This window comes from Cinclus cinclus, chromosome 1, assembly GCF_963662255.1.
Source record: "Cinclus cinclus chromosome 1, bCinCin1.1, whole genome shotgun sequence".
In the NCBI taxonomy this organism is placed as follows: domain Eukaryota; kingdom Metazoa; phylum Chordata; class Aves; order Passeriformes; family Cinclidae; genus Cinclus; species Cinclus cinclus.
Genome location: NC_085046.1, coordinates 117,570,387 through 117,696,611, shown reverse-complemented (window position 1 = coordinate 117,696,611; position 126,225 = coordinate 117,570,387). Strand labels below are relative to the sequence as shown.

Below are 126,225 nucleotides of genomic sequence, written 5' to 3'. Positions count from 1 at the left end.
TTTCCACACCGTGGGAGAGAAGGGGTGAGACCTAACCACCCATTTACCCATGATGGTGTAGGTTTTGTGGCAGTGAGAAAAAAGCCAAAACAAACAGAAAAGGCAGGAGCTTAACTTAAACATGTGGGGAATTAAGTAACTCTTATTTCTTTTTGTATGCTCAAATGTGCCCAAGCATTTGTCAGTACATCCCAAATCCTACATCTGAACACTGCACATACAAAAACATGACTTCTTTCTCCACTGTGTCTTTCTCAGAATAAGCTCCTTCCTGGCTTCCTAAGACAGATGCTGGAAATAGCAATTATTTTTGCAGGCAGCAAAGAGAGATACAGAAAATAAAGGTCAAGAGTACCTGCTTCTTTTTGCTTTCAAAATAAGAAAAGTCAAGCCACAGTACAATGGTAAAAATAAAATGCCAGTATTTATTTCTTTGTTCCTTCTGTTTTTCCTAACTGTAACTGCTTCTTTACCCTGCCACATTCACCAACATACTTACTTGGTTTGTTTTCTTCCCTGTATTTGAGGTCAGCTGAGCTAGCCCATTTCCTCCCTCAAAGTCTGGACACTTTGAACTCTCAGGTCTCTATTAAGCCAGCAGCCCAAAAATTCCCAGTTATCTATTGACACTGTAAAAATAATATTTTTTTTTTAATTTAACATTTTCTTTCCAAACCTAACCATGAGGTCTTTTCACAAACTCAGAGAATAATTTGCAGTAACTGAAGACCTCTCATGTACAGCTGTTCTGCCTGGAGAAATGGACCCAGGCTGGAGGTGTGCAGTCTTTTGCATCTGTAAGCACCCTCTGATCTCTCTTCTCTCCTCCTGCTGGAATTCTGCAGGGCATGGGAGCAACACTGCCTTGGATATAGAGTCAAATTACTGTTATGCAAGCAGCAGGGACCAAGCACTCTGGGAGTGCTCTTGTGGTACTGGCAGATTTGTCTGTGTGGTTCTTATTTTTGTAATAAATGTTGGGAGTCTTGTTGCTAGTTTGGAAAGCTGGGGATCAAAATGCTGTTCTGTTTATAAAGTAGTTCTGATTTTTGGGTAGGAAGTTAAGCCAGTGCTTGTCATCTATCACCAGGACACTATTGAATCTAGGCTGAATCCAGGCTTGCCTGAATCTATCTCAGGCAGTTGCCAGGGCACTGTTACTGCTGCCTGCCTGTCAGGTTGGCTCAGTCTGATAGCTTTAGTCCCTTTCTTTAAGAGTAATTGTTTACTCCTGGAGTCGATAAAAATCTAAGAATTAAGTTGACTTCTCTTGCATTTCTAGTGATGACTTGCTAGGATGTAATTCTAAAAGCGTGGGATAATGCTGGTACCTGATTAATAGGTGACTTGCAAATGTCCCCTTTGGTCTCCAAAGTTAAAAATATGTTGGTGAAATACTTTTTAAAAACTATTTGCATACTTGACCAGAATGAATAAAATTATTTCTCCATAATTTTCAAAATAAACAAGTGGCATTTGAGGAATTAGAAAGGTTGTTTAAGAAAGTAGGTTAACATTATAATCTAATCTTGCAGTGTTATCATTACTAATTATTGTGAGAGTTGATAGCAAGATGATAGGTAATGTCTGGGTGTAAATTTAGGAATGTTTTTCCCTCTTTCATTGATTCAAGGCTGTTCCATGTTCAGTCCCTAAAAAGTAATATTTGCCTATAGAGTGCCTCATTTATGTAAATGCTCATGCCATTAAAACCATAGGGGATGTGGTTGCCAAATGAAATTTGTCTCTTCAAATGAATGCTGTCAATCAGTCTAGCTGCCACTGTACTTTGCAGATGAGGTGAGGCTTAGAGCTTGGTTTTGAAGTGACAGCATCCATCTGAGCTGTGCAATGACACCATTTCCTTGCACTCTGTGCAAGAGGATCCTAGTGTTGGTCTCTGGCAGGGCTATATCCCTGGAGCTGCTTTTTTAGTCTTCTGAGCCAGGGTGCTGTGGTTGTTTTTTTCAGTCCAAGGCTTGATTTCAAGGCCACCTCAGAATTCTTTCAATAGTTGTATAGCCTCCTTGATAAGCACATACAGACTGCTTTGGAAACACATTCAAGATGTTTTGTGTGCATGATTGTCAGGGAGGTTAATGCACCAGAATAAATTCTGAGCCCATCCAGATACACTAGATTATTTTGGTATTTTTGTGATATGGTAACCTTTAAGCCTTTTGTTTCCACCCTCCCTACTCCAGCATGAATACTGTCAATACAGTAAAAGTAAAATTCATGAAATCACTAAGTACATGGAATTCTTCTGTGTCTGAACATAGGCTAATCAAATTAGGTGAAGGTAACAGTATTTCTTCCCCTCTGGAAGAGGCTGTGTAAATAGGTTGAGTCCAAATGCCCAGAACTTGCTAACTCTTCTGGGTGAAGAGACTGATCCCTTAAGACTTAACATTTTAGGAAAATGTTATGAGAAGCATTTAGAGAGAATTCCAACAAAATCAGATCATCCATGAATAGAATATTGTCCTTCAGAATCTTTGATGCCAAGCAGATGGAACAAAAATAAAAGAATTAAACAAGACTAAGTATGAGGGCACATAACAAGTTGAAATTGTTCTGAACTGTAGCTTCCTTGAACCGACTGTGACATGACTGGAGTACAGATGACAAGTTGGAATCTTCAGTGGACAAGAACAGATGCAGATAACAAGGTGCTGTCATATGAAAAACTATTTTAATTTAAAAGAGTATCTGGTGTGTATCCTTGTTCTCTTCATTGGGAATTTCTCCAAACATGAGAAGGAAACTCAACCCCACCAGGATGGTGCAAGCAAGAACACCTTGGATGCTGAATGAGTGGTATTGTGACATTGAATTGAGACCAAAGCAAGCAGCTGGGATGAAGACTTGATGGATACACGTGGTTGGATTGACATTTTGGTGTTTCAGCCAATGCTGAGCTCTGAAGATTGCAGTCTTGATTGCAGGATTGAAGATTGGAGCAACTGGTGATAGAGTATTGAAGACTACTAAAAGAAAGTACCTGGTAAAAGACCTGTAAAGTCCTCTACACTGAGCTTTTTCTTTATTTTGCAATCATCAAGTGTTTCTTTTACTTCATAGATCTTAGTTCTGTGAGATTGGCAGCAATTGGTTGGGAAACTGTTTGCTGAGGAAATAAGCATCTTGTTTTCCACAACTGAAAAAAATGATTCTTGAGTTTACTTTGCAGGATTTTTTCTAGATTCTTCTCTCATACTAAGAAGTAAGTTGCCTGCCTTGTTGATTATTTGCACTGAGAATCATCATCACGAAGACTCTGGGTTCCTTTGTTGTAAGGTTTCCAAACAACCTACAGAGAGAACATTTAGGACAGACTGATTATTCTTAACTTCAAGTCAGTTAAGCCTGACTTCAGATGTTAAGCCCTGTGCCTCCCATGGAACATCCATGTACTGCTTTGTTGTCCAGAGAAATGTTAAATTGGCTTCCTTAATTCACAATGAGATTCTGGTGCACAGCAGCAAAGAATTACAAACTTCTGCATGTAGCTTCAGAATTTTTCTATCATTTCCTTGTGACAATAGGCAGTGGGATCATGACTGGTATTTTTTATTCACTACAGCCTTTATCAGGAAATAGATGGAACTCTCACCAAATTGGAGCAGTAAAAAATAGTCTACATATGGATTTAATATATGGTGTTATGGTGTGGTACCTTCATACCACTCCAGCTTGGTGACATTTTTTGAAGCATCAGTGTTGCATGGGAAGGGACCTGTTTCCCAGCAGGAAAAATCTGCTGTTAGTTAAGGTCATAATGAATGCCTAATAGAAGTTTTTCCCCTGCAGATCAGCAGGAAACTGAACAAGAAGTAATAAATAATGGAACAAATGATAGGACCATCACTCTCTCTTCCAGGGCACTATGCCCATTGAATCATCTGGGTAAGAGCAACTGTCTGTCTTTGGAATTGTGTTTTGTTGCAACACCACAAAACCTAAGCAAGATCCAGATGCCAACAGCTGATTCAACTGTTGTTTGGTTTTGATTTGTCAGGAGACCCAACTAAACTAAGGTAATGGGAAAGTGGCAAAAAATGCCACTGGAAGTATGTCCACTGAGACTCAAGGTCTATGAGCTAGGATCTACCTCCTCCTGACATCCTGAACCTGCAGCTATGTCCTTGGATCTGGCCATGTTCTGTGGGTCTGGGCTGGAACTGGGCTCTTCTTTGTCACAAGGGAGTCTTGGGAAGGGCAAACAAAGGCAGAAAGCAGTTTGTACACAATGGGACTCAGATATTGCTCACTGGTGAGTGTCCTATCAAACTAAGCCTGGTGACTTGTGGGCCATGACAACTTGGATGGGATGGGACAGTCCATATCCTGCTAGAGTGACAGCATCTGTATGTGTCTTCTTTCTTTCTTGTAAGGTCTCTGAAGACAGTAGTAGACCTCTGGCTTGGTTTTGTGAAGCTACAAGAAGCTGAGAAATGATAGAGAGGGGGATGCATCTCCATACTTTATTTTTATCTTGTAGGAGCAAAAGAAACTCCAAACATTAGACTTTCACATTAGACCTTCACAGGACAGTAATAGAATTGAAAAAAAAAAGGTGAGGTGTGTATGCATGTGCTTACTGGTGTACTTCAAGGAGAATGTTTATGACTGGATGTCATAACAAACTACATCTTTAGGCAATTATTCTTTTTAACAACAGGACCATCAGTACTTATTATTTTAGCAATTTGCTTCAGCTAATGGTTTCAGGATCTGTTTCCTGCAAATTAGGAACACACGTGTTACTAAGGGAATATACAACATGGTACCTATTTAGACAATAATATTTTTATTTCAGGCTCCTTTCACTTTGAATTAAATATAAATGAGTGCTAAAAGATGCCATTTCATTCTGTATGAGGCTGATGACACAAATCCTGTCTCAGGGTGGTTTTTATTACTTTTTCATTACAGCTTTCACAGTTCAAAGATTCCTGTCGGAGCTTTGATGTGGAGAAACCTGCTGCTTTGTCAGCTCTGGATACTAAAAGTGCATCACAGGGAATGCATGTTGGTGCTGAATACCTCTTAGCAAAGACTACAAATAAATCCCTCAAGCAATTAATTTTATTTGTGAAAGATGCAACGATATTAGTTCGCCCTTGTAACAGTGGGTTTGTGGTACTGGTGAAGTTGGGGTTTTGGTGGTTTATTTTGTGCTTTTTTTTCCCTCCTGCGCCGCGGGGGCTGTGCCGCTGCCTGCAGTTCCCGCGTGTCCGCGCAGGGGGCGCTGCGAGCCCAGCGTTCCCGCCCGCAGGCACTGGGAACATCCACGGTGCTGTGGGGATGTACCGGGAACACCGAAAGTGCTACAGGGATATACCGGGAACAGCCCCAGTGCTGTGGGGATGTGCTGGGAACACTGACAGCGCTGTGGGGATATACTGGGAATATTGACATTGCTGTGGAGATGTACCAGGAATAGCCCCGGTGCTGTGGGGATGTTCTGGGAACATTGACAGCACTGTGGGGATGTACTGGGAACATTGACATTGCTGTGGGGATGTACCAGGAACATCCCCAGTGGTGTGGGGATATACTGGGAATATTGACATTGCTGTGGAGATGTACCAGGAAGAGCCCCAGTGCTGTGGGGATGTACCAGGAAGAGCCCCAGTGCTGTGGGGATGTGCTGGGAACAGCCTCAGTTCTGTGGAGATGCACCAGGAACATTGACATTGAACATTGCTGTGGGGACGTACAGACTCCACAAATGGCTTCCTTTATTCTGAATACTTCTGTGTATTCCATCCTGGTGCACAACAGACTGCCCATGAGCCAGTGGTGTGCCCTGGTGCCCAAGGAGGACAGTGGACACCTGGTGTGCATTAGGAAGAGCACTGCCAGCAGGTCGAGGGAAATCATCCTGCCCCTCTACTGGTGAGGTCACATCTGGAATGCTGTGTGAAGTTCTGGGCTCTTCAGGGCAAGAGAGACAAGGAGCTTCTAGCAGGTCCAGTGGAGGGCTGCAAAGATGATTAAGGGAGTGGGGCACCTCTTTACATACAATTAAAAGCATAACTGGAGCATCTAATATAGTGACAAAGGGGAATGGATTAAAACTAAAAGACAATAGGTTTAGATTAGATATTAGGAAAAAATTATCATCCTTTACTAAGAGTGGTAAGGCACTGGAAGAGGTTGCCTGGAGAACTTGTGGATGCCCCATCCCTGAATGTGTTCCAGGCCAGGTTCGATGGGGCTTTGAGCAAACTGGTCCAGTGGATGGTGTCCCTGCCCATTAGATGATCTTTAAGGTCCCTTCCAACCCAAATTGTTCTATAGCTCCAGCTAAAGACTCGTGTAGGGAAATACCCGGAACACACAGAGTTTCTGCTGGAATGTAGCTTTTTGTTCATGGTGGTGATAGCTTCAGAACATCATTGCCCCTGTGGTGGTGGTGGTGTTTAGCAAATTTCCTTTAGTAAACAATTGGAAAAAAAAGTATTTGGAAAGAAGATGATGGATAAGGAACTGTCCGCTGTTTTGGTGACTTGTTTTGACCACTAAAGCAAAAATCACATTGCAGTTAATAAAAAGTCATGGTTTGGCCCTGTGATGGATGTGAGCACTCCAGTGTCAAGTGAACACCATGACGGACCACCTTTAAATGCCTCCCTTCTGGGTTTTTTTTGACTGTGCAGCTGCCAACAACTGTCTTTAAAGCAGGTGGTCCCACCTTGTTCTCCTGGAAGCTCCGTGGACTCCACGTGTCCATCAGCATAGCCACACGAGGATACTATGCCATGTTTCCACCTGAAAGGAAGCTGTAGCCAGGTGGGGTTCAGCTTCTCCCAGGCAACTAGTGACAGGATGAGAGCACATAGTCTTAAGATGTGCCAGGGGAAGTTTAGGTTAGCCATTAGGAATTTCTTCACGGAAAAGATGACTAAACATCGGAACGGGCTGCCGAGGGAGGTGGTGTAGCCACCGCCCGTGGAGGTATTCAAGGAAAGACTGGATTTGGGACTCAGTGCCACGATGTAGCTGACGGTGGTGTTGTCATACGTTGGACTCGATGATCTGAGAGCTCTTTTCCAACCTAATTCTGTTTGGGGGTGACCTCTTTCCAACAGCCCCGTGCCGCGGCTGGAGCAGGAGCCCCGTAAGAGCCCTGGCTGGCTGGCTGATGGATGAGACCCGCGCTTCCCGCTCCTCAAGCACGCGAGCAACCATGGAGCATGGATTTTTCGGCAAGGGAGGGAAGCGGGAAGCGCTGCCCTCGTCCGCCGGGACAGCTCACCCCCGGCGCGGGAGCGTGAGAAGCCGAGAGCGCCGCGGCCCCGGCGCTGAGCGACCCGCCGGTAGCAGGGCCCAGGGTGCGGGAGCCGCGGTTGGGACTTTGGGCCGTTCGCAGCTTCAGGTCACCGTCCCTGAGCGCGTCTCTGTGCTCCAGCTGCTCTGCGGGAGGGAGATCCAGCTCTAGTTTGGACACACACCAGCAGCAGCACCCGAAAGAAAGGCTTTATACCATGGAGCGAATAACCCGGCCAGCTCCCTTCGATAGCTCAGCTGGTAGAGCGGAGGACTGTAGAGGCGCGGCCCGCGGGAATCCTTAGGTCGCTGGTTCGATTCCGGCTCGAAGGAGGCGCTCGGTTTTGCCGCGCGGGGCCGCCCCGCCGTTACTTTCTCACTCTTTTGCCGTCGGGAGCCGCCGCCGTTGCCGCTGGCGCGGGGGCGGCTCGCGGGCGCTCGCGGCGGGGCGTTGCGGGGCCGCCCCGCCCCGGGCCCGTCACATCGCCCGCCCGCCGGCGCGAGGCCCCGCCCCCTCCCGCCCGGCGCGCGGAGCCGCGTGCGGTCGGCGGCGGCCAATGGGGCGTCAGTCCGCCTGCGCAGATTCAAACGGCGGCTCGCGGGGGGGAGGCTGCGCGCGAGATTCGGGCGGCACCGGCCGAGCGCGCCGCGAGCGCCGGCGGCTGAGCCCGAGCGGCGGTGGCGGCGGCCGGTGCGCGGCGGGGGCCGGGCGGGCACAGGGCAGGGCAGCGGCGCGGAGCGGCCGGGGGACGGAGGGAAGGAGGGCGGCGGGCGCCGCCAAAACCCGCGGCTGCTCTGACAGCATCGGACAGCGAGGCACAGGACGGGCGAGAAAGGGGCCGCTGCGCGCCCCGTCCTTGCGGGCAGCGGCCAGGCCGAGCCATGCCTGACGCGCCGGGGCCGGGCCGGGGCTGAGGGCGGCCGCCGGGGCGCTGCGGGCACAGCGGGGAGCAGCGGGCCCTGGGAGGATCCCTACCCGGCTGGAGGCATTTTCAGCGCCCCGCCACGTCCCTGCCCTGCTGTGAGAGAGGGAGCCCGGACGGCTCGGGGGCTCCGTGCTGCGCCCCGCGGCCGTGGCGGCCCCCCCTATGGTGCGCGCCGAGGATGGCGGAGAGACGGCGCAGGTGAGTGCGGGACCGGGGCGCTCTGCGCTTTCTGGCCCCATCCCCTCCCGGGCAGTGCTGCCTTCCACGCCGCCGCCCCGAGCCCAGGTGCCCCCCCCGCGCCCCGGGATCCCGGCCAGGTGCTCGCTCCGCGCCCCGGGATCCCGGCCAGGTGCCGCCCCGCCCCTCACCGCTGCTCTCGGCCTCCTTCTACCGCCCCGGCCCTCGGCTGTCACTGCCCACCTCCCTCCCCACCTCCCTCCCCCTCCGGCACCCTCGCAGGTATCTCTTGTCCTGGACTGCTGGGCACCACCTCTCGGGTACAAATCCCGCCTTTCCCCTGGCAGCTGCTGTCACTTCTGTGCTTTCGCACAGGTCGTCTTTGTTGTAGCTTACCTGGCAGCTGAGCTTGTCAGTAACAACTGCGTTCTCTCTCCAGTCGCTTTCCATGCTGGTTATTTTCCTTCAGGTGGAGTAATACTTTTTCACCTCCCAAGTGGCTTTGGCACAGCCTTAATGTAAGGTTTGGGCCTGTTGATTCTTCCATTATGTTCAGTGCACCTGCTTTTTCTCATCTGACGTATTCTTTGACTGAAGGTATCGCAATCCAGCCTGAAATATTCCTGTGAGATAACGTTTTTCACTAGAGCTCCAGCAGGTGCCCTAGATGGCTTTCATACATCTTTTGTTGTATTGATATGAAAATGGGTGTGTCTTTGCTTTGTGTTTAGAAGGTGGGTCTTGGAGAGCTGTTTTGTTGCTATGGTTGTTCTTGTCTTAAATCAGTTTCTGTAAAGTTATAAAGACATGTAAGAGGAAGATTAGGATTGAGAAAGGAAAGGATACTTGGTGAGTTAACTGTGGCATCTGGGGTTTGTTGTGAATGCATACTTTTCATTGAATTGGGGGTGATTTCAAGGTTACACATATTAAAACTGCTTCTGCATTTTCCTATGACGTGGAAAAATTATAAGGGAATATTTTTCTTCAAAACTGCAACTAAAACAAGAAAGCAATGCTTTGGTGTTCTAGTTGTGTAAGCCACAAAGGGTTCTGCTTGCAGTGGCTGACTGCTGAAGCTGTCTGTGCTTGGCTGTCTCCAAGAATAGCTCAGAGACAGCATGTTTCCTGGCACTCCTAATCGGCGTTTTGTAGTTTAAGGGACTTTCACCTGTGGTATTACAAGTAGTAGTTTCGTTGTTGTCAAGCTTTAGCTTGTATTATCTCCCATGGCTGTGTAGTGCTTTGATTTAGTGATTGAAAGTACAGTGGGTTGTGGATAGCAGAGGAAGGTTTGGTTAGAGATCGGTAGCCTGAGGCGGATGTTGTGTCAGTGTCTGATGATGGTATCTCCAAAACTAAATCATTGAAGCTGTGAGTTTGCATGAAAGTGACTTCAAGACTTTTAATTTAGGTGTGGAGTAAGGAGAAAGTGTAATTGTTTTGCACCAAAAGGTATTAAGTTTAGTCTTGCATTCATTTAATGTTAAATTGCTCTTGGTTGTTGCATTTGCAAGCTTGATTTTTTCTTTTAGTGGTCTTCGATTCAGATTTGCAAGGACAGTTAGGACAGAGCTCACAAAATATGTTCTTTACTGTCCCAGATGTCTTATTTGATGAAACTTGGTGGCTGCTTTCCACTTTGGTGCAGTATTTTAGGAGTTTCATAACTGTAAAAGAATTGTCGAATGAGCTGTAACAACCCCACGTGTTTAAAAACCTTGTCTTTTTAATTGAAAACTTAAAGCAGTGGTCCCAGTCATTAATCTGGATTTGATTCACAGTCAATCGTAGCACTAGTCTAAACAAGACTCAGGACTAGGTGCTTGTTCAGGTAGAATCGAGGTGCAAGAGAGGCATTGGTGTGGCCATGGGACACGTGTGCAGCTGGAGAATTCCCAGCGCAGGGCTCTGAACTGCAGCTGCCCATGGGGCCCCCACCTTGCCTGGCACTGGTGCTTGCATCAGTGTCACTGCTGTGTACATGGAGCCCCTTCTCTTCTTTTGAATCCCCGTGGCTTTTCATGTAACTGGACACTGCTCCCGAACTAGTTTGTTGTGCAGTGGGTAAGGAGGTTGTGGTGACAAAAGACTTTACAAGAAGGCCTGATTTTAGTTGTAACTGAACTGTATGGTATTATGAGAATTGTATTTTTGGTATTACAGTCCTAAAATAGATCCCTGAAATTTGTCAAATATCTGTGGACAAATGAAAAAAAAAGGAGTTGTTAGGGGGCCTGAAAAACCTGTTACTTCTGAGTTTAAGTTCTCTTTTTGTAAGTCTGAAGCCACTTAATGCAAAGCTCTTAAAGTCATTGTGTTTGCAACTTTTTTTTTTTTAAGTATGGTAAAGACCTTGCTGTTGACCTTCCCACAAGTTTGCTGCCTTGTCTTTCAGCAAGTCAGCAAAGTTTTTATTTGTTTATGTTTTACTGCTGCATCATGGAGCTAAGTAGGGCAAATGCAGACGTGGTATAGGATGTAGAAGCAAGTCTGCAGGATTTGGGTACTTACTATTCTGTGGTAATGCTTTTGAATAAAGTATATTCTCGGTGGCTGACAGAATGGGAAATAGATAATGTGTAAGTGGTTTATCAGCATACTGTGCTGATCATTGCAAAATAATGCATTGCATGTTCTGCTCTTGACACCAGCATAGGTTAATTTCATTTCTGGGGGTGGGATTTTTTTATACTTTTGATTGAAAAAGTGAAGCAGTTGTCAAGGATGAGCAGAAATAATTTTTGTTTTTAACCTGAATTTACGATACTTTTATCGTGCTTTGTACCAATAATAAAATGAAGAAAAAATTGCACTGTGAAACCACTTTTTAATTTAAGCGGCATGTTTGGATGGCAGTCCCTTCTTTGTGCCTTTAGTATAATTAATGCAGGGGCACTGCTGCTCTTGTTGTTGGACCTAGGTTTCCAACATGTGTTTGAATTTATGCTAACATGAGTCACTGACACAGTTTGAGGGATGATTCCATGAAAGTCTTCCCTGTGCCGCCTGTTCGGAAGGCTTTGTTTCTCCAGGCTCTGGAGTTCCACATTTCTCCAGTAGATGGAGCGTGATCTACGCGGAGTCGCAGAGGTGCCTGGCTGCCCTGCCCCTCCGGGTCTGCGCTTGTTGGCTCAGCACCGATGCCAGAGTTATTCCTTCTGAAACCTTTCTGTCTTCTAAGATTTGTATCTAATTCATGTAACACTGAGGCAACGCTTTTAGTCGAGTTAGGAGCCCCCTTAAAATCTCAAGATGAGATTTACTTGTTTGACATTCTTCAGTGTAAAATTCAAAGTTTGTTTCGGTCATGGAGATAGATTGTGAATGTATTTTGCAGTCTAGCAAACTACTCTAATAAGCTCATTCATGTAAAATAAGGATGAAAAAATGTATTAGAAATACATCAATCTTAAAAAGTAGTTTTTACTTCAAATTTAAATCTTGACTTGGAATGAGTTTTTTCTGTTGAGTGTGTGGCCTTGAAGTGAAAATTAATTCAGTACTTTGACATGGTGAGTTGCTGGAGGCAGATCTTGTGACCATGCAAATCCCATATGTCATTTAAGAGCAATGTGTGCAGATTGGAAAAAAACTACAGGTAATTAGAGAAAAATGTTATTCAGAGGTATTTTAAACTCTCTTTTGATCTTCTTCCCTCTTCTGTTGTACTTTGCAGTGAGGAAGATGATGACTTTCAATATATGGATCATGACTATGAGGTACCACAACAAAAAGGTTTGAAGAAGATATGTAGCAAGGTGAAATGGACCCGTGAAGAGGTAATACTTTTTTTTTTTTTTGGCTTTAGTCTGATCCCTGCCTAATTTTCTTAACTCATAAAATATGTTATTATTTAGTATTGTTTTGGGATAGCATGTGAAATTTATTGGCTGAGGTTATGTCTTAACAGGATGAAAGGCTAAAGAAACTGGTGGAACAAAATGGTACAGATGATTGGGCTTTCATTGCTAGTCATCTACAAGTAAGTTGAATCTCTGTTTCAGTTAAGTTCTCTTAATATTTATTTACTTTGGTCATATGTCTGTTTTAGAAATGAAGTGAAAGAGAATCAAAAGCACATAATAAAAGCTATTTTAGAGGATGCTTCTAAAATAGACTTGAGATCTAGCACAGAACTTGAAGAATCTTATTGGCTCAGTCTTCAGTGAAAGTCTGAAATGATCAAAAATACTTTTCTGTTCACACTTGGCGTTTGTTTTTATTATGGAATATATTCCTGTATCTTACTAGTTTCATTACTCGTGGTGGCTGTATCCACAGTTCCCAGGTTGCTTCTGAAGCAGTTGGGAGGGTGTGTTGCATCTGAAATATTACTTGAAAAGAGAGGGATTAATTTCTTAACCACCATCGGCAAAGGGGCACGTGTGTTTTATTTATTTGTGTTCCTTGGGATTTTTTCTTTGTTTGGGCTTAATTTTTTTTTTCAGTGATGACTGCTTCCCTGAGGTGACAATAGAAAGTACCTGCAACTAGAATTTGTGGTGTTTGTTTCTCTTCTGAACAAATGTTATAAAATGCCTGCCGTAAAAACATGGTAGAATATATGGCTGAAATGGTATTCGATATTGAAGTATTAGAAATCAAAAAATTACACCTCCTCCTAACTTTAAGGTTCTTAAAATATTGTGTGGGATGATGTGGTTATATGAAATTCCATTGTAAGGTAAAAAAGGAGTTGAGTTCTAAATGCTGAACACTTATAACTTTGTATTGTTCTCATCATATTTTTGTGCAACTGTGATGCTTCTGATTTTTTTCCAAGTGGCAAAATATAGATATCAGGTATATAAACTCAAAGCTTATAAATTTAAGTCGTGCATAAGCAAATCCATATTCCATACATGTACATTATTCCCTTATAAAAATCAGTGAAATGAATGGATGGCAGAGGAGAATCAAAAAAGTTTTTATATTAAGCTGCTTGAAAATACATTTGGTGATGCTGATATGCAGGTGTAGTATGGAGTTGCATTTAACAGATCTAACATTTAACAGATCTAACAATTCTCCAGCTGAAAACAAATGCTTCTGGTGACAAAAAGCCTGTTGTTCAGCTGGGCCCAAGTGAGGTTGAAAAAACATTCCCCAGTTATCACAGGAAACGTGCGTAATCAGGTGCCTACTGCAGAATCTGTGATGTTGGAAGAAATTTCTGCAAGTCACCTGGTTCACAGCCCCTGCTAAAGCAAGATCAGCTGGTGCAGGATGGCCAGGACAATGTTTGGGTTTGATTGTCTCCACAGATGGAGCCTTCACAGCCTTTTTAGGCAACCTATTGCAACAGCCAAATAATACAGGCTGGCATAATTCACACTTACCTTGTTACTGATGGTCTTTTGGAAAGAAAACCAAGGGTATCTTGAATTGTCAAGGCCCTCAAACTGCTGTGCTTTCAAACCCGCATTTCATTTCTGGACTAGGCACAGGTAAGCTTTCCCTCCATTCTGCCTGAAAAAAAGTAAAGATGGCTTGAAGGTCACTCTCGAGAGAGAATATAGCTTGTAATTGCTTTTGATTTTTTTTTTTTTGTGGTTAAGGCAGACTGAAACGATTATGTTGTTTCATTCCATCATTTGTTTTGCTCTTCTCTCCAAATCATATTATGATTTCAGAAATTTCTGGAAAAACACTAAAAGGCCACAATTTAAAACTCTTTTCCTCAAAATTTCCTATTCTATATTGAGTCTGCATTTTATAGCTTGTCTTCAACAGGAAATGATGATGTTTTGTAAAAAACTGTAGTGTGCTTTTCATCATACAGTAACTACTAGTGATTAGCTTGAAGGTACTGTGTACAATGTCATTTCAGGTGTTAGTGTTCTGGGTATATTTTCTGGTCCTGCAGACTGCTACTTTGTTAACTTCATCTTATCACGGTAAAACCTTTACTTGGTATCCAACAGCTTGCACTGAAGGAAGTAAATAATCATGTCCCAGTGTTAAAAAAGTGTGCTGTCCTGGGGCAGGCTCTTACCTGCATATTTCTAAGCATTGTACCAACCCTTTCATATAGACAGTTTTTAGGAGGCTAAGTGAAGGTTACTCTTCTTTCATAACTGGGAACAATATTTCAAAAGATCCTTAGTGAAGCTACAGAAAAGCACCATCTGTCCTGACCAGCAAAAGCAGTGTTGTTTAATTAGTATGTGTTAACTAAATTTGATCTGAATCTGTTTTCCTTAACACTCTAGTAAAGAGCAGAGAATACATTCATTTAGGATTTAGCAAAAAACTGTATTCTTTTATTTGAAAGAAGAAGTATGTCCTTAAAAGTTTTTTCCCTTATTTAAGTTATAGATAATGTCAAAAATAGATCGACCACAAAGTTTAGAGAAAGTGTGGAGTAATGAGGAAAAAATAATATAAATTTTTCTTTAAAGAAGAGTAAGTTCTGAATTTGATTATCAGGTTAGTACATTGAAGTAATTAGATTAGAGCTTAATGCAAGGGGGCTTTTGTTGTTTTTTTTTTTTTTTTTTTGTAAGAGTTTTTTTATAAGCAAATGGAATAAGAAGTAATAAGGGAGAATTTAACTATTACACTTAAAACAAATTTCTAAATAAATATTTTAATTTGAAATAAGCTAATAATTCATGCTAGAATGTATTTACAGCTTTATGTATTCAAGAGTTTAACAGCTACACTGGTCTTCTACAACTGTTTCAGAATCGTTCAGATTTTCAGTGCCAACATCGATGGCAGAAGGTACTAAACCCAGAATTGATTAAAGGTCCCTGGACTAAAGAAGAAGATCAGAGGGTAACAAAAACTAATTGGTACTCTGCTCTTTAATAAAATTGGCATATGACTGCTAAGAATGTGTACTTTTTTTTAAGTTCCATTCCTATATAATTGATGTCTGATGCATTTTGTGACATGGATACTTTTATTACGTTATGATGCATGAGAAGACAAAAATTCTATCTTAAGTAGATGGGATGCATTTAATTTCCCATTAGTGAGATTGCTGGCTGAATTACTCTAGTTTACCAAGAAGGGGTTGGTTCTCTTAGTAGCACTGAAGATCAAAGGTCTTGTTTACATCTTTTGTTCCTCAGACCCACTGGACATGAAGGGATTGGGAATAAGGGAAATTATTTCATAACATACTGTTACAATCCTGAGATCAGCTCATTTGGTTAGAACCTAGTTCTAATAATGCCATGGTTGTGAGAGTGTTCCCTATATGGGCCATTTGACTCGATGATCCTTGTGGTTTCTTTTCAGCTCAGAATATTCTGTGAAACCATTTATTTATGTAAAGAAGATATCAATGTTTTAGGCTCCTTTTTCACCTTGCTGTTGTTAATCTGTACTGTAGCCTTTTGCCTGTACAACCTGGACTGCCTGGTCGGGAGATGCAAATACAGCTTTCCTGTGGTATTTCAAATTGGTTTCTTGTTCCTACTGTTTAAAACTGTTCTAAGATGTTCTAAACTAGTGTTTGTCAATTTATGAATATGGTCTTCCTAATATATTTTTTACAGTTCTCATTAGTCTTTTAGGAAAAGCTTCTACTTTGTAAAAACTCTCAACCTCCATTTCATTTCTAAAGGTAGAGGTGTGGGTCTTTCCTTATATGAATATTGTTGAAAATACTCAAATGAAATGTCTTTACCAGTTTCTTATTTGGTCTTTCCTAATGTCAGCTTACGCAGTCAGTGATAGAAAGGAAACTTCCAAATGAATGTTTTCATCAGTATATGCGCTACACACAGAGAATTTGGAGTTAGTAATTTTTTGATTTCCTGAAAAAAAATTATTTTTAAACCCCCAATTCACTGTCTGCTTCCTTAGGCCTAATGTAAGTTGACTACTATAATGTTATTCTAAAATGTGAGTTTATCAGTGTTCTCAGCCTTTGATTAGGTAAGTTAGGTTTTATAATTTATAATTTTATAATTTAGGAAATGATAATGTGCTTTTATCTGTATTCCAGGTGATTGAATTAGTTCAGAAGTATGGTCCAAAACGCTGGTCTCTAATTGCAAAACACCTGAAAGGAAGAATAGGCAAGCAGTGCAGAGAAAGATGGCATAACCATCTCAATCCTGAGGTAAAAAAGTCTTCGTGGACAGAAGAAGAGGACAGAATAATCTATGAAGCTCACAAGCGTTTGGGAAACCGATGGGCTGAAATAGCAAAACTTCTTCCTGGAAGGTGCTTTTCAACTCTTTGTGTTAAATGTTGGAATATGAAAAGTGCTCATCTCAGTACCCTTTCAAATCTTAATTTGTTAGTCAGACCATCTGTTGAGGCTTACATCAAAACACAGTTATCTAATAGATGCTAAAAATCTTTAACATTTTGATCTGTATTCTTAAAAAGATGTAAAACCCATAGAGCTCTTAACAGTTTGAAGGTATCTTCCTGACGATTCTTCCTGATCACTTAAACCTCTGTAATAGAGCTGAACTGAATTAACTGCAAGTAATAGTAGAAAAATTATTTTATATCAAACTTGATCTCAATGTGCCGTCATTAATATGCATTTAAGGGCGACTTTCCTGATTTAAGATCTCTTTTTTGGGCAGCACTTGTTGAACTGGACACTTGTAAAAGAAAATCTTAGTAACATTCAAAAGTCTAGGCTTAGGAATCATGCATTGCAAAGTTAGTTGGTTCTTCTGAAGCCTCTAAGTTAAGAATGGATTGTATGCATTGTTTGCCTTATATTTCTTTCAAGTTTCGTTGCCGATTTCTGTGGTTGTGGAAAACAAAATTTTATCGTGTGAAGAGTTTAATGAAATAATTATTTTATGTTGTACTGTTAATTGAAATTCAGTGTTAAGCTGTCCCTTTTTGAATTCAGTTTGTGTGTTCAAGAATTGACTGTCTAGCTGTGCCTTAAGGCATGTCAGCATTTGTTATCTTAGTGTAATGAGGGATGTGTGCTTAAAAATTTTGTGTTTTATTTAAGTGCACAATCTGTGGCTCACAGTAAATTACTTGGAGGAATGAGAAGAGAATGAAGAGAAGAGAATTCTATCTAAATAGAATTTTGGAGAGGGAAGATGAGTTTGACGGAAGAACTCCTATTTACTAACTTGGTTGTTGTCAATAAATCTGACACTCTTAGATAAAGACTGCTAAAGATCATAGCCCTAGAAGATTTGCAGAAACCAGCACTAGTGGGATGAAAAAGGGAAATACTTCTTGGAGTCGACCTTAAATGAAGAATGGGGCTTTAACCAATTTTTGTTACTGTGTACCTCTACCTAAGGCTAGGAATAATAATAATGCTAGTATTTTAATGCAGTTATAGTCTACTCTTGCCTTAATGTTTTCTTAGTGTTAAAAGTGATTTCAGCCTGCTTGTCAAAATGCCATGCCTGTTTTGTCCTATCCATGATTAAGGGCATGAAGAGGTAGTAGGATGTTCATCCACAAAGCTGCACATAAAACGCAGAGTGGGGGTTGCAGGCTGTCAGTTTTAGAAGAGACATCTTCCAGTGGCAAACACCAGCCAAAATGCCTTTATTATGTTGTGGGACAGTGAGGTGATTATCTTAGCTATGGGTACTGCAAATAGATAGCAGAGGCATAAATAACTGTGTTCAATACATTATTCAAAATATCTAAGAAAAAAGGTTCTCCCTCATGATTGCAGTCAGAACCAAGACTTTCTCCTTTTCTTCTTTTAATTTCTGGCACCCTTGAAGTTAGTAGGAGGAGGCTCTAAAGAGAGTAGCTTTCTAGTCATTATGCCGAAACCCTTCTGATAACAGAACTTTCAGTCTAAGCTGCTGGAGCTTTCTGGATTTGTGGCTTCAGATTAACCTACTCTACAAACCCTGTAAATTGTGCTCTATATTAAAATTTGAGATCTGGAAACCAGTCACTGTTTTATACTTTCATTTTAGGACTGATAATTCAATTAAAAATCACTGGAATTCAACAATGCGAAGAAAGGTGGAACAGGAAGGATATTTGCAAAGTGTTATAAAGTCTGAAAGCGCTAGTTCTGCTGAACTTCAGCCCCAACCTTGTCTGACTATGGAACACTTGCACCCTCAGAATCAATTTTATGTGCCTGTTCAGACACACGTAAGTCAAAATTTAGAATAATAAGTATTTCCCAGTTCCATATAATTGATTTGGTTTGAAACAAGAAACAAATCTGAAAGATTGAAGATCTGACTATCTGAGTATTTTTGTGACTTATGGCAACTCAGGATTTGTAAACCATAAATAGTTTATGTATAATAAACTAAAGATAATTTTATTGCCTCCTTTTCTTGAGGGTTTCTAAAATTCTTTGTCTTTTTAGATTCCAGCATATCAATATGCCTCACCAGAAGGCAGCTGTCTAGAACATGCTCCATCTTCTTCCAACATAGTTCAGGTAAATTGTTAACAGCCTTCATAAATTAAAGATAATTTACTGCATAATATTATTCAGTAAAATGAAAAGATGTGTATCTACTAAGTGTCTGTTAGTCTTTATCATTCACCTAAATTTGTATAGGTTCCTCTGTAAGTAAACTTGCTGGTGTAGTTGGTAGTTTTAGGTTGGAAAAGTGAAGCTCTTTCTGTATCCCAGAAACATGATATTTGTGCTTATTTCTGACAGAAATATGGCTTAAAACATAGTCTACTTGTTAAATCTTGAGGCTAAATTGTGGCCTATATTAGTATTACCTAGCTTATGAGAGATTTAAAGACAAGACTTTGCTATTTACATATATGTAATAAATATAACCCTATCTGAAAAACTTAGTTTACTGTGACTTATATTTCTGGCTCAGCTTTTTTGTTCCCATTAGAATTTATTTCTTTCTCACTGATAAACATCTTTCAATCACTTGAAGATGTTCTTTTGCAGAATTCTAAATACTGAAGAATTAAACTTTAAAACAAATAGAAATTGGATATATTATTTCCTTTTGCTTTTTTGGGCTCCCTTAGAATATATCTGAAATTCCTCATGTGGTGCAGAATTAATATAGATCTTGGTTTCTAATATTATGCCTTGGAGGAATTATTGTGAATTTGGAATTAGTAAAAGAAGTATTTTGACACAAGGAATAATACATGTTTTGTTTGTGTTAGGTAGAGGAATTCTGTAGAACTTTCTACCTAGGCTGAACTTTCCCTGCGCAGGTCATCTGTTTCATGTTGAAATTTCTTCCTAGATAATGGTATAAGAATACAAATCACAATGAAGCCTCAAATGGCTTTTGACAGTGTGGATTGTCCTACACAGAAAATTATAAGATACTTTCTGCTCCTTGAAGTACTTTCTAAACTGGTGATAGCATATATCCTCACCTATATTTATAGCAATAATGGAAAGTGTTAAGGAGGTTAAGAACAAACAAACCTATCAAAACCAATTAGTTAATTTTCTTTTCTGATAGTAGTGGTGGGATTGCTTTTATAAATACTGTGTCAGCAAGTGCTGATTTGAAATACTTTCTTGCACAGTTAGTGAGGATAAATAACACAGAATTGTAGAAGGCATATGAAAACACAAGCACATAAACCGGTGTGCCAGCATTTGGTTGTATTAAAGACAGAATGTAGTGACTGGAGATTAGAAAGTGCTTTAGTGTGATAAGTGCTGATAACTTACAGGCCATATTAAAATTCTGCTAAAATACCACCTTACACACCACTTTAACATCAGATCCATCTCCTGGTAATTGGAGTTGTTTCACTTGTGGGTGACTTCTGTATTACAAAATATGATACAACCTGAACAGTTCTGTTCCCTCTCTGTGTGGATTCCTGTTAAAAATACAGCTGTGTTATAAAACAGACTCTTTACTATGAAGAGGTGGTGGAAGTGAAAAATAGTAATGGCTTCTTTCTTAAATTTTTCAGCAGCCATTTATTGATGATGATCCTGATAAAGAAAAGAAAATAAAGGAACTTGAATTGCTACTTATGTCAGCAGAGAATGAAATCAGAAGAAAGCAAATGTCTTCTGTAAGGACTGTAAATTTCTCTAAATATTTGAATATGCATTACTGAGGTTGATCCTCAGAAATTCAGTAATGGTTGTGTGGTTTAGTGTGGTGTTTTTTTCACCTGACCCTCTAAAATCAAGACTATGCTGTTGCATTGAAAAACTAAAATCTATATAGTAGAACTGAGACGACTTATTTTCAGTGCAGTTTTCTAAACTGTGAAGACAGTAAAATGTGACCAGTAATTTGGCAGTTCCTAAGACCCAGTTTTTAATCCTCTTCAGGAGGTGACATATTTGATATCATTGCCATTCAGTTTTATGGATCAGCAATGTTGATCATCTGCTCAGTAAAGAAAGGTGAAAAATTCATGCATTTTGCCCCATTTGATTTCAAAATGTCATGTAGAAAATATTTTCCTCAAACTTCAAGTGTGAGTGCTTGCAATACTGAATATCCACATTTGGACGTGACAAACACTAAATAAATATGCACTATGCACAATTAGTGTTTAAATTCCATGGAATTTCCCTAATTCTGTAGGATTAGGGTGATTTGCAGATGACAGTCACTGATTTCCTCAGAGGGCTGTGCATGTCAGACACCTAACTAACCCGACCATACTGATCACTAGTTTAGGTTACAGGTGAACTTCAGATTTTATGTGGTGGAGTTAGCCCTGGCATTCTATTGAAACAGTGCAGTTCTGCTTATCTAGTAGAATCTGGTTTGCTTCTAGAATTTCAGCGAAAATTAAAATTTATTTCTTGGGTACTAAGCAGTCTATTGAAATGGGATAACCATTTTTAAGTTTACTTAACTGTTAAAATCTGCATTAAAAAACCACAGATCAAACAAACACGCTATAGAAACATTTTCTAATTTTAAATTTAGAAGTTCAGTATTCTATATGGAAGATGACTTAATAATATACTGGTGTTCAGGTACACAGGAAACTTGTATCAGAGATGGCTTCCAATACAGCCCATATTTACCTAAGTTGTGTGTATAAGATATGAATGTGAGGTAAGATAAAAATCTTACACAATTTGAGAATGTTGAGCATATTAATGTAAAGAGAAGACTAACTTCTTTAATTGAAACAGATAATTAGTATTTGAAAATGCCAAAATTAATAGTTACGCCTAGTGTTTCCACAAGTTCCTTTTTTTCCACCTTGCAGTCACATAACTGACTCTTTTCAGCCTCTAAGTTGAATAAGATTAACATGTTTCTTCATAACTTTTTAGCAAGCTGGAAGCTTGTCTTGTTGGTCTGGAAATTTTATCATGGAGGATTGTATGACTAATACACTAAGTAGCCTTGAGGAACAAACAAGTAATTTCTACAGCATGGACGAGACCCGCATCACACCTGTTCAGCAGAATTCACCACCTAAGTATTTGGGTGTAGAAGCAAATAGAATGTTAACACCTCTACAAACCATTCCAGAATTTGCAGAGACACTAGATCTTATGGAAATTGTAAGTTTGTGTTCCTTGTTTAAAAGAAGTGTTTAATTAGGATTGTCAGTTTACATAATATGTGCAAAATATTCTTAAAATTACCTTATTTTGTATTTATCTATAATTTCTGCCTTATCAAGTGATTTATTGCCTGTTTTAAAAGAACTGTGTTTTAAAATATCCAGTGTTTTCCCCCTGCGTCTTTCATACAATCATAATAATTCAGTGTGTGGCTTATGGAGGTAGAGAGCTGATAGACTGGTTTGGACATTCTGAAGTAATCTTGGATGAGCCTGCTTGTGTTTTGCATCTTGCCCCATAGGATCCGGTAGCATGGAGTGATAGCTGTTTTGAGCTTTCCGAGGCTGTTGTATCCCCGGTCAAGCCAGCTCCAGTAAAACTAATGCGGCTTCAACACGGTGAAGGGGCTGCCGAGTGCCAGTATAATGTCGGCGTTATGCTCGATGGCAAAAACCACAGCAGTATCAGTGGGGACGAGGAAACAGTTTTTTCATCAACCTCAAACCTAACTAAGTTCAGCAATCCACCTGCTATCCTGAGAAAGAAGAAGAGATTGCGTGCTGGGCAGTCCCCGGTGACTGATGTGAACGATGGCTTGTGTAACGATGCCGTCAACGTTGCGCTGAAGCGGACGCCAGTGAAAACACTACCATTTTCTCCATCACAGGTGAGCGTATTTTTAAATATGGCTAAACATGAAGATTGTGGTGGGTGGGTTATAAATTTTAAGTAGTGCATCGTAGCCTAAATAAATATGTCGAAAAAGTTCTTAAAGCATCTGCATGATGGTAGATATATTAAAAATGTATCATTAAGTTTAGTATCCTACCCTGCCCAGGTATTAGGATTGGTGGCTGCACTGAACTCAGTGATTTTATGCAGAAAGAAAATCTGACCTGATTGTTTGGGAACTAAAAAACTTTATACTAGAAAATAATAAACAGCAAGCCTGAACGAACTGGGAAAGATGGTACAGGGAGGCTTGATCCATGCATGAGGGCAAAATGGCAAAAAGCAGGTGTTATGGCATGTCAGGGGTATTTATAAACTTGGAGGAGGGGCGGAATTAGGGTGGAGTTTAGGGAGGGGGTCCAATAAAGAAGGGTGATTAGGAATATTAAAATTACTGCAGCAAATAGGAACCAATGATAACAAGGGAAGCAGAGAGCTTTCTGACAGTGATCAACATACTGGAAATGGAGTATTCTGGGAGTGATTTTTTTTTTTACTCGCCCCTATGCTAGGGTTTTCCCACAGTCTTAAGCTGTGGTCATCAGTACTTTTATTGGCACTAACTCCAACAATTAAATAACCTCTGTTTTGAAGACTGATGGTGGGGGGGGGGCAGCAGCAGTGGCAGGCTCTGTCTCAGCTCACACTTTCTCATGCAAATAATTGTTAATAGAGATCTTTTGTCTCTGTGACCTAATTAAGTAGTAGGGGTTTTAAGGAGAAAATCAAGATTTCAGCAATAAGTGTAAGTCAAGAATAGAGTATTGGGTTGTGTCAGTAAAAGTCTTTCAGATTTACATATGTAATTTGGGTGTCTTTGCTGTTCAACGCAATGGAGAATTTTTATCCTGTAAGGTTGCTTTTTTTTTCCTTCTTGCGGTTAGTTTTTCAACACTTGCTCTGGAAATGAACAATTTAACTTTGAAAATCCTGCATTTACATCGACTCCAATCTGTGGGCAGAAAGTTCTTATTACAACTCCTGTACACAAGGAAATAACACCACAAGATCAAAAGGAAAATGTGGGGTAGGTTTATTATGTTAAACATCTGGTGGTGTTATTAAATTAAAGTTTAATAGACGTGGGGTAATGCGATGGTGATTTCAGTACTTTCAGATTAATGGTGGTGATATCTGTTGTTTAAATGAAGGTATTTTAAAATGTTTCTTAGATTAATTTTATTGTGTTGCTAATGATAAGATATTAAAATGCACATATGAACTCTTTTCTATGCTTGAATAGTTTTAGAAGTCCCACAATGAGAAGATCTCTTTTGGGTTCAACACCAAGGACACCAACTCCTTTTAAAAATGCTTTGGCTGCTCAGGAAAAAAAGTATGGTCCTCTCAGACTTATGGTATGTGATGATACTGTTTCTTTTCTTCTTTGTTGAAGTCTAAATGCCCTCTTGGTTTTGAGGCTCTGTAAGCTTCAGGGTGATCTTAGAAAGCATTTTCATATCCTAGAGAACAACTAGAATGTGAATCAAAACCTCTTTGGATGTGGTTGTTACACTACACTGAAGGATATAAATCTGAAGGCATTCTCTTCTTAAATAGTAATTTGGTACATATAATCATTTGATCCACAGTAATCTTAAATCCATCAGTTTCATGTTTGTGAGTTGTTTTAAATTTGCCTATCCTTGCTAACACTGTATTTCTTACAAGGTGGTTGCATAATTGCCTGAAATTATTTTAGTACTTTAGGATTCTGTTTTTTCAAAAGAAAAATTGTAAGTCAGAGAATGAATGGGTGTGGGTCCTCCAGCTGGGTTATCTGGTAAGAGCAGGCTGCCGTAGATGAGTGTGACTGACCTCATTATTTTAAACAACTTTCAGATTGCACTTGAAAAACTGCATTATCTTTGAATCCTCTGGATTGTGTAAGAGCTGAGTTGTTCTTTAGATTTGGTTCTTCTACAGCACTAGGACTGAAACTAGATGTTTACCACAGTGTGATAATCTTGAGTGATGTTTGCAGTTTTCTTCATTCTACATCCCAAAATTGTAGAATAGCAGTTCGTGATCCTCTGATTCTGCTGGCTGTCACACACTTATTTTGGTTTTGTTGACTATGGATAATGTTACCCTTTTTTGTTAGTTTGTTCCAAATGAATTCAATTTTTGTTCTCTTCCTAACCTAGCTAAGGTATGTTAATGCATAATAACTTTTGGAATTCAGGAGACATATGCTTTTCAAATTCTGAAAAGGTTCCAGCCAATATATATTGACTGCTTCTTTTCTGCAAACACAGAAGGTAGCTCAGACTTTGCCACAGGGCTTGGCACCATCTGTGTTACCCTATAGATTCACAGTCCCTCACTATGCAAATGGAGTGGTTTGGCATTCCTGTTTCTGTCCACTATTAACCTCCTGTTCAAAATCAAATTTTGAGGGCTTAAGGGAATTCTTCTCCTGTTGGTACACAAAGGAGCCATCTGTATGGCTTCTGTGAAATTCTGTACTGTACTTAGAACTATCAATGTCTTATTCAAAGATTTGTATTAAAATTGGTATAAATTCTTTTCACAACAACAGTTATACATTTCTAGTATAGTTATTTTAGTATGTTTTAGTGTATCTATACATGTGTTTATGTAAGTATTTAGTATATATGAATTATTTGTATTCCTTTTATCAGTGGATAACCATTTGCTAACAAGTAACTTGTCTTCAATGCTAGTTTACTTTTTTTAGGCATTGTGTGTATATATATATGTCTTATTGGGCTAAAAATAATGTGGAGTAAAATGAACTTAAAATAATCTTCATAGCCTTGAAATGTAGCCCTGTGGTTTTTAACTACAGTACCTTAGGTCCTTTCTTGTTATGTTTTGCAAGATCTCTTTTCTAGCCTACATTAGCTGAAAGTAGAATGTTGTGAGAACTGGCCTCTAATAGACTTACTGTATGTTCTTCTTCAATTTTAATTAATGTTTAGTCACAACCACTTGCCTTCTCGGAGGAAGACATTAGGGAAGTTTTGAAAGAGGAAACTGGAACAGATATATTTCCCAAGGAGGAAGATGACCATTTGTATAAAACCTGCAAGCAGGAGGTAATATGACGATAGTAGTGTCAAATGGGGAATAACTGCTTTTAAATAATATTTTACAATTTTTCTCTGCAAAATGTTTATTTCAGCACAACTTTTCTAAAAAAGTCAGAAAATCACTGGTCCTAGATTCACAAGAAAAGGAAGAGGTTGGAGCCCAGCGCTTGACAGAAGATGATAGTTTAGATGTACAGGTAAGAATTAAGCTAAACTAACTGAAGAGCATAATTGGCAGCAATATTAATATGGCACTGTGTATCTTTTGTTCTGTCCACTAAAATAATTTTTTGGATTGAGGTTGCTAGATGAATGCATCTAGAAAGTGAAAAATACCTTCAGTTTGAAATACTGTTTTAAGTACTTAAGAAATAGGTGAGCATTGGGCTTGAATTCATGCATTAATTTTTCCTTTCATTCCTTCAGAGTAGGTTAAATAAAGTGAATGCTTTACAGGTTTGTAGCAAAGCTCTTTCCATGCTGGTTACCTATAAACTTTAGCATACACAGTTGCTGAAGCTTTCTGTAACATACCAGGAAGATGACATTTGCTCCTGTGCTGTGCATGCTTGAGAGTCTGGCAGACGTGTTCTGAAAATACCTAATTGCATATTAGGCAGCATATTTTTCCTTCACATAGTAGGGGAATACTTTTAAGAAATACCAAGCATGTAGAAGTTTCTGTGCTTCCTCTGCCTAAAGGAATTTGAATACTTCTGCTTCAGCAACCAAGACATGAAGAAATTAGATATGGGGCTATTTTGGTCCTTCTTTCCTTTAAAAAGAAGCTTAATGTTTTTTTCAGTTGAGTAATTGAATAGCTTATTCTTTAGTATTGTAGGAAAGCTTCTTTCTAATGAGTTCTTAATACATGTATGTGTTTAGTGCTTAAAGAGTAAATGTCTGTGATTCTTGATTAGGTTTAAGGCTATATACAGGATGTAGGGGCCAAGGTCTTTTAAAAGACCGTGTAAGGTGCTTAGGTCATACTCCTTTATGGCTGGTTTTCTAAATTTACTTCTGAAGTGCCTCTTAGACTCTGTGCCAAGCCTTGGTATCTTCCTGCTGGGTGTTGGGTGCTCTGCCACCTAGTGGGATTTGCCAGCTTCCCCAGGAACATCTCTTGGGAGGAGCAGCAGTGCTGCAGCCATTCCAGTCATTACCAAAATGCCTGCTGTCATAACAGGTGATGTCTTGTTATGACACATTATTGTGTATCACTGAGTCCAGGTTAAGATATACACCATTATAGCGTGGTCTTTTAAAGGCTGGGGACTGGGGAAAAGTTGGTTTTCCTTCATTTTTATAAGGAATGCTGGTGCAACAAGAACATTCACTCCTAGCAAGAGAGATAGTGGTAAAAATGAAAAATATACCACTCTTTAAGCAGAAATTGTGCATCCATGTGATGATAATTTAGGAATAAAGTTGAGGTAGAATAAATAGTTAAAAGGTGGCTTAATGCAGTTTAAAGGAGTGTTTTTGTAAGCAAGCAAATACTTACGTCACTGTTAATGTGATCTAATTTCTGGTCTTTAAGAATGACATATGTCTTCCACTTTTGTATACTGAAGCTGGATTAATTTCTTTTTATTTCTATAGACTTTTCCAGTATATAAAATTTTTCTTAAATGATCCATCCAGTGCTTATTTCAGTTCTTAAAGCAGTTATCACTGATGTGATTCTACTTTTTTGACTGTAGTTTGCTTGCCCTTACTTTCACAAGGGTTGTCCTGGAAGTGAAAGTGAAAATTTTTTTTCTTTAAAACTATTCTGTAGTTACCACTTTCTGATACATTTTGTTAAGAACCAGATTTGATAATGGTGTGGCTTTAGAGTAAAGAAACTGTACTCAGTGATAACTAAACCCTGCTAGCAGCTGCTTGTTGTACTATGCTTAGTGTTGACTGTGGATCCCAGTATCGTCCAGCCTAGTTCTTCGTACGCTGTTCATTACATTTTCTTTTCAGATTCTTTCCGAAGGTCTTTCTGATACTGTTTGCTTTGTTTACATTTTGGCTTCTCTGAACACAGAAGTTGAAGTCTTTCTGTATTAATTACTAATTATTATTCCTGTTCCCTACTCTCTTTTTTGTCAATAGTCAAAAAATGCGTATACCACATCTTTATTAATGACACCGTTGTTGGAAATACAGGACAACAGATGTAACCTGATATCAGAAAAACAGGATACAAATCCAGCAAACAAAGCAAATGCAGTAATTAAGAAGAAACTGAATGCATGTGCTACAAAAAATGTCAAAATGGAGAAAGCTCTTCAGGTCTGGATGCAAAGAATTCTGTTAGCGGGTTAACAAAGAAATTTTGTATTGTTTTGTTTCTGTCTTGTACTAATGTCTAGAGTTGTTGAAACCAGTGATCCAGTTTCAGTGGTTCCATGATTCTTATTTTTTTTAAGTTGGTCATTTTTCTGCCAAGTGTTTATTCACAGCTAAGTCCTTTAAATACAACCCTGATGTTTCACACTTTTTAGTGGAACAAACTGATGTTTCACTAAGATTTAGATGTGGGGGAAGGGGAAAAAACGGAGTAGGAGAGACCTACAAAACAGTTTTGGGTGCCCAAGACTAGGAGTTAGAAAACTTGACCTGTTGCAAACTAAACTTCTTTTAGGACTTTAGTTTGTCAGGTTTGTCTGGTGCTTGCTCTTCATAATAAGCCCAATGGGATTCATTAAGCAGAGTTTATCTGCAGGTTCTGTTTTGTAATTGTTCTTGTAACAGGCCTGTTCTTTTTCTTCTGTATATTTTCCGTACTGGTAGAACCATGGAACCTAGTTTTCTCTCTGTCCTGATCTCCAGCTTTAAGAAGAGATTCTTTGACCTGATTTTGTACCAATTTGTTTGTCCCATAAGGAGTCAATGTATAAAGTATTTTTGTCTTCTCAGAGTATCTAGACCTTTGTATTAATGAAAGTTTTTTTTAAAAAAACCCAAAAGACAGGACACTTGGAGCCTGATCTTCCATATTCTACTTAATTGCTTTAACAATGACGTTTTTAAGTAGAGAGACAACAGTATTACTTTCTGAATTTTTTCTTATGAGGAAGAAGAACAAAGTTAATTTAACTGTGATATTAAAATTAAAGAAAAAAAATTTCTTCTGCTGTGAATTGCAGCAAAAGGTGAATAAATCTATCTGCTCCAGAGTTTGGCCTTTAGAATACTAAAAAGGGGAGCTTAGTCATAGTATACACACAAATATTTTCATTGAATCATCCTTTTTCCTTTTTCTCTTTCCGCAGAGAAATTCCCTCTCAGTTTTGTTGCCTTTCTTAACCTCAAGTCCCTTCCATGAATCAAGTTCTGCTAAATTTACAGAGAAACTCAAACGGCTAATTTTCTTTGTCAATCAATATGCAGAACTGATCCTTTGGATCAGTTTCTATTTTGATGTGGGAGGGAGAGGATCTTGCATTCTTCATAATGCTACAATCAGCCAGTGTCAGGTACAATTTGGGGCTGAAGCAAATCAGCTCAAGATCCAGTGCATATTGTGAAGATGTAGGCTTTGCTTCATGGAAAAAGTAGGACTAGTAGCTTAATTATTCTTCCATTCATCATTATTTCCAATTCCTTTGCCATTTCTAATATATTCCCCAAAAATCTAACTGTTCTTCTACAGCTGCCACTTGGTTCAGTAAAGTTCTTCACAATCTTCTTTTCCAGCTCCCAAATAATTTTCCTTTCCTTGGTGTCTCCAGACAGCTTTCAGTAATGTGTTTTTCTGCCTGTTGAACTCAGCACATTTAAAGAGGAAGATGCTCAAAGAGATGATAAGTTAATTAGCTTCCCTTTCGTGTATTAATGGTTGAAGTGGTTAGTCTCTATTGAAGAGTCTTTTTCATTTTGTGTGTTAGAACTTGTATAGCATAACCCAGATGCACTGCTGGGGAGCTGGATTAAGGGGCGGCGAGGGAGCTTTGTCACAAGTTGTAGGTATTGTACTGTAGAACTGCATCCTTCTCAGTAAAATATACTATTTCTAGGCTTTAATAATTTGTTATTACTCTGAAACATTGTATGATAATTGCTCAAGTATTCTAGCTTGTTAAAAGAACCTTTTTAACAGAAGTTTATTTTATGCAGCCAAATCGTGACTGGGAGGCAGTTGTTTATGGAAAAACAGAAGACCAACTTATCATGACAGAACAAGCAAGAAGGTATCTGAGCACATACACAGCTACCAACAGCAGTTCGAGGTCTCTGATACTGTGATGGTCTCTGCAGCTGACAACCATCTCTTTCCATTGAAACTGAAACAATGTTGGAGGAGATTCTGATGTGATACTTGGGAATTAAGTCTTTGAGAGAGTCTGCCAAGGGAAACCTTAAAGCTACCTTAAAGCTTCCTTTCTTCTTTTGACTGACAAAGAACAGGCATGAAGCTCTCACATGCTTTACGAAGGGATACTGCAAACAGTTCTGCAATGAATTTTTTAGATATTAAGAGAGTAAACCCCTAAAATATAAAGAAGGGTAAAATACATTGCAGTACTGACAACATACAGTTTTTAGGTCTATTTTTCATATTTATTCTTTTGACTTGCATCGCTTTTTTATCTGTTAGAGCATTTTCAGTATAGAGTAGGTTTATAGGTTGTTACTGGTTTCCAAATGAGCAACATACGTGACTGAACATGCTTTTGCTTATGTAGCATTTTTCTAGTATATAAAGAAACACAATGGAAAGGAGTACAAAGGAAGGATAGAAAGTTGCACTACTAATTTTTTTTTGGTATGCTGCAAAACAATGAAATTAACTACAGTGTTAAATATATTTATTTGCAAATGGTACTAGAAGTAGGCAGAGGGGGGTGAATTAAGTTTAGTGTAAAGCATCAGTATTTTCTGCATAAATCTCAAAATGAGATGATTGTTGAATGTATTGTACAGTATGTAGGAACAAGCAAAATTTTGTAAATTGGAAAGGAGTCTGTTTTTATAATTTATTTCCATTTCAGAGCTTAAATGTAGATATTTATACGTATGCAGGTTGTCTAGAGGCCAATGTTGTTTCCTGTTAAAACAGCTAAAACAAAAAAAAGGACAAGTTTAAAATATATGAAATAGCAGAAGAATTACAGTGGTGAAGTGTAAAAATCTATACCCTATGCTACATCTACATAAGGATTGCACTATAGCCCTAAAATCATGTTGGTCTACAACATAATTACAAGGTATTCCTGTATTATACAGCAACTGTTCCTGTACCTTGTTTAAATATATTTAGAAAGAAATGGTGGGGTCTTATTTGTGACCGAGGAATACTTTGTCCTGCATAGGAACTAAAAACTAATGCATTTTCAATATATATATTTTATTTTTTTTTCTTTAAAGAAACTTGGCACCTTGGATCTCAAAACAATTGTATCTGCACTTAACTTTGACCATTATATACTGACTAAATGTTTGAAGAGCAAAGAGAACATTCTTTTATTTATGAAAAATCTTTGTCCTTATTTAAAGGTATACAGGTCACAACACTTGCTTTAGTTGCCTATTTTAGGTATTTGCACTTATTTTATGTCTTTATTTTTGGTTTTGAAGGAATGTTTTGGTTTGCTTTTGTTGTAGAGATTTTTATGTAGTTAATTTCGAGCAAGTTATAATGGAGTGCTCTCAACAGATAACTGACAGGTAAATAGAATTGTACACTGTAGTTTTAATTATTTATAATTCAAACACTCTTCCTCTCCACTCCCGGGTGTGCTGCTACAGATCGTGGCAGAATCGGCTTGCTGCTATGAGAGATGGAAAGAGCGAGCATCATATGCACTGTATGTAAAATTACACGATGTCAGGTTCTCTAGTTAACTTTATGAGATCAACCAGTACTATGCAGGGTGTGGAAAGTGTTCCTAACACTTTAATATCAAAGATGGTAGGAAAGAATTAATTAATGGAGAATTTTAACATGTGATGAACGGCACAAGGAAGGTAATGGGTTCTTAAAACATTTTTAAAGCATCTCAAAGCTTATACAATCCTTGTTTTTATGAGCTTTTTGATATTGGCTCTGATAGTAGTAGGCACAAAAATTTTTAGCAGTTTTTAATTCACATCAAAATTTTAAGGGGGGTGGGAATCCTATTATAAGCAAGGGATCAGAAAATGCCCATCATGCCAGGATTACTCCTCACCTTGCAAAATTTAGAGGAGTCAATTGGAATTCTTGGCAGTACGAGATTTAGGTGTGCATTACCAGAATGGATTTAACAGCAACCTGTAATGCTGGAGGCAGCATTTCATTCACAAAAAAATGAAATCAGACATTAAGACAGAATGACTATCTAGAATCTGGATGGTATATTGAAGTAGAAATGGTATCGTCAAAACTACCTATACCAAGTTTAAGCATAGATTTATGGTAAGTAGTAATAATTTGTGTTGGTATTGGTTGGGTCGTTTAGTTAACTCCTACTTTGTTGCTTTAGCAGGAAGGTTTTAATCTTTCATATGTCAGGCATCTTATTACTTTTTGAATGTTGTGTGCATTTGCATTTCTTTCAGTTTATAGGTAAGTTGTACATGCAGCAGCCAAACTTGCATGAAACCTAAATACATATTACACCATATTTTTGTTCTAAGATTTGACGTAACGTGCAACAAATGCCTTGTTTATCTTAGTTTTTGTTGTACTACAAACTTTTCTTTTATGTAAGAGAATCTCACAATACAGACCGTGTTAAAGTCAGAAATAAAGCATCTATGTACCAGGTTCCTGTAAGTGTCTTTTGTTTGAAAACTGTAACACTCAGTGCTTGTTAAAGCAGCTGTATGTGTGCCTGTGGAACTGCAAGAGACAGCAGGTGTGGAAATCAGTGGGTTACACAGCAGAGAGTCCCTTGGCAGTACCTGCTTCAATCTGACATGTATGTAAGCCTACTTGTATCTGATTATCAGTTTATATTTGTCTCTCAAAGCTGTAAGACAATTTTTAATGTATAGAAGACAATTTAAGGAATGAGTGCTTTTGTTACATTCCTTTCATTTGTAGAATAGAAGTATTTTAGTGTGTTTGCCTGAGTCCTGGGAGGTAAATGCAAGTGTAAGATGTACAGTGTGATTTTATTTTTTTTCCTCTCCTAAGCAGTTCTCATATACATGTATTAATTTGAGTTAGCGTTAGACTTAAACTCTCTTATTTTGATACAAACATGGGCATTCAATGCAAAATTTCAATTTCCCAGTTTTGTGACAGTATAATGACAATTAGGGTAATGTGTTGAAGGAAAAGGACAAGTGGGACTAACACAAACCACTTCAGAAATAGGTCCTGGTAATTTGTATCATCTAGCTTCAAGATGTATGAACCAACTCATGACTGTTACAGGGGCTTTTCTGGGGATTTGGCTGTCATAGCCACTGTATGAGTAACCTGCAGACATGCTCATGTTTGCACGTGTGAAGTTTTCCATCACTTGGGACAAGTGTGGTGGACTGACAAACTTCTGTTTGTGTCATGGCTGGCTGCTGCTGTCTGAAAAGGGGGCAAAGTGTAGATAGAGAAAAACAAAATCTAATGACGTAGCAAATTCATATTTCTGTATTGTTTTTCCTCAGAGAAACAAAGTAGAGCAAATGGACAGCCAGTAAGGCAGGTTTGGCAGGAACTACAAGCCCAAGTTTTATTATATGAGAGCTCTTCAAGCTTTTCTTATGGGTCTGACTTATAATTGGAAGAAATGGTCTTTAAAGAATTGATTGGTAAGAATAATCCCAGTTCCTACTGCTGTTAATCTACTTTTATGTGAGACTGACTCTACTAGATTTGCACCAAACTAGAACTGATCCAATGCTGTGAGTGAATCAAGCTTTGTGAAATAAGGGTTTTAACACTGAATATGAATGGACCAAGGTTGCACCATACCTGTGACCAAGACACACAATGCCAACAACAAAAATTTTGAAACTGAAATTGATTCTTGCATTTGGTTTTGTGACAAATACTCTAATAAAAGTTCAATACCTAGGCAGAAATTACATTGATGTCTTCTAATGCTAGACCTTGTTTAATTTTTTTTCATAAGTTTCCTTGACATTGGATAAGCTGAAGCTTTACAGGCTTAAATGCTTACTTTGATGAGGAAGCTGTGGATTACTGTTTCTGAGCCAGCAGAGCCAAAAGATTGGTCCCTCCTGAAGCTGCAGCATACTGGTGTTTGTGGCTTCCCCTGAAGACAGCCAGCTTATCCCTCGAGTGGGTTGGATTCCTGCCCTGCAGCTGAAGGGATCCTTGTAGTTCTGCTAGCATGATGTGTTGGAAGAACAGGTAATCTTTGGACATTTATGCACAATCTTACATTTTTGTATGAAGCAAAAATCCAAATGCTCATACTCACGGTATCACCTTAATGAAGAAACCGCAGTAGTGCAGCTTCTGTTTGCATCTGGAGTAAGAGATGTGCAATATGGCATTCTTCAGTTTCAGCTTCTGTCGGTGGTGTGGTTTTCTTAATTTGATTTTCTCTTCTGCTTCATTGCTGTGAGGTCAAGAACTAAAAGGAGCCTTCTGACAGTGCCCACTCTTACCACCCCAGTGATGCAGTTGCTATTGCAATGGGAGTTCTGTCTACCTGCTACTACGTTTTACAGAAATTTTGGGTTCTAATGGGTTTATTTTTGGAGTCCTCTGGATTATTTACATGACCTCTGATTTCCTGTGTCATCACAGCCTCTGATTACAGAAAGAATGGATGCTAATGGCCTTAGTGCAAGCAAGATGGGAATGGGCTGTGTATTGGCTGGCAGTGATGGACACATGTGACTGTCCTGTGTCAGTCTGAGGGGAAGGGGGGCTTTTCTTTTTTGGAGAGGGAGAATTCTGCTTACTTAGCATTTACTTCCTTGCCCACCATTGGCCAGTTACTTGGTCGTAGTTACTTCTTATATAAGTGATGTTTGGTGGTTGCACAACTCTCAGAGCTTCAGAGCATCCCTTAAAGTGTTGTGCACTCTGCGTCAGAATGGTCTGGTTTGGTCAGAGGTTGAGGAATATTTGCTCAGCTTTCTGAGGGTGTGAAGTTTTTGCACCAGTAGGCATTAAATAAAAAGCAATTAAAAGTTTTTCAGTAGGACATGCCAGCAGAGAAGAAGAAAAGTCAGAGAAAAATGCTTGTTGAAGACTGCTCATAAGCAGTGATACAAAGAATCTCAAAAGCCTTCGTAGGAACTGTCTGAACAGCACGAGCTATACCTGCACTTTAGGTGGAAAGAGAGTTTGGAAGAGGAGCGGCTGAAGATGTGCTTCCATGTATGTGTAGGGATGAGCTGGCTTGCACTCATCTCAAAGCCGAGTGGTGTGCGGGCAGACCTTGTCCTTGTTCGCCTACTTCTCACGCCGGCAAGAGAGTGTTTGTGGCACCTCGGTGTCCGACAGGACTCGCCCCGGCGCCGGGGCTGGGGCTGCGCTGCGAAGGCGAAGCGTGAGCGGGGCGAATAGCCGGATAAATCAGCCGCCGGCAATTTACAAATGAATGCCACGTTCTCCTCAGCCATACGGAAGCAGGGGATCAGCGGTGTCTGGAGGGCCCGTGTCACCAGAAGTAGGCCAGTTTGTGCGTCGTCCTGCGCTGGCAAACGGCCAGGCTTTGTGTGCTCCAGACACCAGATGGGAAGCAATTATGAGTGTGACAAGCGGGTCATCTGGCAGACACTCTGTGGACCTGCTGCTGCATAATTTTTGGCGGGAAGACGAGAGTTTTTTCTTTCCCCTGCCCCCCCCGCCCCTTTTTAATTTTTTTCCCCCTATTTTTTGAATTGTTAATACAACAACTCCTTTACCAAACTTTTAGTGACTGGGTATGAAGCATCCTGTGTTTGCTGAGCTGATGCTCCTTTTGTGCCTTGTGGTGAGCACTCTGGGGTGCGAGCATTTTCCCCATGGCCAGCAGTAAGGATGGTTATGCCTGTGTTGGTCCACTGTGTAGTTTGCAAATACTGGCCAGCGGTGCTGGCATGGGTGTTTTAGCCACTTGGCCAGCCAAGCTGGGGCAGAAGAGTTCCAGTGCAGAACAGGAGAAGGAGGGAGCCTGGAAGTTCCTGCAGCTTCGACCTGGTTGTCCAACAGTGAGAGAGAAATTTCCAATCTCCCTGTAGGGCAAGGTAGGGGGGTTGAACCTTTTGGCAGCTGGGGCCAACATGGTTTGTCCTTTGACCATAGTCACTGGCCTGTGAAATGGGGAGTTTTGTGGCCACAGACAAATCAGCTTAGCTGGCTCCAGCTGAGTGTGACAATGCAGCCCCTCGGCTAACAGCCTGTTGCTAATTGCATTGGGCAAATGTGCAAAACATATTACATCTTCCATTGCTTTTGTCTGTCTGGCTGGGGGAAAATGGCAAACATGGCCTGGGTCACCCGAGGTCACCCTTTTCAGGGCACAGTGGAGGCAGCCGAAGTCTGAGCAGGCACAGGGGCTCCAGTGGTCCTGGCCCTGGACAGGAGAGCCATGGCTGGCTGGCAGGAAATGCCTCTCTCCCTGCAGAGTTCCTGAGGAGCCTGGTGACAATGTATGGCATCTGACTCCTGCCCTAAGCAATGGCTCAGGAGCAAACATGAGTATTAACAACATCTCAGGGGGAATTTCTCTTCACCTGAAGTGCTCCCATCTCATGTGTATAGTGAATGGCCCTCAACCATGTGTCTGTAAATAGCTGCACGATCTGAATCCTCTGGAAATCATGTTCAGTAGAGCTTTTAGGTCCAGAGCCTCAGTGCCATTCATGACAGACACTGTCAGCAGTTCTATGGATGGTCCTGTGCAGGGCTGAAAGTTGGAACCAATGATCCTTGGGGGACCCTTTCATCTCGGCATATTTTGTGGTTCTGTAATGTTTCCTTCTGGTAAACATTTCCCCAGGAGTCATCAGGGTCTGTGTTTATAAACCAGCCTGGTCCTGTGTAGGTTAGCATTTTATTCCTTACCCTTGAGGAAAGCAGGAATAAGCATCCATGTTTCTCTCCTTTCCAGGTTTAAATGAGCAGGTAACAGCAAGGTAAGAAGAGAAATGTTGCCCTGAAGAGAATCAGTGGTTGCAAGCACAATTTCAGGGAAGAAACACCTGCAGCCTCTTATCCTGTTCAGCTTTCCCAAGGTTTGGTGCCAGGCTCTGTGATAAGGGAGGTGTGAGCACCCCAGTTCCACCCCAGGTCCCTGCCCCATAGCAGCACAGCACTGCAGGTGGACAAACACTGGATCTGGCTGTCAGCAGCAGTCCTTGTCTACCTCATTCTTCTATGTCCTTTAAACTCTCTTGCTAGAGACTGCCTGCATTAATAGCGAAGGCATGCTCTACAAAGGTGCTTGGAGCCAGGTCTGCTTAAACAGTTAAAAATGCAAATAATTTAAAAGGTTGAAAAAATTAATCATGATTGTGCAATGTCTGACTATGGCAGGATGGGAGAAAAAGATAATACTGATTTAGTTAAAGTCTGTAGAGCTAAGTAAGCAGGACCACCTTGAGTGCCAGCACATCTGTGTCTACTGAGTGCTGATATTGGATGTCATGAAGTTTGGAGCTGAACCCACATGCACACACCCCAAAAGTTCAGGTTGTGGCTGGACCAAAGCACTTGTCATTGTACCCTGGTAACTTTTTTCCCATTAGGCTTTTTAAATTTAATTTTTAAAATTTTATTTCATTTTGAATTTAAAACCTGAGAGATCATTTGGGAGATTTTTCTGTATAATGGCTGGGGACAGAATATTTTCAGGCAGAGTTGTTTGGGATTTTTTGTCTCACAAAGAATGTGATGGCAGGTTAGAAGTGACTACATTGTATCATGATTCTTATGGACCACAGTTTTTTTCTTCTGTGCATAACTCACAACAAAAAGTCTTTCTTTACAGAACATGAATGAAGCTATTGGCTACTGACTTACTTAAGCAGTATGACAGCTGCAAAGCAAGTGGAACATAGATCTTGGAGGGAAGAAAGAACTTCAGACACCTCAATGGCTTTACTCTGTAGCTGTGACCTTCATTTACTGGGTTCATTGCTGGACTTGTTTCCTTTCTGTGACCTCACACGCAGCAGCAGTCAGCTGGTGATGCTAAAAACTCTGGTTGGGTTTGAGTGAGAAAGGAGGGGTTTGGTTCTGAAAGTCTGTTGAAGGTTTAAAATGAATGGGGGAGGCGAGGCATGCAGGCACTGCCCCAACTCTGTGCTGCTCACTCTGTCCCTGCAGCACTCAGGAGCACACAGGTACTCTGCCTGTGCAGGGGAAAACTTGAAAATATTTAATTTTTACTTTTAAAAGTGGTTTAAATCCACACCTGGATACCTTATAGCACTGGAAGATGTTGATGCATTTGTGGGAATATTTTTCTTATCACATTGTGCTGTGTAAAATGTTTTCTGTGAGGAACTTTAATTACCAGACCATGCACTGGAACCAGCTGAGGCTTGTGCAACATAAATAAAACATAGTCAGAGACTCAGAGCCAGCTATTCACGAGGGTGCAGACACAAGGGCTGTTCCTGCCTTGCAGCATGTGGTACACGAGCACCCCCCGTGTCCCGAGGTGCAGTGCTGCCCATGGGTCACAGTGCACACCAGCCTGGGGTGGTGGTGACAGGCAGCCTAAGGTGACACGTGTCCAGCCATCCCAGATGTTTATGGAGCAGCAATAGAATAACTTTGCATAGCACTGTATCCAACATATGATGGAAGTCCTTTTGTTTCTCAGCATTTGACATCAGCCAGGACTCCGTGCCTGCACTGGTTATCCAGATGCAGGAACTTGGATAATAGCAGTGTGCATTTAGCTGCTTAGATCGACTTTGTGCTATTTCCTCATGGGAAATGAAAGGAAATAAAGCCGTTTCTTTTGCAGTGGGTGATGGTGGTTTGTGGTAAGGTTGCTGGCTGGGAGAGGGTGAAGCTAGATGTCCCCTGGCTCAGTGCCTTGGCAGGACACCGCTACACTGTCCCTTGGGAGTGGGTGTTGAGCCACAGGGGAAAGTGTGTGTGTGTCAGTGGGTGGTTTTGTACAACACCTCCCTTATGCAGCAAATGTGAGCAAAGAGCTCCCTGATCATGTCAAGTGTTTCTCTGTAAGGCAGCTGCTGACCCTCGTGTCCTAGAGGGCTGTTGCAGGGCTCATGCATGTGCTACTTTCTCTCTGAAATAATCTGCTTAAACTAGCTCCAGCTGGGAGCACAACTAGATACCAAGGCAGTGACTTGGGAGTTTTCCTTGAGTTCTGTGGCAGAGTTACTACAGGAGTTTTGATAATGATAATGATGACATGATAATTCCTAGAGACAAAAGTGATTATTGCAACTGGGTGACCTGACTGTTTCCATAAATCTGGCTCCATAATCTCATTTATCTCAAACTTCACCCCAAACATCTGGTAAATAGCCTATTATGGTGCATAAAACAATGAGATCAGAGGGTGGAGGGCTTTTTAGCATTTGTCAGATCCTGGGAAAAGGAGGTGTTCAAGTTGCTTTGAGTTCTTCCCAAAAAATATTGCTCCTCATGGTAAGTATCAGGTCCAAAACTGCGAGTGGCTAAACACAGGTTGTGCTGAAGTTCACACTGCTGGGTCCTTTTTGTGAAGTGAGCCCCTTCCTCTGGAGCCTGGGGAGAGGGCTTCCATGGCAGCAGGGCACAGTCCCAGAAGTTACACTGGTGAGAGCCTCCTTCAGCATTTTGATGACTGCATCATGTGCTGGCTTTGTGTTTCAGGTGGAAACCGAGTAGTTCATGGGCTGTCAGGAGCTGTGTGTTAACTTTGTGCCTGTTCTGTCTGAGTTTTGAAACTTACTTTCTCCCATCTTATTATATTAACAGTCAATGTTGAAGTTTTAAGCTCAGTGGCTGTGATGCAATTCTGTGACTTTATAAATACATGTAGGTTTATCACAGCAGAGCAGTTTTGTACCCTATTTTTAGGCACTTGGATTAACTGGAATAGATTTTTATTTTGTCTGCTTTTACCGAGCCTTTAAATGTTTTGCAGAACAGCAATTTGGAATCTTGTTAATACCAAAGCTTGCAAATTGTAAGCTTATTTCCTGAGAGAAATGCAGACACCTATGAGTCAGAAGATTATGGTGCCAGCCAGGTTAGCTGGTGACACAGGGGAGAGATGTGAAGATGGGGCCTGTGTCTGAGTAAAGTAGCATTTAGCTCTGCACACCTGGGTGGTTGCCTGCCTCTTCTCCATTAGAGGATACCCAGAAAGGAAAGGCAGAGATTTCCTATCCTCTGGGAAGAGCATCCACCACCGTCCCACAACTCTGCAGGGTTTCTGAAGGGTTAATGCACCCCCAAAACCTGGTTATGGACCTGGACAACCCTGTGGGGTGACCTGAAGGCTGAGAAAAATTTGTGAAGCTGGCTTGGTGTCAGTGCCACGCTTTGTGTCAGGGCAATGCTCATGTGTGATGTGTGCACAGGTAATTCATGTAGCACTCCAGATGCCTGCTGTGGGGGCTGCTGTGTAGTGGCAAGGCTGCTGTAAGTCAGCTGTTCATGGCTGAAGATAAGAGTTGTGTCGATAAGCCATTTCTCTTGCTTTTGCGCGAAGGCTGTTATCAGCTGGAACGTGCAGTCTTCCTCTTTACCCTGCTATCTGTACAGAGCTGCTGGTGCCAGCTTTAGCAACTGGACTGGGTGAGAAGTGATTTATCTGACCCTTTATTGATGGGGATATTGATGGGGGCTGAGGCTGCTGACCCTCACAATGCTTGGATTTAGAGTGTTTCCACCTCTGCTGATCATGCTGGTTAAGCTTTCCTTACATGGGGGTCTCCAGGCCAGCAGTAGGAAGGAACTTTTTAACCCTGGGAGCTTAAGCTGAGGGCATGGGCTGCAGAGAGGCCCTCGATGTGGCCAGACAATTTTCCACGTGTTGCTACAACAAATGTGTGAGCATGGCATTGACCTGCCCTCCCTGGCATGAGTAGATGTGGGGGGCTGGCTGTGGCATGGCTGGGAATGTCATGAGCCACAGAGGAAGGCAGAATGGGCTGAATCCTTCTGTTCCATGGGGTCCCTCAGAAGGGCCTGCATGGCTGTTTCCCACTCCTTACCCACTGATGGAGGATTGATGTGGACAAGATGGGTGCTGGAGTTGTGGCAATGAGACCATAGCTGCTCTGCACAGCTGGAGTGACTCCTCTGCCACACTGTCTCATTTCTTTAGGTGGTGAAGATCAGGGAAAGCGGGGCATGACCTGAGGAGCTGAACAACCACTGAGCATCTCTGCTTTCCACATGGAGTCCCTGTGTCTGGTGAGAGCCTTTTGCCTGGCTCCAAAACAACCTCACAGCCAGAGTGCATTGGTCAGGTGTCAGCTGAGGAGTATGCACAGAATAAAGGTCCCCTTGCAGCCCTGCGGGGTGGATGACAGCAGCCTTCATTCACAGCCTTGCCTGCCCCACATTAGCTTTGCACAGATCTTTGTCTTTGCTGCATGTGGCTGGTGTGCTGAGGCACAGCTTGTCAGCTGCTGAGAATGTCCATGTCAAAGGGTCTGTCCGTGGAAGAAAATTATTTGAGGCTTATTTATTTTTCTTTTTTTTTTCTCCCCTAGAATATTTGTGTTTCTTTGGCTAATGGGATGACCCACCTCCAGTACATTGTTGTCAGCTAAATAAGTTGGTATTTCCATTTGTAAATGATTAAAAGAAAATGTTAACCAGGCTTGGATTTTTGGATATTTCAATTGAGACTAAATGAATAGACATTGTAAGAGTCTGAATGGTGATGAACACCATTTATAAGAGTTCATTATAGGTAAGTAATGTGAAACCTGAACCGGACTATAGTGTTCAGTTCTGAGGCCTGCAACATAAGAAAGATTTGAATGTGCTGGAGCAAGTCCGGAGGAGGGCCATGAAGATGCTCAGAGGGCTGGAGCTCCTCTCCTAGGGAGAGAGGCTGAGAGAGTTGGGATTGTTCAGCCTGGAGAAGCAATGGCTCCTGGGAAACCTCAGAGCAGCATTCCAGTACCTAAAGGGAGCTACACAAGAGCTGGAGAGGGACTTTTGACAGGGATATGTACAGTTAAGACAATGGGGAATGACTTCAAACTGAAAATAGGGTAGGTTTAGATTAGATATCACAAAGAAATTCTTTACTGTGGGGGTAGTGAGGCACTGAGCAGGTTGCTCAGAGAGATTGTGGATGCCCCATCCCTGGAAGAGTCCAAAGTCAGGGTGGTTTTCAGCAAGCTGGTCTAGTGGAAGGTGTCCCTGTCCATGACAGGGTCTTGGAACTAGATGGTCTTTAAAATACGGCTGTAATTTCTGAAGTTTTTGCTATGTGTAGTGTGGTACTTGTTGCTAAGGCAACACCTTTGATGAGGAGACTGTTGTTTCCTGAGCCCCACCTTTGCTTGTGCTGGCACATCACAGGCAGAGTGTCTGGTTTTGCAGCATCAGCTCCTGACACAACTGTGCCCAGGGCTCACTTCCCCCAAAAGTGCCTCGTCAGACACAGGGGTGAAGAACTCGGCATGGTGCAGGGGCCTTTGCATGTCTCTTCTGCTTTATGGTCCAGTGAATGCCAGCCTCCCCCAAAAAGGGAGCATCAAACAAATAGATTGTGTGCTACCTCTTGCTGTTTCACTGCTATGCAAAACGTGACGGCTCAGTAGGGAAATATCAGTCTAAAATAAAGCAGAGTCAAATGTTTGGCAGGTGAATCTGCAGGACAGGAGGTCTGATGTGGTGAAACACCTGGCTGGGACTGGGGGCTGCCAGCAAGTGTCTACATTGATCTGTTACCTTGGGTCAGCTCTGAGACCTTGTACTACTCCACATGACTTATTAATTAAAAGTTGTTAAATACAGTGTCTCTTTTAGTAGGAACCCCAACCTGATGGCTAAGAAGAGATGTATTATCATTCACACTGCTTCTATTTCATCCTTTCAATGAAATTTTGAAACTGAAATTGATTCTTGCATTTGGTTTTGTGACAAATACTCTGATAAAAGTTCAATACCTAGACAAAAAATAGACAGAGCTGTCCTAGACAGAATTGTTCCTCTATGATCTAAACTCCTAGGGTTTTCTGGGCCTTCATCTCAATGAATTAAATATTCAACTCCTTTTCTTCCTTCTAAATACTTCAGTTTTTATATTAGTGATTTGTGTGCCTATATATTTAAATGAGAGTTCTGCCATTTAAAAAAAGTTCTGAATACCATGTAGCTTCAGGTTAGGGTTGAGAGACCCACAGAGCCTACAGTTCCAGGAGCACTGGGGCTGGAAAAGGTATGTCAAGGTGACCACAGCAGTACCTCAAAATTGCTGCTCATGTCTTTCTAATCTGGGCAACCTGATTTATTCTGAGGATTTCACACAAGATTCTTCCCCGTGTCAATCAGGTTTGGCAGGAATGCCCACTCACCAGAGGCAATTTGGTCACAAGTTTGGCAGAAGGGAATCTCTAAAAACCAGTGGATGTTTTCCCCTGGACAAGTTAGAAGAGGTGGTATTACAATGGCAGGATGAAACGTCTGAGAAACCAAGGGCAGAGAAGTGTAATCTGAGCCTGAGCAAACTCCCTTTAATTGACACAGGCTGGGAAGAAAGTGTGCCAAACAGAACAGGGAAACTGGAAGCTCCAGTCCCTTGATGTGCATAGGGGAGCAGCAGCTTGGTTTATGTTGGATAGCTCACCGATAATGGAAATTGGAACATCTATTGATGGCAGCTCCCAGACTCAAAAACAAATTACTGACATTTTTGGTGGACACTGGGGCTCAGGTATCATCCCTCATTAATCAAGATGCTAGCAGCTGAGGAGCTGTCCCATCCAAAAGGCCCTTGCTTGTAGTGAATGTGTTAGGAGTGTCACAGCCAGTAACTACCACTGCAGTTAGTCTTATGTTACTGGGAGAAGAAGCTACCATAACTGCTACCATGGCAACAGGGCACTTCCCTTTAAGTTTACTGGGACTGGATGGTTTGAAAGGGGGAACTTTGCATGACAGTCTGGGGTGCCAGTGGTCCTGTGGAGCCACCAACCACTGATTTAGACTGTTGCAGATGGCCCCAAATCTTCCTCCTTCAAAACTAACAAATGTCAAACCCTATCCACTAACCCTGGGGGCCTGGGAGGGAATTGCCCCAGTCCTAGAGGACTTGAAAAAAATGGGAACTTGTTATCCCCACTCACTCAGATTCCAGTTCCCCAGTATGACCAGAGTGAAAACCAAATGGTAAGTGGAGATTAACTGTAGACTACTGCTGCCCCAGTGCTGACACAGACCCCTTAACAGCAGCTGTGCCAAACATCACTGAGCTCACAGCCACCAGCCAGGAACAGGCACACAGGGTCATGACCACTGTTGATATTAAAAACATGTTTTGTACGATGCCATTGCAGCAAGGGGATCAACGTCGGTTTGCCTTTGTGCATGGGGGCAACCATACATCTTTACAGGGCTTCCTCAGGGGTGCAAGCATTCACCCACCTTAGCTCACCATGTGCTGGCAAAAGAATTGAAAAAGATACCAGTGGGAGAGGGAGTGAAAGTTTACCAGTACATTGATGATACACTCACAGGAGATAATCATAAGGAGGAGGTTGGGACTACATAGCATAACATCATTACTCACCTGGAAGGTTTAGGGTTTAGCTGCTCACTTGTGAATCATCTCTAGAGTTAATGCCGAGATTCTAAAATCTTGGCATAGATAATTGTGTCTACTTTGACGTCTGTATTGTTTGTGGAGTTTCTTATCAGGGGTCTCATCTGAGAAATCTTACTTGTTTCAATTTTTGTGTGTGCAAGTTCTGATAGTGCAACTTTTCTGACTGAGTAACTTGCAGAAGTATAATTATTCTGCTGATGTTAATGTTTGAGTTCAAATATTTTCTGTGTAAGGCGTGCAGTATTCCCTCAAATAGTGATGTGTCTGTGATTGATTCTTCTGGCAACCCTCTTTGCTATAGGGCCTGTAAAGTGAGATTAAAAGGGGAAGAAAGGCAGGCATGGTGTATCTCAGGTAGTTTTTTTTCATGCATCAGTAGGAATTATTTTATTTATTAGTCTAGCTTAAATTTACTACAGTTTATTTAAATAAAGTGGTATGCAAATTAATTATACATATTTTAGTGAGTAGCTCTACCACAAAGATGGTTTTGAAATAGTGGGGAGAAATTAGAAACTTTTTTTGGGGGGGGAGGAAATGAATTATAAATGACTATAAGTGGGATGGACTGTCATCATACATACTCTTTCTGTCAGATCAGTGCCCTAGTCAGTCTCGAGTTCTGGGGAACACCAAATTATAAATTGACATGAAATATGTCTGAAAAAAATGCATCTTCTCCCAGATGTTTTAAATTATGACAACAGGTTTGTGTCTGGTAGTGCCAGAGGTGATGCTTTTGGCTGCACAGTTAACAACTTTTGTCTTTGGTGGAAAAATTGTAAAGTTCACTTATTTTTGTAATCACTATTTCACATTTTTCTGACGGTGTGTTGGAGTCAACCTAATGCAGCTTTCTGTACAACTTCATCTGGAAAATATATTTCACATCCACATCCTCTTCCCTACTCATGCTGGTGTTTTTAATGCACAGCTAAAGATCAGGTATTCACAGAAGAGTTCCCAGCAGAAGCCAGGTCCTGGAAAAATCTGTGCCAACTCCTGTGGTGTGGACACTCACTGAGACGACACTCCCTGGCTGTTCATACTAAACATAGATGGTGTCTGTAATGGAAGATCCAGAAATGTGACAACTTTTCACCAGTGCTGAGTGACTATGGGCAGTGCAGCAGACAGGGAATGAGTCATCCTCTAATGGAGAGCTGTGAAGTCTGGGTTGGTGGACCATGCCCACACCACATGCTTTTCTCCTTGTATCCTGAATTCTTTCCACTTGCAGTCCTGAGTCACCTTCCCTAGGCTGGACTCCTGAGGTCCTGTGCCATCCACCTCAGGCTGGTGGTTCAGCAGGGGCTCTTCAAAGTCAGGGTTGTGTTTGAGGTAAGTTCAGTGATTTTGTTGACAACTCAATTGGCTTTATTCTCTACCAGAGCCTTAAATCTCTTTCAAGAGTCTCTGTCTTGTCACTCTTATTTGATGGGAGGGAGGTGACACAAACACCGTGTCTGGGATGTGCTTGAGGTCAGGTGTGTAAAAGTGTATCTGATTTCTAACTGCTGACAGTGACAGGGCTTTTCTCTGCACATCTGATAACAAAATGGTTCTATCACCTGTACAATACTGGAGCTGCTCACAAATACACTTTCAGGCTGTGGAGAACAAAGTTCATGTTCTTTGCCATCATGTTCTTTGCTAGCTTTTGTCAGTACCATACACCCACCCCTTTATTTGCCACTAAATGCTTCCCAAAAACTCTAAAGTCTCTGAGACCCATATGTAACCACATGCTACTTGTTTATTTTGTTGTTTGTTTGTTTTTTTTATGAATAGAACATATTTCTAGACCAATAAAATAAATATCTACTACAATACAAAAAAATCTCCACAGCAGTTCTTGGAATACAAGGAAATTAAATGTGTTTCTTGTAAATAGCTCCTTCTCTTGCAGATCAAAATTATAAATAAATAAATAAATAAGGAAAGCATAAATACACATGTCAAGACACAGCAATTAAAAGGAGAAGTATTAATCATTTCCGCCTCCATCCTCATATTTCTCAAAGCTATTAATTAACAAATTAGATATGACTACTATGCAACTTCCTCAGCAAGCAAAACTCTTGTTGCCCTGGAGTGTGTTTGAGTACTTTATGGGCCATGTTAACTACAGGGGCAGGTACCACAGATGTTCACTCTTAATTACACCTAATTCAGTTAATGGACTTTCCCAGTGTCTGTCCATCATCCTTATTTTTCCTTTGTTTAGGAAATGAGACCAAAACCAGGAAGCAGTGATCTGTCTACTCCCTACTCTTTGAAAGTATGTACTGCCATGCAAGGGAGCAGTCCCACTGAATTTACTAGGTTTACCTATATGTGTAAAAATACATATATGGGTTTCTGGCAGGAGTTCTGTGGGTTGAGGAGGAAGCTGAAGTGTGGTTAGTGATATCTGTAAAAATTGTTTCAGGAAACTCTTGGCCATGGCTCCAGCTTGGCTCATCATGGAGGGCCTGATGTTGGCAGGGTGAGGGTGCTCAGACTATTGCACAGGATCAGTGTGCCAGGCTCTAACTTAAAGGTGGGGCGGACCCCTGTGAGAAACATCTCACAGGGAACTGTTCAGGTGTGCAGCCTTCAGTGGGTGTCAGCATTGTTCTCTCATGCCAGAGCAGAGAACACAGGGTTGATACTGGGTGACCACTGCCAGCATGTGGTTCACTGTGTTCTCCTTTCCCAGGGGCAAGAAATAAAAGCAGAGCAGATCATCCCTGTCTCGAGCTGCTGGGCCAGAGAAGGACTTTTACCCCTCATAATGGGGAGGGACAATCTGTGTGGTTTTGAGGTGCACAGTTTTCCTCTGACCAGTTGAACACCTCTGAAGGAGGAGCCTGTGACTGAAGCACTGCTGGGCAGCTGAACAGGAGGGCTGACAGAGGCATTTAATGAAGGTGTAGTGCCTTTCTCTCCTTGGCAGACTCTGGACTGACTTGGCTCTAGCAGCATGAAAAGCCACGGTGCCTTTTGAAGTAAGAACTTCCATTGCCACCCTACTACCATTTCCGCCATGTCCAGCCCTAAACAGGTTTTCCCTGTCATTCTCCTTGCAGCCATCAGGGCTGTACGCTCTGTAAAGCTACTGGCCTTCTCCATTTGTTTTCCCATTTAATGAGCTTTGGTTGCTCAAGCTGTCAAGATGCAAACCTCTCCTGTGTGATGCTCCAGCTTGCTCAACAAAAAAGCCAGAAGACCTGGCTGTCTTTCCCTCCCATCCAGGTGGTCCCTTGGTACTCCTGAGCCGGTGATCCCTGACCAGGGCCAGCTGCCCCCCATTACCATGGCACTGTTTGTGATGACATCTCAGTGCATTTCACTGTGCTGGCTGCAGGCAAGCAAACTTCAGATGTGAGTTCCTTCCCTCTGCTGCTGTCATAGAGTAAATAAAGTAACCTTTATTTTTAATTTATGCTTTGGTGCACTGGCGGTTAGATCAGAGGTCATCATTACTATAAACAACAGGAGATACGCCTCCTCCAACTTTAAATATGAAATTCTGTATTTAGGGAAACCAGTGGTTTTTATAATAACTAGGGGAGCACTCACAGAAGGCAAGTACTGCTCATGAATAATATAATATTGTCCATAACAGTGGTGAAAACTTTTTTTGTAAAACTGTTTTGTCCTTTTTTGAGAGAAAAATTGAAGAGGACCTGACCAGCAATTTCTAAATTGGGAAACAAAAAAAAAAAAAAAAGAGAGAGAAAAAATGTTTTCAAGCAAATTCCTTTAAATACATCTCTTCATAAGCACAAGTCTCTTACATGCAAATATCTTATACTTAGTTACCTAGTTGCACCATTTAGGTACTCTCTTTCCTCCTAGTATTTTGTACACTTAATGTAATATCCTTTACCACATGGATAGGGGGTAAATTGCTGACTACCATTTCACTTACAAGCAGGTTCTAGGCCAGAAAGTATCCCTTGAGGTTACCCTGTTGCTCACAGTTTGATCTGGCAGGACACCTTAAAAACAAAAAATCCCTTGTCACATTGCAAAGTTTGGTACGTATGTTCTCAAACTCACTCAGTTCTGCCCCACTGCTTTAGAATTTTTGCATCCTTTACTCCTGCCTTAAGACATCAAAATTGAAGGAAAAAAGAGATGTTTAGGATGTGTCATATGCCAAGCATATTCCAAGATGAGGTTTTTATCTCATGGAATGAGAGGGGAAAGACAACAAGCAGTGGTGCATGAGAAGTAGATCCCTGGGATTTAATGGCACTCTGTAATCAATCTATTGCAGGAATACACAAACCTCTTCACAGGCTTCTCTTGGTGCAAGTCCGAGCTCATTTAGACAGGACACAGGAGATGGTGAATGGGTCAGCAGCAGTCTCAGCATTGACTCAAGATGTAAATCTAGCGGGATAGTTGGGATTTAGTCTAATGCAACAAGGAAAGGCCATTGAGTTGCATCATATTCACCATTTTAACTTTTGTTGGCCTTTCTCTCACTGTTCTGAGGCAATGACATCAAGTAATAAAAAGGATATCATTTTCCTGGATGAGCTGTGCTGTGTCTGTTCCCTCGTCGATCCTAAAGCACCTTGTCCTGCTAAAGGACCTTCTGCCTTTCCAAGGGATGCTGAGCCTTATCAGTCCGCCTCAAAGGCACTGTTTGTTGCCCCCAGGTACTCTGACTTCTTCTTGTGCTTCATCCACATCTTCCTCAGGAGGCTGGGTGTCCCGTACAGGTTGCCTCCTGTCAGTGGTAGGGAAGCTTCTGCTCCTGGTGGCAGGGCCAGGTCATACTCTGTTGTCTTCCTCCAGTGCTGCCTGTGGCTAACAAATAAAACACAAGATGTGTACAGAGTGCTTTACCCTGGCCCTTCTTCCCTGCTGATGGCAACCAGACACTCAGAACCAAGAGCTGCCGGGCTGAAAAGGTGTGCCCATGCCTGGCCCACCCCTGGGATTGACAAATCTGGAATGAGCAGGGGCTCTGTGGGTCAGGAGGCTGGGATGCTGCACTGTCACCCCTCAGCTTGGCGCCCTTGTTCCGTCACTGTCGGGGGGACACTCACACAAGGGGACGGGCTGCAAGTGGGACTGTTCTAAATGCATCCTCTCTAGCAATTGCCACCCAACAAAGAGAGGAGGGATTGCCCAGGAAGAGAGCTGGGCCCTTCCACCAAAGCCTCAGGGACCATGTGGCAGTGATGAGCTCCACTGGCTGAGGGGAGCTTACATCTCTGTGTGTGGAGTGTGAGGACACTGTGACAATGAGCTGGTTACTGTCCCTCAGCTGACAATGGTGGCATCTCAAATCCCACCCAGATCCATGTCCGTGTTAACTGCCTGGTGATGATTACATTTGTACTGTGGCCAAGCTGTTCCTTAACTGGACATTTTTTTCTTCAATTAATTAAATTTTCTAATTACATTTTAAGGCAAATATTACAGACTTCTTAGGGGGGAAAATTCTTTTATTTTGAATTGCGATGATTTTTTTTTTTTGTGATAAAGTAGAGCTGTAATGGGTGCTGAGGTAGCTTTATAAATAGCCATGGCTGGTAATAAAATCAGCATAACCTTTTCCAATCTCTGCCTGTCTTTGGGAAACAAGAGGCATGTCTGGAGGGTGGGAAGGGACTTACTCTTCCACAGAAGTTTGGTCACGGGTGGGTGAGCCCGTGACAGCCACAGCTTTCACTGTGATATGGGCAACTGGAGATGGAGGAATCTGTGGGTGGACAAAGCACATCATTAGGAAATGCCACTGATGAGTGGGGACACCAGTTCATCTGAGGAAAGAGGTTGTTTTAAGAAAACCAATAAATGCTGTAAATCTCTTAACAAGAGAAAGCAGGTTAAGGATTTGACTGCCCAACTCTCACCCACACAATTACCAGTTGCTCACGTGAATATTCTCACTGAGCTCAGCACAGGACCTGTATGAACGAGAGTTACACCTCCCAAGAAAGAAGGGACACTTGCAGAACTTTTTATTTCCTAGTTTTTACATTTAGCTTCCTGAGGCAGTGAGGTTTTGTGCAGAGTGAGCAGCCTGCCTCTTGCAGCTCCCCACCTCTACAGCTGCAGATGTCTCAGCCATCACAGTTCCTTGAGCACTCAGAGATGTTTCCCTGGTTTGTTGGGTGCTGCTCTTTGGTGTGGGGGCACCCTGGTTATGCTCCTGTTCTGCAACGGCCCCACAAGTGCCTAATCATCCACTTCCTCCTTGTCTTATTTGATCATAAATTGCCTGCCAGAACTGAGTCATGATTTCCCATAAACAGGTCTCTGAGAATAGCATATCCTCCAAGATGGTAAGTTAAAGTGCAAGTTGCCCAGAAATAGAAAAAACTCGTGAGGTGATCTCATTATTTCAGGCAATAAGCACACTTATTGGTGTTACCAGCAATTCTGAAAAAAATGTTAATATTATTGTCATTACCACAACTGGTCTTAAGTTTTCTAGGGTTATTTTTCTATTTTTCCTAGGATTAATCTGAGACTGGGTACATTTAAGTGTGTTTTTCAAGTATCCTAAGACTTAGATATGTTTGAAATCACTTTTGTAAGCATCCTTTGAAATTTAACTATGTTAATTATTGATAGGTTATATTTGATTCATTACACTGAATAACATTAGTTTTAACCATCCTTAAGTATTATACTGTCATTTTTCTTAAGTGTTGCCCAGCTATCAGCTAGCAAACATCCTTCAGCCATCCAAAAGAACCCCTGAAACCATAAAAACTTTGACAGCATAGTCTGGTGTTGGCCAGAAACTATTCTCTTTGAAAAAGTAGTTTTTATTAAATGTAGGGACTTTGAAAATTAGGGGGGCATTGTAAGACAAAGAAGGGAGGGAAAACATTTTAGTTAAGGTGAGTAATTTTTAACCAAAATATTTTTTCTCTCTATTAGAGAACACTTTTTTTGGGTTTGTGTGATAATTTTCCCACCAGCTCTTTATTTATGTTTCTGACTTTGGAGATTATCGTGTCAGGTTGGCATTCTGGAGAAAACAAATTATCTGATGCTTGTTCCACTTGAGAAATTATTTTTTCCCCCGATTTGTGAAATTCCATGAGAGACAAGAGGTTAATTCCTCCCAGTTCTTGCAGATGGCTGAGCATCCAGAACAGGAGCTTGCCTGTTTTTGTCCCACAACTCTCCCTGGCTCCTGAGGGGCCGTTCTCTGTCCTATGCTAGTCTCTGCTCCCACCTGAGGGATCCTCTGGCATGAATTATGTTTCAAGCTTTAACAAAGGCTGTGAAGTCTGCAGGTGCTGCAACAGACTGATGTGCTTTTACTCTGGGACATGCTGATGGGTGCAAGGGTTTAAGATGCACTGCTAGTTGGTCTTGTTCTGTTTGCTTACCAAAGATTTTCTGTCCAACAGATGATTATAGGACTTAGATGACTCTTGTTCAGTAATTCCCACTGCAAAGCATAAGAAACATGATATTAGGTGCAATTATCTCATTGGCACAGCTTGTATGAAAAACCTCCTTCCGTGCAGTAAAACCCAGATATGGATAGAGCCCAGACACAGGTTATAGTCCCACTAGATTTGATTATAGCCAAAAGAGCAGAGTGATCATCTATTGTGATGTCAAAGTAAGTGATTGTGGAACTGCTTAAGTCATTCTGGAAAATCTCTCAGCTTCCTCCTGGATTTTTCAAATGAGATGACAAGCTGTCCTTAGCACACCAAGCTAAGTGGGAGCCCTTTCCCCCTTTGTAAACACTCACATAATCTCCACAGGCAAAGAGCCCAGATGCTGCTCCTCATCCCCCACTGCAGGTTTGTTCTGCCTAGAAGGTCATTCTCTCCTTTCTGTATTGCTCTGGAGAGTTATTTTAACCTGAGCAGAGATGTGTGCTATGTCCAGCCTGTCACGGGGAGGGATTTCCACATTTCTGCCTGTGGCTGAGTGACATCTCTCCTTCTGCTGTCCTCAACTCTGAAGGCTACCCTTCAGTTTCAAGTAATTCAGTTATCAGTAATCTGATAACTTATTCATGGATAAATGCTCACTGACATTCCTGCTCACTGTGCCAAGGAAATAAATGAGTGAGGAATGCAAGATTTTTTCATGAGGCCAAATCCTCCTGTTTGGCTGTGGGAATGTGGACCTCTCTACTGCTGTGTCCAAAGGAATATAAATAATGACAGCAAATATGGAAATAGCCAGGGTGCTGAGAGTGTTGTCTCCAGTATCACTTAGCAATTGGAACTGTCTCCTCCTTCTGGGGGCAATATTTGACTTTGATAAACATCCTAACCAGCTTCCCGCTTCCCGCTCCACCTCCCTCCAGTAATTCCATTAGGTACCTTACTGTATCCCTCACGTCAAACTTAATGCAATTACCTCCTCTCATCTTGCATATTAGGTACTAACAGTATTCAGCAAGTGGATCACCAGTGCTTCAGCTAATGCATATACTTTTTCTTTTTATTTGGTTTTATTTTCTCTCACTGTGATTATTCCCTTCAGCCTGTCCCTCTTATTAGATACAGAAAATGTTATTGTAAACTTTTAGCAAAATATCGAAGCAGAAGAAAGTCCTCATGGCTTCAGGTTTGTAGTTGCTGCCCTCATGGCAGTGGTGGCTGGATGCAGTGTGAATTCCACTTCCAGAAGTGCCTTCTCACATGCTGGAATGGACTGTCCTGCTTTGCTATTTGTGAAAGATGTTGGATGTAGCAATAAACACGCTAATGGCCTCACCTGTGTTCTTTTATTTGTCTGTTTGTTTTTTTTTTTTCTTATTTAAACTTAGAAATTAAGTTCTGCCTACTCATTTCCCTTTCTCCCCCTATGAGACCTGTTTCTCCCTTTTCTGCTCTTCTTTTTAGATTCCTACAGCTTTTCTCTTGTTTTCACTTGTTATCCTTAGCTCTCATCTCCCCTAACAGCAGAGACCAGCAGTCCCTCCTTTCTGCCTCTCTGGCTCTCTGTCATCCTTTATCCTGCCAACCTTTAGGCAGTCCCAGCCACTCCTCCTCCTGTCCCTGCTCCAGTCCTGAAGCTCCAGTTCTTTTTCGGCCATGTCTGGGCTCTGGTCCTGAGATTTTTTGAGATCTTTTCCTATGGTCCCAGGCTCAGTTTCTTCGTTTCCAGTTTCCCAGGCCCCACTCTGGTCAAGTTTGTGTTCTTAATGGGATGGCTTATGTGCAGTGTGGTTGCAGATCAGTGATGTGAGGAACATATACCTTCATGGACCTGCTTTGGAGATTTAGCACCTTTTAACATTCAAATGTCCAACTGCTCTTGGAAAAACATGCCATTTGGGATTTCTTTAAAGGCATATGACTTGACTGCATCTGGGTGATTTTCAAAGGAGAGCAGAAGATGTGTTTTTGATTAAACAGGCCATCCCATATGAAACTGCACAGCCCTGCTCCAGCTTCAGTCTTCCAAACAAAACACACCAGTGTTGGAGGAGCTGAATGGCCACTCTGTTTATGTTTACTCATCTCCTTGGTTTTGTACTGGCAAGCTCTGTTTTTCCTTCACAGTTTCTCGCAAATATGCTGAACAAGCTTTGGTTGCCAAAAAATCAGGTTTGTGGCTTACATCCAGAATCTGAAAATCCATCCCAAATGATTATATTCTGGCTAATTTTAAGCAACTGAACAGGGATCTTATATAATAAGATGACTCAGGCGAACTCAGTAATTTACAATTCATCCTCTCTAAAATATTGTCAGGGAGTGTTTATGACTGAATACAGTGGGTTTATGAACAAACTGAGCAATGCCACGGTCATTATCTCAATAATTCCACCGGATATTTTAAGCGTGGATTTATCCTCCAGGTACATAACAAAGCGCCTGCTTCGCTGCGAACTGGAAGAGTGCAATATCTAAAGATATTCTACAGCCACATAAAAATTAAATAATAGGTAATATATAAATTAAATAATGAAAATAAAAATAAACAATAAATAATTCTGGACTCACCGTGCTGGGCGGTGCCCTTGGCAGGGCAGGGTCCCTGCTGCCTGCCCTGCAGGCAGCCCCCTCCCCGTGCCTCCTCCTCGCCCCTGGCCTGGTACAGCACATGCAGGAGCTCACCTTGGTGGGGCCGCTGGTCCGATACGGCTACCACCTGCAGGGGAAAAACAAACTGCTGGATCCCAGAAACCTGGGAGCTTGGAGCTTTCTGTGCTTTCTGGCACTGACCCCCAGGAGAACACTGCTTTTGACCTGAGGCCTTGGAGAAGGCTTCCAAATCTGAGTGATAGAGTTAGAGTCACAGGTGTGTGATTTCACATGGTGAGAGGTTTTTAGAATATAGTAATAGGTATGGGACAAGATGGAAGTTTTTGGGCGTTGTCTCTTTCTATCTTCTTTTTCCTTCTTCTTCATGATTTCAGGTAGAAGTTTTTGGTTGGATAGTTAGTACTGCACTGCAGGCCACAGACATTTGGTTATTGGGTCAAAAGTAGAAATAATATAGGTATTAGATCTTTACTGGATCATTTAACTTTAAAAGACCTTGTAACTAGCGAGATTCACTCTCCATTTTGCTTGCTTTTAGCTGGTAGCTAGAAGTGTTGCAGAACTCTCTGCACTTTAGATAAGATTTAATAAACAACCAAGCCCAAGCACGAGAAAATTAGTCTCCTTCATGTTTTTAATCCTGACTCTGAGTGAAGATAGAAGAAAAGAAAGACAAGCCACTAATTAGGTGGTGCAGTTAACCCCATTTACAGCAAACCACTCTGTTACACCTGGCCCTGGGGATTAGGTGGTCTGTCCAGGTCATGGGGGAGCTGAAAGGCTGCTTGTTCTTCCTACTTCTTTGCTGTCATCCAAAGGGGATTTTGTCAGGTGGGTACTGTGGGATTTGTGGGATTTTGTTTGGTTCCAGCTTCTGTGCTGTGTATAGCAGTATGGGAAAATCCTGCTGGGTCTTTCTGGGGCTCAGCCGCTTAGTTGAACCTTTTTGTATTCTTCTCAGGAGACTGAAATGTACTCCTTTCCAAGCTCTAGTGAATAGGATATGCCTCTGAGACAGCTCAGATTTATTTTCTTATTGCATCACATCTTGGGCAATCACTCAGACTTATACAACACAAATTACAACTGCTGTTTCCTTATGGTCTCTCTTGTCTTTTGAACTTACATATTGCACCTGATGAATGATTACAGAGGATACGAGGCAGAGAGGAATTGTGCTCCTAGAGATTAATTTTCACAAACAGTAGCTCACACAGAAAAAACTCACTGACAGTTGCAACTTTGAGCATCAGCCACCCCTGGTATCTCCAACAGTCCCTGAAAACACTCATGAACAAATTTAAGTTTTTTTCCAATCAATTACAACTAAGCCATGATACTCACTGTACTGCCACAGGCAACTGGGAAGGCCAGAGCAAATGTGAGTTTGGAAAAACAGGGTTACACCTCAAAGAAGTAGGTTCATCAGGACTCTTATCCAGGATAGTCTGGAAAGAGTTTTCTCAAGAAGATCAAAGTTCTAACAGCAGGGACAGAGTGTTTCATACTTTTTTTTTTTTTTTTATTCTTCCCTAAGGACTTGCTGCTGTCATACAGAGAACCACTTAAACAGGGTGAAAATCCAAACCAGCAAGGAAATAAGACATGTGGCAACTATTCAGACTATTTCCTATTAGACTTACTTACATTGCAAGTTCATGAGAAAAGCAGTTAGTCGCATCTAACTGATGACTGCTAGTTGCTAAGTGGTTTAGATACAAATACAGTTATTTTGTCTCAAAACTGAGACCACCAACTGGGCAGCCTATTGTTGGCATAGAAAAAGCTTTTATTCTGTCTATTGCTCTGCCTTCTAACACACACTCAAGATAAAAACAAGACTCTATTCAAGCATGTCCCCTCACACCAAGTTGTCCATTTCCTCTAATTAAGTTTTAATTCAGTTTGCTATTAATCCACAATATTCTGTGTGTATGATTTTTTACAGAGACATAACAACATATGCAAACCCATGTTTTCCAAAACAGGAAAGAGGAAAAGTCCCAACCTAACCACTTTTAATTCTTTTATCTCCATGTACCCTCAGGAATTTGGACAAGGCTTCATTACCTAAATCCTGCTGTCTGGTACAATGAGGAGCAGAAACTGCCCACCATCAGGCAAAAGTGCTTCTGGAAAAGGCAGGTAAGGCAACCAAAGCCTAATCCAAGGCCGAGTAGGGGTTTTCCCCTATTTCTGCAGATTTTGACACTCAGCCTAACACACTCCATGTGCTGCAAACTACTTAAATACATGTCCAGCGTTCAGTTGAAGGGATACTGTGTCCATGAAGACAAGCACATGCTAAAGGAGGCTGCAGCTGGCTTCCAGCTCTCCTGAACTAAAATTTGGAGCTGCCAACAGAGCTGAGCCTCTGCATTGCTCCAGTGTTTCATAACGAGGGTGCTGCTCATGGTTGTGAGAGGCCACATGTTGCTGCTTAAGCAATAGGCATTGACTCCCTCCCCACTGCCCCTGGAGCAGTTCCAGCACCTTCCCATCCCTCTGCAGCAGCTCCTTACAGGCTGCAGGCTCCTGTGTCCACTCACACCCTGACCACACAAACCTTACAAGTTGCACCACTCCCTTCACCACAGTGACACCAGTGGAGACACCTGTCTTCAGGACTAATATGATGAGACTGTGGCTGGCAGGGGTCTCTAATGGCAGCCCTTGGAGTCTGCCTCATGTGAACTGAGCTCTTCCAGCTTTCAAGGAATGCCACCCAGCTCAGCTTTTCCCACCATCTCTGGAAAAATGTCCAGTGCTCTTGGTCATGCTCAGTCTTTGATGGTGTGTGACAGAAAATGTCATCAACCCTCTGCTACTGAGACACCTGAGGTCACTTATTTTACACTGTCAAAAGAGCAAAGAGCATTTTTGCTCTGGCTGGCTGCAGTCAGCTCCAATCCTGAAAGTGGCTCATTTGATCATTGTAAACCACCATGGACTTGAAACTTAACATTCTGCCTACGTGTTGCACAGGATGAAATACTCTTTAGGGAAAAGAAGTGGATTGTTATTTTGATAAACAGCAAGAATTATTTAGGCACAATGTCTGTGTTTTCAAGATTCCCTGTTACATATGATGTCAGTAATGCCAAACTTTCAATGCAGCAGAACCTGTATAAACAAGTTACAGTGCCATTTTCCATTACAACAGGAGACAACAGTGCAATATCTATAACACATTTTCAGTGAACATCTTTGCAGAATTTGGTTGTAGCACACTTTGGGAGTTCCTTATCTCCTAATTCAAGATTTCACAGTGACTTCGGCTACCTCACCCATTACTGTAATATATAAAGACTTATCTAGGTCAGGAAACTAAACCTGCTGTAGCTCAGATTTGATCTAAACTGGAGCTGACATTTCTCTAGGGTACCTAGGGTAAGGCAGAAGGATCAACTGGGAGTCACTTTTCTTTTCTAGACATACCAGGAAATTTAAATCTTTGCAAATGGCAGAGTCAGCCAAACTGTGCAGAATTAGCAAGCTGCTGTCTAAAAACCTACTGCTTTCAGAACCTGTAAATCCTTTGACTGGCCCAGTCTGTTTGCAGGACACTGACTCTGAAATCAGAGCTCAGCAAACTCTCTTTTTACAGACTTTGCCATGCACAGGAGAGCACTGAGGCCTGGTATATCCACTGTTGGAATTAGCTGTGTTGGAGGGAAGGGGCACAGAGGACACAGGACGGTTACAGAGAGGCTGTTCCAACCATCCTGATCCTGGACGTAAAATCCTGCTGCCAACCAACAGCCATCCAGAAAAGGTGACAATTAACTATCTGGATATTTACTTGGATATTTTTTTTGATTTTTTTTCAAAAAAACTTTGAAAGTTAGAGTGTGAACAACAATGTGCTTGTTAGAGGAGAAAATTCCAGACTTGTAGAGTTAAATTATTTTGATGGCCTAATGCTGAGTAATTGCTAATGTGGCAGCTCTAGCTTGCACAGGGGTATATTCTACTTTCTTGCAAAGCAGACAGATACTGTTGTCCAGACAGTTCTTCTACTCAAGGGATTCTGGGGCTAGAAGAAGAAGAAGAAGAGAAGGGAAGGATCTACTACCACTGGAAATAACTCATAATAGGGCAATGGGAACTGAAAATATATATATTGGTGAAACACTCAGCTGAAAAAAAAAAAGTGCTTCCTCCTTTTTGTCACCCTTCCACAGTCATTACCGTGCTTTTGGGATGAGTTCTTGTATGTGATGGAAGTTACCCCCCACAGTCAGTAATTTGAATGTTAAATCACTTAATGCTTGAGTATTTCTGCTGCGAAAAAAAAGGTCTGACAGATGTCCACGTTGGTTGCTATTTTTGTCCTTGCTGAGGATTAAAGTTGTGCATCCACTGCAATCACCAGAGCAGAAGATTTTGTGTTAGCTGAGGCGTTTCTACAGCTCTGACTGCAGGTGCAGATGTAAAAGTGAAAAATAAACAATCATTCTGCGACTTCTGTGGCTCTAGAAATTGGCAGTAACAGCTTCCTCACAGGCATGTCTATTCCAGTATGTGCCATTTACTTCAGTGCTTGCTTATGAGCTGCAAGCAGCTGCATGCCACTGAAGAAGGGGAATGTCTAAGAGTTGACTGTGCCAGTCACTTTGGTTTGAGAGCCTTCCTTGTTTTTGTAGCTGGAGCTGCAGACCATTCCTCAGGCTTGGTGTTCCCACTGCTAATATGATGCTGCCTGCATCATGACTAAGAGCCAATCAAAGGACATCCTTAACTGGGGTCAGGAAAGCCCCAAAGGAAAAAAAAAAACCCAATCCTCTTAAAGTACAGCAACAAAACAGGGACTTTCTTATTTTCTTAGGCCTTTATGAGTACAGGGCTGCCACAACAGCTGATCCAATCCAAATTAAGTATTAGATGTTTCCATTTAGTAGAAACAACTATCAACTCAGGTTTGGAACAAGATAACAGACATAATATCCACTGATTTTGATATAAGCCATCTGAAATTTTTCAGCTGAATAGTTCTATGAGAAATACTGTCAAAAAAACCCCCAACCAAACAAAAAAGAAGATAAATTATCTGAGCATTTTGTTTCATCAAGTCGGAATAGCTCAGTTTTGGTTTGGACTTTTCTGCTGCTTTTACATTGCATGGAAAAACAGTTATACCAAAGGTTTAACAAATGAAAGTGGAGTATCTCAAAATAGCTTATTTTGAGCAACACTCCAGCAATCTGACTCATCTTCCTTTGGAATGAAGATTAATTTTGAAATCTCAGCCTGAGCTATGAAACAAAACCAACCAAAACCAAGACTGTCACAATTTGGGAAAATACACACATGCACAGCTTTTACCCAAAAAACGAGACATGTTACTGACTCTTCCTGGGGATGACTTCAGGTGTTCTGTGACATATTGGGATCTTGTGATCTGGTTTAATAACCAAAAGACATGGTGGAAGTGAATGAGGTTTATTTTCCAGTGTACAGGTAAGTGTGGTAAGCAGGAGGACCTAGAGTTCTGTGGGGAGATCAGGGAACCAGGAATACAAAGAAAAGGCTCTCTGAAAACGAGGATGGATCTGGGAAGTAGGAAAGGACATGGAAAAAGGGAAAGCCGTGGACCAAAATACTTCAGCAAAGTGCCAGACAAGAGACGGGTCTGTGGTGAGAAGAAATGCTTTGGCAGAAGAGTCTCAAACTTGTAAGAAGTGTTTTGATATGAAGAAGAGTCTGTCATTCCTGCAAATCAGCTAAAAGGACTGTGGAAGGGCTTGTGAATGGCTCAAGTGGATTTAAGGAGGGAAAAATGTCTCTGAAACAAGAAACCTCACACCCATGTGTGAAAGCACCTGAAGTTGCAAGACATTTACTCAGGGCATGACAAATGTTCAGTTATTTTAGTCTGGGGGGTGCCTTGTCTGCAGAGAGTGGGTAAAGCTTCCTCTGTGCTCTCTGCACCGAGGCTGAGGTGAGGGCAGGCAAGCACTGCTGGGAGCAGGGGACAAACATCCATCCTGGGTCTCTCAGTGCCAACTTTAAGGGTCAAAGTTACAGTCCATTGCTTGGCTTTTTTCTCCCAAATTCCCTAGGATACTGGCTACTTGATTAACATGATTATTATTATTATTATTACTTAACACTGATATGATTTGGTATGATTTGCTTACTTTTCATTCCTGCATGTCTCTCTGGACTTACTGTGAAGGCTCTGTGGAAAATAATTAAGTCTGTGATTCCCTCAGATGGCCAGTGTTGATAAGCCACTATGTTCATTTTGACTGGCTCTGCATGGCAAGACCTTATTTGTTTGTGGGGTTTTTTGTTTGGTTGGTTGGTTGTGGCTTTTTTTTGTTTGGTTGGTTTTTTTTGTTTTGTTTTTATTTTTTTGTTTAAAAGCACTTCTGTAAATAAACTGCAGCTTTACAGAAACTCCCGGTTATGTTTCCCACCCAGCTCCCTGCATCAGACATGGATGCACTTCTTTACCCTGGAAGATCTGATTCCCATTTACCCACACCACTTTTGAGGGTATGCATGACCAACTGGAATGCAAAAAACCAATAAAATAAAACAGGGAGAGGGAAGGAGATTTTTCTTACACTCTTTGTTAGGATGTGCTGTGTAGCTTTGGCTCGTCTTCGGGCAGGACTACATGCTGTAAAAAGAAGAACAGGAACATGGTCAAGATGCTGTGGAGGTGGACATGTGCCTCTAAATGTCCTCTGTAAGAATTCACTGGGGGCATGGTGGGGAGAGGGGGGAAGAAGAAACCATTTAAGAAAGATTCCAGCTGAAACAATCCAAAAGAAAATAGCTTCTGATGTGATCTCAGAGCCCATGTTCTAGCTATACAATACAGAAATCCACAGGGCCACAGCCTATCCTGAGTTTCTGCACCTCTCCCATAGGCTTCCAGGAGGAACATTCCTTCTCCTCTCTCAGTTTTGATCTGGCCTGTATATTCACTACTATATTCACTACTGAAATACCTGCCAGTATTTCAGTAGTGAATGAGTAGAGTATACATTAACCTGGAGACTATTATGATTTTGTCTAGTTAGGGACTTGATCAATAAGCTCAGACTCCCCTCATGACATTGTTTCACTTTTACCGTGTGATGTCCGAAGCACAGCATTTGCACTAAGCCAAATATTTTCTCTTTCAATCCTCAAAATTACCTGTTCAGTTCTTTAGCTTGGGACATTTTGCTTAAAGTCTGTTTCTCACTTTTATTTCTTAGACCCATGAAGACACCAAAATCATAGAACCACTATCCAATAGACACAAAGGATGCCAGGGCCATAAGCCAAGCTTTTGTCCGGACTGAAATGATTGGTTTTGGGCGATGGTTTCACTGGACTAAGTGAAGGCTCTTTAAACTTTTGTTGAGTTAGACTTGAAACTGGCTTCACAGACTGTGATACTCCCAGCTCTCCCTCTCATCATATCTTTCCCTTCCTTGTGTTCAGGCTACTGGAGCTCCAGGCTTTAGGCACCAGTGACAGAAACAGGCTTGCAGAAGGCTGCCAAATGTGGAGAATTAGCTCAAATTCTAAAGGCTGACCCTGGGGGCAAGGCATGTGAATGGGGGTTTCCTATTCAGGCTCAGTGTATAATCCAAAGGCTTTGAAGAGCCAGGAAGGTTTGTTACAGGGTGATGAGTGACTCCTACTCCCCAGGTGAGCTTTCCTTTATGTTGTTGGCATACATTTAACTTGCAGTGCTTATTGCTGCTGTGTATTACTGTTTGCAGAGTTTTGGAGCTGTGGAAGCAGCTGAAGGTCATCCAAGGCTGCTTGTTACTGCAGCCAGACTCCTCTCCTCAGATGGCAGGAATAACTGTGATATAATAAGTGACTGGGCTTTGCAGGGTTCTGAACAAACAGAGCTGGCAGTGAGACCAAAGTTACTCTTCCTAGACAGCCTGTGTGTGTCTAACAGCCATCCCTCCACACCCCAGTGAGGATAGAAGCACTGAGCATTAGGAGCCCACTGGCATGGAAATTCTGGCCTGTGCTGTGGCTGTAGTGAAACAGGACAGGAAAATGGGAGGGTCCCTGTGAGCAGCCCATTGCAGCACAGGGCACTTCCACACTGAGCTTGTCACAAGTAAGTTATCTGCCTGCCTAGAGTGTGCTAAGCTGTCAGTATGATTGCAGTCTGTTCTCCACGGGGTGATACCCTCAGGGATCTTTACTGTCTTCTCCTGCAGGTCACGTTCTATATTTTAAACCATAGTGAGTGGGAGACAAACATTATGAAGGTGGGTTGTTTGTTTTTTTTAAACCTAGTAATATGCTGTAAGTTGTTTTTGAAACTACTTCCATCACCTTTACTACTGGAATTTCACTGTGTGAGGACTAAACTAATTGCTCGTAAGCAAAACACTCAAATGAAGAAAAGTTTGATGATGCAAGGAACTATCTTCAAGTCTCTCTGGTATTTTAGGTATTTTATCACACAGTGCAAGGAGTACAGTTTTTAGAGATTTCTACCAGAAGCAAGTGCTCTTGTGCTGTTATAGCTGCTACCCAGGCTAGTGCAAAATGAACAACACATAAATGTGCCTAACAGTAACAAATTTGCCTACTTGCAGAGTACATATGATCCGCAGTCCCTCATCCCCTGTTGTCTGCCAGAATGAGTGGCAAAAGGCTTACAGGGGATGAAGAAAGGCAAGGCATGAAAGGGAAGTCACAGCACCAGCAAACATGCAATTACTTGAATAGGCATTGAAAGAAGGGTGAATCACAGAGGTAGCCAGAAGTGACCCACTTGCGTGGGAATACAATGACAGCAATGAAAACAGTGGGGCTGCGAGGCTGTCCCTGCAAACACAGATTTCTGCAGAGAGCTGGCGAAGCAAGGGAAGAACGAATTCTTGCAGATAATGTATGTGGATTTGCCTGCAAAAGGATGTTTGTATGTATAGCCCAGATTTCAGGCAACAAATACAATTACAGTAATGGTTCACTTTATCATTTCCACTTATATTCCAAAATTAAGCAGCTGAGAGCTCATGCTTGCAGCTTGCAAGTAAAGATCTGATCTGGCCCCACAATTTGTTTTCCCTGCTTTTCCCTTCTTTCTTGTTGCTGAAATATGCAGCCATTGAGTTTAAACTAATTTGTTCAATCAAACGCAGGCTGGGCTTTGTCCGGTTCTTACTCTTCATTAGAAGCAATTAATGTTAATCATGCATTCATTTCCAGGGCATGGCTTTGGAAACGTTCCACTTATTGAGCCAGCAGACTTAAATTCAACATTCATGTACTTCACCCACTTCTAACTGCTCGCAGAACTTCATTCTCTTTTCTATTACACAGAAAAGCCACACAGTTGCAAGCTGTCACTTTAGCAGTTACCTCATAGGTATAGCAACACTGATTCCAGATCTCCCAATTTTGCCAGAACGAAGATTTTACAGAGCCACAGTATTGAATCACCTGCACAGATTAGGTCGAGAAAGCAGCAGCGAGTGCTGGGCTGCAGGCAGAGCACGGCACAGCAGAACAGATGAGCTGCTCTCTTCAAATATTTCCCCACTGCTACACAGCCCATCCCTCTAAAAGACAACATCATAGCAGTTGTTAGATTTTGATGTACTCACATTTGGAAGAAATCACAGTGGTGAAAACTTCTAAATTTTCATCGCTGCAGCTGTAAATCTGGTGCATTTTCCACCTCTCCCTACTGACTGCCTTTCAGCTTCGTGCAACTGCTCTGAACTTCTGGTAAATAGGTTTCACTAATCCAATCTGGCTCTGTGATCATTGTCCAGATCTACAAAGGACAGACTGATGCTGTGATCTCATCTCATTCCATATTCTTCATTGCAACATTTTCTGCTCCCATCTGCCTTTCTATGAATAATATTAACACAAAGATTTAATTTAGCTCTCACTTAAGCCTCTACTCAGATAGGAGCATTTTATTTTACATTTCCTTTTACCAGTGAGGAGAATCCTTGCAATAGATAGCTAATAATTAAAGTCTAATCTATTGGCAAATGTTTAGAGAAGTACTGCAAATATATTTGAAATAAGTTGGGTAAAGTGTGTGCTTTAACACATTCACCATAAAAATTTGCTCCTTACATGTAATGAGGAGATGATTCTAGGTGTATTAAGAAAAGCATTTTGTGCTCTACCTTTTCATTCCATAAACAAATACTGGGATCCTGGGTTTTTCAAAATAAATTTGAAAAGCCTATGTCTAAGAAAGGCAGATGTGCATAGATCTCCATGTCTCTTACTCTTGTGGTTGCAAGGGGAGTAAAGGTGGCTCAGTCATAGATGGGTTCTGACCTGATGGCTCTGGGGCCTAATCCCATATTTATGCACTGCAATAAAGGGTCTTCTTGCCAAAGCTTTAAATTTCTTAATACTCCCATCAGAATTTGCTCCTTCCCCACCTCTATGAATATCATCCCCCTCAACTTCTGGTGACTTAATGCTGCCATGGACACCCAAGACAGAAAATTCTGGCTTGCAGGCTCCAACAACTGATGTAGCTGGAGCACTTTCAAGTGTGAATAATGATATTAAATTATATCAGTCTAATGAATAGCCTTCATCACTACCACGTGTGTGTCTAATTAACACAAAACCAAGCGTTGTCTTCTCCTATAGATGTCTGCCACCAACAGTCCCAGATGGAAAGTGCCAGTGAACATGGGCTGTCAATGTCATAATGATGAACATTTCTTATTTGAAATAGGAAATATTGGTCAAATATACATCCTGAGCCTGGAAGCATTTTGCTTGAGTGGAAGATGTCGCTGTTTCAGGAAAGCAGTGAGCAAAGAGAAGCTGTTGTCACTTGTCACCTCCCAGGGCAGGCTCCTGCTGTCCAGGGGCATCAAAGCCTTTGCAGGGCTGGGGGCATTGTCCCAGGAAACCGTGCCGTGCTCGAAGCAGGCAGTGGGACGGCAATATAATCACCCAAAAGTTCAATTAGTTTTTGATTTATTGCGCCACATGTTCTGCTTGTATGACTGATGTCATTAACATCAGGCTCGGCTGGCGCATTCATCTGTCCCTGCCCGGCTGCCTCTGAAGGCGCACGCACTCAACAGATGGGGAGCTGCACGGGTGCGAAGGCAATTGTTTACCCCCCTATTGTCCCTGTGTCAAGCAATCAACCCAAATCCATTACCCACCGAGAAAAAGATCAGCGCACCGTCCATTCAGCACTGAATGGGGCAGAGGCGGTTATGCAGGAGGCTCTAAAAGCTTTCAAAAGGATAAAAAAAAATAATGAAGACCAACACTGAATAATTGATTAAAAAAAAAAAAGCTATAACAAATCTAACCCACCCTTTATTTCACCTTCAGATATTCAGAGTCCTGTGAGAAGAGGGGCACTTTTGGACCTAAGTCATTGTTTTCCTAATTCTAGGTATGACCTACAGATATTTTCAAATCATAGATGGGGTTTAACATTAGAACAAGTGTTGGGTTCTTCATCCTTTGAGGACTGGTGGGATGTGGAAACTGAAGTGAGACTCTAGAGCTGGTCACTGGCTGGCATTCACTGCATTACAGGGCAGGTAGGCTTTGGACACATCTTTACAAGGCACAGGATGCTCTGGAGACATATCACTGTACAGAGAGGTGATTAAAGGTGCTCACATCACTTTCAAACAGAAAAATAGGGCTCAGGAGGACAGATATAATATGTCTCTTCTGGGGTCCTCATCTGGGAATGAATTCTCCCCTGTCGATGAAAAGGAGTTGGCTTCTTCATTTGTCCAGATCTTGCAGAGTTGTTGAGCACTATGAATGCTCAGAGTTTTGCATGAAATCTTAATGTGGCTTCAAGAGAAGAACTGCACATACTGGGTTACTTTTTGTATACCTTTGTGGGAGATATTTCGGGCAAATGTCCAATGCTGGGTTTAGCTATGAAATTGGTACAATTGTATCTGCAAGAAGTGTACTGCAAAAGCTCTACTGCATGCTACCTGATAAAGAAGTGTAGACAGTAATTTTAGACTTGGAGGAGAAACTCTCCACAATGTCCTACCTAGGAATTGCAGAGCCATGTCAGACAATCTCACATGGTATCTCCTTCCAGCTCCCTACTCGCCTAACAAGAGTCCAGTCTGTGGTGGGAGGAGAAAACCAAACAGTTTTTGATTCTATGATTTTGTTCCCAAATGACATAAAACGTCCAGAAACCAGGCTCAAAATTTTTCTTCTCTCCTAAAGTGAGGAATAAGCTATTAAGTTAATTCACATGGTGTCACTGCAGCCATGAGAAGACCGTAAAAAGTATTTTCCCTGAGTTCTATCTTTCACCCAAGACTCCCAAGAGAACATGTTGAATCCAAATTTCTCCCTGTGGGTTATGATAAAGCAGTTTTTACCAAATATCCACTCTTGGTGTTGATAGTAAAGGATCAAAACATTTCCAGAACAAAGTTACCAAAGGTGTGCAGGGACAACTGAGAAGGAGGAGGAGGTGGAGAAGGAGAACTCCACACACAAGAACAGACACATGCTGTCTGACAAAACACACATCTAACCTTATCTGGGTCTGCAGGAAAGTATTTGATTCTTGCGAATGTGGGTAGAAAGGAGGGAAAGGCAGAGAAGAAGAAATGTTTGCTGCTGAGACTGGAAGGGGAAAAAAAAACAGACTTGAAAACAGCAGAAATCTCAGTAAACCTTGTAAAAATGGCAGAAAAATCCCATAAACTGGTGAAATGTCCCTCTGGGAAGTTGGCAAGAGTGCTTATTCCAAAGCCTGTATCTGTTAGGACATATTTGGAAGACCCAAATGTAGCTGCTTGTCCTGCTTACCAAGTATGCCGAAGCTGGTAAACTTGAAAGGAATCAAATTTAAAAAATATGGTTAGAAAAACCGCAATTAAAACTTTGAGTTATTTAAGATAAGAATCAGAAACCTCTAGACCTTATTTATCCTGGCCTCTGTGAACAAATGAATCCCTTTTCATTGCAGTATTCTTACAGTGAAGTTGTTGGGAAGCAACCTGATACTCTCAATATGTGCAAGGGCGATTGCCAAGGGATTCCCTGGCCCAGGTAGGACAAAGCTTTTCCCAAGGCAGGTCTCTGGCTTCTCCCTGGATCTTCTACCTCTTGCATAAGAGGCAAATCTAATCTGTACTGAGCCACTTGAGCCTATTTCTTACTGTTAGCTGGGCAATATGATAAGGATAAACCCCAGGTATTTTTGGACTGGGATTGTGAGCCAGAGGGATGTGCAGATATTCATTTAAAAATAAGATGGGATAAAACTGCACATGCATACTGCAGGCATCCACTCTAAAACACTTCTGCATGATGCAATGCCAGCAACATTTATTTTTTTTAAGGAAAATTGCTTTGTTTCAGTTTAGGGCCACAGAATTACAACTGCAAATCACTGAAAAGGAAAACCAACCAAAAAAACAAATTATAAAATTAATTTCTCATACATAATCTGTTGTTTTTCTCTGAATGAAAGGAATAGAGACAGATACATTACCAGTAACTTCACCTCATACTCGTAGCAGACAGCAAAACTAGTTCAAAATTGAAATAGCACCACACAGCTTAAAGGTCTGTGAATAAGTGAAGAATTTTCAAAAGTAACATGTGAACTTGCAACTGTGTAGAAGCTGCTGCAACAGATTTTTCCTGAATGGGAATAAGATTGAGGCATTCAAAAAACATTTTGAACTTTAAATTCTCTACAGGGAACCAGGAGAGAGAGATGAAAGAGCTGTGCAGTTTGAAAAGATGAGTGCACAGGCTTCTCTGTTAATCAGAAAAGGAAATACCAGCTAGACCTGGAAGCCAGGCTGAAAGCATCCTCCCACTAGTTACAGAAAGATATTGCAGAATTCTGAAAAAAGAAGAAGAAAAAGAAAAAAAAAAGAAAGGAAAAATCCAAAACTGGTTGGCTTCTCTTATAAAAGTTACATATAGATAATCAGGCATTCACAAATTTGCCCTAAGCTTGTAAAACACACTTTATTAAGTCCATATGATGATTAGGTAGAAACACAATGCCCAGAACCACAAAGTTCCAGTCCCACAGAGCTTGTGCCAGCAGCAGGGATTGCACTAAGCCAGTATTAAAGCTAGGGCCAGGTTGAGCACGTGGAGGCTTACAAGCTTTCATATACTGGTCATGTACTGGTAATCCAGAGAAAGCATTAAAAATGTCAACAAAGGACCAATATGTCCAAACCAGGCTGTGACAACAATAGTTCATTAAGATGCTAATCTTTAACTACATTTGTCCTGGATTTATTAATTTCTCAAGCTAATTGATCAGTGAGGTCTTTATTCCCCTGATAAACCACAGTGATTTTTAGACAGGGTTTATTCACTCCAAATTTTTTCCTTTAAAACATTTTAAGATTATTTTGACTATTGGCTCCTGCTATAAACATATGTATTGTTGGGCAAACAAGCACATTAATCAAAACTTGTCCTGTGGTTCCTGGATTTAGACAGTGGAAGCCCTCTTGCTGCAACTGCATCCTGAGTCTTGCACCTTATGCAGCAAAACCTACTCTTGGCTAACCAGTCACAAAACACTATGGATTTCTCCAATGGACAAGTCTGAAGAGTCAGCTTACATATCTCGTGTGTCCTCACACAGCCATGCAGCTCCTTTTGCCACATGTGATACATGTGCTCCAATGGGGATGAAAGGTCTTTGGAGGGTGTCAGATGGCATTGCCTCCTCTGGCTTAAGCTCTGTGTGAAAATTAGATTAAATTTAAAACAAGAACCATCATTATTTGGACTGAGAGACCATGGGACTAGCAACTTAGGAAACGGGAAGAAGAAGCTGCACTAAAGGCACAAAAACAGGATCAAAAGTATGAGTCCCTTTGTGATCCAGACTCAAGTTATGCAGCCTGTGTGAAGAAGCAAGGTAGCACAGGAGCTGGCACTGTGACAGAGGAGGCTTCAGAATTGCGGTGTCTTTGAAATGTGACTATTTTGAGGTATCTTTTGTGCAACCAGTACATCAAATGACCATAGAGCATACAGGTAAGAGCCTGTATGGGGAGGGGGAAACTCTGATGCTAATTATCCTAAAACAGCTTTTTGCTGAGATGAGGTGATTTATCTGATCTTCCTGCTGGTTTGCTCTTTGTGCTCTCTCCACTGACGCTGCCAGTAGGGGTGTCAAAGATCTTCTGCTGTAAGCACTTGACTTGTTTGTAGGAATCTGATTAAAGTAGATCACCTCAGATAACAAGAGGAATTAATGCTGCAAATACATAGGAGAGGATTTTCAAGCTTATAAGCTACATAGAGGTCAGTACTTTTAAATAAGTCACGCAGTGGCCTCTGAGATCTCTGATTTTCGCAGAACTCGTGATCTTTACTTGTCCTTTCCCTTTATCCTGTTAGCCTTTACACTTCAGCATTTGTCTTTATTATTTCAGTTCTACCTGTAATGTGTTCAGTTGCTCTGTCTAGGAAGGTACTGTACCGAGCTAACCCTGGGAGAAAAAAACTCAAAAGGGAACAGAAGAGAGTTTTTGTAGGCCTTGCTATGGACATGGCTCCTAATAACTATGTAAGTTTAGATTCCTCATCATTCAGGTTTTTATAATATTTTTGAAATGCATATTCTCATTTTAGATGTCCCCCTGAAGCCTGACCCTCTAAATTCCTCCATCCTAGCACTCCAGCTTTTTCTCTCCGTAACATGTAACCATATTATATACTCAGGCTTAACATCTCAGCTGTGAACAACTGCATTCTTATGTCTGCCAGTTCTTCCCAAAGCCTGGCTGGCTGTGTGCACACAGATGTCCCTGGTGAAGGACACACTCAGACCTTTCGTGCCTGTCAGCCAACCCTGTGCTGCCTTTGTTGGGCACCTTGGTGTTTTCAGCTCAGCTCTGTTGGGTAAACCCCTGAATTGGGCTTTACAGTTGGTGACATTATAATTTCTGACATGAGAAGTCACAAAGAGTTACTTTACAAGCAAAACCTGCCTGCCAGCCTCTCTGCTCAGTTTTACAAACTGAGGAGTCCTAACTTTAGGTTTTCCATCTAAAATGCAAGTACAGCAGGTATGAAGTACACCAGCTTGACCACACCAAGAACTAAACCTGGGAAATGGCTGCATGAAAGCTGTGGGACGTGACATTCCAGGATGTCTTAAATGCAAGTGGTGACACTGTGAGTGTGTCTGAATGAGACCTGTGTGCTCCAGAGGCAGGACCAGAGGCTGCAACTTTCCAGGAGGGAACACACAGGTGCCACCACTCACAGAACAGCACCAGCACGGCTTCAACCCTTCCTGGAGAGACTGATCCACTGAAACGCAGAGGCTCTGGGATTTTAGTAGTGCAAGGCAAGTGTAATGAGGCTGTACGTGTTAATTCCCATTTTTCACTGCCTGGATAAGCACATGGTGACAGCTTTCATGAGGCAGGGACCTGTCCATTGGAAAATGGACTATGACCACCAACTCTTGCACATAAACTACTGAGCAATCATCCAGTGGTCACTAGTGAGACACCACAGGTCTGTGCTGGTGACCTAGGGGTGAAATGACTTTCTTTGTCTGTCTGAATCCCTGAAGCATTCAGACTCTGATCAGGGGGGATGTTCTGATCTCAACCACCATTAATCTTCCTTAAGGTGAAAAGGTCAGAAGAGCAAGTTATTCAACGTTTACTGTTTTTTAATTTTTCATGCCAGCAAAAAAACTTTTTTATTCCCAGTGCTGTCTTAAAACATAACAGCAACACTTAAACATCCAAACTTTCAGTCATTTTTTGAAAGTGGTATCAGCTTTTAGATGAATGACAAAGACCATAGACAGTGTCAGCCCCCCACAGCTGTGTCCATAGCCATAACAAGAACGAAACACAATGTTGTCCTTAAATCCCGTAAAGGCAAGAAACAATGCCAGAGAATGAAGAGATAATGTATTGGAGCTGCTGACAATCAGTCTTTAACATGTGTTATCCATTTGACTGCAGGTGTAAATCAGCATTTCAATGTCAACTTGCTAATTTCAGGCTGTATGGTCAAACACCCAGAAAAAGCACAAGTGCACTGTTAAAGTAGGTCAAAGTCACTGCAAGTCAGGGAACACAGAGGAAAAATTCCCAATCAATAAACCATTTTGGGCTCTGAGGTATATATTTAATGATAAAGTAATACTAGATTAAATTAAACATGTAATGGGAGCTCAGACTTCAGTGTCAGCACAACTAATACTCCTTTGCTGCTCAGTTGACTTTGGTGGTGTATGTGCTGCCAGTGTTTGTGGCTGAGGAACCAAGCTGTGCAGCTCTACAGGGTGACACGAATTAACATGAGTTATCTCCAAAGGATACAAGTCACATTTTCTCTGCCTTCATTTAACTATGCCAACACACGGATGTAAATTGATTTTTCCCATTAATTCCCAAGTTCAGAGAACTAAGGAAAACATCTGCTACCATTTGTTGTATTTAGAGTTCTCTGAAAATCGGGTATATGTAATTTTTCAATAGAAACCAAAGACAAAGTATTTTTTTCATCCCCTTCTCCTATTACTTGGAAAGCAGTCAGCTTAAGGACCTGATTAAGACTCCATTGAGCTGTGTCAAATGGTTCTTCCTCTTATTTTTTGGCTGGACAATATTTTATACCAACACACTCATGGCAGCTGTTTCAGTAGTATGGGGGAAAAATAATCTGAATGGCATTTTCGTGGGTTAATGGAAGACTAGAACTGGCAAAGTATAAAACTGCCTTCAGAAATGTTACATCTAAGGGAACTGTAGCCTTCCTAATGATAACCCAGGTGTGGGGCTTTTTTTTTGGCCTCACTTTCTTTGAGAAATTCAGAGCAAGCAGTACAAGGTTCTGCTTATTCTCATGGACCACTACACCTAAAAATTATGCACTAAACATTTTATGACAAACTGACCCTGTGTGATTTCTCATACATACACTGCAGGTTGACAGAAAGTTCGAAAAGATGCATGTGCAAAGAGAGCTGAGCCCTCTGCAAATTTGGTCACTGACAGTCTCACCACATCACTGCTCAGAGAAATCTCTTCTTCCACAGGTGGCCAGATGGTATGTCACATATGAATTCAGACCTTGGGGCAGGATTAGCAGAGATGGCCAGATGTGGAAGACCCTCTTCTCACTGCTCAGGGCTGACTCTGCAGCAGACAAGCAGCTTGTGCAACACTGTGGGAGCTAAGGCTGCTGGATACATCAGGAAAAGGGTGGCACTACTTTCTGCATTCACTAGCTGGTGCTTGGATTTAAACTAAATTCGTTTTTATTTAGGAAGCACAAGACACAAGAGGGATGGTCTGAGGAAAAATGGAGACCCTACCTTTAGACCTTCTGCTGCCTTGCACCAGGCTGCCCTTGTCCCCTCTGCACAGACACGTTTAATGCAGCGATGGATTTATTTGGCTGCAGCTGTTGAATCCAAGGCACACTGCACGTGTCCTGGAGCACAGTGATGCTTAAGCAGATTTACCCAGGGGTTATGGAAAGGGCCAACAAAGAGGTTGGCTGTGTCCCTTAACCATTTTTCTTTCTCATCCATTTTTTCAGGTCTCAGGGAGATGAAAAGCCAACCACAAGACAGAAGATAACAGCCACAGCACAAGAGAGTTCAACAGGAATGAGTATACTTACTAACCTAAGTGTAGTTTCTTCCAAGTTTATTCACACAGGATGATGGTCAGAGTTTTTGAAGATTTAGGCATATTAGGTACATATTTTTTGCCTCATTCTCTTCTTAACTGCTGAGAAAATCAGCACTGGTATGCAAAGAGGCAAGTGAAATGAGGGGATGGACAAACTACTGTAGCAGCTGCTTTCAAATCTATAAATCCCAAGCAGCAATCCTGCAAACTCTACCTTGTGAAGTGAGTGAGTTTTTCATTTGGTACTCCAGATAAAACTATACCCACTGGTAAACTATTTTCACCAGCACTGTGTATGCAATTGTTCATACTTGCTCCCCAAAGCTACTCCAATCAATGTAAATTTGCTGAGTGAGTGATCACATGGGCCAGGGTTTGGGTTGTGTTTACCTGCACAGAGCTCAGAGAATACAAAGTTAAATGCTGCTCTCAAACAAGCTTATTTTTTTTAATTTGCATTTCAGCATAATCTAAAATAGCAGATCCATTACAGAGGGTTTGAGTAACACATCAGTAACAGGAGCCACAAGAAAAAGCCTCTCAGATTTCACACGTGTCCAACCACCACTGGGCACACAGTGTTACCTCAGCTCCCCACAGAAACAGCAGTACAGTGTAATTTAGTAGATAATACATGAAAAACCCCATGTAGCTCTTCAGTTGTGAGTAAAATTACTACTGCCCAGGAGCTAGGATTTGATACCCTGTCACATCATCACTATTTGAAAGACAGTATTCTGGGGCAACTTGAGCTCCCTTGATTTTTCTTCAGAAAATCTCTACTAGTATCTGATAATTGGCAGTGGAGAGTGATGTCCATGGGAGAGATTTCACAATCAATTTCAGCCAGTTGAAGACCTTGATGCAGCCAAAGAGGTGTGGAAAACAGACATGTCCCTTCTTACAGCATCATCTGCTTATGTTAGTTGAGGTATTGCATAAACTCCTTTGTCTCATCTGTAAAATATTGGTGCCAAAGGGGGAATGAGGTTTATTTTATACATATCAGGAGCTGCAGGTTACCTGGAAGTGTGAGGTTCTGTCAGTTGAAAATGCAGCCTGCCAGTAACTGCCATACTGGCACAAAAGGCAGATAAAAAGTGTGCTGGAAGAAGTTATCCTACCTCCCTAAGCAGCCCATCGAAGTGCCCTGCTGCAGTGATGAGATCACATGCTGCTCAGTTCCCCAGAGAGTGTATTCCCCCCAAACACAGCATGACTGCCATGAATTAGGCTCCTGGACAAAAAGATTGTTTCTTCATGAATCTGTACTGCTACCACAGACTGGAGAAAGACAGGAATGGATAGACAAAACAGGCCAAAAGTTTATATAGAACCATGGAATGGTTTGGGCTGGAAGGGATCTCAAAGATCTGGTTCTAACCTCCCCATTATGGGCAGGAACACCTTTCACTAGACTGGATTCAGAGCCTCATCCAGCCTGACTTTGAACAACAGAGTGGGACAAAAGGTTTTGTCAAAAAGTTGTTTTTTCCCAAACGTGTCAGCTTTGCACAATATAGTAAAGAGAATCTCTTGCTATTACATCAGCCTTCATGACAGAGTTACCTGTGGGCAATTCAGCAGATGGGAAGGTTCAGAAGGATGTGGAAATCACATGTGTATCACACAGTGGCAGCACAGTCCCATGGCCACCAAACCCATTCTCATGCTAAAAACAGGTCTTCAACCAGTATCCATCTACCTGTTTTAACTGCACTGAAATGGATCCAGTGCCAATATCCAGTACACACCTGTCCTCAGATTCTAGGACAGCACTAGTTTAATCAGACAAACACACAAATGCAAAGGTGTAAGCACAGAGCCTTCTACTTCAACAGGGTGACTGCAAAGTGCTCCCTCCCAAGCAGAAATAAATATGCACACCATAAGTCACAGGGTTCTTCTCTCATTTGTCTTGTGCTGTGGTAGCAGCATGAATCAGATGCTGAAAGAGTCCAACATGAAGCAGAATCTGATTTAAACAAACTGTATACATAACCACATGAACTTTTTAAATAAAGGAAAATAATATTAAAATTTAGTTTCCTTTCTCCATTCCCCACTTCCTTTTCTCAGTTGACAGTCAACCAGCTGGTTAACTGCTCAGAAGGTTCATGCTCATTCCCACATTTAACCAGTGCTCCCCATGGGGCACTGTACAGCCAAATGCTTCACCACCACTTTTAAATATTGAACCACAGCACACAGCCACTTCCTCAAGCTGGTGGCTGCACTCTGAGGGACAGCACCTGCTCAGCAGAAGAAATTGATACACAGAAAAGCAAGGTACAGCTTCCTTCCACAGAACACAGCAGAAAAAGGGAGACATTGCCTCCAGAGAGACAGAATGACCATGATGGGTGCTGTCTTGCTATGTTATATGGTTCCTGTTGAGTATGTGACCATGCTTTACTCTGGTTTTGCTCCTCTGATGAACACCTTATATAGAGTATAAAAGGAAAGATAAATATATGACAATTACAGAGATTATAAGAGGAAAGATAAATATATGACAATACATGTCAGAATTTTAACCCAAACCAAATTTTCAAGCAGTCTTTTCCAAACAGCTATGAAGTGTGTAGATTTTTCTAAACCAAACAATGAAAAACCACCCCAGTTCAATAGCTTTGTTAGTAAAGCCATATGGTAAAAAGGTGATAAAGCAGAACACAGTAAGCTGACATTTTCTGCAGGGGACTTCCCCTCCCTAATTAAAAATGACCTTCATTATTTCTTAAGTAGCATGACTTTTAAAAGAAAATGATGGATAATTTAAATAGAAACAGAATTTGCAAAATGGTTTGAAATATCCCTTAAAAAAATTTCCACCTTTGACCACCTCTAAAGCACAAAAATGCCTTCAGTAATGCAAGAAATCTGCTCCAACTTTTATGCAAGTCAATACCACTGACTACTGAGCAAGAAAGAAACCACAGTCAAGTCCTCACTTCAAAGCAGTGTTTAGTTCAAGATGAATTACATGACCTTTTGGCAGTGTACAATGGAACAGAAGTCAAAGGTACCCAAATTCTTCCATGCTCCAAACAAGTTCAGTCCCGTATCTATGAGAAACTACCTCTGTGTTAGAACAGACCACACTTTCCAGAACAACATGTTTAAGCTAAAAAAGTTTCATGGAAGCCTCAAAGAGAGCAGATAAGTCTTCTTCTGTTTGGGGACGTGGTGATAGTTTAGTCACTCTCTCCTGCAAGATGAAAGTAAAACTGGATTATAAATGGATACCAATAAAATTAATCAAACAGTAAGTGGATTATGTGTCTCTGTACTAACATACTTCACAGAGAATAATAAGGTTTTGCAATATAAGTAATCAAGTAATTAAAGTTGAAGCATCATCAACTGTACAGTACTTTCAAGAATATATAAGCCAAAATTCTCTATAATTAAATACACAGAAGCAAGATCAGAATGCTGTTCAGTTTCATAGACAAGCACAGCAAACACAGGCCTTCCCCATCTCAGTTGTCAGTACACTGGAGGACACTATCCTGAGAATAGTCCATTTTAAAATTAATTTGCCAGCACTGAACTAAGAGTTAGAGTTTTAGGGATCAAGACTTTCAAAATACTACATTTCTCAAGGCCCAGAAGCTGCTGTAAATGGGGAGAATAAACAGCACTTGTAAGTCAGACTCTGAAAAAGAAACACAGCAAGGGACAGTATGAAACTGCTTAATAAACAGCCCCACACCTTAGAGTCAGAATACTAAGAGTTGTGGTTGGTCTTCATTTAGACACTGATTTCACAGAACACTCAGGTGCTAAACTCTCACTGACTGAAATGAAACTCATGTATGTGCTTTAGTGCTCTGCTTGACAAAATAACTACAAAGGCAGAGGCTGCAATTCAGAAAAGCCCTGTGCTGCTGAGGATGGGGAGCTCCATTAGTGTAGGTACCCAGTTATTGCAGAAGCATTCAGCTGAAAGCGCCTAACATCAGTGTACTCATACTGGTTATGATTAGAACTTTCAGGCTTTCAAAAACCAATGATTTTAACATTTATTGAACTGCAAAGACAGAGTCCAGGCCTACACTAGCAACACATTATCTTTAGATGAGGTGTGTTTTGGCAAGAGAGTTTCTTCTGCTGCAATCTGTTTCAACACCTCCCTTGAGGAAGATGCTGCCCTCCAACTTTAAAGTTCCCCATTTTTTTCACATCTGAGACAGTGGATATCATTTGCTGAGGTCCCTGCCTCAGGCACAGAGTGGGATGCAGGGGAAGGGGCTCCCCCAGTGCCCTGCCCGGGCAGGAGGTTCAGCTGAGCCCCTGGGAGCAAAGCACACCCCACTGCCAGGGCGATGTCCCAGCACAAGGCTGCAGCCACTGCACTTCGCCCCAGCCCTTGTGGCCAGGCTGGATGTGGTTACACAGCGAGCGAGGCTGCCCCGCTGCAAAATCAACGTGAAACAGTGGTCTGCGTGGTGAGAAGGCAGCTGTGAGGTATTCACAGTTCATAATCATGGTTAGCATGGCTCATGGGGAGGCTGAAATGTGCAGCTCTCTGTGCATAATTTTACCGACAGAAGAAGCTTTACTGGTGCATAAGTAGCAATCAAATGGTATCTCTTTCCCCATCCCTGACACCAATGCTGCTACACACAGAGGTCCAGTCAAAGAGAAGACTAAGATTCTTCTATGCAGTTTTGAAACCAAATAGAAAATTCAAATAGCACTAGGGCAATAGTGTGTTGCTTTTTTTCAGGCTCATGATACGCAAAATATAACAACACAGTGCTCAAGTATTCATAAATTCATCATATTAGGACAATCTGGGCCAAAGCCAGTTTTGCAGCTCTGCACACTGAGATGTCCAGAGCTATCTGTAAAATCACACTGGCTGACAGGAGACAGCCAGCCTGACAGCCTGACAGACTGGAGCATTTCCCAGCTCTATTGACAGAAGGCTGCAGACGGGTGTTCCTCCCGTATGCCTCGACACAGAGGCACCATCGCTACCTCTGCACAAGCTTGCTGATATTTGCTGGTGCCCAGACAGCAAGGCCCTGGCTCCCTCAGTCTGACTCAGTGCATTCTGGTCTTGTGCCAAACCGAGCAGCTTCGGTCTCATCACTGGCTCATCCCCATTGTAGCTGCCTCCAGGACACCTGCAGGGGGTAGGGGGGGACAGGGAACAGCCCTTCCACAATCTCTTATTTACAGTGCCCCCATCTCCTCTCAAACACCACCACCCAGCCACCTTGACCTTTGAGACAGCATCTTCTTTGCTAGAATAACTGATGTCTGTAAGATCAATTTCAACAGACCCACTTAGGAAGGGAAATAAAATTCTGTTTTAACTTCAAGCATAGATGTCTGTCCCAACAGAGCTCCCACCCCAAATCCCAACCATCAGATGATGTTTTTCCCTGCAGCCTGCACTTGAGGACATGGAATATACTTGGCAAACATTTTAGTGCTATCACCACTGCATCACATTGCTTTCCTGATGTGAAAGGGCCACTGCTGTGTTACAAAGCAAACCTACTGCAAGATGAAAAGCAAAAAAACTATACCAAAAAATAAACTGTACGGATTAACCTGTGGTTACTAAGAGATTGTTAAGGAACACTGATACATTTGGATCATGTTACATCTCATACAAAAAAAATAAGGGCTGAGAAACTTAAAGTCATCTCATTTTATGCAATACAATTAATCACCAATGCCATAAGAAGACAGAAAAACCCTTCAACATCTTTTGGTGAAGAACCCTTCCCCAGCTATGCAAAACTTGCATTTAGTGATTGTTTTAAAGAAACGTGTTTATCAAAACAAACCCTCCAAATGCCCCATAACAATGTACATGCATAACCTACTTAATGGATGCTCAGAGACCTTAGTTTTCTTCCTGGCTTTGCCATGGCTCTGTTGTGTGGGATCCTACGTAGTTGCACTTTGTGTCACTTTCTCAGGTATAAACAGGAATATTACTATTAATATTTACTGTTAATGTAAATGTTAATGCAACTGTTCTAAGGTGCCCTGAGATTGATGAGTGAGAAGAACCATACAGGATCTGCTGCAAAAAGTGAACAACCTTTTGGCCTAAAAAATGTTCACTTTTTCCATAGTATATATTTCCCTTGCAACATGGTGGAAACAAATACTAGGTCCACAGCATATGAATCAAACTGTCTTTTATCAAGGAAGACTCTGGATTTTGCTTTAAGAGGTGTGTGTTGCTTTTTGCAGTGTCTTTGTGGGCACTGAAACAATAAAGGGCATTACAAGTTTAATCTATATCATCCCAGGGGACCTTATTTCAAATTCTGATGGGGGTCAATAGAACAAAAAAGCCATCTGCGAAGAAAAATGCAACTTCTCAATATGGAAAGTTTAATGCAAAGTGAGTTTGGTCATTCTTACCATACAGCACTTGGCATTAAGGCTTTATCTACAGACCACCTGTACACATAATTAAGAGAATTATGATAAAGCAGTATGTACTACACATATCACAGGCCTATGAAAAAATCCTCTGTTAAAAAACTTAACATTGAAAAAACCCAAAACCAAACACTTGGCCTTTTTTTTTCTGAATCCATGAAATATGAAAGCTGCAGCATGAACTCCATCCTACTGAAAAGAAAAACCTAAGTTGTGGAGTGAAACAAAATACAGTTGACTATCCATAATTTTCTCAATTTAAATAGTTTTTCACGTAGGAATAGAAATAGAACTTGCTGGAAAAGAAACACTTCTGTTTTTGCCAAAATCTGTTCTATTTTATTTGACAAGAAAAACTGTTTTGCTCTCTGTCTTACCTGAGGCAGAGTGCCTTTGACTAATGCAGGGATGTCTGCTTTGGAATAACCAATTGCAGCTAAGCCATCATCAACATTCAGATCAAATAGGAATTTCCGGAGTGTGTCTGCCAAAATAAGCCCCGCATCTTTGATTCTGGCAGTGCGGATGTCAGCTCCTAAAATAAGACATAATGCCTTGACTGTAGGGTGGAGAGAGCAGAGGAAGCCTGTCCTGGACTTAATTTAATCATAATATCAGCTGAATACATATCCATACATAACAGTCTCTGCCCTAAAAGCAACATGAATTAAAAAAAGGAATCAGTCCTCATTTTACAGTTGGAATAGTTTGTGAAAGGTGAAATAAAACAAGATCAGAAACAGGTTAACTGCTGCCAAAAAGACTAACTGCCACATGAGGTTAACTTCCTTTCCCTCTGTGCTTACAGGGAGAAGCACTTTTCAGTCTGACTAACTGCTGGGAGGAAAGAAGCTAATGCATGAACGTCAATAGTATTTATTTGTATGGACAGTGTGCCAAATGCTAACTTCATTTTAAGGCTTTGAGTTTGCTGACATCTAGAGGACTGTTCCGTTCAATTGCATATTCACAGAGGACTACAGCATGTAGGCTAAAAAAGGCAGGAGACAGCAGGGCAGTGTTCAGTGGGTTGACTAAATTCTTGATTTATTGCTGTTCAAATATGTGCTGACTTGTGTAGGGTCCTGTAGAACTCAAGAGGAGGAATGGCTCTCTTGGAAACATCTACTGAACAATAATGAAAACAACAATATAAAATGAAAGATTATAAGTATTTCTCACAGAATAGCTTGAGTTCTCTTCCTCAATGAATGTTTAGGACTTACTTAAAAATAAATAATAAAAGAATGTCCAGACAGGAGACCCAAGGTCCCCCATATGATTTCTTTCAAAGTAACCCAAGCTAAATTGGTTCTCTGTGTAACCTCAATGATGTTACACCAGAACTATGTTAGGTCCAAGTACCATACTGAGAGATGAGTAAGAGCAACACACAGCTACAGAAAAAATATCTTCTGTGATCCTCACGCAGCTCAGTGTAACATTCAAAGGGAGTTAAGTAAACAGGAGACCCAGAAGCTCACTTGAAGAGCTCAGATACTTAGGTAGTAAGACTGGTAGTAATGTAGCAAATAATGTCTGGGAAAAACTGATGAATAAGATATGACCATCTTGTATGAAGTCTTGTGCTGTTGGGGCTATGCCATGAAGTCTGAGTTTATCCTGGGTTTTGCTGTAGAGGGATAACTAGGACATAAACTTACTATCTTCAGAGAGTAAAGTAAAAGGGAAAGGGAGAAGGATAAAACATGGCAGTAAATGTGATTGGCAGTTTTAAAATATTGCTAGGGTTCTAGTACTTTCTTTTTGCTCAACCTAAAAGATACATCAGTCTCTTATTGCACTTAGAAAACCTCTGGCCACATGCCCACCTATTCCAACTGTTCAAGAATCCACCCAGGGAGGTACTAAACTTTTTCTGGCTGTACCCAAATTCAAAGCTGTACATACACACAACATAACTATTTAGTAATCTGCTTCATGTCATAAAATACCTTCTAAGTCATTGCATTTGGCAACATGACAGATTTGAACCAGCTACTGTAGTCAGTTGGACTCTGGAGTGGATTAGAAGTAAACACCCCAGACGCGACTTAATAAATTCAATCCCACGTGACACGTTTTCAGCAGAATCCCATTCCAGCAAGGCACACAGTGACGTAGTTAAAATTTCCACTGAGAAAATTAACAGAATTTTTAGAAACTGAATTTATGGAAGAAGTTAATACCACAAAACCTAAAGGAACTGCTTTTTACTCACTTGTTTTAAATCAAGAGCCAGAGCTGAAATTTTCTCATATGCTGTGCTGACTAGTTATCCAGACACATTTTCTTAATCTAATTTTAGTTGTGTGTTATTGCTGTAGGAACACAGATATCTATTATCTTAGTATATGATTCCATCTAGGTTTGTATTTTGGTTTTGACCATAGCCAGGACAGCATACTTTAGAGGATGCCTGAACAAACTCACAGACCATTCATGAAACAAACAGAACTTTCACCCAATGTAGTTTTTCTGACTATGTTGTTTTACACCCTCTATAAAATACTGTGATATTTTCATTGTCTGTATAAAAGTCCCATTCTTTCCTGAGACCCCCAATGCTTTGAGATTACTTACACAATCAAGTCATACATCTGACTGGACTGCTGTGACTTGCATACAGAAGGCTGACCATACAAGGACTGGACACAGATTTTCCAAATACCAGGAGAGTTGACCTAACCACTTTTTCTGCACTACCTGCACTGCTGTGCATGTGGCTTTGACCAGCCATGTGGCTTAGCCAGCATGGGTAGTAGCAGCAGTGTAGCCACGACACAAAAACTTGTGCAGGCAAAACCCCTGACCTTAGACGTGAATAAATCAGCTCAGTGCAGAGCCATGCTGTCACAGCTAGACTGCTAACAGCTCTGAGATTACATCACTGCAAGCTGGTTTATTACACACAGTCATGCCAGAGGTATAATAAAGAGCTATCCTTCCTCTTAGGACACCCTTTGGTGATGGGCTACACACATAACAAGGCACTGTATGAGAAAATAACCTTTAAATGAGCTGTCAGCATTTGCTTTTATTCTGCTAAAAAGCAGAAAAGGCCATTTTGTTCATTAATCTCTTCTTGGCCATTACATATGTGTCCACAGAAGAGCTGCTCCAGGAAAAGCTTTCCCTTGATATCAGCCACTGAGAAATTCTAACACCTACAAACAAGTTTAGGCCTACATTAGAAAGACCAAAACTCACAGCTGTGTGCTATGCAAAAAGAGCAGGAGTAATTTGTATACCACTGTTCTAATTCACTGCCACAGCAGGGAATTTGTTAGGCAAAATTCTTCCTTTTAGCTAATAAATGCCCCTGAGTACTGTTTCACTTTATGGTAACTACTCTTCATAAAGCACCAAGAGTTCTGCCAGTCACAACTATTCTTGTTTGATTTGCAACAGACCTCCAGTTAATTTCAGCTGTCCACTTTTCTGGCCAAGAACCAGATTTCTCCAGCTTTCTCCTCTAATCACATCATTCAATATCAAAATTCAGCATTATTCTATCTTATTTGCATTACAACTAATTCTAGAATCTTGTTGTTTTTAAACTTAAACCCCTCCCAACAACCAATGGCAACTGCTTGCACACAACTTTTTTCAATCCTGAAATGTCATTTTGGAAAGAATTCCATTTGTACACAAGAACTGTACCCACAGATTCCTACCTAGAATCTCTGCAACTTCTAAATGCCGCTCAGGATGTATCTGTGCTGTGAAAGCAAACACTGCTGGGGATGTCAGCACCACAGAAAGGCCATGTGGCTGGGGAAAAAAAAAACAAGAAAAAACACCCAACACATTAACAGGACACATACTTTTAAGTTCAATGGACTTTAACGCTCATTAATGACAGATAACAGATATTTGAAACGTAAAATAAAAACCCAAAAATAAACAAGTTTTACCACTAAAGAGTGATCCACATTATAATCCTTTGGTTTATAAGTTTTCACCAAACCAGAAATAGGGTAAGACATTCCATGGCTGGAACAGAGAGCAGAGAGAGAGTGGTTAGGGCAGCTCTCCCGGTATTTGGAAAATTTATGTTCAGTCCCTTTTGTGGTCAGTTTTCAGTATGCAAGTCTCTTCAGTACAGATTCTCAGAAGGTATTGACTGGTATGTTGTGGATATTAGGCACAGACAACCCTCATCCCTCTGCACCTCAGGGACCTAGCTGTAAAAAACAGTAACTCCTTACTTTGTGAGCGTGAAGTTATGTTACTTCACTGACTGGAATGAAAGATGTTCAGTTCCTAAAGTAATGTAGATGTGCCAAAAAATCATAGTCTGCATACCTATGTGCTCACACTGTCTGAGAAAAATAAACTTTAATTTTAAGATATAATTAAAAGAACAGACTTGCTCAAAGAAAAAAGTGAAAGGAAGGTCTCTGAAGAGACTGACTGCTAATAACTTCTGCACACAATTCACTTTTAGCCTTTTCTTCTCTGAGATTTTCATCCAAATGACATTATATTTCCTTGCATTATTAATTACAGCTCATTTCAGACTGCTGATTGCCTATCCCACAGACAAACTTACAGATAATTGCACCAGTTCAGGAAAAACTCAAGATTACATCATTGTTGTTTCACTGCGGAACAGCTGGCACAAAATCTAACATTTTAAATGTCATTGACTTTTTTACTTTTGTTTTTACTACTAAGGAAGGTAAAGAAGGCTGTGTTCTGTAATTTTCATGTGACTGGTTTTGAGTATACAACCCAGAATAGACAATCCTTGTGCATATGAGTGACAACAGCTCATCAGTTTGTCACAACACAAGTCCTTCAGCATCACTGGCCAGGCTACAATTGCTTATTCTACATTCAGCAACAAGGGCAGAAACATCTTGGACAATCCGAAACCATCACCAGCTGTAAGCTGACCTTAGATGGGGTTGCTATTTCTCTGTACTCACCAGAGATGAACACCAGCATTGCCAAAGCCAATACCAGCAAAAGCACTTGCCAGGTGCATGTTGGCTCTTGCTTCACGGTCTTCAGGGTTTCTGATGGCTCTGTGCACCATGGAGGGAAATGGTACCAATGAATTCACAAACAGATTGGTGATTCAGGAGGGAAAAGGGAGAGAGGGCTTCTTTATGGACAGATACAAAAAATCTAAAAGACAAGCTGGGATAGAAATGCTGGAAATGGAATCAAGTCACACTTTGGTAAAAGAACAATCCTGCATCTGGATCACTTAAGTAGATCATACTGGTTCAGTGAAGGGCAAGCTTCCTTTCACTTTTCCAAAACACAAGTAAACAGAGTGAATTAAACCACATTCAATTCAGTGGTAAATTTAAAAATTCTACTTGGAATCTTTGGTAGCTCTATGTATGGCTCCAGGATCACTCCAGCTTTCTCACCATCTCATTAGGTGGTGCTCTAGACCCCACCACCTGTGTGGGAAGAAGACAGGATTCCCTGCCTTCCTCTGCCTCAGGATCCCTGCGTAGTTTGACAGTCTCATGAATAGATTCCAAAGGAACAAAACCCAACTATTTTGACTAATAGGTACTGAGAAAAGTTTTTTACAAAAAACCCCCACACTGATCTTCAATAGAAGTGCACATGGTATGCAAAAGCTATAAAGAAGCTAAAACTTTATTGACAGGAATCAAAACCGACTCCCAACTAAGTCAAAACCTATTCTAAACTGAAGGTCTCCTAAGAATGAGCAGGTTTGCAAAAAAATGCATAATTTTGCACATTTGTAAGAGCATGTCATTACCTTCTTGATGGATGTGCAAGTGTATCAATTTACACCTGAAGGCCACAGAAATAACAACAGCAGTATTTTATTCAGTTTGTTACATATTCCTCTTATACTGTCATAGAATGAAGATTTTTGAAAAAAATATGTAAATGCTGCTCCCATATTAACTGAACAGGTTGAAATACCTTTAACTGAGGACCTCTGAAACAGATTCACAGAGGCATTAAAAAGCTTCCTCCTCAAGACAAACTACTAATCCCAACTTTACTCTGAATTTTATTTGAGAAATATTTTGCTTTATTTAAGAAAAATCCAGGGTAGAAAACAAAAGCTTAATGTTGCTGCTTGCCTCATTCTAGCCTGAAATTTACGTTCTTGCAAGCGTCCGTTTTAGGTCAGTGGGAACTGGGCACACCGCAGGGGAGGGGGCTGTTAAATGTGTTGTTACCTTTTGAGATATTTAGCGACGACGCGCAGAGCGTGCAGAGCCCAGACATCGCTGACGGGGTTGCTGCCTTGGTAGGCTGGGCGGTCCACGGGGTTGGAAGGGCAGGGGCTGCGCTTGTTGTAAGGGAGAGCAGTGTATGATTCCAGGGCATGGCTAGCAGAAAGATTAAGAAATTAATTATTTAAGGAGGAGAGCTTCATTTTACTGCCCCGCTGTCCTTTGAATGAAGGTTCGTATTTCTGGTGTCCAACAGTTGCTGAAACAAGAGATACAATCTCACAGACAACTGGAAGAATGCTGGGCCAGCACCTCCAGAGCAGTTCCTCTCCAACAAACACACAGAAGGCAATCTAAACACAGTCCCCTCCTATCAGCTCATACCAAGTCTGGTTGGATGCACCAGCACCTGTAGTGTTTTTCACTGAAGAGGGCTGTACGTATGCAAGGAGTGCATTTCCTTTCTGTAGGACAGGAACCATAAGAGGCTTTAGCACTGGAAACTTCATAAGGTACTTTTCTTTTAGAAGTACTGAAAAAATTATGGGTATGATATTAAAGCTAAGTGGAACTGCCAATAGTCTAATTTCTCAGATACTCATGAATCTGACCACATAAAGAAGGGGCACTGCTAGCATGGCTCCATTAAGATGAACAAAATTACAGACAAACCATTTTCATTGATGAACAAATGCCTTTTTTCCATTACAGACACTGCAGGCTGGGGTCCTTCACCACGCTTGAGAAGTCACAGTTTCATTACATATCTATTACTTTAATATAAATAGCACCTACAAGCAAAGCAAGCTCTGACTCTCCAAAGAGAAATATCAATGCATTTTGTTGGTTTAAGATTTTGCACCAAGTGAAAAAAATTTTGTGCCAACTGAAAAGCAAACTATGAGATTGGTTCCAAAGATGACCATGTCTGGGTGAAGACCTGCTCATATCTCACAAGTTGTTACAAATTTTTCTTGACACATCATGGCTTTTGTTAGAAAATTCTTGTTCTCTATTCCCTGCCATGTCTGTGATTCATGATAAATGCCATTACAATTGTGATTAATCATCTATCTCCATGACCCCATCTTTCCTGACAAGAGCTATTCTGGAAGCAAACAGTTTCTCCAGTGCACTGCAAAAACATTCAAATTTCTGCAAATGCAAAATTTGTTTCTGTACATTCTGAGGGAGGCAGTGAAACTAAGGAAGAGGAAAGACTGACAGACCTCACCTTAACAAGAACAGCAAACAGAGAAAAAAGACCATCCTCTTGTGCTCTCAAAAGACATTTTTTCTACAATCATCATAGCAAAAATACAAAATTTAAATAAATTCAAGTAGCAACCTATGCAGAAAACTCACCAAAGTACATCAAAGCCACAGTTGGCCACGATTCGTTCAGGCATAGACAGTGTGTGTAAAGGATCAATGATGCCTAATGTTGGCTTAATGGCTCTTGAAGCAATACCTGCAACGTGTAAAGGGAAGAAAAATCAGTTAAGGATGTTTTGCAACAAAATAGGACAGGATAAGCTTCATGCTCAAAACAAGATGATGAGGAGGGAAAAAATATTTGAAACTATGAACATGAAAGCAAAGTGAGAGAAGAGAGAGTAGGGAGTATTTATGAATGTAAGATGCATGATGAAGTCTCTCTGAAAGAGCATATAATTTGAGACTTTTGCTTGAAGTGGATTATAGCAGACAATGTTCTCTCTCTGTTTGCAGCCCTCCCTGAGCAGCCTTACAAAATGTCTGTGGCATCAGCAGTATTCTTAGATTTTTATCTTCTGTGGACCCTCAGAGGGCAATACTGGTTTGTATCTACAATCAGTTGCTATTGCCAATTGCTGTCCTCAGCATCTGTAATAACCATGTCTTTGTATTTCAGTTATGGGCACAAAGATGTAGCTCTGAGAGAGAGAGACAGACAGACAGAGAGACAGACTGACTACGTATAGACTACAAAAACTCTTGAGCTATTGTCAAACCTCCTTAGCATACCCATCTGGGTCCCAAGTTCTGCAGACTGTGTGGCATATAAAATCCACATGTTCAGAAGCAAAACCTTAAAACAGCTATGAAGCTCAAGACGACATTTTAGCCTTAATATTTATTTGCCAGGGATGAAAAGGCCAAAGGAAGACAGTGTCCCTCACTCACACAGCATCCCAGGCCTGAGGTTTCCAAAGTCAGGAAAAGGAACATTTGGTTGCAATTACACAACAAAGGAACAGAAGTCTTAAAAGTAGAAACAAAAATACAGAGGAAATAAGGAACAGTTGGTTGACCCTGAATATAAGTAGAAATTTCCTTTGCAATTAACATTTTTTGCCATTTAAGGACTTGAAAGATTTTAGTTTCCTGTTTTGCCTTCAAACTATAATCCACTGTATTACATAGGTATTTCATTATGTTAATTTGCTATAAATTTGATTCAAGGAGAAAACTTTTAAGCTTTTAAAAGTTGCCTGTGGCAGTTGAATAAAACAAAAGACACCTGAAATGACATGCATTATCCTTTCCTTTCAAGGCAGGGAAATAACAAAGACATTGGGAAACCAATTGTCTTGAATAACACACAAAAAAACCGCCAAAAAACAAACAAAAAAACCCCATAACAAAGCACCAAAACCTCACCAGTTTTAACTTTTAGTTCTTTGAAGTCAAAAATGGCAACACCAGTGGTTTCACTTCCAGTGCCAGATGTTGTAGGAACTTAAAAGGAAGAATAGGGATAACAACAAATAATAAGAAATAGATAATACTGCAAAATAAATAATAAACCCACCCAAAATACAGGACCCAGGAAATCTTGGAGGTATGCCTGATCCAAAGCCAACAGATCAAAGGGAAACTGCTACTTTGATCTCTTTTCTCAGTAAATGAGTCTAACTAAGCCAAACAAGACAAAGTAATGATAAAAGTAATGATAAAACCTGATTTTACCTCCACTGAATTAAACAGGAAAATGACTGCTGAATACAACTAGAGGAGAAGTAAACCCAAAGGAAGCTGAAACAGCCACAGTAAACTGATTTCAGTAGAAATATCCAAGAGTGTAGAATATTTCACCTTGCCCCAAATCTCCACACACTCTCCTCATGCTTTACCTGCAATAAGTGGCTTGAGGGGCACAGTGACAGGCTTCCCTTTCCCAATAGGAGCATTGACATAATCCAGGAATTCTGATGAAGGGCTGGCTGCATACAGGTTGGCAGCTTTACAGGTGTCCATTACAGACCCACCTCCAACAGCAACATAGGCATCAAACTCTCCCTTTTTAGCAAATTGAATGGCATCCAGGAAACTTAGAACACAAGAAAGATTTTCAAATTAGTCAGGACAAAACCAGTACACAGGGAAACTAACTATCAAGACCAGCATGCAGACCACAAGGAGGTGTTTAAAAAGCCATAAGGAATCCTCTAAAAGGCCTAGGCATTATTTGGAGTGTGCACTGTCAGAAGTAAATTGTACCTTTGGTCTGTTGGCTCCACACGGACATTATCATACATTTGAAAGTTTATACCATATTTTGCCAAGGAATTCAATACTGCATTTACAGGAGGGAGCCTGGAGAGGTTTTTATCTGTCATCAAACAAACTCTTCTAGCGCCAAGATTTTGCAGGTCCTACAATAACGAATCAAACAACCAAACAATTGGTATAAAATCGTACATTTCACTATTTAAACACTAATCCAAATCAACTGAACCATTTGATAATAATAAAACACTGACTTAAAAATAGTTGGTTATTGTAAAAGGTTTTATACCGTATCAGCTGATGAAAAAGACCATTAACCATGTACATGGAGAATACAGAAAGCAGAACAAAGTTTAAAGCTGCCAAATTTATATAGTTGAAGTCTTATGATAGAAGAAAACTAAAGTTGTTGAACCACATGGAACCACTTTAAACTACAGTAAAATATAAAAAAAAAATTAGATTTTTTTTCCCCTCAGTTCCTGTGAGAATAAAAAAGCCTTCTCACTGGTTGTCTCCACTAACTGCCTAGCAAAGCACAGCATTAAAATCTTGAAAATGTAATGCTGAATATTAATTTATTGATGAAAAATCAAAATGAGGTGGGAAAAGAAAGAAAAATAATGCTACAGCCTAACCTTTGCTAAATTGTCACAACAGCTATACAATATGTAAAAATTATTCTAGTGCTGTTTAAAGGCAGGTTCTGTCTAATTCAATTTACTGTCTATAAGACTATAATCTTATTTCACAGATTTTCAGATAAAAAAGAGATCTATTAATGCTAGAAATGCCAAAAATGAGGAAAAATAATAAATTTAAAAAGCCGGTGATAAAAGCCTACTGGAACAATATAATTAGGTGAACCATCTCATACTGCTGAAACAAAAATTCTACACTTACACAGGGCAAGCTAAGAGCTGAATGAATATCTAGCTAATTGAATAGAAAGTCTCTGATTCATTTTAATGAGTGCTAGAAAGATGAAAGCGACCCTGAGAAACTCCTGGTGCGTCACCAGGATTCAAAACTTTCTGAATTAAATTCCCTGTCAGAGAAAAACATTGTTTCATACTTCTAGCAAATTATCAATCACCCAGTTATCCCCTGAGCTGCATTTCATATACCACAGCAGCACTGATGCACCATGCTTCTGTTCTTTAACCAACTGTATACTCCAACCTTTCTTTCTACATTGATACATGGGACCACACCATTTATAAGCTTTCCTTTATAATATGGATTAGATAGCACTGGCAGTCCTTTAGAAAATAACTTTTCACCTGTGATGACCTTACACCATGGCAGCTTACCATGCCAATCTCTTTTGTAACTCCTTCTCCATATCGGATGTTTGAAATGGCCATCTATAAAAAAAAAAAAAGAACATTTATTTTTCTTGACAAAAATGACATCTGGCCCTACTAATTCGAAGTGAAATATAAATATTTAATAATGTAAGTATTTATTAAATGCCATATTTATCAATAAGTGTTGTAAATGGAATATATTTTATTATTAAATCTACCTCAAATGCATAGTCTGTATTCCCCAGGGTGGGCCGTTCAGGGACTGGAATGGAAATAAAACAGTAGAATTAGGGAACAATAAGTTATTTAAATCTATTTCTCAGAGTTGACAGATTCTCTTGCTTTTATAATTACTAATATATTTCCACAGGTCATCTCAGCATGTCTGGTTAACAGTTACCCATCTCATCCCTTGCTCTTTATGAGATTAAATGATCCAAGTATTTGACCTGACCCATAAAATTCAACAAAAAAAGAGAGTTTTTTCAAGTTCTTTCAAGAATTAAGTATTTCTCATAAAAACTCAATAAATTAGCAGGACGGTTGCATGAGAGTTTGTTTGCAGTCTACAAAGACCAGAACAGCACATAAAAAAGTAGAACTGAGTATGTGTAGAGCACTCAGGCTGCTACATACAAGCTGAGAGGTGCTAGAAATGTGTAGGGGCTACATGATAACCTTCAGAACAACATTTAAGACAAATTAATGAGAATTTGAATCCTCTTTATGTACCTGGATAGAAAACACCTTATGTATGCATGGGAGCAATACTAACAGGTGTTTACACTTCTTTTTACTTCTGCCTAGTCCTGAACTTGCAGGTGAAACTGAATTTTTTGCTAGAAAATTACTGCATGCACTGCTAATAATAAATGTGTTACTGTTAACTTTAATTAGAAGACAATTTATAAGGACTGTATTTCAGTCACAGCTTATTTCTACCATGTCATTTTCATGTGAATTATCACAAAACTCAATTTCTGGCATATCCTGATTTTGCCACAGAGTGAAGCAAACTACCTCAGCTGACATTGCCCATTCTTCTCCAAGAAAAGTTCAGGCGAAGCATTCTGCTCTTCCTGCCGAAGTCAGGCCCTATGTCTGCTATATTAATTGAAAATATGCAATTTGGATTCTGATCCAATGAGTGAAGCCATGATAATGAGTCTTACAGACACGCTGGGGTGCACTGAAGCACTGACCCACAACAGTAACAGATAGATGTATTAAAACCCTTTATGTACTTTCTATTCAAGCACAGGCCAGCTGCTATCAGCTCTTTCATTGCCACCTCTTGCCAGCCTGTACATGTTTGACCTCTCCTGGAGCTGGAGTCTGCTGTACTTTCAGTCATTAATTTGACAGGCTAAGGACATGTCCAAACCATTTACCCTCTTGCTTTCCGATAGTACAATAGATGCCCTGCTGTTTCATTCTTGAACCAAACTTAATTTTCAGGGCAATTTTTACCGAGTTCAAAAATTGCACTATTTCCTTGAACACTGCCAAGAAAAAAAAAAAAAAATTCGTTCCCCCCAGCTATAGTCACTGTTCAGTCAATTCCTACAATTTAGAGATTTACTGAACTGATATCATTTTGCTTCACTATAGACTCTATCGCTGCCTAAAACTTTCAGAGAGGGTTCTTAACTCAGGCTTCAGTTTAGCAAGAGCTTAGTTTGAATTGATAATGACTGAGTACACCATCAAGCAGAAAAGCCAAAGAATGAAATTCTATTTCTCAGCTGCACTATTGTCTTGCTGTAATCATGGTCTTGGGCAAAACGTGTATCTGAACATATAAATAGCTTTTCCATACGTAAAATGACAACACCAATTCTTTAAGAAGTGTTCTAAGCATGTGAAACTGTGCTAGAGTTACACATTACTGAAATTATGGTCCAAACCACTGATTTTTTAGTGGATCTGGAGACTTACCAGCTATCTGGAGGCTGACAGATACCTATTGTCCTAGGCTCCCTACAGTCCACACAAACAGAAACTCCTTCCAGGGTGACTTGGGTTACTCAGTGGAGCTCCCCTGTCTTAAGTTAGATGCATTCTTGGGACTGACTCTATAAAAAGCCTATAGATATTTTATTCCCCAGGCCAATTCACACCTTTATAAAAAGCCACTTTTTATCTATATCGCTTCCTGTCTCTTTTCTGATGTAACAGGCGTGTACCCAAAAGTAGATCTAAAGTTAAGATGGTTCAGGGGATGACAGCCAGAGCAAAGCTCAGATCAACAGGCCCCAGAGCAGAGGGAAGGAGGGGACAGGAGGCGGTAACTTCCGTGGGAACAGTGGTTTATATGGGAACAGTGACTCTCTCTAACAAGAACCACTACCATTGTACAGCTGCAAAATAACAGGCTGTTTACTTTCTCCTTTAGATTGTCCCTTCCCACCTGTTACCTGCACCCTTTGCCCATGTTACACGGACACACACAAACCTGTGCAGGACTATGGTCTCCTACAGAATTATTTTGGACAAAAAAAGTCTTACCTTGGGAATAAGTGTGGCCATGGCTCGGGCACCGACAACTAGTTAAAATGTTTAAAAAAAATAATATATTATTAACAAAGGAAGACGAAAGCGGAAAACTAAAGCTTTACGTCCTAAAAGTCCCCTGTAAGCACCCATTCCAAGGGCCTGCAGCTGAGCCCGGAGGTGTGCAGCGGGAGCGGGCACGGGGGGCGGAGCCGCCGCCGCTTTTCGCTTTCCAGCCTCGGCCGCCGGCCCCGGGAAGGGACCCCGGGAAGGGACCCCGGGAAGGGACCCGTGCCCCGTCCCGCCGCACTCACGCTGCCCGCTCCAGCTGCCGCAGCAGGCGGGACACCCGCGCCCGCCCCGCCGCCATGGCCCGGATCTTGGCACGGCCGGGACGGGGCCCGGGATGGGACGGGGCCCGGGATGGGACGGGGCCCAGGATGGGACGGGGCCGGGCCGGCGGCAGCGCCTCCTCCCGGGACAGCACCCGGCGCACGGGTGACCGAACGGGGACTCTCACGGGTGAGGCGAGAAGTGGCCGCATTCAGCAGCCCACGGTCTTACATTGTCAAAACCCAACTCACGCCTGTTTTAAGGCAAACAATATCGGGTTGCTGAATTATAGCGCAGAACGCTAATGAAGAGCGACTGAAATCTAATTAGGACTGAGTCCGTGTCGTATATTTGTCGCGGAAAAGTACCGAGAGTAATGGAATTGCAAAACGAAAATGATAAAAAAAACCCCAGTGGTCCTGAAATTAAGCGAATAACTTCCAACTTCAGTTGCGCCCAGTTTCAGGATGGGGAGGAACGGTCCTAAACTGAGACACAAGAAACTTCACCTCAGCATGAGGAATTTCTTCCCATTGAGGGTGGCAGAGCACTGGAACAGGCTGCCCGGGGTGGTCGTAGAATCTCCCTCTCTGGAAACATCCAAAACCCACCTGGACACATTCCTGTGTCACCTGCTCTAGGCAGCCCTGCCTTGGCAGGGATATCTTGGATAAGATGATCTCCAGAGGTCCCTTCCAACCATAAAAATTTTGTAATTCTATGAAATCACAGTTAATGACAGTGCAGGATGGATCAAAATTTTACAACCAAATTTTTAAGCTGTAAGCTATGCTGCTTAATTGCCAGCAATGTATACCAGCATTAAGCAAAGGAAACATTGGATTCTGACAAAGCATAATTTTTCTGTTGTAACAGAAGTATTTTGCCTTTGCATACTCTTTATGTCTTACTAGATGATCTTTAAGGTCCCTTCCAACCCATACCAATGATTCTATGAGCAGATCAGATGAGCCTAAAACTCACAATTTTGCAAGGTGCTGCGCTTGGGAAAGCAGGTTAGTGGGCTGCTCCAGCTCCCACATGAAGCTGCATAACCTTTATCCACTTGTGAGAGCCAGAAAGTGGCAACACGATAGAAGCACCCACACCTGTGCTCAGCTGCCAACTTTGCTGCTGGAGATGAACACACTTCATGGATATTGGTGCAGAAAATTGACCAGTAGCCTTGTGAGCAGCACAGAATTCTCATCAGCTGTGCATATGTATGAGAAAAGAGCCCTTCTCTCTGGCTGAGCATATACAAGACATGCCATAAGGAAACGCCCGGAAGATCAGAAATCTGGAATGTCTCTCTGCAAAAACCTTTTCCCCCTGTCCAAGTGTTTGCTGTCCTTGCCTTTCCTTGATACTTACACTGAAGGTTGATAACTGAGGGTTGTGCCAAGACCATTTCTGCCACTGACAAGCCCAAAGCAGCCTGCAGCACTGCAGACTGCTGAGCACACGGGCAAGAAGCACCAGAGAGGGGCAGAGAACACATTTTGTGCAAGGCCCGTAGGCTGGGCACTGGTCAGTTTATCAGTGCCTTCCAACCTCCAAAGTGTACTTACCCTTTCTACCCTCAGCAGTTCCCCTACACAAAGGTTTTGCTTCCTAATGCTTTTTACTGAAGCTGTCATCCTAACTGAAGTGCTACAGAATGAGACAAGAGAACTGCTGAGGTCACCCAGCTTTTTCAAAAACTCACTCGCAGCGAGGCATTACAATATTAACCACTCAATCTCAGTTTGAAAACCTAATTTAACTGACATCACCGAAACTTGTTTTACTAACTTTATCACCAGGGAATAGCACCTTCCCTGTAGCTAAGCCACACATTAAGACCACAGATTCTTTTTTTTGAAGTACACTTGAAGTACATGTGACACTACAAAATTCAAAAGAATAATGGAATGAAGTCCAAGAGAATTTCTACTACCTGCTCTCAAACTGCTGAGTAGATACTGTAATATTATTTCTATAAAATGATGGATTACTGTTACTACAGGTTGAAATTTAAGTTTTAGCCTGTACAATACACACATTTTTCTGCTGAACTCAATGGCTGATCAGCAGTTTCGAATTCCTTTTTTCATCAACAAAATGTTCTAGAAAAATCTGTACAATTTCTTAGGCCCTGCAATAAATCGTTGAGTAAGTTTCCATGTTCTTTTCGTGACTGAACCTGAACACCACAGAGCTGAATGGCAGAAGCTGAATTACAGAGTAAGAGCTCCACCGTCAGGCCACTTGCTCAAGGCAGAGAGCAGCAGCCACATCCTTCAACGGGACCTGTGGCTGCTACTCCATCAAAACTCTCGGTCATATCTGCGGTCCAAGTCCCAGCTACCTGAAAACGGGACAGGGCTGCTCAGCTTTTGTCCTGGCAGAAATGCTGCAGGCCAACTGTGAAACATTACCTGTGAAACAAGTCACTGTGAAACACCCAGCACGGGGGAACCGGGGCTCCCGATCCCCTTCACAGCACAGCGATTTCCCTTGGATGGAGAATACAGCCCTCCTTGTCTACCAACTAAGAGGCAAACGCAGAATGTTTTAGAAAGGTCAGAACGCATTTATTGACAAATACGTGTGTGAATAGAGCACCGGGCAGGAGGCTGGCAGCGACAGTCCCGTCCCACGCCTCGGTGGGCATCCCCAGCCCGTGCTACACACTGTCCCTCACGCCTTCTTTCTCCTGCCCCCGCCGGTGCCACCGCCCGCAGGCTTCTGCTGCTGGGGCTGCCGCCGGCCTCCGCTCTTCTTGCCGCTGCGCCCAGGCCGCTGCTGCCGGCGGCCGCGCTTGCCCCGCTTCGACTGCTTCTTGCCCTTGTTGGCTGCGGCCGCCTCGGCTTCCTCCTGCCGCATCTGCTTGTTGACGGCACGGGTGATGTCGAGCACCGGCTTCTTGCTGCCCATGTCCCGCAGCAGCTCCAGCTGCCGGCTGCGCTCGGCCGCCAGGTTGCCCAGCAGCGGCTCGAAGCGGCGCTTCTTGCCGCCGCTGCGGGAGGGCGGCTCCGCCGACTCCTTCGGCAGGCGCGGCTGGAAGCGGCCGAGCGAGGCGGTGGAGACGCGGGCGACGCGGGCGACCCTGCGCAGCTCGTCGCGGTCCTGGTGGCCGGTGGGGTGCAGGGGCGCGGCGGGCACGGCGCTCCCGGCGCGGTGGGCTCGGGCCAGGTTGCGCAGCCGGTTCAGCTCGTTGCGCGCCACCCGCTCCCGCTTCTCCCGCCGCAGCCGGGCGAACTGGTCCTCCTCGGGGTCGGCGCCCGCCGGCACCTCCGCCAGCCAGGCGCGGGACGGGTCTCCGCCCGCCCGCCGGTAGCCCCAGCGCCGCCGCCACTCCTTGGCCTGCTCGTCCCACACCAGCGAGGTTTTCTTCTTGCGGCGGATGCCTTTCAGCCGCGCGAACTGCTCCCAGCGCGTCGGCGGCCGCGGTTTCGGCGGCGGTTTCTCCCGCGGCAGGCGGAATGCGGGCTCGGGCAGCTGCGCCACCAGCGGGCCCCCGGCGCCGCCGGCGCGCTCGGCCGGCAGCTCCCAGAGCCGGGACACGAGCAGCTGCGTGTTGTCGCGTGCCAGGGCCCGCAGCAGAGCCTCCCGCCGCGGGCCGGACCCGCGCAGCGCAGCCGCCGACGGGGGGTTGCGGTCCACCGCTAGCAAATTGCCCAGGTCGTACTCCAGCTCCAGTTCCTTTTCCACCGTGATGCTCCGCCGCTTCTCCGCCTCCTGCTCCTCGGCGGCCGCCAGCACCGCCTCCACCCGCACGGCCGCCATGGCGGCGGCTCCACGTGCGAGCGGCGCCGCCGCTGCCCCGGGAATGAGGCAAAGCTCCGCCGGGTCAGCGCGCCGGAACCGTCGTGGCGGAACCGCCGTCTCCTGGGGCGGGACGGGCGCGGTGCCCGCCGGGAGATGTAGTCCCGCCGCGCCGGCCCACCAGAGGGAGCCGTGGCTCCCTCCGCCGCGGTGTCACCGCGCCTCAGCCGGACTGCCGGGGACCCGCCGCCGCGGCTTATGGGCTTGTGCTTCCAGTCACGGAATCACAGGATCAATTGGGCTCGAAAAGCGGGCTGAGGACATCAAGTCCAAACTGTGACCAAACATAAGCATGTCAGTCAGACCAGGACACTGAGTGCCACGTCCAGTGGCATTTTCATTAAAAACCTTTAGGGACAGTGACTCCACCACCTCCCTGGGCAGCCCGTTTCAGTGTTTAATCACCCTGTGAAGAAATTATTTCTAATAATCCACCTGAACCTCCCTTGGTGGAGTTTAAGATTATGTTTTCTTGTCCTGTCAGTAGTTGTCTGGCAGAAGAGGCCAAATTCCCCCTGGCTACAACCTCCTTTCACCTAGTTGTAGAGAAGGATAAGATCACCCCTGAGCCTCTTCTCCCGGTAAAACGACCCCGGCTCTTTATGGGACTTCTTCACCTTCTGCACCCTTCACCTATGATACTGATGAAATCCTCAGTGACTCCCAGGCGGGTGTTCTTTGGGGTTCAGAGTGCCCCCAAATCTGTCTCCTACTGCTACCGTGAGAGGTGCTGAGGTGGAAAATATGTAGGAGGAGTCAGCACATGAGGGCAGGCAAATGCCAAAAGCAGAGAGGTAGGGCCATAGTAGAATCAACGGGGCCTGCAGCTTCCCTCACCTTTGCCTGTGCTCAGGACGTGCCATGGCATCCAAACACAGACTGTGACACACTAACACACTTTTTTTTTTTTGGTATGTGGTTTTATTTTTTTAATGATTTTTTAAAGCATATTATTCTTTCTGATGCTCCTTGCTGTAGAGCAGTCCCACTAAGTGCTCCTGACAGGATCAAAATTCAAGTGCTGTATTGCAGCTCCACCAAGACTGACACAGGTGCTGTGGATAAATCTCCCCTTAGAGAAGGGAGGGGAGGAATAGCATTTGGGAAGCCCGTATCATCTGACAGATGTCTCAACAGACATAATTATAAGTGAGGTGATTGGGGTGATATGGTGTGCTCCCAAAGGTCAGCTGGGTCAGAGGTACCTCCATGCTATTTTTAAACAAATGGGCTACAGAAGAATCCTTTTATAGCTATACCGTGATTTGGCTTGTGTGGCCATGATATTTTGAGCTGATCCCTGGTGCCCTAAAAACAAGCTCATGGTAGCACTTAGCTGCAGTAGAGGGAAATGATGGGTGTTTTTATATAAAGTACAATTCTCTTCTAAGTTATTATCCCATCTTTGCCTTTACATTAGTTTTGGAGTGTTGGAAATGATTCTGAGTAATGCCAGAGCAGTATTGTTTGAAATGAAGCAAAACTCCGTGTTTTTAAGGTGAGGACAAATAGCCGATTCTCAAATTCTAATGGCTAGCATAACACAACTTACCCACAGGCTAACCAGGAATTTTTTCTCCCCCAAGTCAGCCGTTTTGAACACGATTTGTATACTGTGGAGCAATAGAATCCCTGTGTATTTAAATCCAATCTGGTTGGCATGGGCTATTTTCTTATTTACCACAAGATGGCAATGGATAATATTTTGTACCCTGTCTTGCCAGCTCATACTTTCACCTGGAATTGCAGATAAAATTAATTTAAAAGACAGTTCTCTGAAGAGGTACTATCTAGATTTAGGCATAAATTTAAACTTTTGAATGCAAGATCCACCATTTTGGCAGTCTGGTTAATACCTTTACACTGATCCAGTTTCCCTCCTGTTTTATCCTTACACAGCAAACTCTTGGAGTTCATTTGGTCTGTATTTATACAAAGTCCAGAATGCTTCAGGTAGGTGCCTTGGGCTGAGAGGACATAATTGGTACTATGTATTGCACTCCCAAAGTTGCTTGAACTGTTAATGATTACCACTGGAATAGCAGAAGGAGTGCATGCCAGGAATTGATCTTCTTCTTCTACCTGAAAACATGTAGAGGAATCTCAGAAAGTAAAAATTATTTTCTGGAAGCTGCTGTACTGATCTGAATTCCAGCCTTTTTATGTGTTCCAGGAATCTGCACCTCAGAGTGCGATCCTGCTTTTAGCATTTGCAGTTTGTGGTTTCATGGTGTGGATGGGAAGGTGGTAGTTGGAAGAATATTGGAAAAGATTTGTAAACAGAAATTTGTAAATAGTCGTGGATATTTTGGGAAACTGCCCCATGCTGAGGAGGTGCTTCTGAGCTTACTGTAGCAGTCAGAGCCATACTCTGAGCTTGTACTCCCACTTTAGAGCTGGGGATTACAGCCAGGTACATGGCTTCTGTTAAGGGAATAGATGTGTTTGTACTTCTGCAAATCTGGGCTTTCCAAAAGGTGAAACCAATGTTCAGTTATAGAAACACCTTTTAGGAAATTAATGTTTTTATTATCTCATGTACAATTCAGCTTTTAAAAAAAGACTTTTCCATCAATTTTTAAAAGAATGAATTTTTAGAAGTGTTTCTTCATTTGATCATCTATTTTCTGGGGTTCCTGTGTTCCTTTTGGCATATTTAATATCACGTTTCACAGACTGCCTGTGGGTTGTGGTCAGCTATAGGGCTTGACAACAGCTAACTGTGGGCACTTACAATCCATAGATAATTGAACAATTTCATCATTGCTCTTCCTTTCCCTGAGGTACTTTATCTCTTCAGGCTGAACAGTAGCAATACATGCTAATACATACAAAGTGCAGTTTTTCTTTGGGGTGAAGAAGGCTGTAGAGTTTGTTTTTGTTTGTTTGATTGTTTGTTTTAAATCTAACCACATGAAAAATTCAGCCTTCTGAGAAACATAAGATGGCAGAGTATAATTTGCAGAAACACTTGTCCAAAAGATTATTTGAAAGCATAATGCAGGATATATGTGATGAAAAAAAACCCCTACATCATCAACATGATATACTGTCAAGTTTGTTTTTCTTGTGAGAAAGAATAAGGAATTATCCTACTTAACTTTTATTTTTGTAGTTTCTGTTCAGCTGGGCTGCAGCTTGAATTTTGTGTTTGATAGGAGCTGCTCTAATGTACAGGATTCATGTCTCACTGTTAGTGATACCATTAACTTAGATTTACTCTTCAAACTTTTGCCAATTACCTCTGGATGGCAGTAGATGTAGTTATAAGATGATTCAATCAATTCATAAGCCTGCTGTGAGGATTGTTATGAACACTTTTATGGGGCAAACTCAAAGTGCTGATAATTTTGGAAAATAGTAGAAAGTGCCCTTAAAATATCCACACTATCTCCGAATCATTCCCTTCCACTGACTTTGTTCAGTACATTCTGAAATAAAAATCTGTGCTGTAGGATTTCTTTCATATAAGGGACGAGTTGTTTGCTCACTGAAACTATATAAAGTGCAACAATTTGTGGGCACAATTCTGCTTCCTGACACATTTTTTTTTACCCCTGTAAGGTACATTTCATGTACATTTCAGCATGTATCCTATTTCCTGGGACATATAAGTGCCTTTTCAGTCCAAATAACAAAACACAGGAATGCAAATTTGGCTAAACAGGGACTCTTTCCTAGTCGCTAGTCCATATAATGTGAAAAAACTGTCTGTAAGGCAAAGACTTGAGGTACTATCTTTAGTAAAATGCATGAGTTGACTTCAGCAGTGTAACAAAAATACATCTGGTAATCAGAGCTTTTCCTATTGCAAGAATTATATTACTCATTAAAGATAATGGGGCATTCCTTTTCATGTTATCATCACTGAAAGGCCTTACTAGGAATCTCACAGGGGACATGCTTAATTCTGAGCAAGTTGTGTTGATGGTGATGATATTATCTGTGTTCACTTCAAAACATTTCTGGTTGATTTGTAAATGAGCAGATTTAAATTTCCTGTCCAAAGATTTTATGTTATTATAGCAGAATGCTGTATTTATTTAAAAAAAAAAAAGTGTGCAGATGAAACTCAGGAGGCTGTAGCTCTTATTCCAAAACCTAAGACTAGGTGGTTTGGAATGCAGTTACAAGTGGACAACTAAGCAGAGCCTGATTTTGGTGCAGAAGCCAGAGCACAGATAGCTGGTGAGATAGCAGGGAGATTTGGATGACTGCAGGCACTGTGGAAAGTGATGGATAGACCAGAATCTATTTTCATCATTTGACTGGTTGTGACTGTGTGGTTTCACTGAACTGATTTTGGGTAAACAAAACAAAGCTAAGCTAATTTGAGGCCTTCCCAAGTGCTTGATGCCTATCGTGCTATGCATTAGGGAATCAGACTGAGAACAGATTGTGATGTGGTTTGCTTTTTTTACGAGCTTAACTGTGACCTGATTTTTGTTTGAGAAAGTTTTCTTGTAGCACAGTCTTAATATTAGAAATACCAGCAATGGTGTGGCTTGGTTTTGTTGGGTGTTTTTTAGGATCATTTAAAGAAATGAGAACTTTCAGGCAGTGATGGAAAGAATGGCAACATAGTAACACATTCCTGTTCCAGGGTCAGTCCTTCTTATCATCTGTGTAGAGTAGACCTACTTTTTGGCATGAGACTACTTCTGCAAGTTAAAAAAAGCCAATGAACACATTTCCTTCTTTTAGAACAAATCTGTCATGCTCAGAGATTTGTCCTTGATTAAGTCTGCACTTGTAAACAGAAGAACAAAACAAGTTCCTCTGTTCTTGGGTTAGGTTCATGGTTGGAATTATCTCAAATACTGGAAGCGAGAGGAAATATGTAAGTCTTCATCCATGACATAAAAGATGAGCCATAGTGATTACTGATTTTTGTTGACAGAAGGACACGACAAATTAAATGGAACAAGAGTTTCAATAACATGAATCTGAGAGAAGGGCAAATATATGTCTGCTGGCAATGACCATGCCAGTTCCTATATTCTCTTGCTTTTGTAAGTCAGAAATAATCCATGTCCCAGCAGTGGCCTGCTTGGGACATGTTCTCAGTAGAAAATCTCATCCTTTTATGTGCATGTACAGATACTCCATGCATGTGATTAAACCTATGCAGATAGCAGTATTCACATATGCAAGAGATATAAATATTGATTTTGGTAAAGGAAAACACCTGATCTTAAAGCAAGATGATGTAATGCACTCAGGATTATAATTCTTCAGAAACCTTTCGGGGTAATTTGAACTGAGGCTAGACATAGGTTCAGGCATCATTTCATACACACCACAACCAGTTCATGCACCTCAGCTGCCTGGATCTTGCCCCAGCCCTTGCTGCATGACGTAGAGATTCTTGCTGAAGTCCTGCTTGCCAACGGTGTTTTCAAAACCTCAGCACTACTTGACAGCAAGAGAAAGGCTTCCCAAACATGGTTTATAACCTTTTATCCTCCATTTTTCCATACATCAACAAGACCAATCTGTCAGGATGGAATTTTGTCCTCTGTATTTTTAGACCATTTTGTTCTTAAAGCTACCTTAAATACTTCAAGGTCTTGCTAACACATTTCCAGTTGATAGTTATTAATGAAATGGGAAAATAGTCTTAGTTTAGATCTTTCTGTACACATAAATAGGGCTCTTTAAATGTTCAGTCCAAGATATTAAGGAGGATTTCAACCACATGTAACCACAGGTGACTTTTGTAATACAAGAATCATCTGTAAACTTCTGTGAGCTTCTACCTAGTATGTATATTGTGGCTTAGAGTAAATTAGGAGAAATTCTGTTAAACAAATATTCATTTTTAATGTCATACAGCCTAGGGCTGTGGCTCTACATTGTTATCAAGTGAGGACACCTTTGGTTAAAATAGTTCTTATGCTGAAAAAGAAGTCCTAGAGATTAACATAGTCAATTCACACATTTTAGGCCATGCTCACAGGGTTGCTGAATCAGCATAGCTTCTGGGGTAGGGTGGGAGTGTGAATTCCTGGCTACGCATTTGAGAGGGAACAGCAATCTCTCAAACTGCCTTTTTTTTTTCCCCGTTTTTTCCCTCCCCCCCCTTCTTTTTTTTGCCTCGGGAAATTAGCCACAGCTTGCCTCACAATCAGGGATGGCTGTCCTTGGAGAAGCAATCATGGTTTGTACCTATACAGACTACCAAACCTCTTCTTGAAGAAGTCTGTCTTGTAATGGTGGCTTAACTGCTCATGTAGCTGCAGAGATCTCCCATGCCTCTTCCTGTAGCAACCAGAGCTCACAGCTTGCTGTGTTCAGGGAAAATGGCAGCAATTTACTGTTGCCTTATTATAATATGCTGTAAACTAAACAAGTTGCTACACAGACTGCTCAGTCATTCCTGCAAAAGATTTAGGAACATCTCACATGGGTGGAGTGGGAATTACTGGATGCAGGAATGATGTTGGCCATCACAAGGTAATCTTCCTGCTGCTGCTGCTGCTGCTGCTGAATCAGAACCCTCAGAGCTGAGGCAGGAAATCCCTGTCCTAATCTGCAGTCAGGGCTCTTGAGTCCTTGGAGGGGATGAGACTCCGAGCTGCTCAGAGCCTCCCTCATGCTGCCACAAACCCAAATCAGCTGTTCTGCACAGTGCATCTTTATTCTTTCTCTTTTCTGCAATGTGCCTCTGTTCCTCAGCAACTGCACTTACATGATAAGGGACAAAACAATATAGATTCTCAGTTTCCAGAATCCTACAGGTACTGTGGGAACTGCTCAATCAGAAATTTTTCTGAGTTACTGAGGAAATTTTAAAGCAGGACAGAACAATTTTGTCCATAGCAGTAGTTAGGAGCAATAAAATGAAAATCAATAAATATATTCACACAATAAACCAAAGTGTCAAAATAGAAGGTCTGCTTCTTTAGCCAAGGGTGCATGAATGACTTAATCCACAACACTGTTAACTGTTGTTTTAAAACCTGCAGAATTCTCATACAATTTGTGTTCAGTCTTTGCTTCCTGGACTACCTGTCAGTGTGAGGTACTGTATGGAAACACAAGTGACTACATTTTTGCTCCTTGTTGTCCCTTTCTCTATAACATTTACAGCGCCAAGCATATACATTCTCTAGCTACCCACGTATCCCTGACTCTGACAAAGGATACCTTCCTTTTCTCTTGAAGGTGATGCTACACCTGCATCCTCTCTGGGTTTCCAAATACTTGCTTTGCTCCATCCAGAATACGCTATCTGGAGTGCCTTGGAGATTCCCTGTAAAAACAATCACCTGGAGCTTTGTCTTCCTCTCATCACTTTCATTCCTTTCTGTCGTTCCTTCTTCTTTACTGCATTAAAGCATATGTGGGATTATAGGATGGTTTGGGCTGGAAGGAACCTTGAGAGTCCACCTAGTCCTTCCTGCCTGCAATGAGCAGGGACATCTTCAGTTTAACCTACAAAGCCCGTTAATCCTACTCTATTTACTTACTTGCCCCTTTATTTGAAGCTGCTCTTCATAACCTGTGCTCTACCCTGATCATGCCTATTAGTGTTTCTAATTACTTCTGTGATGCACCAAGCTTGAATTCCCATGCTCTGTGAGGAAATCTTGCTACAGCCTGTCTCTGGACTGGTTTGTTGGTGGGCAGAGCAGCCACTTTCAATGTCCAAGTGTGTCAGAGCATGAGTTTCTGGTGCAGGTCTACAGAGCATTTTTGGGACCTGGCAAACATACTTACTAAATTGTGTGAGTAAGGCAGGCTGAACTTTCCTATAATACACTGATGTAAATGAATGATAAGTGTGAATGGTGTGGTAAGTGTGAGAAACAGGTGCTGGTAAGTTTGAGAAAGAGCTGATGGTAAGTTTGAGAAATAGTTGAGTTGTGAATTAAGCTTGTGACTCAACCCTTATTAATGTTACTGGTCAATTACAGGATCATGGAAAATCCCAGCTGTACATTTGCTGTGGGCAGTGTTGTGTATTGGAAAGCAGTTGCTTTCCACTCACTTGGTAAGACCTTTCTTGGGTTTTGTAGCCTACACCAACGAAAATACACACATCTACAATCAGAGAGAGTAAATGAAAGAAGAGGAAAGCTACATGGAAAAATACTTCATAAATGCCTCTTAGAAGATCAGTAGGGAAGAAGGAGGTGAGCAACATCTCTTTAAATGAATGGTTTGAATGATCACAGCTTTTCCTTCATTCCAATTTACTCAAGCTGTGCAAAACAGCTCTGAGTAAAGCATATTCTCATTATGGTTTTGCTGATTAGAGAAAGAAAGAAACAACCCAGTTGATGATTTAAGACTGGACAGAGAATATTCACAGATTGTGTTCAGGCTATGGATTATTATGATGGAAGCATCTGACACTAAGCCTGTCTTTTAAATAAACCCTCTAAATTCAAACAACTTGCACAAAATAAAACAAAAAAAGTAGATGGATACTATCAAACAACTTATTAGACAAAAACACTGGGTTTGGATGGGAAATTCAAAGATTTGTGATCATCATCTCAATGGATTTAGCAGTGTTTTTCAAGGTGGCATGTAGTCTTTGTTTTACATATAGGGAAAATGCACTTTGCAGTGTTGATTGCTGTCCTCTGGGGTAAAGTTGGATCTTGCTTTTATGCTTTTGCATTTAAGTTTGCATTTTCTGTGTAAATTACACTAGTTTAAAATTGCATACATATAGAAAGAATATATCCTTGTAAACCTGTTTTCCTGCCTCCCTTCAGCTAACTACTTTTGTTTTGGAAGTTAGCCATTTGTGTTAGCCCAAGCAGACCATATCAAGCATGAATATATGAACTTTATGAGCTGAAGCTTCAATCCCTTAATTTTAGAAACCCGCCATTTTTTAATATGCAGATTAGCTGAGATGTGATCAAACAGGACACAGGCTATGCTTCTGTATTGGTCTCATTATAAATTTGGAAAATTCAGCAGATTGTTGCAAACTTGCTCTTTGCAAAAAGCCCAGATGAACAAGCCCCCGAAGTGACTTGAAATACTCCTTTGTTTTGCTGTCTTGCAGGGTGGTGGCACGACAGCAATCTTCAAGGAAAAGTTTCTATCACATTATGTGTCTGTCTGAAAACGGAGGGGATGACAGAGCTTTCAGGGTCCAGAAAACACATTTTGACATTAAATGTGTAGCAAACTTTTGCTGTAGCAGCACTAAAAGCGCACTAATATGTTACCACTTGTGTTATATAGAGAAGAGCAAAATGTAGCTAGGTTTCCCACTTGTTGTGGGCAGTGAGTGGGGGTTTGCCAAGATAATCAGAGCTAATGCTAGATGAGAGCTGTTCGCACAAATCAAAACACGCTGACTGCTATCTTGCTTCATCCTTAGCTAAACTAGGTGGGGAAACTCCTCATGTTTGCAGCCTCATTCAGGAAGGTACTCAGGCAACTGAAGAGTTCTACTGATTTAAGGGTTTGAAGTGAGGTTTGCATTTAACTGCGTGTTTTGAAAGCAAAATTCTCCAGTAAAGTACATCGCTGAGCACAAAATTAAAAAGCCCTGCATTCTCACCATGATATCAGCATGAAGGAGCATGGGTACAAATAGAGCATGGATTGTTGGATGTATGAACTGTTTCAACATACACAACTTTTGGGAAGTGCCTCACATGGACACTTTGTGTATTTATTTTCAGTGTGAGTCTACTCATGTTCCTTGTAGAGTTTCTCAGTAAAATTGTTCTCTGCTAACATTAGTACAACAGAGTCCTCAAGTAACTGCTAACTATGTATATCACTTTATAAAAACTAAAAAATGCAAGGCCATATATTATGTTAATTACCACTTCTGGAAGCAGAAGTGCTCTTGTGACCTTTTTCTGTATGGTACAAACTATTTTTTGAGAGGTTATTTAAATTCATTATGAAAGCTGTGTGGGATTTCTATCCAGAAAGCTTTTACAAACCAAATTCTCTCATTCCTACTGTACAGGTCTACAGCCTGAGGTTTGGCAGGAGTAACTTGGTGTTGCCTTGAGTTACATCGGCTTTGCCAGCTCCCTGAGCCTGCTTTTGTGCACAGCCTGTCAGTGAGACTAATTAGAAGGCCACAGCTTTACAGCATCAGCTCAGAGAGTTGTTCTGTTTTGTCTGTTTCTGAGGATACAGTTAGGGCACAGTTAGGTACAAAGATGTAGCTAATTGTCTGAGTATCTGCAAGATGCAGGTGGGTACTCCCAGAGAGAACAATTAAGCTAAGTTGTTGAAAAAGGGTGTGGAAGGGGAAAAAAATAATGCAGATACTTCAGGAAGGCAGCTTTTCCCACCTATTCCCTTCACTTTCCTGAGATTTTTTTTTGTTTTCCCAAGATAAAACATTGGTGTTTGTGGGCTAGAAGGATTGTGTCAAGAATTCAAAAATCACACATTTGCAGCAACGTGAAAGGGAAGGACCTCCAGAAGGTGCAGTGATGATAACTGTGCCTCTAAGACATCCTCATTTTTGGTTGGCTCTCCAGACTTTTTATTCTTTGTGCTGTCCCCAGAAAATTCTCAAATGTGCCTACGTCTTTCTTAGGCTTTGATACCCCAAATGAAAGTCAGTAACATAACTCCCAAGTCTGGCCAATGGATGTCCTGCCTTCCTTTTAGTACCCCAAAGAGTAAGAATGGTTTGGGGTTTTTTTTCCCTCATTTTTTTTCCAGAATCACATGCTTGGTTCTTATTCAGCTCATGAGACAGTATAACATTATTTTGTGCACAACTGCTGCCTAGTGAGAGGTTCCCCCTTCTAGAATATAATACAAGATGCAGTATAATATACTCCATATTAAATTAAATTGGAAGCAATAAATGAGCATCTCAATAATATATTAACTCTTGCAATCTCAACCTATATAAGATGACTAAGGCCTCATGGACCAACATTGTACTTGCATTGTACAAATGAATATAATATTGAACATGTAGATCAAGTGAGGAGCAAAATAGCAAACAGACCGAGTGAACCCATCTGAATTCTTCACTCAGAAGTGAAACTGGCAGGGAATTGTGAAGCTGGCAGAGAACTGGGAGAAAGGACTGCAAAGCTTCAGAATTTTCTAGGGTGCTGCCTAGAAAGGCAGGGTGAACAATCCCTTTGGCTGCCACAAATGGCAAGTCCTGTAGTGGTGATCAACAACACTTTTTGTGGAAACCTGAAGTAGACCATAAAGTTCTCAACAAAGACATTTTAAAATGTCAAGAATGCTGCAATTGACAACAGAATGTCACTTAGGAAAAAGCACATCTTGACACTAAAGCAGATGGCAGATGAGACAATTAAGCACTATGTCATATAGCTGTACAATAAAGCAAAGTCATATGAATTTGACCAGATAGAAGCCTAATTAGTGGTAAATAATTTATCTCCTAACATGTCACCAGGTGAAAACAGGGTATGGGAAACTCCTCTACCATGAATAGTTGGGGCTGGCATGACCTAATGAAAAACTGTGCTCTGTTCCTTTTTATAAATTCAGAATTTGTAGTGGAACTGTCTTTCAAAAAGAAGACCTAGGCTGTCAGAGTTTTGAAAAGTGTGTATGAACAAAATACTATCTATTCTAACACTACAAAGCATGTAGCCATTTAAATGGAACACTACTGCTCATTGAATCTAATTTAAAATTTTCTTATTCTGTTTTCCCATTTGCACAGTCCGGTGGATTTAAATGGATTTCTTTGTTTTTCACTTTTGTGTAAATGAAATGGGTATTGTCATCCTGAAACAGGAGTGAAAATTTATGTGCAACAGCCTGATTCTCATTTAGTAAGAGATTACTTTGAACTTCTCTAACTGTGTAACAGAATTGTGAAACAAATGTGAATGTAATCTATATAGGCAATCTATATGAGATGCAAAATAGATTTTGTATCAGAAAGCATTAAGACTGAAAATTGCTTTGCTCCTTAGGACCTGAGCATAGATGAATTAATTTCTACTTGCATATGCACTGTTATGGTGAGCCGAAATTTAACTGGAGGCCTACAGGCAGTTAGAATTAGAAATTAGAGTATTTACATACTCATAAACTTAGTCTAAAAAGAAAATGAGATCCACCTAGTCCCTCATTAATTTCCAGGTGTCTTCTTGTTAGTTACCTTTGTTTTATCAAGTACTTTGTAAAACATGATTAGTCTTTACAGAATACTGAAATTTTATTAGGAACTACCTTGAGTTTAATTTGAACAATAATTCATTTATTGGGAAATATTACTGAGAAGCACTTGACAATAAAGATCTCTAAATACTTAAAATTCAACTGCCGGAGAGGATCTCATCACATTAGGAAGCAATCAACCATCTTGAGACAGGTTAATAAAAGCATCTTAAACTCATCATCAAAAGGCACTCTTGATTTCCATTATTAGGCACAGGACTCTGAATGATTCATTGATCACATTTTCTCTGTTCAACAAAAATATAATGAGCTGAAAGGTTTCAAGATATGCAACATGAGAGGATTTTTTTCCTGCCTCACAACTACATTTGACAGATGACCTTTAGTCTTTCTTTCACATTAGTGAGATATTTAACAAAATAATACAGATACATTTTTCAGTGTTATCTGATGCACATGTTCACAGAATCCTCTATTTGGTACCACACAGTAAACAGATAAAAGAATCTTCTGTAAATGCCTTCATTATAAATAAATACCCCGCTTTCAGCTTTCCTCTTCCAGTAAGATCACAAGGTTTAAAAGCCTCAGAATGATTCTGTGAATGCATGTAGTTAACCTGATGCTGTTTCACAGAGAAGTTGGTGCATGAGTAGATATACAGGATGTTTGCAGGAAGGTTGTGTCCTTTGTTTGCATCCCTTCCATCCAGCCAGCCAACAACTGCACCTGGATCTCCGAAGTACAAGAGGTTCTATGCATTTTGGTTCACACCTTTGCTGTTGTGTACCTTAGGGAATGGACTGTGGCTTGCCTTTCCATGCTGAGTGCACCTGAAATTTCCTGGCTGAGGTACAAATAACAAGGGAGCTATGACACTGAGGACATCTTCAGCCAAGTGCTCACCCAGGGTCCTGGGCAGATTTGCACAGTCTTTGCAGAAATACTGCTGTCAGCACCAGACCTGGCAGCTGAAGGTGACTCAAGTATGAGCTGCAGTCACACCTCTGGATCATGGCAACGTTCCCATTTTTACTGCTTCTTTAGCCTGGCAAGTATCTTATCCTGCTGAAACTTCAGGTCACAGATGTTGTGGAGGGCACAAGATTGCGCAAAGGTGTTAAGAGAGCTACATCACCCCAGAGCTCCTCACTAGTATGTCAGTGGTGCTCACTGCAACCTCACTCTGTCTGCTGTGCAGGTAGAAGCTGAAGTTATTCCACTGAAGTCAATGAGCTTGAAAAACATGGCCTTGTCTGTCTGAAGACCTTTCTCTGCAGAGTAGAAAGGAGCAAGGGGAGTTGTTCTGCTGGGATGAGCTGGCACCCCTGCACTCTGCAGGTGGGTATGGGGAGGGAGGTGAGAAGTAGGCAGAGGGCATCAAGGAACAGCTGGCAGAACATGGTGAGCTCAAGGTCACTTGGCTGTTGGCCCAAATCCATCCAAAAATACCAAAACCCAGCAATTAGTCAGGCTGTCAATTCCAAAGCAAGCGAGCAAACAAACAAACAAAAACAAAACAAAAGCCCATGGAAATAGCTGAGACATGCATTTGTTCAGCAGGGTATCTGGGTTCTCCTAGCACTCTTTAGAAGGCCACCATTGACAGAAACTGGGACCATCCCTGTTCATTGCCTACCTAATAATCGTGGATTGAACTCCGTGTCATTTTATTTGAACACCTGCATGAAAACAGATTCACAAGTATGTTCTCAAACAGATTAGGGATTCCTGGTGATTTTTCAACTTCTCTTGGGATGAAGAGGTGGAAGGCTGAAGGCAGCAATGCTTTGATACAAGATGCCTGCTAAAGTGTGTGGTACAAGCTCTGAAGAGAAGATTTTCCTGTCTCTAAGGCTTTTACAAGGTTCCATCAATTTTGAAACATTTGAATCTTTCTTTCCCCCCTCTATTAATAAACACAAATATGTGGAAAATTACCCTAATCTTCTTCCAAAGAGGATGTGCCTCCAGAATCACTTCCAGTACCGGGGACCTCAGAATTCTGCTACCATATTTAGAGGCGATAAAAACAGTCCTTGCATTTCTGACCAAAATGCAAATATAGCCTATTTCTTTCTGCCAACTGAAAATGCACCTTTTTATTTCATTCAATTTTGTTTAAATCTAACTTTGTTCCCAACTTTTCATTCTATAAATGTCTCTTTCACAATAATTATTTAAATAAAGTGGGACAGTGCCCAATTTAGTGAACTGAATTAGTATGCTCCTTAATGTGCCTGCCATTGTCATTCTGCTAGGGCTTGTGCTCTGTTTCCATTACAATTTCTCCCTGACTTTCGTGAATTTACACAAGACCTGAACCCAGCCTGTGAAGGACAGTTTACCACAGGCAGTTTTATTTTGCAAATTTAAATGGACATAATTGCTATTCCTACATGATTTTTCAAACTTTTCAAGCTGGAGGGAATACACTGGTTTCTACTTGGCCAGGCTTTATGGTTAGAAACTGGCAGTAGGTGTCAGTGATACCCTGAGACTTCTCAGCCTGTCTTGTGTCTTGTGGTGTGGCAGGTCTTGGTTTCCAAAACATTGAGCTGATGTTTAGCTTAGCAGCATGACATCTTTTTCTGTGGTGGGCACCTCTCTCTGGGAGGTGGGAAACATGGAGCTCAAGAGTCCCTGGAAACATCAAGAAGCAGAAGAGACCACGCAGGAGCGTGGGGTATGTTACTGTGTTAGTAACCTCAACTAGCTTTAGGTGCCTGCAATCTTGAGAGCCTGGTTATTCAGGCTGCTTCTAAAGCCAGTGGAGGGAAACAAGAAACACCAAGAGACTCTGGATAACTTCCTTGAGACAAGACAAAACTTGCCCTAGAAGTGCTTGTTTCTCTTCAACAATCTTAGTGACAATTTGAGTAACCCGAGTATAGCCCTCATTAGTAGGTGTCACAGGTAGGTGAGGTGATCCTGTCTTTGTTTTGTGGGACCTCAATAGGAAGAGACCATTCAAGGTACAATTTATATATTCTCTGTCCAGAGCATTTTTTCTCAGTTCCCTCTTTTTTTTTTTTCTTCTGAAGAAGCTATTTTTTAATCCTCCACACTCCTTTACTGTTTCTTTTCATCCCTTGTTTAAAATTTTTATTCATGGTTTATTTTTCTGCTACACTTCAGTGCTTTGGGATGAGGATGAGTCTTATATAAGGGTTTGGCAATGAGGTTAAGGAATTCCTTGAAAATATTTGCATATCTCCTGAGGTTTAAAGGCAAAAAGCAGGCCAGTAAACTGGACAGACTCATTTGACTGCCCTTGCTGAATGCTCCTCTCTTGCCCCACCTGTGTGTCACTCAATTTCAGTCCTTGACCTGAAGGTTTCAGATGCAGTCGATAATCCCAACTAAGATCTGGAGAAGGTGTTGTGCACAGTAGTGAGACAGGTTTTATCTGGTGTGCTCTCCTACCAGTGATCTTCTGTCCTACCTGGAATTTCTCATGGCAGATTTATGTGTTTCATCCACTGCCAGGAGGCTCATGCACTGGGACTCTCAGGGTGTAGTGATGATGGAGCTAAACCCCCTCCCCTGGTTTAGAGGCTGGGTGCTGCTGAAAGAGGTTGGTGGTGACATTTTCTGCCCCTGTCTCCTTACCTGTGGAACCATGTACTTCCCATGTCCCAGAGGCACTTGTCTGACCTCAGAGTGAGTATACTCAAGGGATGGACTAGCAGAAAATCACATTAAAAATATATAAGTTTTTCTGTGAGGGAAAGAGGAGATTTCTGCTCTTTGTTCTCTTTGAAGCTGTGGGCTTTCAGGTACAGCAGTGCTGTGCTCTGGGAGACAGTGTAAAAGCAGTATATACGTCTAGAAAATATCTGTGAAGAGGTAGTACACAATGATCCAGGTCAGTTCCTTCAGAAATTTCCTGTTGTCTTCAGTGGCTCTGGATTTCATGCTGTTTCCCTGCTGCTGTGTTTCTATAATGCTGTCAGTATTCTCCTGCTTACTCTGCATGGTCAAAGACCAAGATACTATAAAACATTTCAGTACAACACTAAAACCAGGGGTGCCCCTGCACTGTAAAGCACTTTTACAACTATGCTTCATGTATTGTTATAACACCAGGCTGCACTCTGCTTCTGCTCACACTACTGAAATTCAGGAGTGATTCCTAAAACATCTGTAGATCAGGTCTTTGGATCCAGCCATGAAAGAAATATGGGGGAATAAAGGTCTGCATCAGCTTTTACTTTCTCTTCTTGCATCCTGTGAGGCTGAAGTTCAGTGTGACTTGCCTGAACAATATTGTGCTGCTGGTGTGTGAGGGCAAGTAGTTCTGGGCTTTGCAAAAGGGGAAGTCAGATTGTGTCAGTGTCCTCACAGGCTCAGCCAGGTCCTGTTATATGAGAAACGGTGGCCAGTATTAAGGTGGCTGGCCAAAGCCTCTTCACTTCTCCATAGCAGATCTGAGCCTGTCCCATGCCTGAAGCACAACACCCCTGCTCATATTTGCTGTTGCTTCTCCTTAGAGAATTCACAGGATTACCTGTCAAAGATAAATTAGGAGTGTAATCCCAGCAGATTTGTTCACACATGCAAATCAATGCAGGGTTTGTTTTTTGGTTGCATTTTTTGTTGTTGTTTTGTTTGTTTAGTTTTTGAGGGTGGCTAGTAACATTTGTTCAACTGTATTCTTTACACTCAAGCTATAAAAATCAGCAAATTAAGGCTGAGCATGAAGCCACATAACATAAAATCAAAAAGTGACAGCAGAAATGTTTCAGTATTCACCCACCACTTGAACAAAGGGATAGGGAATAGTGGCTTGTTTCAGAAAGACTGTTGTAATGATCCAGCCTAACAAACCGTAAAGTCCAGTCCTCTTTAGAGTCCTTTACAGTTTTGCAAGTCAAAATGCTTGTTTTTTCCTCGAGTTGTAAAGGAGGAATCATGGTGGTACAAGACAATCCAGTTTGAAGGGAAAACACTGTAGCTCTTCCTCCCTCTGACTATAAAGGAAGGCTCTTGCAATGGTCGATTGAGCACAAAAACTTTGAAGATGTGGACTACCACAAACGTAGAAAATTATATTATACATGTCTGCAAGTTTCATATTCAGTCAGCCTGTTTGCAGATGTGGATGAACATTATATATGCATTTAACACATCCTGCTTTCATTGCAAATCCCCTTTCTATTTGCCCAGTGTCTGTCATGATCTGGGTGCACACATTTTGAGATAAAGATCCAACAACTTGGTTGGATTGTGATTCCCCAGTAGGGGCCATTTATTTTTTAGTCTGCCAGATCTTTCATTGCATATGTCTGTGATGTGCAGCTGTGAGTCAGTCTGCATTTTGGGGATGTCAGAGCTGGACACGCTGGGGCATTCAGCATCTACCGCCTGGACAGTCTGTCCTTGACTCTGTTCCCTTTCAAGAGAATTGCATAAATTTGAAATTTTTCATTCCTTCCTGTTACAAAATCAATTTCCATATCAATATGTTTTGTGAATTAGTCATTTTCCCCTAGCCCTAAATGTATGATCTCTCTTGGAACTGAGATGCCAATCCCTTTAATTTTTACAAACTAGTCTTGTTTCTTTAGTGTAGGGATATGTTCTTATCCAAAAGTCTCTGGAAGTAATTCCATTCTTCATGCATACATCCTCCTGAAGCGTCAACTGCAAAAGCCATTTATCTTCATTTCCTGTTCCAAAACTGGAGGGCAACGTTACTGTGTACCAATTACTGCCTTGTACTGCTCTCTACCTCTCAGGTGCATTTCAAGTCGACCTTATAACTCTGTTTTGATTTAGAAATGGTCCCAGCAGTGGTTGCACATTTGAGGTGACGAATGGTAATCTGTCCTTGCTGCTCTGTAAGAGCCAGCCTAATGGAGCTGGAGGCAGCTGGAAGCCACTGCAGCATGCTTTACATCAGGTTAAGGCCTGGGCTGCACCAGGGCTCCTGCAGCTGGAGCTTGTTTGTGTGATCTCCCAGCACAGGAGAAATCATATTTCTACAAACTGTATGAAAAAAGATAAATGAAGTGAAGATTGTCTTCCGTAGGAGCAGCTGTGCTCACAGAAGATGTTTTTGTAGTGATGAACCAAACGGTGAGGTTTTGCACCCTGAGCAGACCCTGCTCTTCTTGGACTGTTCATGGCAGAGAGGTGGTGCAGTCAGGGGCATCCTGAACTCCGTGCCACTGCTTAGCTTGTGCCACTGCCTGCTCAAGCACATCTCATGCCTGATGGTGAAGTTCTGTGCTTTCTTGCCACTGTGCACAGAACTGACTGAAAAACCAGAGCTGAGAACAGAAGTTAATGAAGTTCATAACAAATTAAATCTCTCTTTTTTTTGAGTATACCTACTTTTGTATTTGGGATGTCCTAGCTTGAGAGTCCCTTCTGTCAGTATGCAGCTTTAGAAGAAAAAAAACAATATAAATATATATTATTTTCATAATATTAAAATAAATTATCTATTTGAAAATAATAATAATAATTTTTCATTGGATATTTTTTAAAACTGTTATTATATTTTTGACTGGATAATTGTATCTATTTTTTAAATTTTATTTTTTAAATTTTATTTTTTAACTTCAGAGACAAAAGAAAAAAACATCCTGGAATGTACTTCTAGAAAAACAATCCAAAACTGGTGAGTCAAATGCTCTGTTACTGCACCAAACAAAGGGGAAGTGACATCGTTCATTAAAAGTAAAACAACTCAAAATCTTTCAACATAGCAAATTATTTAGGTGTATCTATCTGACTTGATGGTAATGTCTGTACTGTGGTCTAGACCAAAAAAAACCCCCAAACAAACAAAAAACAAAAAAACCCCAAACAAAAAACAACAACAAAAAAACAAACAAAAAACCAACCAACCAACCAAAAAACAAACAACCCCCCCCTCCCCCCAAAAAAAACTCCAACTCTGTCCTCCTATGTTTACTTCTGAACTACTTTAGTATTCTCACATCCCCCTGGCTTTGCTGTTTGCACTACTCCTGACAGAACGTTTGGGTAAATGCAAGAGAAAGAGGGGATTGTATAGCAGTTTGACAGCTCTAATTATGAATATTTAAGAGCTGCTTAAATGTGCTCTCTTTATCACCTAATTTCCTATCAATGACAGCATTGGAAGCACTTGTCTCATTTTTCAAATCAAAGCTTCCTCAAGCAAAATGCTTGGAGACTGAATAGCTTATGTAATCTATTAATCACAGAGGGTGGGAAAAGATCCATCAAGTGCTTCAGATAGTTTGAGAGTGTTCCATCCTTGTACAGATGAGTGCGTTTGCCTCCTTTGAATGATCTTTGTGATTCTTCCTCATCCAGAAATGGTTTCAGATTTCTCTTCCTTCAACATTGCATCAAATAATAGCTGAAGATTTATAAAAAGAGTAAATTCTGATTGGGGTTAGACAAAGATAGGAGGAAATAATAGTCATATATTGTTTCCCTAAAGAGGGATAGCTCTTACTCTGCTTCCAGGGAGTCAAGTTTCATTGAAACAGTGTTACAGTTTAGATGGAAAAGTGTGACCACTGCAACTTTGCAATGAACTTTCGTGATTTGAGACAGAAACAGTGTTGTTGGTTGGTGTTTATTCTGTGATTACTGTTACTTTCTGTACTTGAGGTTAACTTCGGCCATAATGGTAGAATGACCCAATTAATTTTATGGGAGTTTTGTTCTTTATTCATTTAATGAAGTGTCTTCTCCTTACTACATAATGTCCACCAGACTCTCCCCAGTAATGACATAAATTCTGAAGGATGTGCTTAACTGATGCAGCTGAGGAAGGGAGAAGTCTTCAAAGGTGTGCAGGCCATACCCAGCTAAGTAATAGGCTGGCCTTCTGCCTCCTGTGGAGCTTGTGATGGCACAGCTGTGTGATAGCTTCCCCAGCTTTTTGAAGGAGCTTGTTTGCAGTGCTTGTTTCCTCCTGTTTTCTTCCTCGTTTCCTCTGTTACAACTTGTGAATTTACTATCCACATGCTACTGGAAGATGGCATGAAACAAAAAACTCAAAACTTCACTTTCCTACTGTTACTAGGGGAGAATATCATTCCTCCTGGTCTCATCAAATATAGGAAGATGGTAACAAGAGGAGACAATTTCCAGACAGGAGATGTGTGGAATTTGAAAGTCATGTCTGCCTTTGTTAGGTAAGAGCAAGGGGGGGGAGAAAAAGTTTAAATTTGGAAGCAGAGAAAAAAGAGAAGAATGAAAGAAATGGTTTGGGAAAATGAAGAGCAGATTCAGAACATCTTCACATACACTGACACAGCTGGATAAAAGCGTCCTTGAGCTCAGAAATGCCTAATTCCACAACTCCCATTTAAATGACTAAGATCTGCATTGAGTCACCTAAGAATGGACATCTTACCAAAGAAATCCACACCTGAAAATTTTAAATTTTTGTTTTCATAAAGTTTTGTTTTATATCCTATATTTAGTTTTCATCTTCATGGGTCTAAACTTAGAAATATTCCTGTCCAGCTATCAAGCTAGAGGAAGCTACAGAAAAAATAAGAATAAAAACCTTTTAGAGTTCTGCTATTAACTGTTTCTAACACTTCGGCCATTGATTATGTTTCTACTTTTCCAGAAAAATGGTTGCTTTAATTTGCTTCTGATTCACAGTCAGCTTTCATAACACAGCAATTTGTTTCTCACCATTTCTCCCTGTTTAAGAGAGAATCTGTGTACAATCCTATACTCCCATTGCTATGTGCCTTGCTGTTAATGCATTCCTTCAGAAAGTCTTTAAAAACACCTTAAAACAGAGCTACAGTTTTAATTATGTAAGGCTTTTGTTGTTGTTGAGGAAAGGAAGACCGCCTAACAAAGCAAAACAGGATGCCCTTTGTTGGAAGGATGAACTGTGTTCTGAAATATCTACCAGAATTGTGGATTTCCTGCTGAGTGACAGGTGAGATACTGAAGAGGGCAGGTTGCAGCCAAATACTGAGTTTGGCCTCAAAGAGAGGATATAAACCTAACTGCACTTCACTGGTTGACAGAAATTAATAGAGACCCTGTGCATTTGGCTGTGAGGAAGAATATGAGTCTGCTTGAATTTTTCAGTCAAAATTACTAGTTTTTGTTAATTGAAATGATTAGCACCCAAGGCATATTAACTGTGCTCTTCAGCCTAGTGTAAATGAGCTCGCAGAATCATGTCCGTTTTGCAAAGTTTAAAGTGGGTCAAAAATTAAATTGAATCAGTGACCTTTTCCAGTAGTTTTCCCAGGGGCAAAGCAGAATTTGTCATGCACCCAAGTAATCTATTTTCTTTTTGCAACGTTCTCTCTTCTGTGGGGATTTTCAGCAGTCTCCAAACTTTGGCACCCAAGTTCTGCTGGTCACAGCTTGTGTCACAGCCTGGAAACACTTCAATAACTCTACTGACACAATGCAACTAGTGCTCCTTCAGACCCAGAGAATGAAATAAGCCCAGGCTTGCAGAATGTCTAAGATGGGAAGGGACCTGGAGGACACCTGTTCAACCCCTTATTCAAGCAGAGTCACCACATTGCCCAGGATCATGTCCAGATGGCTTTTGAATATCTCCAAGATGAAGACTCCATGACCTTCCTGGACAACTTGGGTGTAGTCACTCTCACAGTGAAAAGGTTTTTCCTGATATTCAGAGGGAACATCTTGTGTTTCAGTTTGTGCCATTGCCTCTGGTTCTGGCAGTGGACACCACTGAAAAGAGTCTGTCTCTGTCCTTGTGACACCCTCCACCTTTACATCACTTCATGTGAAGATATTGTATTATTGTATTAATCACCTTAACAAACTTCCATGCATAATTAGTGGGGGTGTATGATGCAGAGAGCAGGAAGAAATATTTCAATAGGCTTTTGATGAGCTGATGTATAAAGAGGCAAATGAATTATGTAATTTCTACTAATTTTTCACTGGAATCCATAGTTACTTGGGGTATAAGAACAAGAACAAAGAACTTTGATACCACAACCCTCCGTGCCAATTAATGTTTGTGGTTTATATCAGGCAGCCATTTGATGAAGTAAATAATAACTGATGCAGAAACTGAAGTGCTAATTTCTCCTCTCTCGAGTGAGTGCTCTACACATCTGATTAGAGGCTCTCATGTATTCTTTCTGTCTACACTTTCTTCTCTCTGCCTTCAGAAAGGGATCTGGAGAAATGTTGTGTAAAGCTGAGAGTGGGTCACTGAGCCCAAGTCTCCCACCTGCTGACTGATTGTTGCTTCAACTAAATTGCTGGGAAAAAGTGAGAAAACTTCTCCTCTTTTCTGTTTTTGTGGGGCCTTTATGTATTAGGTCACACAGAGATTTTCTTCTTGAATGATTCAAGTGCTGCAGAGAGCTGTTGGTTTGTAGTTCCCAGGAGGATGCAGACAGGAGCCAAGGAGCTGGGAATTAATTTTGCCAGGACTGGGTTACTTCTGAGAAGATGCAAGTGCAGATTTTTACACTGTGGTTTTATGTGCACTGTAGCTGCCCTCAGTGTTAGTTAGTCCTTACACTAGGAACTTGAACTAGGATCATGTGCTGTAGTCTTTAGTCATCTCTGGCACAGCCACATCTCTGAAAACAAATGCTGGGACAAATCCCATCCCACTTTAGCTGGTTATAACTATCTTGGGGCTGAGACCAATTGTATGAGGTTCTACAAGGCAAGCTGCAAAGTCCTGCATGTGGATCACAACAACGCCATGCAATGCTGCAGGTTTGGGGCAGAGTGGCTGGAAAGTGGGCAAGAGGGAAAAGACCTGGAAGTGCTGGAAGCTGCATGTCAGCCACAATACATCTAGGTGGCCAAGAAGGCCACTGCATCCTGGCTATACCAGGAACAGTGTGGCCAGCAGGAACAGGGCAGTGTGATTGTCCCCCTGTACTCAACACTGGTGTGGCCACATCTTGAATCCTGTATTCAGTTTTAGGCTCCTCACTACAAGAAGGACATTGAGGGGCTGGAGCATGTCCAGAGAAGAGCAATGGAGCAGGTGAAGGATCTGGAGCATGTCTGATGAGGAGCAGTTGAGGAAGCTGGGATTGTTTAGCCTAAATAAAAAAAAGGTCTGGGGGGACCTATAACCCTCTTCAGCAACCTGAAAGGAGTTTGTACTGACGCAGAAGTTGGTCTCTTCTCCCAGGTAACAAGTGACAGGACAAGAGGAAATGTCCCAAATTTGCACCAGGGGAGGTCTAGATATGGCACGTAGAGATGTGGTTTAGCTTTAGGTTGGATGGCAGTGCTGGGTTAACTGCTGGACTCAATGGTTTCAGAGGGCTTTTCCAACCTTAACGATTCCATGATACTATCTAGGTTCCTCTACAAAAGAGGTTCCTCAACTCACCTGAAATGAGCTGAACTGCCTCTGGAGCTTCTGTCTCACCACTGCTGGCAGAGGGAGTGCAGGCAGTTAGCTGAGCAGGTCACCTGGAGAGGGATCTATAGGCAATTACAACTGGGTGCCTACAAGTAGGACACTCTGTGGTGTCGTCTGGTGACTAAACTCCTGTATACAACTACTTGAAATTCCTCAGAAAATCAAATGCACTTGGCCAGGGCTGGCAGATATGCTATAGGACCCACAGGAGACATGAACCCTTCCGAAGCAGCAGCTGGTCAGGAGGGGTATACTAGGGCATCCTGAAAGAATAGCAAGATGTCCATCCTTGGACAGAGGAATCAACCACCCACTCAGAGCAGACAGTGTAGCTTACTGTCAGAGATCTGTGCAAATCCCTCTGAATCCTGGGGGTTTGGCAGACTGGGCTCAGGACCAGCTTAGATGTGGCTATCCCTGTGGGATCACAGGGTTCTTAGCTAATGGTGGTTTCCATTGCCATGTCTGCTCAGCTCCTCTTTCCTGGATGCTCCAAAAAAGTGCTCAGTGTCAGCAGGGCTTCCACCCTGCCTATCCTGCTGCTAACTCTGAAGGGGATCCCAGCTCCCCTGCCAAAGCAGACTCCCTCTTGCTCTTCCCTGACACTCAAGGTAGTGATTTAGCCCACCAAAAGCAAACAAATTTTGTCTGGGCAGACCTTTACCTCCCCTGACTGTATTGATTAAAGCTCTGCTGGTAGTGATGGGAGGCTCAGACACTTGTCTCCCATGGCAACATCTGTCACAGCTGAATTCAAGTGTCTGAAACCAAAGAGGAGTTTCACTTTTACCATAGACAGTCAGTGTTCAGTGTAGCTTCCTTGGCATAGGTGTTCAGAGATGACCCATTCTATGGAAGGGCTGGAGGTATCCTGCAGGAGCTGTGGGGAGTCTGTGTCTTGCTGGAGCAGTGCAGGAGGCTGGGTGGCAGAGCCTAAGGGATCTCATGTGGGACCAGGTTCTCACATTCAGGCAGATGGCTTCTGCCCTTAAAATCACTGGAGGTGAATCTCTCATGGAAAGCCTGATGCTCTTTAGCCTTGAACTCCTGTTCTTCTATGCAAACTGAACACAAAATGCCTTGCACCTGCTGCTGTGGGTCCGAGTCAGAATGACTGCATGGGGCCAAGCAGCGGGGAACCAGCTGGGGACCCACTGCCCCAGCCAGGATCCCAGCAGCTGGGGGACAGCCGTGGGCTTCAGGCACATCTCTGGGCATAGCTTGAGGCTAGGACAAGTGTTAGTCCATAGTGGGGGTCAGGATGTGGCCCACTGGGGGAAACTAAACATGGCCTGGGATGGCTGGGCTGTGTTCTGGCCATGTTCTCCCATGGGCATGGGAGATTCTGTGCTGGCTGTGCAGCCTCTGAGCTGCCCTGGTGGCAGCACCCAGAGCAGGGGATGCCTCAGGGGGTCCTGCTGCTGTCACTGTGGTTCCTTGAAGCTCTACAGCTCCTTTCCCAACCATCTCTGTGTGTCCACTGCCCCCTTTAAAGCACCTGAGCTGCAGATTTCTGCCCCAAAAATGCATCTATTCTTCCTTTTGACCACAGTGAAGATCAGAGCAAAAGCATAGAATCTGCTTTCTCAAGTTATAAACTTGCTTCAGACACATTTTGTTGTTACTGACATAAATGACAGTATGTTACAAGGGCATGCACTTGTTTGATGCCCTTTGTGTGTAGAGCAGTGCATAAAATTTTAATTCTGCTGCATGATGTTTTTTGCAAAAGGAGTGCAAAACCCACCATCAGTCTACATAATTTCCAGTTGTATATTAGTGAGATTTTGCAACAGTTCTCTGATGAAGATGTTCCTAAAATAACTGTATGGATCCTGCATCTTATCCACAGCTGCATCAGAGGATGTGTGGGAGGTGTCAACAAAGACACTAGGTGGATTTGAATGTCTAATTAGTGGAATGGGAACTTTGTTAATTATTTTCAAGAATATAACTATTCTAAGAAATGTTTAAGATAAACTTTTTTCCCCCCTATATTATAGACAAGATAATGACACTGAGGAAATTGGCTGAACACCTATCAAAGGCACTTGCTTGACCACGAGGGGATCATCTTACTCATTATTGTGCATAGAACAATATGTTACTTTTACTTTTGTGTTAAAACATTTACTCTACCTCAGGATCCTGCTATCCTTCCTTGGAAAGGAAAACAAAGGCAGTCTTCAACATAATTCAAGAAATAAGACAAATGAATTGAAATACCTGGGTATTTAGACAGGAGCTAATTTCAATATTTTATGTATGTCTATAAGTCTAAATCTGTATTTGTAACATTCTCTTTTCCTTCCAGATGTAGATGCTGAAAGACCTGACATTTAGCTCTTTTTCAGTATAGGGCAGTTTTGGTAACAACCATTTTTGTAAGAGGAGTGAGTTTTGTGGGTTTAGGTCAGCAGGAAATGTGTTAAAAACTTTCATAGCTAAATTTTCTTTTCCCAGTGAATGGGGTTTTGAGTAAATGATTCAACAGTGTTATGATTTTTCATATTTTAAGCAGTTTTTACACACTTTTTATACTGAAGGTAGTGCAATATCCTTTGAACTCCTTTGATTCCAATTTTATCAAAAGTAGTCTTCAAAAGTGGTCTAAATTAATATTCTCTGCTGGGGAGTTGTGGAAGATGCTATTTTTATGTATTTTTGTTCTTAATTGTTGGTTTAAATTGGACTTTTTCAAGTTGAAACTCTCTCCAGTTTGGGTGCAAGTCTTCATTTAGGCTTGGTTGGGTTCACATTTTCCATTAGGTCTTGTGCAAAGTTTTATGAAAATATTTGCAAGATGTAAAATGACATTTGGAAGTGAAATGATGAAAGATTATAACTGATGGAAAAGGAAAAGAGCTAGACTTTTGGGATGATGGCCACATGGGTGAACTAAGGGTAGGAGAAATCAGAACACAGATTACTTAGCTGGCCTCTGGCCAATGTTGCTCTCCACCCCCAGGAAACCCATGAACAAAGGAGCAACCCCAGATGATGTTGTGACTATCAGTTCTATCTCCCATTTTGGGGGGATGTGATGGACATCATTTTAATGTGAGGACTCACATTAAAAAAAAAAAATAGAAAATTTATTAGTGCCAGAAAGTCTGGGGAGACCTGAGAGTGCTACCTGCAGTGTCAGGTGAATAAGAATTTATCAGCTCCCAAGTGTGGTGTTTCCTTTTTGTTGGTATTGGCTGCATTTTTAAAAAGTTGATTTTCATGGCACTGATTTGTAACAATCATGTTTAGTCATGCTGCCTAGGTTTAATTAAAATTGAATTTTCTCTAACTAGTCTAAAGTATAGTTTTATGTGTTTGCTCTTCCTATTGCCTGGGCTGAACTCATTTCTTTCCACATCTCTTGGGCAAAGGAAATCAGATCCATGCCACATCTCTTCATTGAAACAGAAACCTGTATCCAGTTGTCTATTATAGCTCACATGTAATTACTTGTCTAGGGTAAGAGGGAGGGTGTGGAAGGACAGTGTTACTTATGGGTGAGTCTCCCAGTTGAGTTTTTTCTAGCCTTTTCATTTCTTGATTTCCAGTTTTCTTCTGCAGTTCTAGCACAACCTTTGTTAGACTGCTGACACTGCTAACAGTGTGACCATTCATTGCTCTGACAGGTCCTTTGCCTCCTGCTTACTTCTCTGTATTCTTTGCTTGTGGAAAAACCCTTCTTTACCTTTGCTAAAAGACCTTTCTAGTTGTCTTGCTGTGTTTGGCTGGAAGTTGAACAGTAATAAAAAGGTATTTATTCCTAACCCAAGCTTTAATTATTCAGTTAAGACCTGCCTGCCCTGTCCCACCAAAAAACCCCCAACAAACCCAAGCCCTTACAAATTCTAAAAACCCCCTAAACCCAAAGCAGGAAATGGATTTAAACAGTTGCATAAGCTAGGGGAAGGTTAGAATGGAGTAAGGGCCAGGTGAAATATACTTTGGCTTTGAACAGAGGTGCTGTGTGGAAGGTCTTGTGGGCTCTATGCACTGGCAGTTTCTCTGCCATGTAACCCAGCTTGCTCTGTCACATGAACAAAATCAACAAGAGCATGTGTGTGCAAAAGGTCATGAGACTGGATGTAGCAGGAAGGGGAGGCAGCAGGTCACAGATGGCTAGAACAATTTCTCTGGCTTCCAATCTGACCCTGCCGACATTTCTGTGTCTCTTGCAGAAGATGAATTAGTCTTCAGGCTGGCTGGCTCTAACCCAAACATTCTAGGCCAAGTACCCCTGCTATACATCATCTTCAGATATGTTCAGAAGGTCAATGAGGCAGGCAGTTCCATACCTGTAGTAGCCTCTGCTCCCTGATTGCAGGGTCTCAAGTTGAGAATCCCAAGGATATTTGTTCTGATGTCATGTCAGGGTAGGCAAAGCACAGATCTCTAATGCTTGGGATGGCCTTTGCAGGTGGTCAGGGTTAGCAGAATGGTGTTGATTTACAGTACTTGATAATCTGGTGTCCCATAAACTGGAAAAAGACTTGCATGGTGACAGGACAAGACACTACAGACACAAGTTATTTCAGGGGAAATTCTGTTTGGATACATGAAAACAAAAGTCACGATGAGAACAGTAAAACATTGGAAGAGGGTGCACAAAGTAGTGGTGGCATCTCCCTCACTACAAGTGAGTTCCTCAAGCATTGACTTGATGGAGACTTTGGCAACCTAATCTGAAGCCTTGCTTTTGAAGGGCAGTAGGATAAAGGGATCTCCAGAGGCACCTCACACCTTGGTTTCTGTATGTTTTGCAGGTGTACCATAATCTCTTTGAAAGAGGGAAAAAATTTTGAAAGTAGAAGGAACATACCAGGAATAAATCAGACTAGTGAAATGAAAAGGACAATATTGCTGTGTGACTGTAAGCATGGGATGAACTATGGGTAAAAGCAGACATAACTGCACAGACCAGGGTTTGGAATTAAAAACGACATTTCCCTGGTTGTAATAAAAATTACTACCCGAAGTTAAAGCAAAAGCTGCTTGATAGGATCAAGTCTCCTGCATCACCTAATTAGTCTTTATAATCTTCTGCTCCTTAGATGCTGATTCTGTCATGGCTTATACTTGCAGTTGCAGCAAGACCAGATGAAAAATTGAAAAATGAAAGGGATGCACAGAGAAAAACCACCCTCTTCCCAGAAAGAGTATGTATCATGGAAGCCACTTATTATTATATTGTCCCATTGCTCATGTTGAGTCCTGTATCTAAAAATAGAAATCCCATTAATAAAGATAAATAAATGGCATGTTTAACACAATCAAATTAAATGTATAAGTCTTAAGCAAGGATCCTGGTAACAATGTTAATTCATTAAACTACAGGTGGTCTCACCATGAGGACATTATATGAAAGTGTCACTCATTAATAATCTTTTCCTGTCACTTTTAAATTAAATAATTTATAGGGCTCCTGTGCATTTCCTCTGCTGATTAACCAGCTTGCTATTACATACTACTGCAGGAGGTAGAAGTCCTCAATATTATCAAACCTGATTTCTGATTTACATGAATTGCATCCTGTTCTCCATGTTTCATATTACCTTGCTAGTAAACTACAGCTGATACAGGCTTAGATTTAGAACACAAAGATATTTTCATTTTAAAATATGAAAGATTTCAGAATTAACTCTTTCTTTGTCTAACTGACAAATTCCCAGAGTAGGACCTCAGGTAAGTATAAATCTAAGCAACTGCAATTTAATCCAGTAGATCAATGACAGCTTATTCCTGCTGAGTGACTGTCCATGCTTAGCTTACAGCTACAGTCACAAGCACAGCATGAGAAAAGAGTGGGAAGTGAGTTGTTAGTGGAGGCCAAAGGCAATTTGTTA

The 126,225-nt window shown here is 41.6% G+C and overlaps 4 protein-coding genes and 1 non-coding gene across 6 annotated transcripts; 2 read left to right on the top strand and 3 right to left on the bottom strand.

The window, feature by feature from the left end:
• Positions 1-7,521: 7,521 nt before the first annotated feature.
• TRNAY-GUA (transfer RNA tyrosine (anticodon GUA)) lies at positions 7,522-7,611 on the top strand. The gene is given in 2 exon segments: positions 7,522-7,558; positions 7,576-7,611. It is a non-coding gene; the product is annotated as a tRNA-Tyr (tRNA).
• A 721-nt stretch (positions 7,612-8,332) lies between these two features.
• On the top strand, positions 8,333-30,070 carry MYBL1 (MYB proto-oncogene like 1). 2 transcript variants are annotated; one of them, XM_062502120.1, is made up of 16 exons: positions 8,333-8,402; positions 12,061-12,163; positions 12,295-12,366; positions 15,072-15,164; positions 16,345-16,565; positions 18,269-18,452; positions 18,676-18,750; positions 20,232-20,336; positions 21,568-21,801; positions 22,106-22,471; positions 23,421-23,563; positions 23,780-23,894; positions 25,482-25,598; positions 25,685-25,789; positions 27,696-27,875; positions 29,703-30,070. In XM_062502120.1, the coding sequence occupies exons 1-16, from the start codon at positions 8,383-8,385 to the stop codon at positions 29,829-29,831; spliced, it is 2,262 nt and encodes a 753-aa protein (XP_062358104.1). In that variant the 5' UTR covers positions 8,333-8,382; the 3' UTR covers positions 29,832-30,070. The 2 variants fall into 2 exon arrangements, with proteins under 2 accessions (XP_062358104.1, XP_062358114.1); XM_062502130.1 differs by lacking the exon at positions 27,696-27,875.
• Positions 30,071-48,855: 18,785 nt separating this feature from the next.
• Positions 48,856-63,873, bottom strand: VXN (vexin). The gene is made up of 6 exons (XM_062502107.1): positions 63,807-63,873; positions 60,795-60,850; positions 54,181-54,328; positions 51,592-51,653; positions 49,858-49,943; positions 48,856-49,042 (listed from the first exon to the last, which is right to left on the bottom strand). Exons 1-6 carry the CDS (start codon positions 63,871-63,873, stop codon positions 48,856-48,858), a joined length of 606 nt encoding a protein of 201 aa, XP_062358091.1.
• A 12,102-nt stretch (positions 63,874-75,975) lies between these two features.
• Positions 75,976-93,115, bottom strand: ADHFE1 (alcohol dehydrogenase iron containing 1). The gene is made up of 14 exons (XM_062502096.1): positions 93,060-93,115; positions 92,761-92,798; positions 90,471-90,514; positions 90,256-90,309; positions 88,934-89,088; positions 88,567-88,763; positions 88,094-88,171; positions 86,816-86,921; positions 85,454-85,606; positions 84,203-84,301; positions 83,186-83,264; positions 82,946-83,042; positions 79,646-79,803; positions 75,976-76,059 (listed from the first exon to the last, which is right to left on the bottom strand). Exons 1-14 carry the CDS (start codon positions 93,113-93,115, stop codon positions 75,976-75,978), a joined length of 1,398 nt encoding a protein of 465 aa, XP_062358080.1.
• Positions 93,116-95,697: 2,582 nt separating this feature from the next.
• Positions 95,698-96,849, bottom strand: RRS1 (ribosome biogenesis regulator 1 homolog). Its single transcript, XM_062502085.1, has one exon. It carries the CDS (start codon positions 96,847-96,849, stop codon positions 95,761-95,763), a length of 1,089 nt encoding a protein of 362 aa, XP_062358069.1. The 3' UTR covers positions 95,698-95,760.
• Positions 96,850-126,225: the final 29,376 nt, after the last annotated feature.

Excerpts from the sequence above, each read along its gene's own strand:
- VXN (XM_062502107.1), bottom strand. The coding sequence starts at position 63,873 with ATGCACCAGATTTACAGCTGCAGCGATGAAAATTTAGAAGTTTTCACC. Across the intron at positions 54,329-60,794 it reads AGCACATCCTAACAAAGAGT|GTGGTAGCCGTATCGGACCA; the intron begins GTAAGAAAAATC and ends TTTCCCCTGCAG. Across the intron at positions 49,944-51,591 it reads TGTTGGACAGAAAATCTTTG|ATTCCTCCATCTCCAGTTGC; the intron begins GTAAGCAAACAG and ends GTCCACCCACAG.
- ADHFE1 (XM_062502096.1), bottom strand. The coding sequence starts at position 93,115 with ATGGCGGCGGGGCGGGCGCGGGTGTCCCGCCTGCTGCGGCAGCTGGAG. Across the intron at positions 90,310-90,470 it reads ATACAGACTATGCATTTGAG|ATGGCCATTTCAAACATCCG; the intron begins GTAGATTTAATA and ends TTTTTTTTATAG. Across the intron at positions 88,764-88,933 it reads GTGGAGCCAACAGACCAAAG|TTTCCTGGATGCCATTCAAT; the intron begins GTACAATTTACT and ends TTGTGTTCTAAG.
- MYBL1 (XM_062502120.1), top strand. The coding sequence starts at position 8,383 with ATGGCGGAGAGACGGCGCAG. Across the intron at positions 16,566-18,268 it reads GCAAAACTTCTTCCTGGAAG|GACTGATAATTCAATTAAAA; the intron begins GTGCTTTTCAAC and ends CTTTCATTTTAG. Across the intron at positions 27,876-29,702 it reads AAATGGAGAAAGCTCTTCAG|CCAAATCGTGACTGGGAGGC; the intron begins GTCTGGATGCAA and ends TATTTTATGCAG.
- RRS1 (XM_062502085.1), bottom strand. The coding sequence starts at position 96,849 with ATGGCGGCCGTGCGGGTGGAGGCGGTGCTGGCGGCCGCCGAGGAGCAG.